At 41.5% G+C, this 116,577-nt stretch overlaps 1 protein-coding gene across 3 annotated transcripts; it reads right to left on the minus strand.

Annotated features, from left to right (window-relative positions):
- Positions 1 to 36,941: 36,941 nt before the first annotated feature.
- PLEKHB2 (pleckstrin homology domain containing B2) lies at positions 36,942 to 107,074 on the minus strand. Of its 3 annotated transcripts, none has more exons than XM_028093649.2 (8): positions 106,961 to 107,074; positions 76,420 to 76,464; positions 72,442 to 72,594; positions 70,837 to 70,939; positions 59,823 to 59,862; positions 58,869 to 58,958; positions 44,308 to 44,413; positions 36,942 to 39,666 (listed from the first exon to the last, which is right to left on the minus strand). In XM_028093649.2, the coding sequence occupies exons 2-8, from the start codon at positions 76,454 to 76,456 to the stop codon at positions 39,530 to 39,532; spliced, it is 666 nt and encodes a 221-aa protein (XP_027949450.1). In that variant the 5' UTR covers positions 76,457 to 76,464; positions 106,961 to 107,074; the 3' UTR covers positions 36,942 to 39,529. The 3 variants fall into 3 exon arrangements, with proteins under 3 accessions (XP_027949450.1, XP_027949449.1, XP_027949451.1); XM_028093648.2 differs by having other exon boundaries at positions 44,308 to 44,416; positions 106,961 to 107,073; XM_028093650.1 differs by lacking the exon at positions 44,308 to 44,413.
- Between the last annotated feature and the right edge of the window lie 9,503 nt (positions 107,075 to 116,577).

Here is a 116,577-nt window from a genome sequence, read left to right on the forward strand (position 1 = left end):
TTGAAAAAGGGAAAAAGAAAAAGAAAAAAAAACAGTCAACAAAAATTAACTTTGATGAACTAATGAATCATGGTAAAAAAAAGCCATGAATTCTATGTGCAGTATTCCCCTAGCGCTGGTGTTCTCCCATTCTCCTTGATTGGTAAACTTGGTCTTGGCTTGCTGGCTGTTTGTGCTGATCTTCTGGGGGAGGGGCCTGTTGCTGTGGTTTCCAAATGTCTTTGCCGGAGGCTGAATTGCCCCGCCCTTGTCGGTCCGGGCTAAGCAAGCTGCTCGGGTTTGATCTCAGGAGCTTTTGTTCCCTGCAAGCTCTCGGTACAGCCTTGGAGGACCAGGGCAAAAATGGTGGCCTCCCAATCTCCACCCGGAGGAGCTGAGAACTCGGGGCCCCGCTCCTCAGTGCGCCCCCAGAGAAAAGCAGTCACTCCCTTGTCCCTGGTCTCCGGCCGCACTCCGTGCTCACCCGGCCTGTGACTGAGCGTTTGTATCTCTGGCACCCGACCCTGTGTGGAGTCTCCAAACCCAGCAGATCCCTGCAGTGCGTTCCCGTGCCGCTCCTCCCCGGGAAGGAAGGGGAGTCTTCCCGGATCTGCCGCCTGTTGGGTCCCTGCTGCAGGAGCAGTGGCCCGACTGGGCCGCGGATCACAGTTTATGGCCACCCCGAGCTGAGAGCCCGCGCCTCGGCTCCTTCTCTGCAGCCGGCTTCCCTGCTCCGATACCGGGGAGCTCTGCCGCCCTCAGGCACCCCCGGTCTTTCTGTGACCCCAAGGGTCCTGAGACCCCACTGTCCCGCGAGGGTTCCACCCCCGCTTAGCCACTGGAGCGACGTCCCTCAGTGGAGCCGACTTCTAAAAGGTCCGATTTTGTGCTCCGCGTTCTAGCACTTGCCAGAAGCGGCCGGTGGAGGCCCCTCCCCCGCCGTCTATCCTCCCGAATATCGCCTCGGATTCACTTCTCCACACGTCCTACCTTCCAGTAAGTGGTCGCTTCTCTGTTCAGAGAGTTGTTGCTACTCTCCTCTTTGATCTCCCGTTGAGTTCGTAGGTGTTCAGAATGGTTTGATCCCTATTCAGCTGAATTCCTGAGACCAGACGAAATCTAGGTCTCCTACTCCTGCGCCATCTTGCTCCGCCCCCCTATTTTTCATTTTTAGAGTCATATTCTATACCTTCATAGTAGTTAAACTTATTTTACGTATATATATATATATATATATATATATACATATATATATATATATACACACACACACACATAAGTTGTTCTCTCTTTAAAATTTTGGGATACATTTTCTTCTAACAGACCAAAATATACCTTAAATCTCTAGTGTATGGCTTTGTTCTAGTCTCTTCTTATCTTATCAATTCCTTTTATAAAATCCTTTATAATTTTCATCTCTACAATCATATTCCATCCCTTCATCATATTAACTCTTATTTTTGTACATATGTAAGATTTTCTTTCTTTAAAATTTTGGAAGGCACTTTCCTCTAACAGACCAAAATACACCCAAAATCTAGTGTGTGGCATTGATCTATGCACCAGCCTGATCATATTTGATCATATTCTGTTTTATTTTTTTGTGTTTGTTTTGTCTTTTTCTTTTTTTTTCTTTTTTCTTTCTTTCCCTTTCTTTTCCCCCAGTTTCAGGTCTCATCTGATTTGTTTAGTGTATATTTTCTGGAGACGTTGTTACCCTGTTAGCATTTTGATCTCTCATTCATCTATTCTCCTCGGGACAAAATGACAAGATGGAAAAAATCACTTCAACAAAAAGAACAAGAGCTAGTACCAACTGCCAGGGACCAAATCAATACTGACATTAGTAAGATGTCAGAACTAGAGTTCAGAATGACGATGTTAAAGATATTAGCTGGGCTTGAAAAAAGCATGGAAGTTATTAGAGAAACACTTTCTGGAGAAATAAAAGAACTAAAATCTAACCAAGTCAAAATCAAAAAGGCTATGAATGAGGTGCAATCAAAAATGGGGGCACTAAATGCTAGGATAAATGAGGCAGAAGAGAGAATCAGCGATATAGAAGACCAAATGATGGAAAATAAAGAAGCTGAGAAAAGGAGAGATAAACAACTACTGGATCACGAGGGCAGAATTCGAGAGATAAGTGATATGATAAAACGAAACATTAGAATAATTGGGATCCCAGAAGAAGAAGAAAGAGAGAGAGGGGCAAAACTTATATTGGAGCAAATTAGAGCAGAGAACTGCCCTAATGTGGGGAAGGAAAGTGGCATCAAAACCCACGAGGCACAGAGAACCCCTCTCAAAATCAATAAAAATAGATCAACACCCCAACACCTAATAGTAAAACTTACGAGTCTCAGAGATAAACTGAAAATCTTGAAAGCAGCTCGGGAGAAGAGATATGTAAGCTATAATGGTAGAAACATTAGGTTGGCAATAGACCTATCCACAGAGACCTGGCAGGCCAGAAAGGACTGGCATGATATCTTCAGAGCATTAAATGAGAAAAATGTGCAGCCAAGAATACTATATCCAGCTAGGCTGTCATTGAAAATAGGAGGAGAGATAAAAGGCTTCCAGGACAAACAAAAACTAAAGGAATTTGTAAACACGAAACCAGCCCTACAAGAAATCTTGAACGGGGTCCTCTAAGCAAAGAGAGAGCCTGAAAGCAGCATAGACCAGAAAGGAACACAGACAATATACAGTAACAGTCACCTTACAGGCAATACAGTGGCACTAAATTCATATCTTTCAATTGTTACCCTGAATGTAAATGGGCTCAATGCCCCAATCAAAAGACACAGGCTATCAGATTGGATTAAAAAACAAGACCCATCCATATGCTGTCTGCAAGAGACTCATTTTAGACCCAAAGACACCCCCAGATTGAAAGTGAGGGGGTGGAAAACCATTTACCATGCTAATGGACACCAAAAGAAAGCTGGGGTGGCAATCCTTATATCAGACAAATTAGATTTTAAAACAAAGACTGTAATAAGACATGAGGAAGGACACTATATCCTACTTAAAGGGTCTATCCAACAAGAAGATCTAACAATTGTAAATATGTATGCCCCTAACATGGGAGCAGCCAATTATATAAGGCAATTAATAACAAAAGCAAAGAAACACATTGACAACAATACAATAATAGTGGGGGACTTTAACACCCCCCTGACTGAAATGGACAGATCATCTAAGCAAAAGATCAACAAGGAAATAAAGACTTTAAATGACACACTGGACCAAATGGACTTCACAGACATATTCAGAACATTCCATCCCAAAGAACGGAATACACATTCTTCTCTAGTGCCCATGGAACATTCTCCAGAATTGATCACATCCTAGGTCACAAATCAGGTCTCAACTGGTACCAAAAGATTGGGATTGTTCCCTGCATATTTTCAGACCACAGTGCTTTGAAACTAGAACTCAATCACAAGAGGAAAGTTGGAAAGAACTCAAATACATGGAGGCTAAAGAGCATCCTACTAAAGAATGAATGGGTGAACCAGGAAATTAAAGAAGAATTTAAAAAATTCATGGAAACCAATGAAAAGGAAAATACAACTCTTCAAAATCTTTGGGATACAACAAAGGCAGTCCTGAGAGGAAAGTATATAGCAATGCAAGCCTTTCTCAAGAAACAAGAAAGGTCTCAAATACACAACCTAACCCTACACCTACAGGAGCTAGAGAAAAAACAGCAAATAAAGCCTAAACCCAGCAGGAGAAGAGAAATAATAAAGATCAAAGCAGAAATCAATGAAATAGAAACCAAAAGAACAGTAGACCAGATCAACGAAACTAGGAGCTGGTTCTTTGAAAGAATTAACAAGATTGATAAACCCCTGGCCAGACTGATCAAAAAGAAAAGAGAAATGACCCAAATCAACAAAATCATGAATGAAAGAGGAGAGATCACAACCAAAACCAAAGATATACAAACAATTATAATAACATATTATGAGCAACTCTATGCCAGCAAATTAGATAACCTGGAAGAAATGGATGCATTCCTAGAGATGTATCAACTACCAAAATTGAACCAGGAAGAAATAGAAAACCTGAACAGACCTATAACCACTAAGGAATTTGAAGGAGTCATCAAAAATCTCCCAACAAACAAAAGCCCAGAGCCAGATGGCTTCCCGGGGGAATTCTACCAAACATTTAAAGAAGAATTAATACCTATTCTCCTGAAACTGTTCCAAAAAATAGAAATGGAAGGAAAACTTCCAAACCCATTTTATGAGGCCACCATTACCTTGATCCCAAAAGCAGACAAAGACCCCCATCAAAAAGGAGAATGACAGACCAATATCCTTGATGAACATGAATGCAAAAATTCTCACCAAAATACTAGCCAATAGTATCCAACCATACATTAAAAGGATTATTCCCCATGACCAAGTGGGGTTTATCCCTGGGCTGCAAGGTTGGTTCAACATCCACAAATCAATCAACGTGATACAATACATTAACAAAAGAAAGAACAAGAATCATATGATCCTCTCAATAGATGCAGAAAAAGCATTTGACAAAGTACAGCATCCTTTCTTGATCAAAACTCTTCAGAGTATAGGGATAGAGGGTACATACCTGAATATCATAAAAGCCATCTATGAAAAACCTACAGTGAATATCATTCTCAATGGGGAAAAACTGAGAGCTTTCCTCCTAAGGTCAGGAACATGGCAGGGATGTTCACTATCACCACTGTTATTCAACATAGTGTTAGAAGTCCTAGCCACAGCAATCAGACAACAAAAAGAAATCAAAGGCATCCAAATCGGCAAGTGGAAGTCAAACTCTCACTCTTTGCAGATAATATGATACTTTATGTGGCAAACCCAAAAGACTCCACCCCAAAACTGCTAGAACTCATAGAGGAATTCAGTCAATTGGCAGGATATAAAATCAATGCACAGAAATCAGTGGCATTCCTCTACACCGACAACAAGACAGAAGAGAGAGAAATTAAGGAGTTGATCCCATTTACAATTGCACCCAAAACGATAAGATACCTAGGAATAAATCTAACCAAAGAGGCAAAGGATCTATACTCAGAAAACTATAAAATCCTCATGAAAGAAATTAAGGAAGACACAAAGAAATGGAAAAACGTTCCATGCTCATGGATTGGAAGAACAAACATTGTGAAGATATCAATGTTATCTAGAGCAATCTACACATTCAGTGCAATCCCCATCAAAATACCATCCACTTTTTTCAAAGAAATGGAACAAATAATCCTAAAATTTTTATGGAACCAGAAAAGACCCCGAATAGCCAGAGGAATGTGAGAAAGAAAAGCAAAGCTGGCGGCATCACAATTCCGGACTTCCAGCTCTATTACAAAGCTGTCATCATCAAGACAGTATGGTACTGGCACAAAAACAGACACATCAATCAATGGAACAGAATAGAGAGCCCAGAAATGGACCCTCAACTCTAGCGACAAAGCAGGAAAGAATGTCCAATGGAAAAAAGTCTCTTCAACAAATGGTGTTGGGAAAATTGGACAGCCACATGCAGAAGAATGAAACTGGACCATTTCCTTACACCACAGACAAAAATAGACTCCAAATGGTTGAAAGACCTAAATGTGAGACAGAAGTCCAACCAAATCCTAAAGGAGAACACAGGCAGCAACCTCTTCGACATCAGCCGCAGCAACTTCTTCCTACAAACATCGCCAAAGGCAAGAGAAGCAAGGGCAAAAATGAACTACTGGGATTTCATCAGGATAAAAAGCTTTTGCACAGCAAAAGAAACAGTCCACAAAACCAAAAGACAACTGACAGAATAAGAGAAAATATTTGCAAACGACATATCAGATAAAGGGCTAGTATCCAAAATCTATAAAGAACTTATCAAACTCAACACCCAAAGAACAAATAATCCAATCAAGAAATGGGCAGAAGACATGAACAGACATTTTTCCAAAGAAGACATCCAAATGGCCAACAGACACATGAAAAAGTGCTCAACATCGCTCAGCATCAGGGAAATCCAAATCAAAACCTCAGTGAGATACCACCTCACACCAGTCAGAATGGCTAATATTAACAAGTCAGGAAATGACAGATGTTGGGAGGGATGTGGAGAAGGGGAACCGTCTTACACTGTTGGTGGGAATGCAAGCTGGGGTGACCACTCTGGAAAACAGTATGGTGGTTCCTCAAACAGTTGAAAATAGAGCTATCATATGATCCAGCAATTGCACTACTGGGTATTTACCCCAAAGATACAAATGGAAGGATCCGAAGGGGTATGTGCACCCCAATGTTTATAGCAGCAATGTCCACAATAGCCAAACTGTGGAAAGAGCCAAGATGTCCATCGACAGATGAATGGATCAAGAAGAAGTGGTATATATACACAATGGAATATTATGCAGTCATCAAAAAGAATGAGATCTTGCCATTTGCAATGATGTGGATGGAACTGGAGGATGTTATGCTGAGTGAAATAAGTCAATCAGAGAAAGACATGTGTCATATGACCTCACTGATATGAGGAATTCTTAATCTCAGGAAACAAACTGAGGATTGCTGGAATGGTGGGGGATGGGAGGGATGGGGTGGCTGGGTGATAGACATTGGGTAGGGTATGTGCGATGGTGAGCGCTGTGAATTGTGCAAGATTGTTGAATCACAGATCTGTACCTCTGAAACCAATAATGCAATATATGTTAAGAAAAAAAAAAGAAGATAGCGGGAGGGGAAGAATGAAGGGGAGTAAATCAGAGGGGGAGACGAACCATGAGAGATGATGGACTCTGAAAAACAAACTGAGGGTTCTAGAGGGGAGAGGGGTGGGGGGATGGGTTAGCCTGGTGATGGGTATTAAAGAGGGCATGTTCTGCGTAGAGCACTCTGTGTTATGCACAAACAGTGAGTCATGGAACACTACATCAAAAATTAATGATGTATTGTATGGTGATTAACATAACAATAAAAAATTTAAAAAAAAGAAGATATAGTATATATAATGGAATATTATTCAGCCATGAAAAAAATTAATTCTTGTCATTTGCAATGACATGGATGGAACTATAGGGTATTATGCTGAGCAAAATAAGTCAACCAGAGAAAGACAAATACCATATGATTTCACTCATGTGTCGAATTTAAGAAACAAAACAGATGAACATAGGGGAAGGGAAGGAAAAATAAAATAAGATAAATATAGGGAGGCAAAGCATAAGGGACTCTTAACTATAGGAAACAAACTGAGGGTTGCTGGAGGGGAGGTGGGGGTGGTGAGGTAACTGGGAAATGGGCATTAAGGAGGGCACTTAATGTAATGAGCACAGGGTGTTACGTGCAACTGATGAATCACTAAATTCTACCCCTGAAACTAATAATACACTATATGTTAACTAAATTGAATTTAAATAAAATTTTCCTTAAAAACTGATTGTTTTAAGTTACATTTGTTATGCAGCCATAGCTAACTAGAGCACTATCCAAGCTTTACCCCCCAACAACTTGCTTCTCCAGGGACTTTTCCTGCAGTTAAGATGTGCATTGGCACTACTTCCACGCATCCACCCCAGTGAGGATGAGCTCACCCACAATCAGGGTACATGTCTTGGGTTTGAACTGGAGCATGGGGATGAGCACAGATGAGGGAAAGGCTCTCCCTTTGGCTTTGTTCTCCTCCCCTCATTGCCCTGCTGATTCCTATCCACCCTTCCTGACAACAGTGGGTCATTTTCACATCTGTATTCCCAGCCATTGGCCCTGTATTATCAGCAAGCATTCACTGAATAAATAAATGAAATGCCAGGAGGCCCAGCCAGCAGGAGCCGAGCCTGGGAGTGCAGGATGTTGCCCCACACCGTGGTCTCTCCACCAGGGCCTGACAGAGGGGAAAAGGTGGCATAAGGGAAAAGCTTAGTCAAGTCCTGCATCTCTCTGAGCCCCACCATCACCCTAACCCTTTGGGGAGACTATGTACATCCAGGGCCCATGGAGAGCTGACCCAGAGTGGGCTCCTGAGGGCCCAAAACCAAAGAACTTCCTTGAGAGATGTGCCTGTTCCAAGTGCTTGAGGATTCCAGGGCTTCCTGTCTCTGCTCTGTTGTCAGGCATCCAGGCTCCCGTCTGTTCCTCCAACAGCAGCGGCCTCGGCACACACCGGATGCTGGGCCTGGCCACAATAGGCAAAGCAGGGGTTGTGGGCTGGCTGGAAAGACAGATGGTAAACAAGGAAGTATATCATCTCCTGCCTGGTATTAATAAACAAAGCAGGGGAGGAGAGTGACAGAGGCTTCTGTAGATCAGAGCTTCACAGGGTGATATTGAGCAGGACACTGAAAGATAGTGTGAGAATGTGATGGGCTTTCTGTGGTGGGATTGGGGGGGGGAAGGGGAAAGCAAAGGCCCTGAGGACAGGGGTGTGCACCTGCACATGTGAGCGACAGAGAAAAGGCCAGAGTGACTGGAGCAGTGACACAGGCCTGGAGTGACAGCAGGAGACAGGGGGGAAACAACAAGGAGCAGATCCAGTGGAGCCTCTAGGGAGCCCATTGAGGGCCAGGGAGTGAGGGCAGGCAAGGCGGGGGTGTCAGATATGATTCCAAGAGCTCTTCCACACAAATACGTGGGAGGGGGCTGTTGGGCCCAAGTAGGAGACAGAATTTCCTGGCCAGGCCAATGGTGGGGCAGTGGGCGAGGCATAGCTGGGTCTGGAATCCAGAATTTTGAAGACAGAGGCAAAAATTTTTGCTGCAAGGCAAAAAGGGCTAGGCAGGAAAGAAGGGTGCCAAGGCCTGTCCTCAGGGTGGCCCCCCAAAGAGGAGTGTGCCAGAGAGAAGAGCCACGATCTGCTGGAGAGCTCAACTCTTCTCCTGGGAAGGTACAGGGGGCACTTGGCTTCCACACCACCAGACATGTAACTGTCAGGCAGCATCCCACAAACCATCACCACTCTTGGACACCACTCTTCCAACAGTACCCAGGTAAACACAGATGTATATATGTCCCAGGCCAAGGGATGTTAATCTACCCCATCCACCCCATTCCTCCAGAAAGCTATTAGATTCTACCTGACAGAGGATAGCCGAGGAGGATGTGGCCAGGTTAATAATCACAAAATCATTTTCTTTTCTCATGATCACCAGGGCTTATTTCCTCCAGGCAGATATAAGCCAGTGATGGCAGGACCTGGTGCCTTGGAGACCCCCAAAATCAGTCTCTATCACCAAGGAAAAATCCAGAACACCATGACATGCTTATTGTGTGCCCTAAAGTTTGCCTTTCATTCTGCACCCAACAGTCCAGACAGTCACTGATATATTACTTTGACATTCATGGAACGGGACCTCAGATCATATCAATTCAAAAAGTTCCTAGCTCCTACTGTGAGCATGGGAGGCCATGCAATGCAATATGGTACAGTGCACGCAATGAAATACAATAACTATACACCTTCAAGGAAAAATAGGACTCACATTCAAATTCTGTGACTTTGAGAAAGGTGCCTAACCCCTCTGATCCTCAGTTTATTCACGTGGAAAAGGAATAACAGAGCCCATTTCATGGGTGTATGGGAAAACTAGGTGAATTCATGTATGTGAAGCTCCAGCGTGCCCCACAAGACCGTGCAGATAGCGGTCAGACACCAGATGACAGGGCAGAAAGGATGGGCCTGAGTGAGCCTGAGTGAGTCATACCCTTCAGGACATCTGCAAGGCCACAGAGGACACCAGAAGAATAGAGCAGGGCCCACTTGCTACCCGCTCAAAACAGCACAGCAGCTGCTGACCAAAGTGAGCTGCTCCCATTTGCCAATCACAGTCTAAATGTGCATCAATCACCTGTTTCCTCCAGTAACTCCACGAGGAGAGCACAGGTGACCATAGCTACAAAAGCTTATAGCCGTGGCTCAGCCTTGTGGCTCTGTGTCCAAGGATGGAGGCCTTACGATGCAGCTTAGTGCCCTGTGGAGACTTACCCTTCGGGGCCAAGGCTGCACCCTGGTTCTCTGCTCCCTGGACACCAGCAGGCTCTTGAACGGCACTGAGACCCAAAGGTCAGCCTGGCATTGGCTAAACTCCAGCTTGCCTCTCACACTGGGGCACAAGGGCCTGACACCTGACCTTTCCATCCCTTGCTTCCTCTGTCAGATGAAGACAGGAATAGCCTGGCACTGCACGGTGTCCTGGAGGAAGGGGACAACACGGAGAAAAAGTGCCTAGCAGCCTCCAGGTGATCTTTGGCCCCCCACCCTCCAGAGCACACTTTGGGCCTTCCAGTTGCTGTGGCTGAGCATTGGCATGAACTGGACCCTCCATCTCCACCCAGCACCCCAGCCCCCACCCCCAGGGAGCACCCTGCCCACCCACCTGAGTGCGAGAGCCCACCCCACCTGCGTGGACACCCCACGCGCTGCTATCCATGCTTGTCAAGGACAGACCATTTACCACGGTGGGAAGAATGTTTCAGAGTCAAGCTGCCATCCTTCAAAAATATTTATGAGGTTGTCACAAGGTGATACAAAAATATTCACAAATATAAAAGGGCCTGCCTCCTGAGGCCTATATTTTACAGTAAGCTATGAATGTGAACACTTTTGGCTACACAGAAAAATGATTCTGACATGATCATAAAACAGGTGAAACAACTCTTTCCACATTTATCCATAGATGAGGCCCCAAAGGTCCTCCAACAGAGGTTATCTACAATCTTCCAATCCCACCCTGTGGCTGTCCACCCCCGCGTGTTGTGCCTGCCCCAGAACTCTCTGCCAGTCCATTCCGCTCCTCTGTGGGGCTACAGGAAAGGAGGGGGTGGGAAGATGGAGAGGTCAGGGAGGGCCAGCACGACCGACAGAGAGCACCGGCATATGCATCCCAGGCCCTTCCGCAGATGCCGGGCTGCTTATTGGGCTGCCCCAGTGGCACACAAAAGCCACCCGGGAGAAGCGACGTTCACAACATTCTGCCAAAGAGCGAGTTGGCAGCCTTCCTGTGAGGCCTTCAGTGCTCCCAGGCACTTTCAGCTGTGGACTCCTTTTCCAAATGAAGTCTGAAAAGGAAGCAATGCATACGAAACAGGAAAAATGGGTATGGGTCTGCATAAAGTGGGCATGGGGGCTCAGAGCCCAGTCCCACCTGCTTTCCCTGCCCCCCCTCCCTACTGGTATGGGGACCACTAAGGCCCAGTCCTAAGGCAGAGTTCTGCAGAGGAATGCTCTTCCGTGGAGCTCACTGTCAGTGCAGAGCTGCCTGGGCTCTGTGCGTTGTGCAGCATAATAAGGCCTGTCCCAGGAAAGGGTGAACCTGAATCTCTCTGGGATGCTGTAGGGGAAGCACCGTTCACGGGGACCCACAGGAGCCGCTGCTAGGCTTTCACTCCCTGGACACTGTGGCCAGCACCAAGACCACCCTCTCAGCAGACCTGCACCTGTGGGGCCCAGCACACCTCCCCACAGGGATGCAGACATCTGTCCAGGCCATGTCACTGAGGCTTGCTGGCACCACAGACACAGACCAGAAATCCCATGCCTTGCTCAGAGAGGTACATTCTGACTGAGGATTATAAAAGCAGAAATGCCATCCCCTGTCACAATTTCTTTATAATCTGTGAATTCAGCTCAGCTTTTTGCTCTCTCTCACCCCTCATCATTACAACCCCAACCTGTGAGAAGCAGGAACAAGTGACCAGACGGACAGCAGAGATTGTGCTGTCAGGGTAGCAAGGTCTCAACATCAGGGGGCTTCTGTTCCTGGTGACGCAGGGGCCACCCATGGCCAGGGCCTGACCTGACCTCTGGGGGTCTCCTCCAGGCTCAGCTTCAGTTAGCACAAACACCTGCCAACAAACCCTATAAAGAGGAAGGGAAAGTGAGCAGAGGCAAAGGAGCCAGGGCCTTGCCAGGAGTCTGTTTAATTCCATGAGGCCAGGAAATGCAAAGTCTGCTATCTCAGGCCAGCCCCTGGAGAAATGTCAGCTCAAGACCCCAAACTCCAAGAGCCATTGCTGAAACAATCCACGAGAACCCCTTGGTAGCAAACAAATTCCAGGCATTTTCCCTCTTTTCTTTGGCCAGGAGGAAGCTCCTAGATAGGACCTGTGGTGTGTGCTTTGTGTGTGGACCCTCTCACGCTGGATCCATCTTATTTTCTCTGCACCCACATGTCTTGTTCACTTGTTTGCTGTCACCCGTGGGGTTGGAGGTGCCTCTCTGGAAGGCACCTTGGATCTTTCCAGTGTAAGAGGCACACCCTGCAACTAAAGGATGGTGGAACTGTGTTGTGGGCAGGGTTCCTTCCCTGCAGCCCTGCGGGTGCCCCGAGCCTGTCGAGCCTGTCGTGTCTCCTCCCGGGGGACACCTGGGCTTATCTGGTTGCACAGGGCTGAACCGAGGACCCAGGAAGATTTGAAGGTTGCCAGGAAAGCAAGGACTGGACTTGCTCTATGGCAGGACTGATCGAAACAAGAACAGCCACATGAAAATCCCAGCAGAGGTGTTCCAGCAAAGATAGATCTCCCCAAGCAGGATCTGATTTCCTCCCAGGTGATGCAACTGGGCCAGGCAGGGCCATTGCTTCTCCATGGCTCACTGCATGCTGTGTTCTAGGGTCAGCAGCCAGGCCCTCCCTGTACAGGACCCTGCACAGGTCAGGGCCATGACTGGGGGACCTGGCCTCCAGTTCCGTGCTGCTGTGAGTCTGGCAATCACCAACATCTCATGGCCCCACCTATCCATGCAAGGAAAGTACAATAACACCCATATCCTGGGCTTAGTGTGAGCAGTAAACCAGGCAATGCCCCTAGTGCGATGCCCAGGACACTGTGGGAACTCGGCAAATGCCATTCCTCTTCTCTGACCCACACAGCAGATCCACTCCTTTGTGGGCTACCCCTCTTGCCAGACCCCAGCCCATCTGCCAGGGCTCCCACTCCCTGGACAGGCCTAGTGCCCCTTTCCAGACAGGAGCACAAGTCATCCCAGGGGTTCCAGTAAAGGGCAAGTGACTAAGGCCTAGGTGGGACTGAGGGCACACAGGACATGGCCCTTGGGGACCATCGCAGCAAGGCCATGGCATTCCTCAGGGCTGAATGAGGGGCAGGGTGAGGAGACACCCAGAAACAGAGCCCAGCAGGGAGGAGAAAAGGAAGAGATGCCCCAATCTTCTCTCCTCACACCCTCACTTGCCAGTGTCCCCCGTTGGTCAAACCCATGTGGATGTTAACAGGCAAGGGTGCCCCAGGGGGCATGTGAGAAGGATTGCCCTTCCAGGTCCAGGGCAGGGCACAGAGCAGAGCAAGGGATCAGGATGGGGGCAAAAGGAGAATGGCCAGCCTCCCCACAAAGAACACCCCTTTCCTGAGACCTACAGCCTCTCAAGCATTTATGATTCTCTCCATGATTATTTCAGTTTGTTCTTCAACACAATCCCTCTCACGTAGGGTCATTATTTCCTTCTTAAAGTAAATAAAACAGGCGGAGCCGCACAGCGGCTCACCCAGGGGCTCTGCCAGGCAGCTGGAACCAGTATGCTGACCCACACAGCTCTATCAGCCTTGGGACAGGGACATACCATGGGAACACAGTCCCTTCTCTGGAGAGTTGAGAAATGGCAACAGAGCTCCACGTGGCAGGCACACGAGGTGGCATGGAGGGCACGGGGCATGGAGGAGGTGGCTGAGGGGCCAGCGGGCTCTGCCCAATGAGGGGAGGGGAGAAGGCTCAGCAGCAGGCCCTGGGCAAAAGCGTGACCTGGCACTGTAGAGGCGACAAGTGGGCTTGTGCCTGGGCACTGGGGTTTCTCCCCAGCCAACACTACTCCCATGACCCGAGTTCAGCCACATTTGGCTCAATCACTCATTAAAGTATGATTTATTTCCACAGGGAAGGAATCAGAAGTCAACATATATAGGAGCCAAATAAGATTATTTCTATGCAACATCACTTCTCTGCATGTCTGTTTGGCTGTGTGGGTGTGTGTCTAACTATGTGCACACACATGGGGTAATTGGCATGCACAAAACCTAAGCACATGTTTGATTGCAGGGCACACGTCTCCGTGTTGGTGTGTGTGCATATGACCCACATGTGTGCCATACATTTATATGGGTACTGCTGTGCCTCCCTCCATTAATATTTGGCCCCCACCTCTGTGCTAAAGGCTGGCTTCTTCAGTGGAAGAGATTTTTCATGGTCCTGTTCCCACACCAAAAGTCCTGGCCCCTGATGGTGTCAAAGCTGGCTAAAACAATGGCCTCCAAATACCAAAGGCCACTCAACAACTAGACAGGTGCATGTGGTGGCCTCACCTGGACACTGTCCAGGGCGGGAAGCAAAGGAAAAAGTGGCCCTTCTAGAGTCACGAGGCATCCCCAGGTGGCCAGAGGTGAGTCAGGCACAGCCTCTGACAGTGGAGGTACCAGCTTAGGAGATTGAGCAGCTACAGCATCCCTGGGAACTGCCACAGGACCGTGGAAGTGCTGTGGGGCAGGTCCTATGCAGAGGACACTCAGGGCAGTGGCCTGAGACCAACCCTGGCCCACCATCTCTCACTGTGTGAGTCCAGGCAAGTGGCCACATGCCTGAGCCTCAGCTGTAAGGACACCAGGAGTAAGTGAGAGGGTGCATGAAGTATCCTGGGCACTCGGCAGACCCTGACAAAGGCCACTTCCCTCCTGCCTGCTGCAGGAGACTTGTGAATCCAGACCACAGACACAAGGGCCTCCAGGGGTAACCCAGTGCTGATATTCAGGGTCCCTCCCCAGATTGCTTAGCAGCTTGGAGGAGTCAGTAGGTCAGTAGGATGGCAACGGTCCTAGGAGTCAAATCTGGCTTTACATCTGCTGCTTTGGCAGGCATAGACCTTGAGCAAATTATCCAATCCTCTGTGCCTGTTTCCTCAGCATAAAATGTGGTGCAACAAGAGAGATTTTCCAAAAATAACCTTGGTGCTCCCTCCAGGTTGCCCGAACAATGAGCCAGGTGGGAGCAAGCCCAGTGGTAGAGGATTAGCCAAGCTCAGCTGTCTGCCAGACTACAGCCTCCAGGTGCCGGGCAGCTCCTATAAACAGCTGGTACCCCAAAGCCAGACCACTCAATGCCAAACATGTCTGCTTATGCCCACCGGCAAGGCTACTCTCACACTTGCCCTACTGGAGGAATATCAGCAGGGCAGGGCTCCCTCCATTGGAACAAATTAGCATCCTGGCCTTAGCACCCAACCCAGTGGAAAGATAGGGGTATCAGGGAACGCACACCTTCTCTTCTCTGGCTTCTCTTCTCTTCTCAGCCAACATGAATGCTCCCAGCAAGATGTATTCCTTAGTGGAGTGACATCTTGAAACTGGCCTTGACCCAGGCATGCAGGCTCTGCAGTGAGAGCAGAGTGTGCTGAGCAGAGCACAGCAATGGACAGGGCAGGTCCCCACAGCAGGGCCTGGGCTCTGTTTCTCAGCCAACAAACGCTCATGCAGCACCTATGATGTGACAGGTCTGTCTAGGGCAGGTGACAGGGCAGGGCATGGAACAGACAAACCCTTGGCCTTCATGGGGCTTACACTCTAGTGAGATGGGACAGGCAGTAAACACACAGATTAAGCCTGTTAGATCGTCTTAAGTTCTTAGGGGAGAAAACACAGTGGGGAATGCTAGCACAGCAAATGTTAATATCCACCTATCATCAAGGACTCATCTCAGTGAAATAATATTTTGGGGAGCCTGCATTTGCCACCGGCCTGCATGTCCACCTGGCCAGAGTACAGCCGCCCTGTAACTTCAGACCAACAGTACTGGGTAAAGTGAAACTTCACCTAACACAGATGGCCTGACTCTACACTCAAACGCCAAAGTGCAGAGGGACCCTCTAACTGGGTAGCACAGCGAAGCAGTATGATGCCCTAGTTATTCCCGTTCCCGTTTGTAAATCAGTATGCTGAATGGTGCTGCTTTGGCGAGCTGGTGAAAAATGTGCTGGAAATGCATTCTCCCACACACACATAATGCTGATTTACTGTTTCAATTAATCTCGATTCTTCCTCTTCCACAATTTAGGTGGCCTCTTCTTACACAAGTCATCTTTGGAGCTTAAATGAGCACAAGCGTAAACATCAGTTAATTTATCTGTTTTCACTGTAGACGATTTCATATCCCTGAAGTGTCTCTCAATCCCCTTTATGGGCTAGCAGAAGGGCTCCCCAAGCCAGCACCTGGAGTGACGGTCTCTCACTGCATGGTCAATGAAGGCATCCATCATGTTGTGTCTTGCCTTCTTTGAGAGGCCATAATTCAGATACCCAGGTAAAAGAAAAGCAGGCATTTCCCCCACTGAAGGGAGTGTTGAGCCTGCGCAACCAGGAAGCGGGACAGGAAGAGGCAGAGAGAGCCTTACAGGGGAGCAGGGAGCCAGCAGCTAGCAGCTGTGCCTGATGTGGTCATGCCCCACTCAGCATGGAAGTTCCATGTCCACAGACAAAGCTGACCCTACCTCAGCACAAGGACCTGTTCTGTGCTCTGGAGGAAAGTATTTGAAACCCCGACCTTACCCACATTCTGGATCATGGGGGAACTTGAGTCAGGGCAGTCCATGTAGGTTAATGAAGAGAGTCCCATGGCCCATTTCCCACTTGGGGGGGACAGCTGGGAGGACACTGCTGACAGGAAGGAAAACTGACCTGCCCGACAGGCCTGCAGTGTGGAGGCACTTGAAGAATGAACTGAAGATGTTTGCTCTATGGCACCCACCATTGAGTACTGTGGTAGAGACAATGATCAGACACAAACCCACAGTCTCCTGGGACAGCTGCATCCCTCCCCATCTCCACCTCCACTGACTCTAGCTGGAATTATTACAGCAGCATCCTGGCTGACCCCTTGCCCAAGATCCGACAGCTTCTTGACATTCCCTTCAGGCAATCTCTCCCCTCCCTCACACCCTTCAGTGGTTCCTTGTCACCTCAAGATAAAGTCCAAATTCCTGATGGTTTTGATGACCTTCCTGATGTTGCCTCTTGACCTCTATTCCCCATCCCTGCCCTGAGGTTCAGCCTTACTGAGGTCACTGAGGGGCCTGCAGTCATCAGGACAGTCCAGGCCTCCAGGGACCTGAAGGGCATGGCTCAGGTCAAAAAAACCCTCCCCACCCCCTCTTGTGTCTGACCAACTCAAACCCACACTCAAGGTCTGATCTTAGTCATGACATCTGGGGTGACCATGCCCTGAAACCACCTTCTTCCAACTGTCTCCTCGAACTTGGTGCTCGCCCTGGATGTTCAGCTCTTACCTGGGCTTTCTGGTCCTTCACTGTCATCTAGTTACTTCTCTCTCTCGGTTACCACACTATGAGCTCCTTTAGAACAGAGACAGTGCCTCCTTGCTGCCACATCCCCCGCACTAGCGCAGCCAGGCACATGACCAGCATGCCACAAACAACTGTTGAAGGAAGGAATGGATGGATGGATGGATGGATGGATGGATGATGTAAACCATGAATGCTTAAAAGGACTGGCCCAGTTACTCACTATTGGGAAACTAAGGCTTTGAGTCTCAATGACCCCAAAATTGAAACATTATTTTATGTATTATATTAGGAGATATGAGTTCTTATTCAAGCTCTGCAATTGACTTGCTGGTTGATACTGGCCAAGCCACTTCCCGGCTATGGACACAGTTTTCTCAAATGAATATAATGCACTGATTCCCAAGTCCTATAAGATGGTGGACTGAAATAACCCCCCAAACCTTTCTACTACTACAAAAATCAAGAAGTACTAGATTAAGAACAACAATTTTTAAATGCATAACTGAGCTCATAAGAAATAAGACAAGTCTTTGCATGCCAGAAACAAAAAGAGAGCTGAAGTCTACAGTCTGAAGTATTTAAGCTGATGCTGTGACTGCCCAGTTAGTGCATTGGGAGGGTTTTGGAACCAGTTAATTAGAGGCTCAAGTATTAATATCCACAAAGGACCCAGGAACATAAAGATGACAAAATTTTTTAAAGTACAGAGTTTTGAAAGGTACACAAATAGAAATTCCTAAAATGAAAAATATATTAATTTTAATTAAAAATCCAAATGGATGGGGCCCCTGGGTGTCTCAGTCATTAAGCTTCTGCCTTCAACTCAGATCATGATCCCAATGTCCTGGGATCAAGCCCCACATCGGGCTCCCTGCTCAGCAGGAAGCCTGCTTCTCCCTCTCCCACTCCCCCTGATTGTGTTCCCTCTCTCGCTGTCTCTCTTATTGTCAAATAAATAAATAAAATCTTTTTTAAAAAACCCAAATGACAGGTAAGCGTCTGCCTTGGGCTCAGGTCATGATCTCAGGGTCCTGGGATCGAGTCCCACATTGGCCTCCCTGCTCAGTCGGGAGTCTGCTCTCTTTCCACTCATGCTCACTCTCTCTCACTCTCTCTCTTTCACTCGAATAAATAAAATCTTTTAAAAAATAAAATAAAGATTTAAAAACTCCAAATGGATGGGTTCGATAGTAAATTAGATAATTTAAAGAGAAAAGTAGTAAACTGGAAGAAAGATCTGAGAAAGATAATCAGAATGAAGATCAAAAGATGACAAATATGACAAAGAGGTTGAAATATGAGGTAGAATGTGTGAAGGTCCAGCATCCACTTAATAGATGTTCTAGAAGGAGAGGAAAGATAGAATGGAGGAGATGCAATTTTTGAAAAGAAAATGGCTGAGAATTTTCTCAAAAATAAAAAAATGAATCTTCAGATTGATAAATCACAGGTTTTAAGTAAGGTTAAAAAAAATTCCTAAACTCAACATATTGTAGCAAAACTGATAAACAGCAAAGACAAAGAAAAAACATAAAATCAAGTAGAGAGGAAAGACAGATTACTAGCAAAATGAACAAAAATTATATTCACAGCAAACCTCAAAGTAAAAATTGAGGACTGATGATTGTGGACTATCCTAAATGTTGACAAACAAACAAACAAACAAACAAAAACCACCATCCTAGTCTCCCATACTGAGTTACACAATCATTCCTGACTGATAAGAGAATAAAGATATTTGCAAGTGAAGACTGAGATGACTTATCACTCACATACCCACTGGAAATGACTCCTAAAAGAAAGAGATTACACACAGAAGAAATAGCAAATGAAGTAAATATAAATAACCGTTTACTATAAAAATAATGATGATAAACTGGAGAATATAAAAAGAATGAGCTAAACTACTGGACAATGACAGATGAGAATGGATGGAGGTGGTAGGAGGTAAACATTCTAAGAATTCAGTGTCAATTAGGAGGAAAATTTGACTTTATTAAGCCTGGTATGCAGACTTACCAGTAAGCACTAGAATGTATAATCTCCAAGTCAGAGAAGGAAGAGGGTTAAAAAATTTTTGATCAATACAATATAAAGAGCAAGGGATAAAAATACACATTTTTTTTGAAAGGCAAGAAAATGGGTGAAAGGACAGACAGGCTTCCAGTTATGGAATTAATAAGTCATGCGGATGAAAAGTCCAGCATTGGGAATATAGTCAATGATATAATAACATTGCATAGTGACAGATGGTAGCTACACTTGTGGTGTGCATAACATAGTGTATAGAGTTGTGAAATCACTGTGTTTGTACATGTGAAACTAATGTAATATAGTGTGTCAACTATATTGAAAAAAATTGTTTTTAAATAGCCAAGATATGGAGGCAAACAAAGGGTCCAACAATAGATGAATGGATAAGGAAGAAGTGGTATATATACAATGGAATATTACTCAACTGTGAAAAAGAATGAGATCTTGCCATTCACATGGATGGACCTAGAGGGTACTATCCTGACTAAAACAAGTCAGACTGAGAAAGACAAATACCATATGATTTCACTTTATGTGGAATCCAAAATACAAAACAAACAAACAAAACAACAGAAAGCAGAATCTGACCTATAAATACAGAAAACAAACTGATGGTTGCCAAATGATGGGCAAAATGGGGGAAGGGAAGTGAGAGATAGAGGCCTCCAGTTATGGAGTGAATAAACCATGGGAATAAAGGTAGACCACAGGGAATATAGTCAATGGTACTGTGATAGCATTGTATGGTGATAGATGGTTGTTACACCTGCAGTGAGCACAGCACAACATATAGAGAAGTTGAATCATTATGCTGTACATCTAAAACTAATGTAACATCAAGTGTCAAATACACTGAAAGTCTTTTTAAAAGAATTTTTAACAAAAAGACAAGAGAACTGTCAGTCTGGACAAGATGGCACAGAGCCATTTCTTCCTGCTTCTCCCCACTGAGTACAACTACAGACCCCAAAAATAACAAAAAACAACGAAGGAGAATTCTGAATGATGGAAAGAGGAAGGAAAACTAGCTTAGGACTCCAAACTCGGACTGGGAATCTTATATCCCTCCTCCCAACAGAAGACAACCCAGGCCTGGCATTTCTTTCCCAACCCCCAACCCCATATGACAGATGGCACAGGTAGGCTCATGCTTCCTCCAGTTGGAACGGGAATCCTTCCAACACCACCGAGCAAGCCCCACACCACCAGCAAGGGAATCAATCAGGAACCCCACTGACTCTCCAACCCCAACTGAGATATACTGGGGTATCTTGGAGGCACCAGCAAGAGGGGCCCAGTTACAACAAGTAGCCCAGTCTAAGAAATCTCTTCATGCCTGGGAGCCTGAGACTATCCTCCCCACCAGATGGCCCAGGAGCAGGGATGAGGTACAGGGAAGTGCAGACAAGAAGGCTTCCACCACAACAAATGACCTAGGCAAAGAAGCCTCTTTGTGCCCTTGAGTTACAGACTCCCCTCCTTGACTGGGAGACGCTGATACTGCTGGGGGGAAACACTAAACATGGGCCTGAGATGCCTCTCCTCACCCTACCCACCTGCCGAGAGCCATGGAGGCAGCTGAGTACCAGGAGCAAGAGACATTCTGCCACAATTAGTGCCCCAGCCCTGAAAACTTCTTTGCCTCCCTCTATGGACCTGAGATTCTACTTTCTGACCCAAAGACATCAAGGGAGCTGGGGGACATCCACAGACACAATAAATGCACAGCTCAGGAGGTGCTCTCAACCCTGCACAGATGGACCCCACCAAAAAACACACAGAGAAACTCCTCTGTCCCCAGAAACTTGGGGCTCCTCTCCCCAGTCCCTCAACCTGGACAACCCCCTACCCACCCCTCACCCCCTGCTAAACAAAGTACCACCATGGGCTAGCAGGAGCCCCATTAACACCAGATAAATCAATCAGAACAAAATATCACTTCCAAGATTCTGAAAATTCAACTGCCATTGAAACCACATCCAACAATAAGCAGGCCAAGACCTGTGCACTAAACATACCTAGAAGATTTACTAGAACCCAGGGGGTGGAGTCAAGATGCCGAAGAAGTAGGGAGACGCTAGGCTTGCCTCCTCCCTTGAACATAGCCAGATAAATATCAAATCATTCTGAACACCCAGAAAATTGATCTGAGGACTGAGAGAGTAAAAATGCACAACCAGAGCTGAAAAGAAACACCATCTCATGTAAGGTAGGAGAGTTGATTTGGGGGAGAAAAGAGCTGCATGTGCTGTGATGGGGAGGGAGCCCTGGTCATGGAAAGAGGAGCAAGAGAGAATGAGTGGAAGTGCGTGCAGGGAATTGCACAAGAAAAACTGTTCCCCAAAACCTCTGGGAAGAGGAGAGGGGTAAACTACCACAAGTTTGTATAAACAGCAGACAGTGAGCAGAGAAGTTTCGAAGGTCTGAGACGCTACCAGAGTCACAGCCGGTGGGCTTTGCAGTGCTCAAGTGGGAAAAGGAGGGCAGAGACCTGGGAGTAAGCGGTGTGGTCACACTAGGAGAAGCAGTTCCCTGCTTGGAGCGCATCTGGGAGAGGGGGCATGACCTTTCCAGGGGGCAAAAGACCCAGCCAGAGCCATTGATCTGCCCCGTTCACTAACATGGAAAGGGGGATGCTGGCTGAGGGCAGAGAGCCTTGCTGCTGGCTTTCTGCTGTGTATTACCATAGATCTGAACTGCTGCGCGGTCACACAACCGACTTCTGGGACAAACCCGCAAATGGCCACAGCACAGCGAGACCGTCTCTCAGAGAATCAGTGTGGGTCAGCGCCACACAAATCTCTAAAATTTGGAGTTTTGAAACCAAGCCGTGCACCTGAAATAAAACACAAGGATACTACGTCACCTGGCAGGCAGACAGGCACAGGCACGGTGAAGGCAGGGATCTAACAAAAGCAGAAGACACAAGAAAGGTGATTGTTTGCTCTTCTGTGAGGGCTTCCAGAAGAGTGGCAGACCCCCGATTCCCACTCCGTGACGAGACAGCTGGGTGATGCCATTTTTGCCCTGCCCATCAGCGCTGACCAAGTTCAGGGAGCAAAACAGCACCACCTAGTGGAGACTGGAGCCGCTTACACCACGCCCGGCTCCCTGCGCCCGGCAGGTGCATCTCCAGGAGGGCAAGTCCACCTCAGAATCAGTGCAACAGATCCCTCCCTCAGAGGACCAGCACAAACTCCCAGCCAGAACCAAGCCTTCTGACCATAGAATACTGCAAAGCTTCAGCTTTGGGGAACAGTTTTTCTTGTGCAATTCCCTGCACGCACTTCCACTCATTCTCTCTTGCTCCTCTTTCCTTGACCAGGACCAGGGAAAATAGGATCTGGTCTCCCTTTTAATTTAATTTTATTATTACAATTTTTATTGTTTTTAATTTTATTTTATTATTTTTATGTATTTATTATTTTTTAATTTTTTGGATCTAGCTTCTTTAACAAGCAGACCAAAACACACCTAGGATCCAGCTTCCTTTATTTTTTCTTTCTTCTAGACAAAATGACAAGACAGAGGAATTCATCCCAAAAGAAAGAACAGCAAGAAAAACAGCCGGAGATTTAATCAATACAGACATAAGTAAGATGTGAACTGGAATTTAAAACAATAATTAGGACCGAGGAGAGTTAAGATAGTTGGTCTCATCCTTCAAATACAACTAGATAGTTATCAGATCATTCTGAATACCCGGGAAATCAATCGGAGATATGAGAAAACAAATGCTGCAAGTCAACCAGTAGAAAAGCAACCACAGTTTCGAAGGTAGGAGGTATGGAGACTTGAATCTGGTGGGATATCGCTGAGGGTGTGGTGGAGGGGAGGGAGCCTGCTTAAGGAGCCTACCACAAAGTATAAGCAGCAGAGTGCAAAATCAGAACTTCTAAAAGTCTGCTACAATGAGGGATGCTCCTGGCTTAAAGGTGCTCAGGTGGTGAAGCGGGTGGAATCCCATGTGTGACAGCGTGGTCAGAGGATCCCCGGGGTCACAAGAAGAATGGAGGTGCCTGAGTGAGGCAGAGTTCCCAGGCATAGGAGCGGGGAAACCAGCTGAGAACAGCGAGTCTAGGGGCTCTTTCTGCTCTGTGTCCCCATAAACTGTGAACCGCTGCGAGGTCGTGCGACTGGTTTCCTGGGAGGGGTCCAGCAAAAGGCAGAAGCATGTGGAGACATCCCCGCCCCTTCCCTAGGAGGAGCAGCACGGATCCGAACCACAGGAGTCCCTAAAATTTGAAGTTTTAAACTCAGTTGCATGCCTGAGATTAAAAAAAAAAAAAAAAGTTCAGTCACAGTCTGGATGAACACAGAGTTCTGTCGGAAACCAGGGAGACAAGAGTGATTGACTGCTTTTCTGTGGGGAGTGCGAATTTTCAGCTCCAGGGCTAGAGAGCAAGGCCCAGCCATATTCATCCCACCCATCAGTGGGTGAAGGAAAGCCTACAGGGAGCAAACCGGCGCCACCGAGTGGAGTCTGGAGCCAATTACACCTCTCTGCACAATGGAGGCACTTTTCCACTAGGGCAAGTCCACCTGAGAATCAGCCCAACATGCCCCTCCGGCAGAAGACCAGCACAACTTGATCCTGTCAAGTTTACTGATCACAGAGGGCTGCAAAACTTCAGCTTTTAGGGAAAACAGTATGAATTCTTTGTATTTATATTCTTTAGTCTTCTAGTATTATTTTTTCATTTTATTTTTTCAATTCTTTTTTATTTTTTATTCTTATTTTTATGTATAGTTTACATATATACATATTATTTTTTGTTTCCTTTCATTCTGTTTCATTATATATATATATATATTATAAATATATATATATATATTTCTTTCTTATTTTGGGATTTATTTCCTTATAACAAGCAGACCAAAACACACGCAGGATCTAGGGGGTTTTTTTGTTGTTTTGTTTGTTTGTTTGTTTTTTCTGTTGTTGTTGTAGTTGTTTTCTCTTTTGTTCTTTTCTTTTCTGGACAAAATGACAAAATGGAAAAATTCACCCCAAAAGAAAGAATAGGAAATAGTACTCACTGCCAAGGATTTAATCAATATGGATATAAGAAAGATGTCTAACCTAGAATTTAAAACAGTGATTATAGGGGATGGAGGCAAGATGATGGAAGAGTAGGGGACCTCATTTCATCTGGTCCTTTGAACTTAGCTAGCTAACTTTCAAATCATTCTTAACACCTGTGAATTCAACCTGAGATGTAAGTAAAGAATTGGTGGAATTCTACAAATAGAAAAGTGACCACTTTTTGCAAGGTAAGAGGTGCGGAGAAGTGAATCTGAGGGGATATTTCAGAAGATGATAAATGATGGGAGGAGGAGCCTCTGTAGGCCAGCTACCGGAAAGTAATTATAGCCCCAGAGCACAAAACCGGAACTTTTAAAAGCCTGCTCCCATGAGGAGCAGGTGGCAAAGAGGGGCAGAATCCAAGGTGGGACAGTGTGGTCTCAGGATCCCCAGGGACAAAGAAAGAACAGGGGTGCCTGAGTCGGCAGAGTTCCAAGCATTAGAGCAGGGAAACTGGGACTGGGGCTCTTAACTTGGTTGGCCATAACCGCGAACGGCAGCACTATAGAGTGACCACTCTCCATGTGGGGGCCCTGTAAAGGGCAGAAACACGGCCACCCTCCACCATACCCGGGAGGATCAGCGTGGGTGCACACCGCAGGAGTCTCCTACAATGGTAGAAACATTAGACTGGCAGCAGGACTATCCACAGAGATCTGGCAGGCCAGAAAGGGCTGGCATGATATATTCAGGGTACTAAAGGAGAAAAACATGCAGCCAATAATACTTTATCAAGCAAGGCTGACATTCAGGATGGAAGGAGAGATAAAGAGCTTCCAGGACAAACAGAAACTAAAATAATTTGTGATCACTAAGCCAGCCCTGCAAGAAATATTAAAGGGGATCCTATAAGCAAAGAGAGAGTAACATACACCAAAAGTAACATACACCAGAAACAGAGACAGTCTACAGAAACAGGGACTTCACAGGTAATACAATGGCACTAAATTCATATTTTTCAATAGTCACTCTGAATGTAAATGGGCTAAATGCTCCAATCAGAAGACACAGGGTAACAGAGTGGATAAAAAAGCAAGACCCATCATAGGCTGAGACTCATTTTAGACCTAAAGACATCTCCATATTGAAAGTGAGAGGGTAGAGAATCATTTATCATGCTAATGGACCTCAAAAGAAAGCTGGGGTAACAATCCTCATGTCAGACAAATTAGATTTTAAACCAAAGACTGTAGTAAGGGATGAAGAGGAACACTATATCATACTTAAAGGGTCTATCCAACAAGAAGATCTAACAGTTATAAATATGTATCCTCCTAACTTGGGAGCAGCCAATTATATAAACCAATTAATAACCACATTAAAGAAACACATTGATAATAATACAATAATACTAGGGGACTTCAACACCTCACTCACAGCAATGGACAGATCATCTAAGCAGAAGATCGATAGGGAAACAAGGGCTTTGAGTGGCACACTGGACTAGATGGACCTCACAGATAGATAAGGAGCATTCCATCCTAAAGCAACAGGATATACCTTCTTCTTGAGTCCATATGGAACATTCTCCAGAATAGATCACATACTGGGTCACAAATCAGGTCTCAACTGGTACAAAAAGATTGAGATAATAGTATTCATACTTTCAGACCACAATGCTATGAAACTTGAAGTCAATGATAAGAAGAAATTTAGAAGGAACATAAACACATGGAAGTTAAAGAAAGTCCCACTAAAGAATAAATGGATCAACGAGAAAATTAAAGAAGAATTAAAATATACATAGAGACAAATGAAAATGAAAACATGACAGTTTAAAATCTTTGGGATGCAGCAAGGTGCTCTTAAGAGGGAAGTAATGGCAATATAGTCCTTCTTCAAGAAGCAAGAAAAGTCTCAAATACATAACCTAACCTTACACCTAAAGAAGCTGGAAAAAGAACAGCAAAATAAGGCCTAAATCCAGCAGGAGAAGAAAAATAAGAAAGATCAGAACAGAAATCAATGACACAGAAATGAAAAAAAAAAAACAAAACAGTAAAAGAGATCAATGAAACAAGGAGCTGGTTCTTTGAAAGGATTATTAAGATTGATAAACCCCTAGCCAGGCTTATCACAAAGAAAAGAGAAAGGACCCAAATTAATAAAATCATGAATAAAAGAGGAGAGATCTCAACCAACACCACAGAAATACAAGCAATTATAAGAGAATATTATGAGCAATTAAATGCCAAGAAATTAGGCAATCTGGAAGAAATGGATGCATCCCTACAAACATATAAACTACCAATACTGAAAAAGGAAGACACAGAAAACCTGAACAGACCCATAAACAGCAAAGAAATTGAATCAGTAATCAAAAATCTCCCAACAAACAAGAGTCCAAGGCTGAATGGCTTCCCAGGGGAAATCAACCAAACATTTAAAAACAAATTAATACCTGTTCTTCTGAAGCTGTTTCAGAAAATAGAAATGGAAGGAAAACATCCAAACTCATTCTATGAGGTCAGCATTACCTTGATCCCAAAACCAGACAAAGACCCCACTAAAAAGGAGAATTGTAGAACAAGATCCTGATGAACATGGATGCCAAAATTCTCACCAAGGTACTAGCCAATAAGATCCAACAGTATATTAAAAGGATTATTCACTATGAGCAAGTGGGATTTATTCCTGGCTGCAAGGGTGGTTCAACATTCACGAATCAATCAATGTGATACATCACATCAACAAAAGAAAGGACAAGAACCATATGATCCTCTCAATTGATGCAGAAAAAGTATTTGATAAAATATAGTATCCCTTCTTGATAAAAACCCTCCACCATATAGGAATAGAGGGAACATACCTCAACATCATAAAAGCCATATACAAAAGACCCATAGTGAATATCATCCTCAACAGGGAAGAACTGAGAGTTTTTCCACTAAGGTCAGGAACACGACAGGTATGTCCACTCTCACCATTGTTGTTCAACATAGTACTGGAAGTCCCAGCCTCAGCCATCAGACAACAAAAAGATAAAAGGTATCCAAATGTGCAAAGAAGACAAACTTTCACTCTTCACAGATGACATGATACTCTATCTAGAAAACCCAACCCCAAAATTGCTAGAACTGATACATGAATTCTGCAAAGTCCCTCGATATAAAATCAATGCACTTTTGTCTGCTGCATTTCTATACACCAATAATGAAGCAACAGAAAGAGAAATAAAGGAATCAATCCCATTTACAATTGCACCAAAAACCATACGATACCTAGGAGTAAATCTAATCATAGCGGTAAAAGATCTGTACTCTGAAAAACTATAGAACACTTATGAAACAAGTTAAGGAAGACACAAAGAAATGGAAAAACATCCACACTCATGGATTGGAAGAACAAATATTGTTAAAATGTCTATGCTATCCAAAGCAATCTACACTTTCAGGGCAATCCCTATCAAAGTACCATTAACATTTTCACAGAGCAGGAACAAACAATCTTAAAATTTGTATGGAACCACAAAGACACCCAAATAGCCAAAGCAATCCCAAAAAAGAAAACCAAAGCTGGAGGCATCACAACTCTGGACTTCAAGCTGTATTACGAAGCTGTAATCATCAAGAAAGTATGGTACTGGCACAAAAACTGACACATAGATTAATGGAATAGAACAGAGAACCCAGAAATGGATCTTCAACTCTATGATCAATTAATCTTCAACAAAGCAGGAAGAATTATCCGATGGAAAAAAAGACAGTCTCTTCAACAAATGGTGTTGGGAAAATTGGACAGGAACATGCAGGAAAATGAAACTGGACCACTTTCTTACACTGTACAAAAAATCAACTCAAAATGGATGAAGGACTTCGATGTGAGACAGGACTCCATCAAAATCCTAGAGAAGAACACAGGCAGCAACCTCTCTGACCTCTGCTGCAGCAACTTCTTGCTACACACGTCTCAAAAGGCAAGAGAAACAAAACCAAAAATGAATTATTGGGACTTCATCAATAAAAAAAACTTTGCACAGCAAAGGAAAACAGTTGACAAAACTAAAAGACAACTTACAGAATGGGAGAAAATATTTGCAAATAACATATCAGATAAAGGGCTAGTATCCAACATCCAAAAAGAACTTACCAAACTCAACACCCAAAAAAACAAGAAATCCAGTCAAGAAATGGCATAAACAGACATTTCTCCAAAGAAGACATACAAATGGCCAACAGACACCTGGAAAAATTCTCAACATCACCAGGCATTAAGGAAATACAAATCAAAACCACAATGAGATACCACCTCCCACCAGTCAGAATAGCTAAAATGAACAAATCAGGAAAAAACAGATGGTGAGTATGCAGAGCAAGGGAAACACTCTTATACTCTTGGTGGGAATGCAAACTAGTGCAGCCACTCTGGAAAACGCTATAGAGTTTCCTCAAAAAGTTAAAAATAGAGCTACCCTATGACTGAGGATTTGCACTACTGGGTATTTACCCAAAGGATACAAATATAGTGATTTCAGGGGTGCATGCACCCCAATGTTTATAGCAGCAATGTCCACATAAGGCCCAGATATCTATCGACAGTTGAATTGATAAAAAAGATGTAATATATATATAATATATATATTATATATATATAATATATATATATATACACACACAAAGGAATATTTCCCAGCCATCAAAAAGGATGAAATCTTGCCATTTGCAATGACGTGGATGGAAAGTCATTGACTATTATGCTAAGTGAATAAGTCAACCAGAGAAAGAAAAAAACCATATGATTTCACTCATGTGTGGAATTTAAGAAAGAAAACAGATGAACATAGGGCAAGGGAAGGAAAAATAAAATAAGATGAAAAAAGAGAGGGATGCAAACCATGAGAGACTCTTAACTATAGGAAACAAACTGAGGGTGCTGGAGGGGAGATGGGTGGTGGGCTGGGGTAACTGGGTGATGGGCATTAAGGAGGGCACTTAATATAATGAGCACTGGGTGTTATATGCAACAGATGAGTCACTAAATTCTACCCCTGAAACTAATAATATACTATATGTTATTAAGGGGGGCACTCCTTATGTTGTGTTGTGTTGATGAGCACTGGGTGATATATGCAACTAATGAATCATTGAACACTACATCAAAACTAACGATGAACTATATGCTGGTAACTGAACATAATAAAAAAATTGAATTTAAACAAAAAATTTAAAAAAAATAAAATAAAACAATTAGAAGGATTCTAATTGGGCTTGAAATAAAGCCTACAGGACACTAGAGGATCCCTTACTGCAGAGATAAAAGAACTAAAATCTAGTCAGACCAAAATTAAAAATCTCAAGTAAATAATTTAACTTTACATCTAAAGCAACTAGAAGAAAACACGATTCCCCAAGTTAGTAGAAGGAAAATAATAATAAAAATCAGAGTGGAAATCAATGAAATAGAGACTAACAGTAGAAAAGATCAATGAAACTAAGAGGTGGTTCTCTGAAAATAGAAACAAAATTGACAAACCTTTAGGTAGACTCACAAAAAAGAGAGAGAGAGAGAGAAAAGGCTCAAATAAAATCAGGAATGAAAGAGACATTACAACCGACACCACTGATCCATAGGATCATAACAGACTACTATGAATAATTATATGCCAACAAATTGGACAATTTAGAAGAAACGGATAAATTCTTTAAAAGTTATAATCTTCCAAGACTGACTCATGAAGAAATAGAAAATCTGAATAGACTGATTACTAGTAAATCAAAAAAGGCCCAACAAACAAAAGTTCAGGATCAGATGGTTTCACTGGTGAATCCCCCCAAACATTCAAAGGAGATTTAATACCTATCCTTCTCAAACTTTCAAAAAATTAAAGAGGAGTAAATGCTTCCAAACTCATTTCACAAAGTCAGCATTACCCTAACACTACAAGCAGACAGGAACACCACAAAAAAAGAAAATTATAGGCCAATATCCCTGACGAACATAGATGCAAACATCTTCAACAAAGTATTAGCAAACCAAATTCGAGTATACATTAAAAGGATTATACACTACAATCAAGTGGGATTCATTTCAGGGATGCAAGGATGGTTCAACATCTGCAAATCAATCAATTTGACACAAGACATTAACAAAATGAAAGCTAAAACTTATGATCATCTCAAAAGATGCAGAAAAAGCATTTGACAAAATTCAACATCCATTTATGATAAAAACTCTCAACAAAGTGGGTATAGAGGGAACAAACCTCAACATAATAAAGGCCATATATAACAAACCCACAGCAAACATCATACTCAATGATAAAAACTGAAAACTTTTCCTCTAAGATCAGGAGCAAAACAAATAATGCTCACTGTCACCACTTTTATTCAACACAATACTTGAAGTCTAAGCCACATCATTTAGGTAAGAAAAAACAATAAACGCATACAAAATGGAAAGGAAGAATTAAAATTGTCACTATTTGTTGATGACATTATACTTTATATAGAAAACCCTAAAGACTTCACCAAATTTTTAAAAAAACTGTTAGAATTAATAAATAAATTCAGTAAAGTTGCAGGATACAAAATTAATATACAAATATCTGTTGTGTTTCTATACACTAATAACAAACTATCAGAAAGAGAAATCAAGAAAACAATCTCATTTACAATTGCATCATAAAGCATAAAATTCCTAGGTATAAATTTAACCAAGAAGGTGAAAGACCTGTACACTGAAAACTCTAAGACATTGATGAAAGATAGTGGAATGAAATTCCGTGTTCATGGACTGGAAGAATTAATATTGTTAAAATGTCTATACTACCCAAAGCAATCTACAGATTCAAAGAAATCCTTATCAAAATTCCAATTCTGTTTTTCACATAACTAAAACTAATAACTCTAAAATTAATATGGAACCACAAAAGACCAAGAATAGCCAAAACAATTAGAACAAAGCTGGAGGAATCACACTCTTTGATTTTGAACTATAGTTGACTCTTGAACAATGTGGAGGTTAGGGGCACCAACCTCCCATGTAGTCAAAAATCCTCGTATAAATTTTAACTCCCCCCAAACTTAAGTACTAATAGCCTACTGAGAAGCCTTACCAATAACATAAACAGTTAATTAACACATATTTTGTATGCTATAGGTATTACAGGCTGTATTCTTTTTTTTTTTAAAGATTTTATTTTTGTTTATTCGAGAGAGAGAGAGAATGAAAGATAGAGAGCACGAGAGGGAAGAGGGTCAGAGGGAGAAGCAGACACCCTGCTGAGCAGGGAGCCCGATGTGGGACTCGATCCCAGGACTCCAGGATCATGACCTGAGCCGAAGGCAGTTGCTTAACTAACTGAGCCACCCAGGCGCCCTACAGGCTGTATTCTTACAATAAAGTAAGCTAGAGAAAAGAAAATATTATTTCAGAACTCATAAGGAAGAGAAAATACATTTACAGTACTCTACTGTAAAAAAAAATCTGTATGTAAGTTCAAATCCATGTTGTTCAAGAGCCAAATGTAGACTACAAAGCTACTTTAGTCAAAACAGTGTGGTACTGGCATAAAAACAGATACATAGATCAAAGGAACAGAAAAAAGAGCCCAGAAATAAACCAAGTATATATGGGCAATTAATTTATAATAATGGAGACAAGAATATACTATGGGGAATGAATAGCATCTTCAATTAATGGTGTTGGGGAGGTGCCTGGGTGGCTCAGTTGGTTGAGCATCCGACTTTTGGTTTCTGCTCAGGTCATGCTCTCAGGGTCCTGAGATGGAGCCCTGCCTCAGGCTCTGCACTCAGCAGGGAGTCTGCTTCTCTGCCCCTCCCCATGCTCACGCTTGCTCTCTCTCTTTCAAAAATTAATTTTTAATTAAATGGTGTTGGGGAAACTGGACAGCTACATGCAAAAGAATGAGATTCCCTGACAGCCATGACAGAAAAATTATACAAATATGCATGTATAAAAGGAAAAGCCAAAGAGGAGCTCAGAGAAAAAGAAGGCACAATAAAAGAAATGAGAGGCCTGTCTTGAAGATCAGGGAAGACTTCCTGAGAAGGTGCTACTTTGAGATTTAAAGGATGAGCTGGGAGTAGATGTGTGCTGGGAGGGGTGCAAAGTGGGGTGGGAAGTGGAATGGCACTGGGGCAGGGAGCAATGTCCATGGAGGGAGGCAGCAAGTACAAAGGAGTGGGGAGGGACACTGGGGCAGGGAACAGTGTCCATGGCGGGGGAGAGCAAGTTCAAAGGAGTGGGGGCGGCACTGGGGCAGGGAGTGTATCCATGGGGGGAGAGCAAGTACAAAGGAGTGGGAGGGGGACACTGGGGCAAGGAGTGTGTCCGGGGGGGCGGGGACACTGAGTATAAAGGACCAGAGTCCAAAAGCACACCACAGATGAAATTAAGGGAGGCCCAGTCCAGTCCAGTCCATGGCTGGGAGGGAGTTCCGCCTGAATCCCATGAGGCATGGCAAGCCCCTCCGTGGTGCCAAGGACTTAGCTACTTGTCCAGAGGCCTTTCCCAGTGTGTGGCACTAGGGGTCCGCTCCCTTCATAGTGTGGTCTGGAAATCCTGACCATTCGAAACAGTCCAAGGCTTCAGCTCAGGGCACTTGATGCCCCTCCCTCACAGATGGCCCAGTTCCATGACTGTGGAGCCCCTCACAGCAGGTGCTGAGTGCATGCTGGGAGCCGCATCTGGGAGAAGGGACAGCTGCAGGAACCTGCCCCAGTGTGACCTCTGTGCTGCAGTATCCTGGCCTGTAGGATGACCCTACGAGCAGCACACGGGGTGCTCTCTCCGAGCGCGGCAGTCTAAGCGTGTCTCATATGTGTTAACTATACTCCTCAGCACCCCTCTGGGGCACCTGCTGTCATGTCCCCATTTTAAGGATGAGGTTGCTGAGGCTCAGGGACGAGGTTGAGAGGGGGAAGAGGAGATAGCTGGGCCCTTCTCTCTCGAGAGCTCTCTTTCCTGGTCCCCACGGCACAGGCACTCACCTTCCTGCCCTGGTGACCAGGCTTCCCTTGCAGACCCTTTGGCGTGGGGTACCGCCACTCACAGAGCTGGGGCGACTCAGTCGAGACCTGTTTATAGCAGAGACGGTGGTAACCATGGCTTTGCACAGTTCTCTGGCTGTTCCTCTGCTTGGCCAGTGGTAAATGAGGTCAGAGGCACCTCCCCTGAGCCCTCGTCATCCAGATGACATTCCTTCAGCAGGGTCATCCCCCAATGGGCAGTGAGCCTTGGGTGCTCCTGAGCAGGCCGTTAGGCAGGGCCCCGCCTAGTTCTTTCGGGGACCTGTCCGAGGCCGAGTGAGCATCTCATGGGCCCAGGGAATGTGTGCCAGGTACAGGGGGAGGCTGAGGCCCCGGGTCCTTGTGGGGTGGTGTTGCGGGTATGGTGCCTATGGAGGCTGTTCATCCCAGTTCTCAGGAGCTGCCTCTCATGCCCAGGTGGGGATGGCAAGGGACAAGGGAGGCTATACCACAACCCAGGTAAGGCAGGGAGGTCTGTTCCTCCCAGCGGCTGAGGAGACACAGTAAGTCACACAGAAGCAGGCAACAATGTATAACTCTCAGGGAAGGGAGAGGAGTGCAATCAGGGGCAGTGATATAATCCGCCACAATGCCCAGTAAATACCTGATGGGATGAATTAGTTTAACAAATGGATGAAATGACTACATCCGTTGCTGGAAAGCGTGACTGTCCTTCTCTAGGTCCAAATCTGCCCATCAGTTGGTAAGTAGGGAAAGAAATAACCGAACAAGAACAAAAAAATCTGTGACCAAATGGCATTTGTGTTGTGTGAACCAGTAATTTACATGTAATTTGCAAACACCTACTGTACTAATCCGTAAATATCTTGCAAGTAAGGGTTAATAGAAACTGATTTCCATTGAGTGTCTAGGATAGTTGGCCATTATTATCTGCCATTTACTGTATGTTCATCAGGAACTGCAGTCAGGGCAGCTTCTTCCTGAACTTGGACTACGCCCTGTAGCCAGGGCCATGTGATTCTTACCACTGGACTGTGAAAACGTTGAGCATCACTGCCAAGCTGAGGAATGGGTCTATCTTCACCATCTTTCTCTTCCAGCGGGATGTAGAAGCATCCATGGAAGGACTCCAAGACAACCAGATGGAAGCCATTGTGGTCCCTGAATGACAGCCTGGGGCACAAGTCTCCCCTTCCTATTCAAACCACAGGAATGGGACTTAAACAGTAAAGCTTTTGGCACTCAGCTCCTGAGATCTGCAGTGGCTCAGCAGTCAGCCTCTGCATACAGTGATGCCGACTTTCACTTCCAGGTCTTGGTGTGATCCGTCGGGTGTAGACTAAGGTAACAGCTTTGGACAATTATGCTCCAGGGAAGCCTGTCATCCACTAGTTCCACATAGCTAACAAGAACACAACCCCTTCAAGAGCCCCACACTGGGATGAGTAACTTTTGTATAATATCCTTCATGATATTAGCAATAGCAAAAGTCAAATGGGTACTGGACTAAATTAAAGGATAAATAAGAGAATGAGGAAGTGTTTTTTTTTTTTTTTTTGAGGAAGTTCTTTTATGTGCTGATACGGAAATACCTCAGACCTGTTATGTGGGGGAAAAAATGAAGTATAGAACAGCAGACATCAGCGATTTTCAAGGTATGATCCAAGGACCCCTGAGAGTGCCCAAGATCCTTTCAGGGGGTCTGCTAGGTCCTCCCTTTCCAACTACATGTCTATGTGCAGCCAGATTTCCTTCTATTTCTCAGCTAAAAAACAAATCACAATAGACTGAATGCAGAAGCAGGAGAACCAGCTGTTTTCTATTAAACCATATGCTAACATTCTTTCAAATGTGAAAACGCTTTGCCTCACTGATTTTTGTTTTAAAGTATTTTTTATAAATTCTAGGTTTAAAATGTCACAATAGGTTTATCTTTTTTAAGTTTTTAGTTTCTGAATTTTATAATATGATAAATATAACTCACATTTAAAAAGGTCTTTTGGGGGGTGGGGCACCTGGGTGACTCAGTTGGTTAAGCATCTAGCTTCTGCCATCTGCCTTCAGCTCAGGTCATGATCTCTGGGTCCTGGGATCAAGCCCCACCTCAGGCTTCCTGCTCAGCAGGGAGTCGGCTTCTCTCTCTCTCCCTCACTCTGCCCCTCTCCACCACTTGTTCTCTAACAAAAAAATAAAATCTTTAAAAACATAAAAATAAAAAGCTCTTTGTGGGGCGCCTGGGTGGCTCAGCCGGTTAAGCATCTGCCTTTGGCTCAGGTCATGATCCTGGGGTCCCTGGATCAGACCCCACCCCACTCCCATCAGGCTCCCTGTCATGTGGGAAGTCTGCCTCTGCCTCTGCTCCTGCTCTCTCGCTCTCTCTCAAATAATTAAAATCTTTTTAAAAATAAAAAATAAAAAGCTCTTTGGAGGCCTCTAAAAATTTAACAGCATAAAAGGATCCTGAGTCTAAAAAGTCTGAGTACCATGGGTGTATACACGACCCTTTATGTAAAAAGGGGAGAAAAATATCTTTGTACTAGCTTATACATGCATGAAGGATCTCATGAAGGATAAACCAGTAGTGGTCGTGGTTAAGCAAAGAGAGAGTAGGAAATGGGCAGGTGGGAAAACCCCTTACTGAATCTCTCATTTTTTTAAAAAATTCTGGAGCTATGTATACGTATAGCCTATTTAAAAAAAAAAAGTTTTAAAAAGAGCTGGAAGTAGCAGGGGTCAGCCTGGCAGTAGATGGGGACAAAGTCAGGCTGGAAAGGGGAAGGGCTGTGGTCTGTGTATGGAGTGTCTACCCTCCTCCACATCCAGAAATTGTCTCCAGGCAAAATTCTGGAGGATTCTTCTCTAAAGAGGTGAAACCAAGAGACCCAGGGCTTCTGGTATGAGATTCTTCATCTTAAACTATAACATGCAACCATGTATCACCATTTAATCAAAGTCTGCAATAGGTGAGGTAAACAGAAAAACTAGTCCAGAGGAAACCAAGGTAATTCAGGATCTAAAGAAAATTGTTTTTAAAAACAAAAAACACAAAATCATGCACCCCAAAATATTGGAGAAGTTACTGAACCCACACTGCCAAGTGGATCTGGTTGAGGATGATGATACCGTCAGTTTTCTAATTCTTAGAATTACTGCACATGCCATTCATATGTTCGTGTGGAAATTATACCCTTATTTATATGCGCACAGCAGAGAGAAAGAATGTGCTTTAGTATCAGATACAAACCCATTTCACTTACTACCTGTGTGCTCCTGAGAAAAGTTTTTAACTTCTGAGCCTCAGTTTCATCCAGTATAGCCTGGATGATACCTGCCTTACAGTTACTGCAAGACTTTAAAGAGTCATTGTTTTCTGATGTGGTAACGCATTCCCCAGCACTTAGGGCATTCTCAGTAAGTGCCATTCTTATTGCCCATGATGCAGCAGAAATAGCTGACAGTATATTACTGTAAAATAACCGAAAAAAAAAGATTGGTGTTGCCAAAGTGGGGGGTGGGTGGTGGGAGAAATGGGGTAAGCTGTGTTTTAATTTTTAGTTTAAATAAATTAAAAAAAAATAAAAGCCACAATGAAACATGCTTTATGGTTAATCATTTAATGTATTAACATTTTCACTTATAAACATACAATTTGCATATATAGGGAAAAACAGGTTCTGTGGACACAAGAGAATATGAGAGACAGGGAAGCAATCAGAAAATAGATCAATTCTAGGGGGAAAAAATGGACCTGCATTCCAAGCCTGTGTCTACATAAACTTGGGAAGGAGAAAGAAAAATGAAACAGGATTGTAACTTATGTAGAAAATAAAGTTGGGACATTTGTCTCAAACATAGGAACGTCTCCTTATGATCCAGGTCTTGGGGCCTGGCCTGGCCTGTTTCAGGATGATCATCTGAAACACAGCCACTGGTCTCTCCCTTCTCTTTACTATGACCCTGAAGTGCACTCCAGGAATTAAAAGAACAATCGGATTGGCATGTGTGCAATGTCAGTGGCCAACTTCTTCCAGGTACATTATACAGAAGTACATATGAAAGCGAAACGCTTACTCACACCTGAACAAGTTCCTTCCACCTCATCTAACTTGTTGATTTAGGATTACCTAAATTGAGGTGATCACAGAGTTAACATCTTTGGAAGTTGGACCAGGGAAATGAAGTATCTCAGCCCATCTTTATAACTATTATGCATTTCATATCAGCATCAAGTCACTGGCAACAGTGAATTTCCAGACTCAACTATGTCTGCCCAATCGGGCGGGCCAACAGGGTGCATGTATGTGCTCAAGCTTCAATTCACACCTCCCCTTCTGTCAGTGGGTGGACTCTGCTTCCTGTGCATTTCAGGGACATAACCTAGTAGTCTGTGGTTCCAGTAACTCCAAGTTCAAAATTAATACCCCAATGCAACATTAAAACTGTTTAATATTTTATTAGTAAAGCATCCAGCTCCAGTAATGACTACAATCTCAACAAAGCCATTCTTACTATATAGGATGTAAAATCATAAAAGCAACATTTTTAACCATCAAAACCAGTGTTGTCACACATCATGTGGCAATTTTCTACCATCCCAAATGTCCAAAGAGGTGACAGTCAAGTGCACCTCCTTTCAGCTAGATACAGACTACAGGGCAGCAGGTTCACCAGAATCATTCAGTAAAGGTCGCTTAGCAGATGGCTTCATATGGAAATCTATTTAAGTCCGCTCAGAGATGGAATCAGTTGACCAGTAAAACAAATGAGCTATGTAAGTAACTGGCCACAGAAAATAAAAACATTCTGTGCCACTAAGAGCGTATTTTGTGGAAACAGGGCCACATGGAGTGCGAGGACAGGGACTATTACTGGGCTAAATTGCCTTGGTAGAAGTACATTTTTTAAAGCATGCAGGATAGAAAACTGGACTAATTAGAAGCTTTAAAAGTTCACATAAATAATAGAAGTGCAGGATTATGGGTTTTCCAGAGCTTCACACATAGCTGGGGCTCAAAATTAAATGTTTTAAGCTTCTCTGTGAGACCTGAGTCAGGAATAAAAACAAAGCTGGCGCCCTGGTCAGGTTGACTAATATCTTGACAACAAGTCATTCAAGTTCTTAGGCCTCATTTCCCATCTCTAACCTGAGTCTCCCCCACAGCCATGGTCCAAGAGCCCGCACTACGCCACCACCAGGGCTCCATGTGCCCCAGTCCTGCACAAAACAGGACACCTGCTTAACAGCCTTCAGAAAAATGGAAAAGAGCATCCTCTGCACAGTGCAGTCTCTGGAGGCCTAACACAGTAACACTGTAACTATGGCTCTCATTCCATTTTCCTCACCATTCTTCTAATAGCACTTTCTCAACAGGTAGAAAAATAAGCTATAAGTAGGCTGAGGTGGCAATAAAAATACTCAAAGCAGACACTAAAAACATAACGTCTCTGAATAAAGCAAACCTATCTCCACATACTTGTAACTGTTTTGCCTTCTTCAAGTTTTAAAGGATAAAGCCCTAAAACTTTGAGGCTCAAGTCAATTCCTAATGTGGGATATTTTCCAAGTATCACTACCAAGAAAACAAAGAATAAAATGAAGAGGCATCATTTTAAGGGGGAGGAGGGGGAGGGAGGGCTGCCCCTCCCCCATCATCCTGAGCAGTCACTGGCCCCATAGATTGTGGGAATACCAACCCCACTGCCTCAGGGAAGTTCCTGAGAGCTTACCAGCTCATAATTCCTGAAGTTACATGCAGCCAGTTCTGATCTGAGGCTTGAAAGTTTGATATTAAACAGAAAGAAGCTGCAGTTCTCCTTGCCACATAACTCACTCATACATCACCATACTATTAACATAACACTAAAGTAAACTGTCCCTTAAACACTACACCTAACTGAAAAGAAAATGCCTTTCAAAACAGGTATGTTCAAAATAAGGTATTCCGAGAGTTCTATAAACAAACTCCTGGAATGAGCCAGTGCCCCAGAGTCATGTTTTAGATAAACAGAAATCAGAAGCCTTCTCTACAGTACGTGTATGGATTAGTTATAACTATGACGTCACCACTTTCAAAAGAACCATTCAAACTATTATTAAAAACATTTATCACCAACAGAAAACACCCTGCAAATTATAGTATTGCACACAGGGCATCAGAAGCTATGCACATCCAGATCTGAAGGATTCTAGAAGACCCAGAACAGAGACCCTAAGGCCATGCCCGTGGCTGCCCCAGCCAGCATGCCCAGTGCCAGATCACTGTCGCTGTCTCGATACCGCTCCCGAATGATGACTTGGTTGACAGGCTGTTGTCCATAAAGTCCTAAAAAAGGAAGCAAAAAAGCAGACATTGTAAGGAGCAGTTTAAGTCCAACATTCTCTCAGAAAGAGTGTGTCCTGAGAATGGTAAAGGCCACATCTCCCTGCATGTGCATCCCTCCTGCTGTCTTCCTCTGGAGAGGTATGTGGGGTGGCTGAGTGGTTGCTCCCCAGCTCTCCTCCACCAAAGGCTCAGGTGACAGTTTCTAAGACTATACCAAGAGGAAATCAAGGTGCTCAACCTTCCAACGTCCAAAGCCCCAACCACTGCAAACAGCAGGATCCTAATGAAGCTGTAAGCTCCAGCTTCCAATGTGCACTTCTGCCTTCCACATCATGCTCATTAGTATGACAAGTAGATGGGGGAGATCGTGGGAGAGACAGAGAGCCTACAGACAAGGCGAGAGCCAAGAATCTGTACCTAAAGCTAAAAGTGTAAAACCCATTTGAAAGCTAATTAGTTTCTTGATATTCATGGAAACCATTTTTAAATTAAACCTTAAATCTGCTAATACAATTCGCTCTTCATTTTTAATCATATCCTTATGGGGGAAAATACTTAGAGGGAAAAACTTCTAAAAAGCAAACTTTAAACACATTTAATATTTAATTTGCATCATTAAAGTTTACAACTGGAAATGTATCACTAAGCAAAGAGAACATCTTCTGTACTTCACAGCTATATTGTCTCACAGCTAATTAGCTTTAAAAATTACTCAAATATAAATAACATTAACTTTCCTCCCTGACCCGCTGTTCCCTTAACAATTCAGTCCTACAGGAGCTAGAAACTAATCCAACAGTAATGTATACATGTAGATGAAAACCAACAGAAAAATAAGATTTATAAGTCCTTATTACTCTAAGCATTTACAGTACTACAAGCATTTACGTGTACTGACTCACTTAATCCTCACAATATCCTTGTGAATTGAGTTTATTATTATCCCCATTTTACCAATGGGCAAAAGTAAGGCACACAGGGGTTAGAGGCTGTTAAGGGCATGCAAACCCAGGCATTGGGCCACAAAGTGTGCACTCAATAACCACTAATGCCTCAAACAGACGGAGAAGGATAGGAGAGAAAAAAACCCAAAGCCACAGAGGAGTAGAATGAGAACATTATAAACCTAAGGGCTGATCAAATACAGGTAACAGCACTGGAAGTCGACAAACTTTTACACAATGTTTAAATCTCAAAATTGGTGAACTGTAATACTTACTTTCACAGCCTTGAAAGTTAAAAGTTTTCAATTAGGCAACTGTAACTATGAAATGTAGGATAGTAGAAACTAGTAAGCTGACTTTAAAAGATTCCTTAGACGATCTAAATCTGCATTCCCCTCAGTAGGTCACACCAAGGGACACCCATACCACATGACCAGCAGAGCCCTCTCCTGCAGCTCGTGCTCACCTCTGCTCCTACCAAGGAGGGAAGTCCTTACCCAAGTCAGTTGGGAACATTTCCAAGTTGTACTTATTGTAATTACCTAATAATTTAAGCTCTATATAAATGGTCAAAATGTGAATGTGAAACAGATATTATTTCCCCAGGATAACTAAATTAGATACTTTAGGGAAGACTAAATAAAGGCAGATAACATTTACAAATTACTATTAAAGCAAGGAACTGAGTAAATTATAGAAGAATCACAAAATCTGGCCTTCTCATTTGTACTTGCCAAGGGAAACTGCAGGGCAATAATGCGTCATAGTACAATCTCTACAAGACAGAAAACTCCAACCAAAGGAGCCAACTCAAAGCAAAGACCTAGAGCCTATATCAAAAGACAGTTGAACAACTGTTCACTAATGTGGGTAAATTAAAACAGAACACTTATAGTGTGTATACAGCACCCTTTGTACTTGTTAAACTGGCTAACTGACCACTAGCAACAATCATATTATAGAGAAGGCTTTGGGGCACCTGGTTGGCTCAGTCAGTACAGCATGTGACTCTTGGTCTTGGGGTCTTTACTTCAAGCCCCACACTGGGTGTGGAGATTAAAAGTAAAATCTTTAAAAAAAAAAAAGAGAGAGAGAGAGAGAGAGAGAGAGAGAGAAGGCCTTTAATCTGCTCTACACATGATGAGGATGTCTATGAACAATGGAAGGCAGTATGTCATCAAGTTGGCAAAGCACCGGGGTATCTAGAAGAGCTGACTGAGGAGCTCCTATATGGTTATCAGCACAACACTACTGTGGAATGACCACAAACCAAGTCGCCCCTCCAGAGCAAGTACCCCTGCTAGCTGGTCACAATGCTAATGCTGAAGGACGACCTACTTGACTCTGCCCTTTGCAGTAAGTTATCTTGAGGGTGCCCATTGAGAGTGCTATCTCTTTTCCTATGAGGCAAGTCAACAGCAAAGACAGAATCTGATTTACAGAAATTCCCTTCACAAGTACTTCTGCAAAACTTCAGCTCTTCTGAACAGTAAGAAACAGCTGAGATTACCCCAGTCTGGAAGTCTGGCAGCTGAATTAGAAAGAGGCTGGCTCTCATGGCTTGGTTAGGCTAGGGCTTAAAAACCCACCACCAACTCCAACATAAATGGGCAAAGAAATCAAATTTATAAACAATCATACCATGTTTATCTTCACCAGTCATCAGAGAAAAGTAAACGAAAGCCACCTGACAATCCACTTTAGACCTAAAAACTTTTAGAGCTAACAACAATAGGAAATCTTTCAGGACAACTGAGAAACCAGTGTTTCATGAACTCCTAGTGGTGTTAGAAACTGGTAAACTGTTCTGAGAATCAACCGGGTAAATGGTATTAACATTTATTGTCATCTTTCAGATGATATGATATAAAGTCCAAATTTCCCTCAAAGCAATCTGGAGATAAGGAGATGGAGGTGAAACAAAATCAGGCATGATGTAGTAACTGAAGCTGGTAATGGACAAATGACAGTTCATTAAACTATTGTCCCTACTTTTGCATGTTTGAGAACTTTTATAAATTTCAATGGTATCAAAAGAAATATAAATGTCTATGCCCCTTTACATATTAACTTAATAAACACAAATAAAAAATGTATTCTAAAACATATTTAACAGGAATGAAAAAGAAAATCATTAGACGTTTAAAGTAATATCTACAATTGCAAACAGGAAAAAAAGAAAGTAAACAGCCAATACTAGAACGTTCAACTAATAATATATACCACCCAATATGATAATATGAAGTCATTAAAAATTATTTATGGAGATTATGTAGCACTCTGGATAAAATATGTAAAATTTTTAAATGAGAAAAGAAATGTAAAAAGTAATATATGACTGCAAAAATGAAAAATTTATTTTATATGGGAAAGGTAATTCAAACAAAAATAGTTGTGCTAAGATCACAGGACCAACAAATACTTCATTTTTTAGCATCAGCATTTTATTGGTTTTCAACTTGAAATGACAGAAAGTCAAGAAAGCAGAATCCCTCACGGTCCATGCTAGTTGAGTGAACTGCATCAGACTGCAGGAACAGATGAGCAGAGAAACTCTTGTATTAGGTGCTAAAGTATGAGAAACCAAAGTAACCACCAATAGAGGAACACTTTGACTCAGGGCTGGTGACCCCTGGGCCTCCCTGTGGCATTAGCATCAGTGACCACTTACCTTTCTGATAACAGATTCTCCTTCCACTGCTTCTGTGTTCAGACATTGCACTAGGTTTGCTCACAATCCCCTCCAATTTCCTACCTCTCTCTGAGCTCCAAGCTCTTCTTCTAGGCTATTCACCAGCTCATTCTCTTATATGTTGATCTGACATGCCATGTCCCCTGCAACCTGCCCCTGCCTGACTTCCCCTGCTCTCCCGGCATCTGGATGTGCCCTTGCTCTTCAGTCCATCAGTCACATGGCTCTCAGCCCCCTTGCCCTGACTGCAGGCTCCAGCCTCACAGCCAGCATTTTCCTACACGTCCACCTTAGACCTCCCACTGTCCAAACTGCACCCAGGACTTGATGCTACCCACACAGGCCAGTTACTCACATCTACAATCTTTCTCAGGTAAGGTGAAAAATGGAAAAAGTGCATCACAAGCCCAGAATAAATATAAGTACCTTCCAGGCCTTTACTTCACCTGCAAAAGGGCATATCACCTGAGTAGTGATAATTTTTGAAGGACGTTACTAAAAGAGAAAAATAAGAGAAAGTTATCCCTTAAAACTGGCCTCTTAGTTTGGTTGCTCCGTAACATAAGTGAATACCAGTAAGTACAAATTCTCTCCTTGGGAACAAAACTAGATGCAATAGTGAAGTTTTTAAAAGCCTACTCTTTCTAAGGTAGTATAAAAATACATAATGCTTTTTATTTTATTTATTTTTATTTATTTATTTGACAGAGAGACAGCGAGAAAGGGAACACAAGCAGGGGGAGTGGGAGAGGGAGAAGCAGGCTTCCCGTGGAGCAGGGAGCCCAATGCGGGGCTCAATCCCAGGACCCTGGGATCATGACCTGAGCCGAAGGCAGACGCTTAACAACTGAGCCACCCAGGCACCCATGCTTTTTATTTTAAACACAGTAGCAGATCTATACCAGAAACATAGCTCACTTATCCTTAAACTAAGAAATACAAATCTTTCAGGACTCATCTACCCACTAAATGAAGAGAAATAAGGAAAGGAAGGAATGGAGTTACCTGCATATGGGTACTGGTAGGGTACAGCATAAGCCTGCCCGTTCGCAGCATAGACAACTTGAGTTCCTGGTGGGTATACACCACTGTATGGACCATAGCCATATGCCTGCTGAAAATAAATAGGCCCATCAGAAATACACTTTTGAAATTCAGCATCAATTTGTAATAAAAATTCTCAACAAAGTGGGTGGAGAGGGAAAGTACTTCAACTTAATAAAGGTCATATATGACAAGCCCACAGCTGACATCATATTCAACGGTGAAAAGTTAAAAGCTTTCCTCTAAGATCAGGAACAAGACAATAAGATGCCCACTCTTACCACTTTTATTCAACATCATAATCAAAGTCCTGGAGAAAAAGAAATGAAAGGCAAATAAGTTGAGAAGTAATAGTAATAGTAATTGAGAAGGAATAGTAAAACTGTCACTATTTGCAGATGATATGATATTATACCTCGAAAACTCTAAAGAATACTACCAAAAAACTGTTAGAACTAAAAAAAGGAATTCAGTAAAGTTACAGGATACAAAATCAATATATACAAAACTGTTGTGTTCCTATACGCTAATAACTATCAGAATGACAAATTAAGAAAACTATCCCATTTACAATTATATCAGAAAGAGAAAAACCTAGGAATAAATTTAACCACAGAAGAGAAAGACCTGTACACTGAAAGCCATGAGACACTGAAGGAAAAAAAAAAAATTGAAGGAAACACAAATAAACGGAAAAAATATTCTATGCTCATGGACTGTAAGAATAGTTAAAATGTCCATACTATCCAGAGCAATCTGCAGGTTCAATGCAATCCCTATCAGAATTCTAGTGGTATTTTACCCCCAGAAACAGAACAAACAATTCTACAGTTTGTATGGAATCACAAAATAACCCAATAGCCAAAGCAACGTTAAGGGAAAAACCATCAAAGCAGGAGACATCACACTCACCAATTTCAAACTATATGACAAAGCTACAGTAATCAAAACAGTATGATACTGGCATAAAAACACACACAAATCAATGGAACAAAGAGCCCGTAAATAAACCCACACATATATGGTTAAATAATTTATGACAAAGGAGCCAAGAATACACTATAGGGAAAGGACAGTCTCTTCAATAAATGGTGTCTGAAAAACTGGACAGTCACGTGTACAAAATGAAACTGAAACACTATCTTACATCATACACAAAAATCAACTCAAAATGGATTAAAGACTTGAACATTAAGACCTGAAACCAAAAAACTCTAGTAGAAAAACAAAGATGGAAAGCCACCTGACATAGGTCTTAGCAATATTTTGGATTTGACACCAAAACAAAAATAAACAATTGGGACTGCAATAAACTAAAAAGCTTCTGGGGGCACCTGGGTGGCTCAGTCAGTTAAACGTCCAACTCTTGATTTTGGCTCAGTCATGATCTCAGGGTTGTGAGATTAAGCCCTGTGTCAGGCTCTGCACAGGGTGTGGAGCCTGCTTAAGATTCTCTCTCTCTGAAAAGAAGGAAAGATGGCGGAGGAGTAGGGGACCCTATTTCAACTGGTCCCCAGAATTGAGCTAGATATCTACCAGACCACTCTGAGCACCCACAAAACCAGCCTGAGATGTAAGAAGATATGGATCTCTACAAACAGAATATCGCAGGCGGTTGGTTTTGAGGTACGGAGCAGGGAACCCTGATTCCACAGGCAGATATCGGAGAATAAACGGCAGTGGGAGGGTGCCTAGCCGTGGGACCCTACACCGCCAGTGAGCGACAGCCTCCCACGCTGGGGACGGGGCATAGACTCACAGGCCAGTAGCGGCGGGGAAAGGACTTTAGGGCAGCCCCTGGGGCGGAAACCCAGAGCGGCTGGTGGTTTTAGAAGCATAAAGAGCAAAGACATGCCCTGACCTGGAGACAGGACTGGGAGCGCAGCAGAGGGGCTAACAACGCAGGCCGCTGCAGTTTATAGCAGCACGGACAGAAACAGAGACAGTGTGGCCTCGAGAGCTCACTGGAGAACAGACTGCGGTCTCTGCTCTGAGGCAGAGGGTTGGAAATGGTCTCTTCTGCTCTGACTCGGGGAAGAGACGCGGAAAGCCGCCAGGGAAAGCCGCCAGAGAACAAAAGCCCCAAAAACTGATTCCCGCTGAGCCCATCCCCCACCACAGAGGGGCAGGACAACTCCGCCCAGTAACTCAGTTGCCTGAGTGCCCCTCCCCCAGAAGACAGGCTGGGAAAACAAGAGGCCGGGAACCCTACGGTCCCAAGAAAATAGGTGCTTCTTGCTTGGGTTCTGGTCAATAATTTGGGCTCTATAGGTTCCCTCAAACACCCATCAACAGAATGACTAGGAGGAGGAACCCCCAAAATAGAAAAGACTCAGAGATTATGACTTATGCTGCAGATTTACAAATGGATGCAGATATAACCAAGATGTTGGAGATGGAATTCAGGCTAGCAATTGTGAAAACAATGGCTAGAATGGAGAAATCAATTAATGGCAACTTACAGTCTCTAAGGGCAGAAATGAAAGCTGAATTGGCAGAACTTAAAAATGCAATCAATGAGATCCAATCCAATCTAGATAATCTAACAGCTAGGGTAAGTGAGGCAGAAGAACGAATAAGCGAAGTGGAAGACAATATAACAGATAAAAAGGGAAAAGAGGAGGCCAGGGAAAAACAACTCAGAATTCATGAAAATAGAGTCAAAGAAATAAATGACACCATGAAGCGTTCCAACGTCAGAATAATTGGAATCCCGGAGGGAGTGGAGAGACAGAGAGAGGACTAGAAGATATATTTGAGCAAATTGTAGCTGAGAACTTCCCTAATCTGGGGAATGAAACAAACATTCCCATCCTAGAGGCAGAGAGGACCCCTCCCAAGATCAAGGAAAACAGGCCAACACCCTGGCATGTAATAGTAAAACTTGCAAATCTTAGAACCAAGGAAACCATCTTAAGAGCAGTTAGGGGGAAGAGATTCCTTACATACAGAGGAGGAACATCAGAATAACGTCAGACCTATCCAGAGACCTGGCAAGCCAGAAAGGCCTGGCAAGACATATTCAGGGTACTAAACGAGAAGAACATGCAACCAAGAATACTTTATCCAGCAAGGCTGTCCTTTAGAATGGATGGAGAGATGCAGAGCTTCCAAGACCGGCAGAAACTGAAAGAATATGAGACCACTAAGCCGGCCCTGCAAGAAATATTAAGGGGGGGGTTATAAAAGGAGAAAGACCCCAAGAGTGATATACAACAGAATTTACAGGGACAATCTATAAAAACAACGTCTTCAGAGGCAACATGATGACAATTAATTCATATCTTTCAATAATCACTCTCAACGTGAACAGCCTAAATGCTCCCATAAAACGTCACAGGGTTGCAGATTGGATCAAAAGACAGGACCCATCCATATGCTGCCTACAAGAGACTCATTTTGAACCTAAAGATACATCCAGACTGAAAGTGAAGGGATGGAGATCCATCTTCCATGCCAGTGGACCTCAAAAGAAAGCTGGGGTAGCAATTCTTATATCAGGCAAATTAGATTTTAAACTAAAGTCTGTAATTAGAGACACAGAAGGACACTATGTCATTCTTAAAGGGTCTATCCAACAAGAAGATCTAACAATTGTAAATATCTATGCCCCCGACATGGGAGCAGCCCTCTACATAGGCCAACTGTTAACAAAAATAAAGAGTCATATTGATAACAATACGTTAATTGTAGGAGACCTCAATACTCCACTCTCAGCAATGGACAGATCATCTAAGCAGAAAATCAACAAGGAAACAAGAGCCTTGAATGATACACTGGACCAGATGGACTTCATAGATATTTACAGAACATTCCACCCTAAAACAACAGAATACTCATTCTTCCCGAGAGCACATGGAACTTTCTCCAGAATAGACTACATACTGGGTCACAAATCAGGTCTCAACCAATACCACAAGACTGAGATTATTCCCTGCATATTCTCAGAACACAATGCTTTAAAACTGGAACTCAATCACAAGAAAAAATTTGGGAAAAATTCAAACACTTGGAAGCTAAAGACCACTCTGCTCAAGAATGTTTGGCTCAAACAGGAAATCAAAGAAGAACTTAAACAATTCATGGAAATCAATGAGAACGAAAACACATCGGTCCAAAACCTATGGAATACTGCCAAAGAGGTCCTAAGGGGGAAACACATAGCCATCCAAGACTCATTCCAAAAAATAGAAAACTCCCGAATTCACCAACTAATGCTACACCTTAAAGAACTAGAGAAAAAGCAAGAAACGATGCCTAAGCCATGCCTTAGAAGAGAAGTAATTAAAATTAGAGCAGAAATCAATGAATTAGAAACCAGAAAGACAGTAGATCAGATCAATGAAACTAGAAGTTGGTACTTTGAAAGAATTAATAAGATCGACAAACCACTAGCCAGACTTATCCAAAAGAAAAGAGAAAGGACCCAAATTAACAAAATTATGAATGAAAGGGGAGAGATCATGACTAACACCAAGGAAATAGAAAGTTATTAGAAATTATTATCAACAACTATATGCCAATAAACTGAGAAATCTGGATGAAATGAAGGCCTTCCTGGAAACCTATAAACTGCCAAGACTGAAACAGGAAGAAACTGACAATCTGAATGGGCCAATAACCAGTAACAAGATTGAAGCAGTGATCAAAAACCTCCCAAAAACAAGAGTCCAGGGCCTGAGGGATTCCCTGGGGAATTCGACCAAACATTCAAAGAAGAAATAATACCTATTCTACTGAAGCTGTTTCAAAAAATAGAAACAGAAGGAAAACTTCCAAACTCACTCTATGAGGCCAGCATTACCTTAATCCCCAAACCAGGCAAAGACCCCATCAAAAAGGAGAATTTCAGACCAACATCCCTGATGAATATGGATTCCAAAATCCTCAACAAAATCCTAGCTAATAGGATCCAACAATATATTAAAAGGATCATTCACCACGACCAAGTAGGATTTATCCCCGGGATGCAAGGGTGGTTCAACATTCACAAATCAATCAATGTGATAGAACACATTAATAAGAGGAGGGAGAAGAACCATATGGTCCTTTCAATTGATGCAGAAAAAGCATTTGACAAAATACAGCATCCTTTCCTGACTAAAACTCTTCAGAGTATAGGGATAGAGGGAACATTCCTCAAGTTCATAAAATCCAACTATGAAAAACCCACAGCGAGTATCATCCACAATGGGGAAAAGCTGAGAGCCTTTCCCTTAAGATCAGGAACATGTCAAGGATGCCCATTCTTGCCACTATTGTTCAACATAGTACTGGAAGTCCTAGCAACAGCAATCAGACAACAAAAAGAAATAAAAGGTATTCAAATTGGCAAAGAAGAAGTCAAACTCTCTCTTTTCGCAGACATGATACCTTATGTGGAAAACCCAAAAGACTCCACCCCCAAATTACTAGCACTCATACAGCAATTCAGTAATGTGGCAGGATACAAAATCAATGCACAGAAATCAGTTGCTTTCTTATACACTAACAACACAACTGTAGAAAGAGAAATTAGAGAAACGATTCCATTTACAATAGCACCAAAAACCATAAGATACCTCGGAATAAACCTAATCAAAGAGGTAAAGGATCTATACTCTAGGAACTACAGAACACTCATGAAAGAAATTGAAGAAGACACAAAAAGATGGGAAAATATTCCATGCTCATGGATAGGAAGAATAAACACTGTTAAAATGTCTATGCTACCCAGAGCAATCTATACCTTCAATGCCATCCCAATCAAAATTCCAATGACATTTTTCAAAGTGCCGGAACAAACAACACTAAAATTTGTATGGAATCAGAAAAGACCCCGAATCGCCAAGGAAATGTTGAAAAAGAAAAACAAAGCTGGGGGCATCACGTTGCCTGATTTCAAGCTCTATTACAAAGCAGTGATCACCAAGACAGCATGGTACTGGCACAAAAACAGACATATAGACCAATGGAACAGAAGAGAGAACCCAGATATGGACCCTCAACTCTATGGTCAAATAATCTTTGACAAAGCAGGAAAAAACATGCAATGGACAAAAGTCTCTTCAATAAATGGTGCTGGGGAAATTGGACAGCCACAGGCAGAAGAATGAAACTTGACCATTCTCTAACACCATTCACAAAGATAAACTCAAAGTGGATGAAAGATCTCAATGTGAGACACGAATCCATCAAAATCCTAGAGAACATTGGCAATAAGCTCTTTGACATCGCCCACAGCAACTTCTTTCAAGATACATCTCCAAGGGCTAGTGAAACAAAAGCAAAAATGAACTTTTGGGACTTCATCAAGATAAAAAGTTTCTGCACAGCCAAGGAAACAGTCAACAAAACAAAGAGGTAACCCCCAGAATGGGAGAAGATATTTGCAAATGACACTACAGATAAAGGGCTGGTATCCAAGATCTATAAAGAACTTCTCAAACTCAACACCCACAAAACAAATAATCAAGTCAAAAAGTGGGCAGAACATATGAAAAGACACTTCTTTGAAGACATACAAATGGCTGACACATGAAAAAGTGTTCATCATCATTAGCCATCAGGGAAATACAAATCAGAACCACAATGAGGAATCATCTCACACTTGTTAGAATAGCTAGTATCAAAAAACAAAACAAACAAAAAACAAATAACAAGTGGTGGTGAGAATGTGGAAAAAAGAAAACCCTGTGCACTGCTGGCAGGAATGTAAATCAGTGCAGCCACTCTCGCAAACAGTATGGAGGTTCCTCAAACAATTAAAAATAGAATTACCGTATGATCCAGCAATTCCACTTCTGGGTATTTATCAGAAGAAAATGAAAACACTGACTCAAAAAGATATACAGTCATGCCTCGTTTTATTCTGCTTTGCTTTACTGCACTTTGCAGACACTGTATTTTTACACATTGGAGGTTTTACAGCATTTGCTCACTTCATGTCTCTGTGTCACATTTTGTGAATTCTCACAATATTTCAAACTGTTTCATTATTATTATATTTGTTACAGCGATCTGTGATCAGTGATCTTTGATGTTACTATTGTTTTGGGGTGCCACAAACCACACCCATAATATGGGCAAACTTAATTGATAAATCTTGTGTGTTCTGACTGCTCCACCAACTACTAGTTCCTGTCTCTCTCCCTCTCAGGCCTTCTTATTTCCTGAGACACAACAATATGGAAATGAGGCCAATTAATAACCCTACAATGGATTGGCTCAGTCAGTTAAGCATCTGCCTTTGGCTGAGGTCATGATCCCAGGGTCCTTGGACCAAAGGCCTCAATCAGGCTCAAGCAGGAAGCCTGTTTCTCCCTCTCCCTCTGCTGCTCCCCCTGCTTGTTTGTTCTTTCTCTCTCTCTCTTTCTCTCTGTCAAATAAATAAATAAATAAAATCTTTAAAAAAACAAACAAACTACAATTGGTCTCTAAGTGGTCAAGTGAAAGGAAGAGTCGCATGTCTCTCTCTTTAAATCAGAACCTAAGAATGATTAAGCTTAGGGAGGAAGGCATGTGGAAAGCCAAGACAGGCCAAAAGCTGGGCCTCTTGTACCAAGCAGTTAGTCAAGTTGTGAATGCAGAGGAAAAATTCTTGAAGGAAATTAAAAGTGCTACTTGGGGAGTGCCCAGGTGGCTCAACTGGTTAGGCATCTGACTCTTTATCAGGTCATGATCTCAGGGTCGTGAGATGGAGCCCCACATTGGGCTCCGTGCTCAGTGTAGAGTCTGCTTGAGATTCTCCCTCTCCCTCTGCTCCTCCCCCATTCATGTTCTCTCTCTCTCTAAAATAAATAAATAAAATCTTTAAAAATGTTACTCCAGTGAACATACAAATGGTAAGCAAAACAGCCATACAGCTAATATGGAGAATGTCTGAGTAGTCTGGATAGATAGAAAATCAAACCAGTCCAACATTCCCTTAAGCCAAAGCCTAATCCTGAGCAAGGTCCTGACTCACTTCAATTCTGTGAAGGCTGAGAGAAGTAAGGAAGCCAGCCTAGCAGCAGAAACCCCTCTAGCAATTTTCCGCAGTTCCAGGAAGGAGAATACGAAGGACTAGGAATGTTGCTGGGTGGGAAGACCCTGAGGTCTGAGACCTCGGCCGGTGACTGGTAGTCTTCCAGCAGCACATGTCTGTGAATGGGCATTGCGAGACATGGGCAATGGACCCACCTTCACTGACCATGTGAATGACTGCTATATTCTGGGAAATCTGGAGACAAAAGGCCCAGCCTTCTTTACGAGCTCACAGGTGGGGGGGGGGGGCAAGGAGGACAGATATGCTTACAGACAACTACAATTACTGTCGTCATGTGACAAGTACTATATGTGGCACAAGGGAGAATAGGTTGCTGCTGTCAGACAAATAGCTGCATAGTTTAAACGTGTCATCTTATAAAAACAGGACACAGGAGTTAAGCTTCTGGAAGATGGCAAAGATATAGATGTTCCCTATTCTTCCTACTAAGTACAACTGAAAACCCTGAACATAATATATAAAACAAACATAAAGAGACTCTGAAAGATGACAAGAAGGTGGCACACTGGCTAGGGACCTCAGGACCCTAAGAAGGACAGATGGTGAGCTCCCTGGGTTTCCTTTTTGCCTCCTATATCCTCGACTAACTAAAGAAGGAAGACAGGAACCAGTAAGTACAGACAAAAAGGCCCCCAAGAAAAGCCTGTTCTCTCTACCCAAAAAACCTTGGGAGGAAAGGGGCAATCTGGCAAGAAAGACCATTTTTAGGCAGTAACTGTTCTACTCCAGTCCACTCTACAGAAATAACTGTGGCCCCACCCCAACTCCCACCAGCAAGGCCAAGTATAGAGAGTGAACTTCCATGTTTGGCAGGCTGTAATAAGGCACCCTCCCCCCGACCCCTGTCCCAAGTTGTGTCAGAGAAGGCCAAGTAGGGAGCTGAGAATTTCTTCATCCCTGCCTGATGGAGACCATGTAAGGAGCCAGAACTCCCACCTCTGTCCAGCACAAACCAGGTGCCCCTCCCAGATCCATGGGATGCAATCAGCAGAGACCTAGTGGAAATCACAGTATCAGTGGAAGCTAGTGGGGAGCAGTAAAGAGGACCCCTCCAATTCCCACATAGGCTGGTGTCAGCAGAGATCTGGAGGAGGGCTTAAATTCCCAACCTTCCTGACAAGGAGGTGACAAGAAACCCAACCCCTGGGAGTTTGGCTCAGTGGAGAACCTGCACTTCCATCCCTACATGGCAGCAACAGAGTAACTCCCTCTTCATCCACAAGAACAGCATTGAGAGGAAGTACACTAAAATACAAGATTTAAGTAAGATTCAGTTTCATTAATACTTAAAATGCCCAAGTTTCGATCAAAAATCATTTGTTCTATCAAGAATCAGGAAGATCTCAAAACGAATAAAACAACAAAAGAGATTTTTAAAGATTTTCTTTATCTGAGAGTGAGAGAGAGAGCACGAAAAGAAGAAGCACAAGGTGGGTGGGGGGGGGCAGAGGGAGAAGCAGGCTCCCCAATAAGCAGGGATCCCGATGTGGGGCTCAATCCCAGGACCCCGGCTGGGATCATGACCCAAGCTGAAGGCAGACGCTTAACTGACTGAGCCACCCAGGCACCCCTCTAGGAAGCTTTTTAAAGCAGCTATCATAAAAATATTTCAAGAAGCAATTATGAAAACATTCTGAAATACATTTTAAAAAAGTCTATGCAAAAACAGAAAAATCTCAGGAAAACAATGTAAAGATATATACACATATTTATATATTTTCAAAATATAAAAAATAAAATGAAAATTTTAGAAAAAAATTATATAAAAAATACAATGAATGAGCTTAACAACAGAAGAGAGATGAGAAAAAGAATCAGTAAACAGGAGTATAAATTGGAGAGAAAAAAGACTGACGAAAAGAAAATGAACAGAATCTGAGACATGTGGAATATCTAACATTCATGTCATCAGTTTCAAAAGAGAAAGGAGGTGGGACTGAAAAAACATTCCAGAAATAATGGCCTAAATTTTCCCAAATTTAGCAAGAACCATAAACCTACATATTCAAAAAACTGATCCAAACAAGATAAACCTCCCCCAAAATCCATACCAAAACACATTATAGTCAAACTTCTCAAAACTAAGCACAAAGAAAGCAGCTAGAAACAAACAATGCACTACATACATGGGGGAAAAATTTAAATGATAGCAGATTGTCCTCAGAAACCATAAAAGCCAAAAAAATAGCAAACACTTGCCAAATGTTCAAAGAAATATCAACTCAGAATTCTACACTAGTGAAAATATCCTCCAGAAATGAAGAAGAAATCAAGACATTCTCAGATGAAGGAAAACAGAATTTGTTGCCAGCTGATCTATCCTAAGAGGATGGCAAAAGGAAGTTCACTAAACAAAAAGTAAACAATAAAAAAAAGAATCTTGAAATATCAGGAGGTAAGAAAATATGGTCAGAGCAGAAATACATGTAAATATAATAAACTTTTCTTCACATGTTGACTTTTCTAACAAGTCTGACAGCTGAAGCAAAATTTCTTTTTTTTTTCTTGAAGCAAAATTTCTAACAGCATCTAATGCAGTCCTTGTATATAAAAGAAATGTGAACGCTTGACTTTGAAAAATATTTATGAATAATGTAATAACTAGAACCACCACTAAAAAAGAAATACAAAGAGATACACTCAAGAAACATTATAGATAAATCAAAATGCAATTTTTGGGGCAACTGGGTGGCTGAGTTGGTTAAATAAGCGTCCAACTCTTGGTTTGGGCTCACATCATGATGTCGGGGTCATGAGATCGAGCCTCACCTCGGCTCTGCTCTCTGCAGAGTCTACTTTGGATTCTTTCTCTCCCTCTGCCCCTCCCCCCACTCACACACTCGCTCTTCCCCTCTCTAAAATAAATGAATCTTTTTAAAAAAAATGCAATTTCAAAACTTGCTCAAATAACTCACAAAAAGCTTAAGTAAAAGAACACAGAGAAATTAAAACAGAACTAAAGGAAAACAAAAAACAAAATGGCATACTTAAACCTAACATATCAAAAATTACATTAAATGTAAATGGTCTAAATATACTAGCTACAAGACGGAGGTTTGTCAGATGTACAGGGAGAGATGACCCAATTATATGCTGCCTATGAGAAACTCACTTCAAATGTAATGGTATATGCAGCTTGAAAGAAAAAAGATGGGAAGAGGCACCATGCAAACAATAAAAAGTAAGCAGAAGTGGCTATATCAGTGTCAGATAGAGCAGACATCAGACAGAAGAAAATTACCAGAAACAGAAAGGGACATTAAATTATAATACAGTTAATCCAGCAAGAAAATATAAAAAACAGAGTTGCACATATAAATTAGACAACTTATATGAAAAGGACCAATTCCTCAAAAAGTACAAATTACTACAACCCATTCAATATGAAATAGAGAATAAATAGTCCTATAACTATTAAGAAAATAGAATTTATAATTAAATATATCCCAAAAAGAAATCTTCAGGCCCAGACTGTTTCACTGGAAATTTCTACCAAATATTTAAAAAAAGAATTAATACCAATTCTATGTGATCTCTTCTAGAAAAAAGAAGAGCAGGGAACACTTCCCAAAACTCATTCTGTAAGGCCAGTATTACCCGATACCAAAATAAGAGTACAAAAAAAAAACTACAGACCAACATCCTTCATGAATATAGATGCAAAAATTTTTAATAATATTAACAAACAGAATTCAGCAATAAATGAAAAGAATTATACACCTCAACTAAATGAAGTTTATTCCAGGGATGCAAGGCTGGTTCAATATTTGAAAATCAATCAGTATGATCCATATTAGCAGGTTAAAAAAAAAAAATCACATGACCATATCAATTGATGCAGAAAAAGTATTTGACAAAATCTAACACCTATTCATGATTTAAAAAAAAAAAAGTCAGAAAACTAGAAATGGAGGGAACTTCCTCAATTTACTGTAGAACATCCTCATAAACCTACAGCTAATATCATACATAATGTAGAAAAACTGAATGCATTCCCCCTAAAATCAGGAATAAGGCAAGGATGCCTGCTCTCACCACTGCTATTCAACATAATATTAGAAATTCCAACCTGGGCAAGGAAACAGGTGCCACACAGACTGGAAAGGAAGAAGTAAAACTCTCCCTATTTGTAAATGACATGGTTGTCTATGTAGTATATCCCAGAGAAGTACAAAAAAATACTTCTAGAACCAGTAAGTGAGCTTAGTAAGTTCATAAGCTACAAGATCAACAAACAAAAATCAATAAACTTGGGGAAATTGAAATTTAAAATACAATACCATAGACAAAGATTCAAAAAAAAAAAGAAATACCTAATAGTAAATCTAATAAAACATGAACAAGATTTTTATATTGAAACTACAAAATGCTGGTGAAAAGATCAAAGAGCATCTAAATAGAGACAGTCCATTCGTTGATTAGAAAACTCAACATAATAAAGATGTCAATTCTCCCCCAATAAACCTGATACAAAAGTTTAAAACAATTTCTATCAAAATCTATCAAGACTTTGTTGTAGATTTAAACACTTCATATGGAAAGGAAATGGAATGAGAACAGTTAAGGGAATTCTGAAAAGGAAGAATAAAGTGGGGGATCAGTCAATCCAATCTCAAGACTTTTTATACAGCTACAGTAATCAAGTCTGTGTGGTGTCAGAGGAAGAAAAACACATAGATCAATGGGACTGAACAGAGAACCGAGAAACAGACACACAAATACAGCCAACTGATTTTTAAAAGAGATGCAAAAGCAATTCCAGAAAGGACTAAAAGTCTTTTCAACAAATTGTAGTAAAACAATCAGACATCCATATTCAAAAAAATGAAACTTAACTTAACCCTAACACCTTACAAAAAATTAACTCACAATGGAAAACACTTAAGTGTAAACCCTGGGACTATAAAACTTTCAGAAAATAGCACAGGAGAAAACCTTAGGAAACCTCGTCTGGTGAAGTGTGAAACATGACAATAAAAGCACAAACCATAAAAACTGAGAAACTGGACTGCATGAAAATTAAAACTGAAAGGCATTGTTAAGAGAATAAAAATACATGCTACAGAACACATATCTGACAAAGCGTTCCTATTTCAAACATATATATAACAACTTCAAAACTCAATGTTAAAAAAAATAATTAGAAAACAAGCAAAAGACATAAGGACATTTTACTGAACAGGATATATGATGTCAAATAAGCACACAAAAAATAGCAATATCATACCTATTAGGGAAACACAAATTAAGATCAGAATGAAATATCACTACACACCTGTTTAACAGCTAAAATAAAAAAACAGTGATGCCACTTAATGCTGGGGAGGATGCAGAGAAACTGGATTACTCATCAGTGAAATGGTAGAGTCATTCTGGAAAGTAGTTTGCTAGCTTTTCAAAAAACTAACCTTGATTTTACCATACAAAAGACCCAGTAATTCCATTCTGGAGCATTTTTTCCCAGAGAAATAAAACCTTATGTTTCTACAAAAACCTGTACATGATGAGTGTTCACAGTGGGTTTACTGGTAATAGTCAGAACTCTGAAACAACCCCAACAGATAAATGCTCCTAAATACTTAATGAGGTACACATGCAACAATCTGGATGGCTCTAAAGGGCACTGTGCTAAGTGAAAAATACCAAACTCAAAAAGATCACATGCTGTATGACCCAATTTATATAACATTGTGGAAATGACAAAATTATATAGACAGAGAACAAATCAGTGGTTGACAGGAGTTAGGAAAGGGGAAGGAAGATGTGACTACGTAAGGGTGTAGAAGGAAGATTTTGTGAACAGTTTTATAGCTTGACTGAGGGGCTGATTACACAAATCTACACATATGATAAAATGACACAAAACCAAACATAAACACTGTGCCAATTTCAAATTCCGGGTTTTGATTTTATCTAACATGTAACAACTGGGGAGCTGGGTGAAGAGTACATGAGATCTCTACGTATTATTTTTGCAACTTCCTATAAATCTTTAATTATTTCAAAATTAAAAGTTAAAAAAACAAAACAAAACAGAAGTACCTCCCACAACAGAGACTTCTATATGTAGCACTGAACACTTGGCACTTCTAACTAGGATACCCCCAAGGTATTTGGTATGTGATTTTTTTAAGGTTTTGTTTTTTCCAAATAAAAGAAGCATTTTTTCTGATTATAAAGAGAATTCAATTTGAATTCTCATTTATTAAGTATAAACCATAAATCATCAATATCATATTACCAAAACAACTGTCATTAACATGAATCATTTTCAGGTCTATCTTTAAAACAAAATGTGAACATGAAGATTATAAATTTTATGAAAGAAAACAATAATCTGTTTTAAAAAAAAGTTTAAGGAAGAAAAGGGTTGAGTACGTTTCTAATTTCTCTGATAGTGGCTCGAGGTTCTTTTTTATTTTTTAAAAAGGATGGTAGCACAGAGACCCCAATTTCCCTTCACTTGGATTCCAAAATGCCAAGATTCGCTCCCTACCTCGGGGGTTGGTGCGGCATAGGCTGTATAAGGAGGTGGGGAAGAAGCCACAGCTGTCTCATCATACAGGACTTCTGAGCCAACGTAAGCCTATGAGAGGAGAGAGAGAATGAAAGAGAGTTGTCACAAAGCAACTACAGGCTCTTAGGGTTCTATGCATATATATCCTTTTTATTCAGCAAATTCTTAAAAATTAGAAAGCAAATAAAACAGCTCTGTAAGAAGCAGTGAACAGGAGTACCTCCCCACCACTCCCTTTCAATCCTGGACTCTGGTACCCTTTGAAATTGGGAGGAGGGGGTCCTCTTCAGCCATCTGCAAGAGGTAACAACAGAGCCCTCACTACCCAAGGAGACCAGAGTCTCCCATCACCCAGGCCTTTTCAAAGGTGATGTGCCACCCTCAACAACCCTTTTGTTAAATAAAAATCCTACAGTCTGAAATGTAGCAGTCAGAGATTGTTCTACACACAGCCTGCTTCTTGCATTAAAAAAAAAAAAATCCTTCATTAAATTACTTCCCAGTGGAAAAGAAAAATCAATGCACTCTTAAAAAAAAAATTCCATACAAAGAATCATTTTAGGATCCAAAAATGCTTGTTTCACAAGGCTGAGATGCTATATATAGAAAGGACTCTGTGGTCCTTTTTGAGCCATCCCTGTAAATCACAGAACTCAAAGCGTTGAGAAACTTTCTGAGATACAGACATTTCTGGAAGGTAACACTGAAACCAGTGCTGCCTATATTCAGAGGACTCCTTCTGCTTTAAAAGGTTTGGCAAAATCCAGCTTGCTCTAATATCAGTGAAAGGAGCCTCCCCTAGCTATGACTACTCAGCCATGGCTGGATGGCCAAGAGACCCATCCCCATTTCCCTTTACTAATCCCCTACTCTTCCATTTCTTACAGCAAGACTAGGTGAAAACATTACTGGTGATTGCCCTTAGCAACTTACTGTGTTTGTCCTGGAATCCTGGAGTGTAAATTTCCAGGCCCTGAAAAGAAGAAAAAGAGATGTTTTATTTAAGGTAATCCAACATCTATTTCAATGATTCTCAAACCTGTGTTGGCATCAAAATTTCTGAAAAAGCTTGTTTCAAGAACAGGTCTTCAGCCCTCACCCCAAGACCTATTCAATCAAAGCATTTGAAACATGCACATGAAATAAATATGCAAAAAATATATATCTATGGTACATACACTACATAATATTTAAAGCATAATCTATGACTATACAGTTTTTGCTTTACTCTTTAGGAAGTATAAAATGCACCATGCTTACTATACTGCAATTTGCTTCATCAATTCATGTCACACACACAGATCTGCATTTGTTTTTAATGGCTACATAATGTTCCATGATGTGAGGTTTAGACTGTCAGCGATTTTTTTGTAATTGAAAATAATGCTGGTATTTTTTTCCCAGCTTGAGAAACTGACAGATAACATGTAAGTTTAAGGTATATAATGTGGTGATCTGATATATATGTATCACAGTAAGATTAATACCTTCATTCCCTCACATAACTGCTTTTTTTATTTTTTCTGGTGATAACATTTAAAATCACTCCCTTAATTTGTTCAAGTATATAATAAAGTATTTGTTAATTATAATCACCATACTATATAATTAGATGCCCAACTTATTCATCACATAAAGTTTGTACCCTTCAACAAACATCTCCTGATTTCCCCCAACCACCAGCCCTGGGAAACCACCATTCATTCTACTATTTCTAGGAATCTGGCTTTTTTAGATTCTACCAGTAAGTGAGACCATATAGTATTTGTCTTTCTCTGTTTGACTTATTTCACTTAGCACAATGCCCTCAAGGTCCATCCATGATGTTGCAAAAGGGAGGATTTTCTTCTTTTTTTCATGACTGAATAATATTCTGTGTGTGTGTCCCATTTTCTTTAACCATTCATCCATCAACAACTGCTTAGGTTGTTTCATGTTTTGGATACTGTGAATAATGCTGCATTGAACATGTGGGTGCAAGTATCTCTTCAAGATAATGATTTCATTTCCTTCAAGACATATATCCAGAGAGGGACTGCCAGATCACATGCTGGTTCTACTTTTAGTTCTTTGAGGAACACCATAATATATCCATAGTGGCTTGTACCAATTGACATTCCTGCCAACAATGCACAGGGTTCCCTTATCCCTACATCCTCACCAACACTTATCTTCTGTCTTTTTGGTAACAGCCATTCTAGGAAGTGTGAGGTAATCTCATTATATTTTTGATTTGCATCCCTGGTGATTAGTGCTGTTGAGCATCTTTTCCTTTTGGCCATTTGTATATCTTTGGAAAAATATTCAAGTCCTTTGCCCATTATAAAATAAACCTGTGGGATTTTTTTGCTATGAAGCTGTATAAGCTCCTTATATATTTTGGATACTAAGCCATTATCATGTAGATGGTTTACAAATATTTTCTCCCAGGGGCACCTGGGTTGCTCAGTCGGTTCAGGTCATGATCTCAGGGTCCTGGGGTTGAGTCCTGTGTCGGGCTCCCTGCTCAGTCAGTGGGGAGTCCGCTTCTCCCGCTCCCTCTGCTCCCCCCAACTCATGCTCTCTCTCTCTCTCTCAGATAAATAAAATCTTTTTTTTTTAAAGATTTTATTTATTTATTTGACAGAGAGAGAGAGATAGCTAGAGCAGGAGCACAAGCAGGGCGAGTGGGAGAGGGAGAAGCAGGCTTCCCGCGGAGCAGGGAGTCCGATGCGGGGCTCGATCCCAGGACCCTGGGATCATGACCTGAGCCAAAGGCAGACGCTTAACGACTGAGACACCCAGGTGCCCCTCAGATAAATAAAATCTTAAAAATATTTTTTTTCTCCCATTCCATGCCTTTTCATTTTTCTGATTGTTTCTTTTGCTCTGCAGAAGCTTTACAATTTGATGTGGTGCCATGTGTTTACTTTTGCCTTTGCTGCCTATGCTTTTGGTGTTATATCCAAAAAAAATCACTGCCAAGACCAATGTTAAAGAGCTTTTTCCCAAAACTACCATTTTCTTACACCATAAACAAAAATAAACTCAAAATGGATTAAGGACCTAAATCTGAGACCTAAAACCAAAAAATCCTAGAAGAGAGCACAGACAGTAATTTCTCTGACATAAGCCATAGCAACTTCTTTCTTGATATCTCCTGAGACAAGGGAAACAAAAGTAAAAATAAACTACTGGATCTACATCAAAGTAAAAAGCTTCCCCGCAACAAAGGAAACAACCAACAAAACTAAAAGACAACCTACAGAATGGGAGAAGGTATTTGCAAATGGCATATCTGATAAAGGTTAATCTCCACCGAAGGGGTACGTGCACCCCGATGTTTATAGCAGCAATGTCCACAATAGCCAAACTGTAGAAAGAGCCAAGATGTCCATCGACAGATGAATGGATAAAGAAGATGTGGTGTGTGTGTATATATATATGTGTGTGTATATATATATATATGTGTGTGTATATATATATGTGTATATATATATATGTGTGTGTGTGTGTATATATACACACACACACACACACACACACACACACACACACACACACACACACACAATGGAATATTATGCAGCCATCAAAAGGCATGAGAGCTTGCCATTTGCGACAATGTGGATGGAACTGGAGGGTGTTAAGCTGAACGAAATAAGTAAATCAGAGAAAGACATGTATTATATGACCTCACTGATATGAGGAGTTCTTAATCTCAGGAAACAAACTGAGGGTTGCTGGAGTGGGGGCGGTGGGAGGGATGGGGTGGCTGGGTGATAGATATTGGGGAGGGTATGTGCTATGGTCAGCGCTGTGAATTGTGCAAGACTCCTGAATCACAGATCTGTACCTCTGAAACAAATAATGCAATATATGTTAAGAAAAAAAAAAAAGAAGATAGCAGGAGGGGAAGAATAAATGGGGGAAATCAGAGGGGGAGACGAACCATGAGAGATGATGGACTCTGAAGAACAAACTGAGGGTTCTAGAGGGGAGAGGGGTGGGGGGATGGGTTAGCCTGGTGATGGGTATTAAAGAGGGCACATTCTACGTGGAGCACTGGGTGTTATGCACAAACAATGAATCATGGAACACTACATCAAAAACTAATGATGTAATGTATGGTGATTAACATAACAATAAAATTTAAAGAAAAAATAAATAAAAAATTAAAAATGAAGTGCAAAAAAAAAAAAGGTTAGTATCCAAAATATATAAAGAACTTCTAAAACTCAACACCCAAAAACCAAATCCAATTAAAATAGGGCAGAAGACACGAATAGACATTTCTCCAAGGAGACAGCCAGATGGCCAACAGACACATGAACTCAACATCACTCATCATCAAGGAAATGCAAATCAAAACCACAGTGAGAATCACCTCACACCTGTCAGAATGGCTAAAATCAACAACAAAAGAAACAAGTGTTAGCAAAGATGTAGAGAAAAAGGAACCCTCTTGCACTTGTAGGTGGGAATGTGAACTGGTGCAGCCACTTTGGAAAACAGTATGGAGGCTCCTCAAAAAATTAAAAATGGAATTACCCTATGACCCAGCAATCACACTCCTGAATACTTACCCAAAGAATATGAAAACACTAATTTGGAGAGCTATACACATCCCTATGTTTACTGCAGCATTATTCACAGTGGCCACACAGCAGCCCAAGAGTCCATCAATAGATGAATGGATAAAGAAGTGGTGTGTGTGTGTACATATGTGTATATGTATACATATGTGTGTATGTATATGTATACAGACATATGTATGTATACACACACACACATACACACACACACACACACACACACAATGGAATACTATCAGCCATAAAGAACAGAATCTTTCCATTTGCAACAACATGAATGGAGCTAGAGAGTATTATGCTAAGCGAAATAAGCCAGAGAAAGACAAATAACCCTATGATTTCACTCATTTGTGGAATCTGAGAAACAAAAGAAATGAACAAAGGAAAAAAGAGACAGACAAACACAAACCAAATAGGAGAGTCTCAACTATGGAGAACAAATGGATGGTTGCTAGAGGGGAGGTGAGTGGGAGGGACAGGTGACATTGGTGAAGAGGATTAACAGTACAACTTGTCACAATACACACTGTATAATGGACAGAATTGTTGGATCACTGTATTGTACACCTGAAATTGATGTAGCACTGTATGTTAATGTACAAGAATTAAAAAAAAAAAAAAGACAAAGACCTTTTTCCCTATGCCTTCTAGTAGTTTAACAGTTTAAGGTCTTACATTTAAGTTTTTAATCCACTTTGAATTAACCTGTGTGAGTAGTCTAAGATAGCATTCTCATTTCATTCTTTTGCATATCATCCAGTTTTCCCAGCACCATTTATTGAAGAGACTATCCTTTCCCATTGAGTATCCTTTGCTCCCTCATCAAATATTATTAACCTGACTGGCTCAGTCAGAAGAGCACACGCCTCTTGATCTCAGGGTCATGAGTTTGAGCCACAAAGAGATTACTTAAATAAATAAAAAATAAACTTTATGGGGCACCTGGGTGGCTCAGTCAGTTAAGTGTCTGCCTTCAGCTCAGGTCATGATCCTGGGGTCCTGGGATTGAGCCCCACATCCGGCTCCCTGCTCAGTGGAGAGCCTGCTTCTCCCTCTCCCTCTGCCTGCCACTCTGCCTACTTGTGCTCTCTCTCTCTCTGTCAAATAAATTAAATCTTTAAAAAAAATAGAATAAAAAATAAACTTTAAAAATATGTATTATTGACTACATACATGTGGCTTTATTTCTGGACTCCTAATCTGTTCCATTTGTCTATGTGTCTATGTGTATCCCAATACCACAGTTTTGATTACTATAGTTTTGCAATAAAGTTTGAAATCCGGAATTGTGATGTCTCCAGACTTGTTCTTTGGCTATTCAAGGTCTTTTGTGGTTCCCCTTGAGTTTTAGGATTGCTCTTTTTATTTGAAAAATGCCACTGAAACTGAAAGGAACTACAATGAATTTACAGATGGTTTTGGGTAGTATGAACATTCTAATGATATTAATTCTTCCAATCCATGAACACAGGGTATCTTTCCATTTGTCTGTGTCATCTTCAATTTCTTTCATCAGTGTCTTTTTTTTTTTTTAAGATTTTATTTATTCATGAGAGATGGGGCGGGGGAGAGAGAGAGAGAAGCAGAGGGAGAAGCAGGCTCCCAAGGAGCAGGGAGCCCAATGCGGGACTCGTTCCCAGGACCCCGGGATCATGACCTGAGCCGAAGGCAGATGCTTAACCATCTGAGCCACCCAGGCGCCCTCTTTCATCAGTGTCTTATAATTTTCAGTGAACAGATCTTTCATCTCCTTGGTTAAATTTATTTTCTTTTTTTAGGCATTTTATTATTTTTAATGCTATTACAAATGGGATTTTCTTTTTCAGAACTTTTGTTAGTATAAAGAAATGCAACTGATGTTTGTATGTTGGGTTTCTATCCTATAATTTTACTGAACTCATTTATTAGATCTAACAATTTTTTGGTGGAGTCCTTAGGGTTTCCTTTTTTTTTAAAGATTGTATTTATTTGTCAGAGAGAGAGCGAGCAGAAGCAGGGGGAGCAGCAGGCAGAGGGAGAAGCAGGCTCTCCGCTGAGCAAGGAGCCTGATACGGGACTCAATTCCAGGACCCTGGCTGGGATCATGAGCTGAGCTGAAGGCAAACACTTAACCGACTGAGCCACTCAGGCATTCCTCTTTAGGGTTTTCTATATAGAAGATCAAATCATCCATAAACAGAGACAACTTCACTTCTTCCTTTCCAATTTAAATGCCTTTTATTTTTCTTTCCTGCCTAACTACTTTGGCTAAGACTTCCTGTGTACTGAATAGAAGTAGTAAGAGTGGGCAATCCTTGTCTTATTCCTGATCTTGGTGGGAAAGCTTCCAACCTGTCACTGTTGAATATTTTAGCTGTGGGTTGGTCATACATGAGAACTATGCTATTATTAAAACAGACATCCTTATTACCTTTGTACCCTTATGTAAACATTTCTATAGGACAAATTCCAAAGAGTGAAACTGCTAGGTCAAGAAATATAAACATATTTCAGTGGACACTGCTAAATGACTCTGGGAAAAGTTGTAACAAATTCTATTCCTACTAACTGCCCATATATGGTCACAAAAACTAGATACCTAAATCTTAAATCTCACAAATTTTGTTCTCCCTCCCTCATCCCCTCACCTTTCTTAATGACTCTAACCTTCTGCTCTTTTCTACACCAGTTCCTTTTCTGTTTTGTCATTTCACTACCTCCTGGAGTTAAAAACCTTGCTAAGTTATTTTCAAGCTAAGCTACTTTCAAACATTCTGGTTTTCTAATGGATGCAATCAAGTTACAAAAATCCCCCAACAGATTTATAAGCAGTTCACTACCAACATTCATTTTGCTAAAGGGTATCGTATTGGATTGTTCATATATTGTATCTGGATTTAATATTGTCAGGTAGGAGAGTCTATTATGGACTTTGGCCTAATTCAGTTCTAGTATTTCAGAAAGTTTTTCTTGCACTGAATTTCTAACTACCTTCTTGGGTTCTGTACCTTGCAGACAACTGATCAAAAATCTTCCTGATAAACTCTTTCAGTCTTTCTAACATAATTCTGATCTTTTCTCTAAATTCTTTAATCTTTTCCCCCTGCTTTCTCTGAGAGTACGCTCAAGTCTTTCCTTCATGTCAGTGATTCATTTTTTAGTTGGGCTTGTACGCCAGGGAAGGGAGCCAAGATTTAAATTAGATTACAAAATGAATGGCAGATATACCCTATGACGGACCTTCTTGGCTACACAGATGCTAAAGGGCACAGAAGAAACATGAATTCCCTCTCTCGTGCAGTTTATATTTTAAAATAAAAAGAGACAAACAAGGTAAACAAATAGCTAATTAGATTGTAAGTATGTGTGTCTATGTATGATGCAAGAGGGGGGTTATAATTTTAAATATGGTAGCCAGGAAAGCATTCTTGGAAAACTCGATTCTGTTTTGTGGGTTTTATTTTCCTACAGATGAGGAGCTTTTTCTGAGGCTTATTGCATTTTCCTTCTTATTTTTCCTTTACGGTATATTTGGCACACCATTTCTTTGCATCCTGCTCATGTTTAACATAGGAAATGATACCTAAAAATTCTATTTGCTCTCATATAGTATGTGTTATTTCTTCTTGACACCCTTCCTACTTAACCTGACATCTATTGGTAGCCCTACCTCACTCCACCCCAGCAACAGACTAGGTGTTACCCTCAATCATTTTTCTATAATCAAAGAGACTAATGGTGAGAGAAAAGAAAATTTCTTGTGGCAGTAAGTCCTTTCGGAAAAATCTGGCTTCTACACTCTTCTGAGCATATTCTTTTGAATGTCTCATGCTAGGACTTACTTCATCAGCCACAGAATTATTCTACTCCTGTGAGCTTTGAAGTCTTCCAGTGGCTCTGGAATGACAAATCCTGGTGGGAACCTTCTACTCTCCACTGAGGTCCAAAGGATATCATATTCTCAAGGGTTTTTCCTTAGCTTTCCCAAAAGTACCTTACTCCTTTAGTCAACATCCTTCCAGACTGCAGAGTATTACTGAAAATTTGCAAGACTTAAGTTAACTCCTCTTGTTACTACTTCTGGGAGTTGGAGGTAAAAACAATGAAACATCTCAACAAAATCTTCTATTTCTTTCTTTGGCCATCACTCTTTGTAGTTGGTGCTTAAAGCTGAACTTCTTTATTTGGCTGTTACTGCTAAAAGGTTTCCCCTTCATTTCACCATTTGTACTCAAAGGTCTCAGTTATAGGTTGAATTCTGTCCTCTGCCAAAAAATAAGTTGAGGGTGCCTGGGTGGCTCAGTTGGTTAAGCGACTGCTTTCGGCTCAGGTCATGATCCTGGAGTCTCAGGATCGAGTCCCGCATCAGGCTCCCTGCTCAGCAGGGAGTCTGCTTCTCCCTCTGACCCTTCCCCCTCTCATGTGCTCTCTCTCTCTCTCATTCTCTCTCTCTCAAATAAATAAATAAATAAATAAAATCTTTAAAAAAAAAAAGTTGAAGTCCTAATCCCCGGTACATTTGACTTATTTAGAAATAAGGTTTTGGGGCACCTGGGTGGCGCGGTCAGTTAAGTGTTCAGCTCAGGTTGTGATCTCAGGGTCATGAGATCAACTCCACATAGGGCCCTGTGCTCAGCACGGAGTCTGCTTAAGACACTCTCTCCCTCTCCCCCTTCCCAGGCACATGGTGCTCTCTCTCTAAAATAAATAAATAAATCTTAAAGAAAAGGGAAGAAAAAGAAAGGAAGGAAGGAAGGTATGTTGGTCGGTCTTTACAGATGGACTCAAGATGAGGTCATACTGAATTAATGCGGATCCTTACTCTAATACAGTTGGTGTCCTTATAAAAGAACATCTGGATACAGACACACAGGGAGAATGTCTTGTTACAACAGAGGCAGAGATTGGACTGACACAGTGGCAAGCCAAAGAACGCCAAGGATCAATGGCCACAACCCAAACTAGGAAAAGGCAAGGAAGGATTCTACTCAGGAGTCTCAGAGGGAGCAAGGCTCTGCTGATACGCTGAGCTCAGACTCCTAGCTTCCAGAACTGTGAGAGAAAACATTTGTTGTTTTAAGGCACCCAGTTTGTGGTAGCTGTGGGAAACTAACAGTCTCCTGAAACTAAGAGTCCCCTATTCTTTACTTTTTTACCTTTCTGAGTCATTTTATTTCAAGTGTGTTTCTTGTTGACAGACTATATAGTTAGACTTTGCATTTTTTACCCAATCTCAGATCTTATTCTTTTTAGGGGAATTTAACCAGTTCACATTTATGAGACCATAAACATCGTTGGTCTAATTACTGCTAGTTCCAGATATTTTTGCCACTACTTAAAAAAACATTCCATGTAACACCTCAGTGTATAGTAGAACAGAGCAGTTAAGAACAAAGGTCTCTGGAGACAAAGGTTCAAATCCTGAGTCTAGTCTATTAGCTCTAAAATCTTGGGAAGTGTGGTAGGCAGAATGATGTCTACATCCTAATCCCGAAAACCTGTGAATGTTAACTCACAGGGCAAAAGGGACTCTACGGCTGTAATTAAGGTTAAGAACCTTGAGATGGGGAGACTACCCTGGATTATCCAGGTTGGCCCAAACTATTCATTAAGTGCTTAAAAGCATATAACCTTCCCCACCTGCAGAGAACCAAAAAGATGACCACAAGAAAAGGGTATGGCCCAGAAGCCAAAAAACCAGGAAGCCTTTAGAAACTTAAAAGACAAGCAGACTCTCCCCTAGAGCCTGCCAATACTATAAGACCCAGTGTTGGACTCCTGACCTTCAGAAATGCAATCATAAATTTGTATTGTTTGAGGCCACTAAGCTCAGGGTAATTTATTATAGGAACATTAAAAAAGTGATATGGGGGGTGCCTCGGTGGCTCAGTTGGTTAAGCGTCTGCCTTTGACTCAGGTCATGATCTCAGGGTCCTGGGATCAAGCCCTGCATCAGGCTCCCCGCTCAGCAGGCAGGAAGGCTGCTTCTCCCTCACCCTCTGCCGCTCCACCTACTTGAGCTCTTTCTCTCTCCTTCTGTCAAATAAATAAAATCTTTAAAAAAAGAAAAAAAGTGATACAGGAAGCTACTAGCTTCTTTTAACAAGAACAGCACCTACCTTATAAGATACGTTGAGGATTAAATAACATATATAAAGCAGTTAGCATAGTGCCCAGTGCCAAGTAAGTGTTCAATATACATGTTTATATTGTTAAGTAGTAATAACATAAGTCCAGTTTATTAAAAAGTAGCAAACTGGCTTTACGTGTGGTCATTTCTCCATCAGTCTATAGGAAAGCTATATCTCTTCCAGAAAGTATCATTTAAGATTCACTGATATGAATCAGAAGAGTGTAAAAAAGCAGCTATATATGGGATTTAAAATTAATTCTGTGAGTTTAGCATGGAATAAATGTTTATATTTAAAATGAACATATAGGTGAAATGCAGAGCAGGCACTCTGACAAACTGGTCTGGATTGTATGAAAATAGTCACCTACATATAAATATTTTAATATAAATGAATATTACTATAATCTGTTAGTGAATTCTTACAATGTCCAGAGTTAACTCATAAGAGTGGTACAGAGTGGCCAAGAAAAAAAAAAAAAATTCTTCCCCCCAAATTCTTTTTTTTTTTGAGAGAGAGAGAGAGGAGTGTGCGTGTGCTTGTGCGGGGGTGGGGTGGGGGGGGAGAGAGAGAGTGAGAGAGAGAGAGAGAGAGAGAGAGAGAGAATCTTAAGCAGGCTCCACACCCAACGTGGAGCCCAACGCAGGGCTCAATCTCATGACCCTGAGATCATGACCTGAGCTGAAATCAAGAGTCTGATGCTTAACCGATGGAGCCACCTAGGCACCCCCTCATCCCCAAATTGTATTTAATCAGTGTTTTCAAGATTCTGATCCAACTTCACTGCCAATGTCAACAGGCGGAGAACTGATAAAGCTGGGTTTTCTTCCCTGCGGCTCTGCATCTCTTCAGAGATGGCAGATGGAGCAAGAACCACCAAAGGAAGGAAAAGACTACGTAATAGAGATGTCAGTGCTTTTTTAAAAGCTCTTTACATAAAAAGAACAAGATTTAAGAACCCATTCAACTACGCCCATTACCCAATGTACATCTAGTAATGAAAAAGTGCAAAGTGGCTATATACTAACACTTTGTCATTCCCACTATAATGGGATCTCACCTGCACAGCTCTGGAGAAGCAGAAACTAGGACGAGAGTTATTAGGCATGGAATAAGGCCCTGTTACATTTATTTCACACATCCTCTAAGGCACTTATTCTGCTGCCTGAAGGAAAACGCCATTCTCATTCTACTCCCTTCCTGATAACTGGAAATTAAAACACAACACTTTTTAAATTAAACACATAAAAACCCAAAACTTACAAACAATCATCTGTGCTTTCTGCACAAAGACTGATAGTTTTCCCATCTCGGCAAACAATCTGCAGCATACAGTCTTTTGGCTTCCCATCTGGAGGCTGAGTATCTGTGAAAAATAAGTAGAATAGGGCAATATTTATATAGTTCTTTTTAAAGGCTTTATTCTTACCTAACAGCTCAGATAAGCAAAGGACGAGTATTTCAGAACATTCCAATAACAAAACATCTTTGTCCTGCTCTACAGAACCAAGCACATGAATTACAACTAAACTTTCTGCAGGAGGGGCGCCTGGGTGGCTCGGTCGGTTAAGCATCTGCCTTCAGCCTGGGTCATGTTCTCAGGGTCCCGGGATGGAGCCCCACATCAGGCTCCCTGCTCAGTGGGGAGTCTGCTTCTCCCTCTAACCCTCCTCCCACTCGTGTGCTATCTCCTCCCTCTCTCAAATAAATCCTTAAATATAAATAAATACACAAACAAACTTCCTGCAGGAAGAACAAGCAGGCCTCTTCTAGAGGGCGATCCATATATGGAGATGTATAGAACAGCCCAGATATTAGAAGAATAAGCACAAACAATGAAAAGTGTTAATGAGCATCAGATAATAGAATATTTATTGTTTTTATTCACAGGAAATACTAAACTGGATCACTGCTTGAAAAGTGAAAATCATACTTTAAAGTAGCTCTGTGTACCAAGAAATAAGGTCTGTGATATTTGAGCCTGGTTTAGGTAGATATTTCAACAGCTAGTCCATGGACACTTGTGTTTCAAGAACTAACATGCAGGGGCAAGATGTTACAACAACAATGGTTACTACAAGCATATAGGCCATTTGTAACTCTTTAATTCAAAAACTATTATATAGGAGCAGCATGTTTCAAACATCAATGTTTACTAAAACAGACTCTATTCCAAACAGAAACAGAGCTAATAAACAGGGAAGTCTACATATGCCCTTAATAAGATATAGAAAAGTCTATACTTATTAAAAATGTATTCCTTTAGGGCGCCTGGGTGGCTCAGATGGTTAAGCGTCTGCCTTCAGCTCAGGTCATGATCCCAGGGTCCTGGGATTGAGTCCCGCATCAGGCTCCCTGCTCCTCGGGAGCCTGCTTCTCCCTCTGCCTCTCTCTCTCTCCCTGTCTCTCATGAATAAATAAATAAAATCTTAAAAAAAAATGTATTCCTTTAAAATGAATATAAGGAATAACTCAGGAAACCAAGGCATCATGGATTTTTAAGTAACTGACTGGTGGTGTAATCAATCAGATGCCTGTTTCTGAGCAACAAAACCTATACTACCTAGGATGGTTCCATCTTTCTTGGGGATCCCAGCACTCTGGTTATGCTCTACCACTTTCTCCATGACAGAGCAAGGAATGTGGGCTGCTGGGTCTGGTTCAGATGAGAAAATTAATCTGCCCCAATCATATGATTCATGATCCAAGTGTCTGGGCGCCCACTGTGTTTACCTCCCTTCTTTGATGAAAGATAAAACCCTTCTTTGGTCTGTCAATGAAAGCAAAATGAGTAAGGAAAATGATTCAACTCCCACCAAGAATGGGGAAGGGTAGAGGACAGAAGCTGGCCACAAGTGACTCACTTACCCCGACACTCGTGCCCGGTGCGGATATTGATGCAGTCCACTGGCATATGGACCTTATCCTCGACACTCTGCCGAGTTTGGTCATCATAATAGATCAGGTGACCATCTGACCACAGGTCAAACCAATTCTTCTTCCAGCGCTTCAAAATAGTACCTGAAAAAAATGGAAAGGTTGGCTTTGAGCCAAAAAAAGCAAGGACTTTATCCTCTAGCTCACAGGTAACTGAAACAAAGGAAACTTTCCTCTGGCCCCATAAGTACACACGCATACAGTTGCCCAGAGCACTACATCAAAATGGAGATGAAATCAGACTCCAATGGCACAAACACCCATGCTGTAAATGCACCTTACACTAAAGATACTAAGAATGCTCCCAACTTAATAGTCCAAAATTTTTTTTTTAAAGTTCAATAAAACCTTGATTTTGATAACAAGTGTTGGTGAGGATGTAGAGGAAAAAAGAACCCTCATGTTGGTGGGAATGTCAACTGGTACTGTTGGAAAACAGTATGGATGTTCCCCAAAAAATTAAGAACAGAAATACCATATGGTCCAATAATTCTACTACTATTTACCCAAAGACAACAAAAACACTAATTCAAAAACATATAGGCACCATGTTTATTGCAGCATTATTTACAATAGCCAAGATATGGAAGCAACCTAAGTTGCTAAGTGTCCATCAATAGACAGACGGATAAGGAAGATGTGATGGTTATATACAATGAAATATTATGCAGTCATAAAAAAGGATGAGACTGTGCCATTTGTGATGACATGGATGGACTGAGAAAGTATTATACTAAGTGAAATAAATCAGACTGAGAAAGACAAATACCATATTATTCCACTCAATGTGGAATCTAAAAAAAAAACAAATGAATAAACAAACATTAAAAGCAGAAACGACACATAAATACAGAGAACAAACTGATGGTTGCCAGATGGGAAAGGGATGGGAGGATGGGCAAAACAGAGGAAGGGTAGTGGGAGATAGAGGCTTCCAGTTATGAAGTAAGTCATGGGAATAAAAAGCACTGCATAAAGAATACAGTCAATGATACTGTAACAGTGATGTATGGAAGCAGATGGTAGCTACACTTGTGGTGAGCATAGCATAACAAGAGTTGTACACCTGAAACTAATGTAACATTATGTCAACTATATTCAAATAAAATTTTAAAAACCAAAAAAACCCCAAAATCCTTCATTTTAAGCTAATAAAACATTTAATATTTAATTTTCCATGTAGTATATCTACACTTTCCCAGGAGTATTTAACTTTGCTAAACTGATCAGAGAACACTGGACTGTGAAGTCTCTATATACAAAAAACATTAATACCTTCCTCTTTTGAAAAAAAATTTTTTTTTTTTTTTCTCGAAGAGCTTTCACATATATTCTTCTCTAACATTCACCTTCCCTTAAAGCCCATGGTGTGGGAGGGTCTCCCTGCTTCAAACAGACACAGAAGCAGGTTTGGACACTGGCTGTACCTACAGCCAGGACACTGACTCCCATCCTGTGTGCATCTGTCCCGCTACCTCATACGTCCCTATCAGTTTAAGGAATTCATCCTAACATTTGTAATCTTGGGACTAGGCACTTAACTTTATGAAACTCAAACTTCCCTATTAGCCAAAAAGGAAAACTAAAAGGCCAAGTCAGTCACCCCTGCTCCTTCCTCACACCCAGACACTACCTATTACATCCTTTGTTCCTGTAGATCCCACCCTTCTTGGCCATCGTGCACAAATCCCATTCCATGTACCTCTCCTTATGCTCTCATAGCCATTACTGGTGTGAACTAAATATGCACCATTATCAGCCCTCCAAATTTCTTTTACCACTATCAGATACCCTCCTTGCTAAGAGGGGCATCCACAGCAGTGTCCCAAACTGATAAGTAAGTGACATCAGCATCCACTTGATTGGCAGCCCGAGCTGTACAGAAACTAACAAATAGAGCCACCCAGACCATAGGTGGAATCACCGGATTAGGGAGTTCTACCCAAGTATCTCACCTGCCACCAAAGCCCTGACTGCAGATTCCCAAATTAGGCTGTCCTCCATAGTCCTAAGGGTCTGTGTGGCAATGGCAATAAAAGGAATCCTCCAGACAGCTTTGCATACATGTAACCACCTGTGTACCTCTGCTACCCAGTGAATATAATACAAGTCACCTCATCTTATTTTATTATGATTGATAGTTCTGATTTTTGCAAAGGAAAATGGAATAAGTCTTCTGAATATACACTTCAAGACTGCCATGGACCAGGACACCAGAAAAGTCTGTACAACTTATTTAAAAGACATCTATTTTGTGTACGTCATCACACTAGGCATTGACTGGGAGAGGGGACAAAAAGTCAAAATGGTCACTGTTCACTTATGTTGACAGAACATTTACATTGAGTCATGGTGAAGAAAGGAAAGCTTGTCCTCAAACAAGGATGCAGCAAAGCCTAAAGAGAAAACCAGAGGATATCCAAAGGGCCAGGAAAGGAAGGTACAGCCTCAAGGTCCAAACAAGGCTCTCTGCATCCCCTGACAATTTAGGGAAGGATGGGATCACAAAACCCAAAACAAAAAAACTTACACAAAGATTGGGGCTAGGCTACAATATGCCAGGACTTTCTTTTTAAAGCAACATTGCTCTATCTATTCTTAGAATACAGAACTGTCACAGACCTTGAAAGGACACCTGGTTCAGCTCCAGGTCTGGGAATGCAGAACTAGTGACAGGACAAATAAACTGAAGGCTTGTGTCCTGGTAGAAAGTGTGTCAATGCTGAAATGACACAGTACTGAATCTGAATACAGGTTTAACACCCACAGTGTTAAGTTACCTAATATCACTAAAACTCAATTTCTTCAACTAGAAACCAGGATAATGCAAACCTACCTCACAGAGCTGCTGTGATAAGTACATAATATATGTAAAATCCATGTAACAGGGTCACAAACAACCTTCATAAATAATGGTTTTTATAAACCATCTAAGGTATGCAGTCCATTCTTCACTGCTAGTCTCAATTTTAACTAAGTTCTGAAGGTATCCCCCCAACAGAAATTTGTATCTGAATAATAAACAGTATAAACTATAGCTCAGTTTTTTGCTAGAGTCATAAATGATATAGTAGTCACTTTTCCCTTAACTCTGATCTTTCTAGAAGGACAGCAGAATAATCTGTTGACTTTTTCTCTAATGAACAGAGTTGGTTATTCCTGCTTTAGAACACACCATGAACCTGGGGGCTCAGTTGGTTAAGCGTCTGCCTTTGGCCCAGGTCATGATCCCAGAATCCTGGGATCGAGTCCTGCATCAGGTTCCCTGCTCAGCAGGGAGTCTGTTTCTCCCTCTCCCTATGCCCATCCCCACTGCTCATGCGTTCTCTCTCTCTCTCATGCTCACACATTCTCTCTCTCTGCCTCTCTCAAATAAATAAAATCTTAAAAAAAAAACAAAACAAAACTGATTCTCTTCTGCAGAGTCCTTTTGGAGATCCAAAAGACTAGTTTTAGATAAACCCATTCCTTCAAGTCAAATCTTCATCTCTATACATTAAAGTCTCCAGTATTTCAGAATCTTAGTCACTGTTCAATCCCCAAATAAGACTGGTATTTCCCACAGAGACAGCAGTACCTCCATGCTAATATATCAGAGTTCAGCTTGGTTAGATTCAAGCAGGTACTCAGGTCAGCCATGAGTAATAGGGCACACTAGTGAGAAAAAGAGAAACCAGCAGGGACCACCACAATTCCCTGGTTTCTGTCAAGGCAGCAACTAAGAAGGAACTCTGGTAGGCAGAAACACAGTTCACAGAGCTCTAAAAATTTCCCAGAGGAAATCCAGAGCAAGCACATTAATAAGACTTTGACATTTGTTTTTAAACGTGATCTGTTTCAGCATAGAAATAAACATAAACCCTAAGGCAACACTAAACGCAGTCCAAGAGGCTCATGTTCTGTACTTACTCTGTCGCAGCAACCATCCACTCTTCACAAATGCCATTTTTCCACCTATAAAAGAAACAGCCAGGTTCAAAGTTATACCCTGAAAAGAGAATGGCCCATACAAGCTGTTTTTCACTCACAACAGTTCTGACACCAAACATGTGGGGTCTTTTCACATTAACAACCAATTCTCCAAATCTCAGGACAACAAATAGATGTCTACTGATTCAACTCTATTCTGACCTGGAATTAGCATCAGTTAAGGGTTCAGTTCCACAAGAGTGCTCCCACTTTAGAAACAAGTTCTGAGCCTCCAATATTTCTGACCTACAAATTGGGGGTTCCCACAACCTCTCCTCAAATTTGATAATTTTGCCAGAATGGCTCATAGAACTCAAGAAAGCATTTTACTTACCATGTCCTATTTCTTATAAAGCATACAACTCAGGAAAAGCCAGACGGAAGAGATGCACAGAGCAACATAAGTCTTTCAGGCCTTCTCTTGGCACACCTGCCCCCTCCCACCACCTCTATGTGACCATTAACCCAGAAGCTCTTAAAACCCTGGCTTTAGGGGTTTTAAGGAAGTTACATTAGGTAGGTGTGACTGATTACATTACTGACCACTGGTGACTGAACTTAATCCCCAGCCTCTCCCCATCCCTGCAGGTCCAGGGATGGGGCTGAAAGTTCTAACCTTCTAATCACAAGGCTGATTTCCCTGGCAATCAGCCCCACCCTAAAGTTATCTAGGGGCCCAGCAAGAGTTACCTCACCAGCATAAACACATATGGTTGAAAGGGGCTCATTATGAATAACAAGATACTCCTAGAACCTCTATCTCAGGAAATTCCAAAGGTTTTAGTTCACATAGTTCTTGTATCACAAAAATCACAGCCATCTGGTCTAACTCTCCATCCTGATCTCTGTGTCAGCTGAGGAAGACAACAAAGTCATTTTACCTCACTGGCCATCTGGCATTTACCTAATACCTCCTCAGTAGGGCCAATACAAACCCTCCCCCCACCCCCCACCTCCCCCCACTCCCACTCTAGGCTTTGGGCTCAACACTCTGCCCACCTTACTAAATCTAACACCACTCGACAGACATAAAGCAGCCCAGGAACACTAAGATTTAGCTCTGTCAAGGATTTGTGGCTTCTCCTAATATGACCAGCGTCCTGGGGCTCTGGAGTCCACTGCCTCAGCTTTATACCTAGTGTGCCCAGTCGAATTCACACAGCCCAGTCATATGTGCACTGGTGTCAACAGGCCAAGTGGCCAGTCAGAGCAGAATACCAGAAGTCAAGAAAGAGTGTGATAAATTTAACTCCATAAAAATAAAAATCTGAGTGGCAAAAAAAAAATCAAAAAAAGATTAAGAAAAACATTTACAACTATATGGCAACAATGAGCTAATTTCCTTCAAGTAAAGCTCACATATACCAGAAATGACAATCACCTGGCAATTCACAAGAAAACAAACATTAATGGGCAATAAATTTGTTAAGATATTCAATTTCTCTCTCAATTCAACACACAAAATTCAAAACACAAGTTAACAAAAACACCTATCAGATAGGCACAAATGAAAAAAAAACTGATACTCAGGAGTAAGCATGATGGCAGGAATGAAAACTGTTGCACGCTTCTGGGAGAAGGATTTGACATCTATCAAAATTTTAAATGTTCATAAACTCTAACCCAGAGATTTCACCATTACTAGGATTAAACCTCATTGATACATGTGCAGAGGTCTACCAACAAATCTGTATATTCATGGCAATGTTGCTTATATTGCAAAACAGTAGCTCCAACCAAAGTGATCCACGTCAGAAGATGGCTCAAAGGGTGCCTCCACACATGACAGATCATTATGCAGATATGAAAAAGGACGTAGAACAGTGTGTGCTGATACCTGCACAATTGTTTTGGGGAAGGAATCACAGAAACTGTTAACCACATAGATCTTTGAGGCGAGAAAGAAGGCACTGCTGTGTATGTATCAGAAAAGAAAGTGACTAGGGGCACCTGGATGGCACGGTCGGTTGAGCAACCAACCCTTGGTTTCGGTTCAGTGAGTGAGCTCAGGGTTGTGAGATGGAGCCCGGCATCAGGCTCCGCACTCAGTGAGGAGTCTGTTTGTCTGCTTGATACTCACTCTCCCTCTCTCTCTGCCCCACCACCCACCCTTCACATGCAAGAATGCTCTTTAAAATAAATAAATCTTCAAAAAAAAAAGTGCCTATTCAGTCCTATTATACCTTTCTTTATATTAATACTTAAAATTTTTAACAACTTGCATGTATTATACCTTTTTTCTTTAATCAACAGAGTTTAGGGGCCCCTGGTTGCCTCAGTTGGCGAAACATGTAATACTTGATCTTGGGGTTGTGAGTTTGAGCCCCATGTTGAGAACAGAGATTACGTTTTTTGAGGGGGGCATAAAGATTACTTTTTTTTTAATTAAAAAAAAATAAGGGTGCCTGGGTGGCTCAGTCAGTTAAGCATCTGACTTCGGCTGAGGTCTTGATTTTGGGGTCCTGGAATCAAGCCCCAAGTCAGGATCCCCACTCAGTGGGAAATCTGCTTGTCCCTCTCCCTTTGCCTCTGCCCCTCCCCCTACTTGTGCTCTCTGTGTCTCTCTAATAGGTAAATAAAATCTTTAAAAAAATAGATCTTACTTGGAGATTTTATGTGGACCAATTTAGTTTTCTACTTTAGCATTTTTAGGTACTCTCTTAAACAGTTGGATGGTTAGCAAAAAGGAGGAAAAGTCCAGTGGGCACCTGAAAAGAACAAATCAGCCCTCCCCCCATCTTTAATTTTTCCCATGGCAAGTATGACTAAATTCTCACCATTCTCCAAATCTTTACAAGAAGAGCTACATAAGCTTGGTTCATCCTATACTCCAGCAACTCCAAAATCTCGTACTCAAGGTTCTTAATGTCCTTGTGATTTCTGCCAACTCATGCTGTCTGTCCTCTCTAAGAAAGTTAATAAGTTTTTCATCTTTCCCCATTTTTCTCCCACACACCCAGGTAAACTAGAAACAGAAATGCAGTCTCTCCCATTTTTCCCACTGGACATGCATGCTGCTCACTGCTGACTAGAGGGGACTAGCCCAAGGGCCGCTGACTAGATGGCTAACAGCACCTATCACTGGACCAGGAAACCCACTCTAATCCAAGGCACTCTGTTAGGCAAAATGACAGTTTATTATTTAAACTGGGTTGAACTGGTTTGCTAAACTCGCAGAAAAAAATTGGAAAAACAAAAACAAAAAAACCCTGCAGCCAGAAACAATCATTTACTTCCAAACAGATACCATCATATCTTCATCCAACAAATATTGAGTGCTAATATGTGCCCAACCTTGTAGTAGGCACTAAGAACACAGCAGTGATCAAGCTAAAGTCCCTGTGTTCATGTAGCTTACACTGTAGGAAAAATATTGCTTAAACTTAAAAATTAAAAAGATCAGTGGGGAGGAGCAAGATAGCAGAGGAGCAAGAGACCTAAATTTCGTCTAGTCCGAGGAATTCTGCTAGATAGTTATGAAACCATTCTGAACACCTCAAACTTGATAGGAGATTGAAAAAAAGAATAGCAACAATTCTATGAACAGAAAAGAGACCATTTTCTGGAAGGCAGGACACGCGGAGAAGTGAATCCTAGGCGATATTCAGGAAGGTAAGATGGCAGGGGGAGGGGGCCTCCATCAGCCACTATGAGCAAGTGATAGAGCCGCGGAGCACAAAATCAGAACTTTCAGAAGTCGGCTCGGCTGAGGGAAGTCCAGTGGCTGGGGGGTGGGGGGGTGGGGGGAACCTCTCTGGGACAGTGTGGTCTCAGGAAGACCAGGGAAGCCTGAGAGTGGCAGAGCTCCCAGGTATCAGAGCAGGGAAGCCAGCTGCAGAATCGGGGAAAATCCCCTTCTTGCCCTGGGAGGAGCAGCGCGGGAGCGAACCGCAGGGATCTGCTCGGTTTGGGGACTCCACAAGGGGTCTGGTGCCAAGGATGGAAACCCTCGGTCACAGGCCAGGTGAGCATGGAGTGCAGCCAGAGACCAGTGAGATGGGAGAGATTGACTGCTTTTCTCTGGGGGCGCACTGAGGAGCGGGGCCCTGAGTTCTCCGCTCCTCCGGGGCGGAGATTGGGAGGTCGCCATTTTCACTGTCTTCCAATGCTGTACAGAAAGCTTGCAGGGAACAACAGCTCCCGAGAGCAAACCCAAGATTGCTTAGCCCGACACGGCAAGGGCGGGGCAATTCTGTCTCCGGCAAAGACATTTGGGAACCACAGCAACAGGCCCCTCCCCCAGAAGATCAGCACGAACAGCCAGCCAAGACCAAGTTTACCGATCAATGAGAATGGCAGAACTCCAGCGCTAGGGGAATACTGCACATAAAATTCATGTTTTTTTACCCTGATTCATTAGTCTTTAAAAGTTAATTTTTTAACTGTTTTTTTTTAATTTTTTCCCTTTTTTAACCATCTTATCAATCCTTTTAAAAAAACATTTTTATTTTTCATTTTCAGAATCATATTCTATACGTTCATAGTAGTTACTCTTATTTTTGGCAGATATTATAAGTGGTTCTCTCTTTAAAATTTTGAGACACAGTTTCTACTAACATATCAAAATATACCCTGAACCTATAGTGTATAGCTTTGTTCTATTCTCCTGCCTGATCACATTCTCTCCCCCTTTTTTCTTCTTTCTTTCTTTCCTTTTTTATAATCCTCCTCTTTCTTTTTTCAAACATCTTATCAATTCTTTTTAAAACTTTTTATAATTTTCATCTTTACACCCATATTCCATCCCTTCATCGTATCAATCCTTATTTTGTACATATTTAAGTCTTTCTTTAAAATTTTAGGAGGCACTTTCTTCTAACAGACTAAAATACACCCAAAATCTAGTGTGTGGCACTGATCTATGCACCAGCCTGATCATATTTGATCATATTCTGTTTTTTGTTTTGTTCTGTTTTTGTTTGTTTTTATCTTTCTTTTTTTCTTTCTTTCCAATTCTTTTCCCCTGGTTTGTGTTTTCTGTTCTAATTAGAGTATATTTTCTGGGGATGTTGTTAACCTGTTAGCATTTTGTTCTCTCATTCACCTATTCTCCTCTGGACAAAATGACAAGACGAAAAAATCACCACAACAAAAAGAACAAGAGGTAGTACCATCTGCCAGGAACCTACTCAATACGGACATTAGTGCGATGTCAGACCTAGAGTTCAGAATCATGACTTTAAAGATACTACCTGGGCTTGAAAAAAACGTGGAAGTTATTAGAGAATCCCTTACTGGAGAAATAAAAGAACTACAATCTAACCAAGTCAAAATCAAAAAGGCTATTAATGAGGTGCAATAAAAAATGGGGGCACTAACTGCTAGGATAAATGAGGCAAAAGAGAGAATCAGCGATATAGAAGACCAAATGATGGAAAATAAAGAAGCTGAGAAAAAGAAAGATAAACAACTACTGGATCACGAGGGAACAATTCGAGAAATAAGCGATACCATAAGACGAAACAACATTAGAATAATTGGGATACCAAAAGAATAAGAGAGAGAGGAGCAGAACTTATATTAGAGCAAATTAAACCAGAGAACTTCCCTAATGTGCGGAAGGAAACACGCATCAAAATCCAGGAGGCACAGAGAACCCCTCTAAAAATCAATAAAAATAGGTCAACACCCCGACATCTAATAGTAAAACTTACGACTCTTAGTGACAAAGAGAAAATCCTGAAAGCAGCTCGGGAGAAGAAATATGTAACTTATAACGGTATTAGATTGGCAAGAGACCTATCCACGGAGATCTGGCAGGCCAGAAAGGGCTGTCATGATATATTCAGAGCACTAAATGAGAAAAATATGCAGCCAAGAACACTATATACAGCTAGGCTGTCATTGAAAATAGAAAGAGAGATAAAAATCTTCCAGGAAAAACAAAAACAAAAGGAATTTGCAAACACGAAACCAGCCCTACAAGAAATCTTGAAAGGGGTCCTCTAAGCAAAGAGAGAGCCTAAAAGCAGCATGGACCAGAAACGAATACAGACAATATACAGTAACAGTCACTTTAGAGGCAATATAATGGCACTAAATACGTATCCTTCAATAGTTACGATGAATGTAACTAGGCTAAATGCCCCAATTAAAAGACACAGGCTATCAGATTGGATTAAAAAACAAAGCCCATCGATATGCTATGTGCAAAAGACGCATTTTAGACCCAAAGACGCCCCACATTTAAAGTGAAGGGGTGGAAAACCATTTACCATGCTAACGGACACCAAAACAAAGCTGGGGTGGCAATCCTTATATCAGACAAATTAGATTTTAAAACAAAGGCTGTAATAGGAGATGAGAAAGGACACTATATCATACTTAAAGGATCTATCCAACAAGAAGATCTAACAATTGTAAATATCTACGCCCCTAACATGGGAGCAGCCAATTACATAAGGCAATTAATAACAAAACCAAAGAAACACATTGACAACAATACAATAATACTAGGGGACTTTAAAACCCCCCTGACTGAAATGGACAGATCATCTAAGCAAAAGATCAACAAGGAAATAGACTTTAAATGACACACTGGACCAAATGGACTTCACAGACATATTCAGAACATTCCATCCCAAATCAATGGAATACACATTCTTCTCTAGTGCCCATGGAACACTCTCCAGAATAGATCACATCCTAGGTCACATATCAGGTCTCAACCACTACCAAAAGATTGGGATTATTCCCTGCATATTTTAGGACCACAATGATTTGAAACTAGAACTCAATCACAAGAGGAAAGTCGGAAAGAACTCAAATACATGGAGGTTAAAGAGCATCCTACTACAAAATGAATGGGTCAACCAGGAAATTAAAGAAGAATTTAAAAAATTCATGGAAACCAATGAAAATGAAAACACAACTGTTCAAAATCTTTGGGATACAGCAAAGGCAGTCCTGAGAGGAAAGTATATACCAATACAAGCCTTTCTCAAGAAACAAGAAAGCTCTCAAATACACAACATAACCCTACACCTAAAGGAGCCAGAGAAAAAACAGCAAATGAAGCCTAAACCCAGCAGGAAAAGAGAAATAATATTCAGAGCAGAAATCAATGAAATAGAAACCAAAAGAACAGTAAACCAGATCAACGAAACTAGGAGCTGGTTCTTTGAAAGAATTAACAAGATTGATAAACCCCTGGCCAGAATGATCAAAAAGAAAAGAGAAACGACCCAAATAAACAAAATCATGAATGAAAGAGGAGAGATCACAACCAACACCAAAGAAATACAAACAATTATAAGAACCTATTAAGAGCAACTCTATGCCAGCAAATTAGATAACCTGTAAGAAATAGATGCATTCCTAGAGATGTATCAACTACCAAAATTGAACCAGGAAGAAATAGAAAACCTGAACAGACCTGTAACCACTAAGGAAATTGAAGCAGTCATCAAAAATCTCCCAACAAACAAAACCCAGGGCCAGATGGCTTCCCAGGGGAATTCTACCAAACATTTAAAGAAGAATTAATACCTATTCTTCTGAAATTGTTCCAAAAAATAGAAATGGAAGGAAAACTTCCAAACTCATTTTATGAGGCCACCATTACCTTGATCCCCAAACCAGACAAAGACCCCATCAAAAAGGAGAATGACAGACCAATATCCTTGATGAACATGGATGCAAAAACTCTCACCAAAATACTAGCCAATAGGATCCAGCAGTACATTAAAAGGATTATTCACCATGACCAAGTGGTATTTATCCCTGGGCTGCAAGGTTGGTTCAACATCCACATCAATCAACGTGATACAATATATTAACAAAAGAAAGAACAAGAATCATATGATCCTCTCAATAGACGCAGAGAAAGCATTTGACAAAGTACAGCATCCTTTCTTGATCAAAACTCTTCAAAGTATAGGGATAGAGGCTACATACCTCAATATCATAAAAGCCATCTATGAAAAACCTACAGCGAATATAATTCTCAATGGGGAAAAACTGAGAGCTTTCCCCTAAGGTCAGGAACGCGGCAGGGATGTCCACTCTCACCACTGCTATTCAACACAGTATTAGAACACCTAGCCACAGCAATCAGACAACAAAAAGAAATCAAAGGCATCCAAATCGGCAAGGAGGAAGTCAAACTCTCACTCTTTGCAGACGATATGATACTTTATGTGGAAAACCCAAAAGACTCCACCCTAAACTGCTAGAACTCATATAGGAACTCAGTAAAGTAGCAGGATATAAAATCAATGTACAGAAATCAATGGCATCCCTATAAACCAAGAAGACAGAAGAGAGAGAAATTAAGGAGTCGATCCCATTTACAACTGCACCCAAAACCATAAGACACCTAGGAATAAATCTAACCAAAGAGGCAAAGGATCTGTACTCAGAAAACTATAAAATCCTCATGAAAGAAATTAAGGAAGACACAAAGAAATGGAAAAACGTTCCATGCTCATGGATTGGAAAAACAAACATTCTGAAGATGTCAATGCTACCTAGAGCAATCTACACATTCAACGCAATCCCCATCAAAATACCATGCACTTTTTTCAAAGAAATAGAACAAATCATCCTAAAATTTTTATGGAACCAGAAAAGACCCCAAATAGCCAGAGGAGTGTTGAAAAAGAAAAGCAAAGCTGTCGGGATCACAATTCCGGACTTCAAGCTCTATAACAAAGCTGTCATCATCACGACAGTATGGTACTGGCACAAAAACAGACACACAGAATAATGGAACAGAATCGAGAGCCCAGAAATGGACCCTCAACTCTATGGTCAACTCATCTTTGACAAAGCAGGAAAGAATGTCCAATGGCAAAAAGACAGGCTCTTCAACAAATGATGTTGGGAAAATTGGACAGCCACATGCAGAAGAATGAAACTGGACCATTTCCTTACACCACACACAAAAATAGACTCCAAATGGTTGAAAGACCTAAATGTGAGACAGGAGTCCATCAAAATCCGAAAGGAGAACACAGGCAGCAACCTCTTCCACCTCAGCTGCAGCAACTTCTTCCTAGAAACATCGCCAAAGGCAAGGGAAGCAAGGGCAAAAATGAACTATTGGGATTTCATCGAGATAAAAAGCTTCTGTACAGCAAAAGAAACAGTCAACAAAACCAAAAGACGACAGAATGGAAGAAAATATTTGGAAATGAAAACTCAGATAAAGGGCTAGTATCCAAAATCTATAAAGAACTTATCAAACTCAACACCCAAAGAACAAATAATCCAGTCAAGGAATGGGAAGAAGACATGAGCAGACATTTGTCCAAAGAAGACATCCAAATGGCCAACAGACACATGAAAAAGTGCTCAACATCGCTCAGCATCAGGGAAATCCAAATCAAAACCTCAAGGAGATACCACCTCACACCAGTCAGAATGGCTAAAATGAACAAGTCAGGAAATGACAGATGTTAGCGGGGATGTGGAGAAAGGAGAATCCTCCTACACTGTTAGTGGGAATGGAAGCTGGTGCGACCACTCTGGAAAACAGTATGGAGGTTCCTCAAAAAGTTGAAAATAGAGCTACCGTACGATCCATCAATTGCACTACTGGGTATTTACCCCAAAGATACAAATGTAGGGATCCGAAGGGGTACGTGCACCCCAATGTTTATAGCAGCAGTGTCCACAATAGCCAAACTGTGGAAAGAGCCAAGATGTCCATCCACAGATGAATGGACAAAGAAGAGGTGGTATATATACACAATAGAATATTATGCAGCCATCAAAAGGCATGAGATCTTGCCATTTGCAACGATGTGGATGGAAGTGGAGGGTGTTATGCTGACTGAAATAAGTCAATCAGAGAAAGACATGTATCATATGACCTCACTGATAGGAGGAATTCTTAATCTCAGGAAACAAACTGAGGGTTGCTGGAGTGGTGGGGAGTGGGAGGGAGGGGGTGGCTGGGTGATAGACATTGGGGAGGGTATGTGCTATGGTGAACGCTGTGAATTGTGCAAGACTGTTGAATCACAGATCTGTACCTCTGAAACAAATAATGCAATATATGTTAAGGAAAAAAAAAGCAGCAGCAGGAGGGAAAGAATGAAGGGGGGTAAATCGGAGGGGGAGAGAAACCATGAGAGATGATGGACTCTGAGAAACAGAGGGTTCTAGAGGGAAGGGGGGTGGGGGGATGGGTTAGCCTGGTGATGGGTATTAAAAAGGGCACGTTCTGTGTGGAGCACTGGGTATTATGCACAAACAATGAATCATGGAACTCTACTTTAAAAACTAATGATGTAATGTATGGCGATTAACATAACAATAAAAAATTTAAAATAAATCGTTAATCTGCATTTTTACATATTCTATCCCTTCACTGTATTTAACTATATATATATGTTTTTCTTTCTTCAAAGTTTTGGGATACAGTTTCTTCCCAGAGACCAAAATATACCCTAAATCTAGTGTATGGCTTGGTTCTAGTGTCCTGCCTGATCACATTCTCTTTTTTTTTTTAATTTTTTTTTCTTTTCTCAACCAACTTATCAATTCCGTTTTTAAAATCTTTTTTAATTTTCATCTTTACAATCATATTCTTTCCCTTCATCGTATTTACCCTCATTTTGGTATACATACATAAGTTTTTCTTTCTTTAAATTTTTGGGAGGAAGTTTCTTCTAACAGGCCAATATACACCCAAAATCTAGTGTGTGGCTCTGTTCTAGTCACCAGCCTGATCATATTCTTTTTTTTTTTCCTTTCTTCCCCGCCCCCCCCCAGGTTTTCGGGTCTCTTCTGATTTGTTTAGTGTTTTTTCTGGGCTCATTGTTACACTTTTAGCAATTTGTTCTCTCACTTATCTATTCTTTTCTGGACAAAATGACAAGACAGAAAAACTCACCTCAAAAAAAAGAATAAGAGGCAGTACCAACTGCCAGGGACCTAACCAATACTGACATTAATAAGATGTCAGAACTAGAGTTCAGAATGATGATTATAAAGATACTAGCTGCACTTGAAAAAAGCATAGAAGACACTAGAGAATCCCTTTCTGGAGAAATAAAAGAACTAAAATCTAACCAAGTCGAAATCAAAAAGGCTATTAATGAGGTGCAAACAAAAATGGAGGCTCCACCTGCTAGGATAAACGAGGCAGATGAGAGAATGAGGGATATAGAAGACCAAATGATGGAGAATAAAGAAGCTGAGAAAAAAAGAAACAACTACTGAATCACCAGGGAAGAAATCAACAGATAAGTGATACCATAAGATGAAACAATATTAGGATAACTGGAATCCAAGAAGAAGAAGAAGAGAGAGAGGGGCAGAAAGTATACTGGAGCAAATTATACTGGAGAACTTCCCTAAGGTGGGGAAGGAAACAGGCATCAAAATCCAGTAGGCACAGAGAACACCCCAACCTCAATAAAAATACATCAACACCCCGACATCTAATAGTAAAACTTACAAGTCTCAGAGACAAAAGAGAAAATTCTAAAGCAACTCGGGACAAGAAGTCTGTAACCTACAAAAATAGAAACATTAGACTGGCAGCAGACCTATCCACAGAGAGCTGGCAGGCCTAAAAAGGACTGGAATGATATACAGAGCACTAAATGAGAAAAACAAGCAGCCAAGAATACCATATCCAACTAGGCTGTCACTGAGAACAGAATGAGAGATAAAAAGCTTCCAGGACAAACAAAAACTAAAAGAATTTGTGAACACCAAACCAGTCCCACAAGAAATATTGAAAAGGGTCCTCTAAGCAAATAAAGAGTCTAAAAGTAACATAAACCTGGAGTGGGGAAAGATAGCGAAGGAGTAAGGGACCCTATTCCAACCGGTCCCTGGAACTGAGCTGGATATCTACCAGACCACTCTGAACATGCATGAAATCAGCCTGAGATGTAAGTAGATCTGGACCTCTAAAAACAGAATATCGCAGGCAGTTGGTTTTGAGGTACCAAGCAGGGAGCCGTGATTCCACGGACAGATATCAGAGGATATACGGAAGGGGGAGGGAGCCTGACCATGGGGATCCTACACCGCCAGTGAGCAAAAGCCTCCCGCACTGGGGACTGGGCACAGGCTCCCAGAGCAGTAGCGATGGGAAAAAGACTTTAAAAGGGCAGCCCCCCAGAGGGAAACCTGGAGCGGCAGACTGAGCCTGCAAACTGGGAGTGGCTGGCGGTTTTAAAATCACAAAGGGCAGAGACGTGCCCTGACCTGGAGGAGAGGACTGGGAGCGCTGCTGAGAAGCGCACAACCCAGGACGCTGCAGTTTAGGGCAGCACGGACAGAAATGGAGACAGTGTGGCCTGGAGAGCTCAGTGAAGAACACACTGAGATCTCTCTGCTCTGAGGGAGAGGGTTGGAAACAGTCTCTTCTGCTCTCTTGGAAGAGAGGCGAAAGCCGCCAGAGAACAAAAGTCCCAAAACACCGGTTTCCACTGAGCCCACCCCGGGCCACAGGGGGCAGGGCAACTATGCCCAAACAGGGTTGCCTGAGTAACAGTGTGCAGGCCTCTCCCCCAGAAGACAGACTGGGAAAAAAAGAGACCAACAACCCTAAGGTCCCTATACTACAGGTGCATCTTGCATGCGTTCTGGTCAATAATTTGGACTCTAAACATTCCCTCAACCACCCATCAACAGAACGACTAGGAGGAGGAACCCCCAAAATAAGAAAGACTCAAGAGACTGTGACTTCTGCCACAGATTTACAAATGGATACAGATATAACCAAGATGTCGGAAATGGACTTCAGGGTAACAGTTATGAAGACAATAGCTAGAATGGAGAAATCGATTAATGGGCAACACAGAGTCTAAGGGCAGAAAGGAAAGCTGAATTAGCAGAAATTAAAAATGCTATCAATGAAATCCAATCCAATCTAGATAATCAGCTAGGGTAAGTGAAGGAGAAGAACAAATTAATGACCTGGAAGACCATTCAATAAATGAAAAGGGAAAAGAGGAGGCCAGGGGAAAACAACACAGAAGCCATGAAAATAGAATCAGAGAAATAAGTGACACCATGAAACATTCCAATGTCAGAGTTATTGGAATCCCTGAGGGGGTGGAGAGAGAGGACTAGAAGATATATTTGAGCATATAATAGCTGAGAACTTCCCTAATCTGTGGAATGAAACAAACATTCGTGTCCTACAGGCAGAAAGGAAACTCCCAAGATCAAGGAAAATAGGCCAACATCCCGGCATGTAATAGTAAAACTGGTAAATCTCAGAACCAAGAAAACCATCTTAAGGGCAGTTAAGGGGAAGAGATTCCTTACGTACAGAGGGAGGAACATAAGAATAACGTCAGACCTATCCACAGAGACCTGGCAAGCCAGAAAGGCCTGGCAAGACATATTCAGGGTACTAAACGAGAAGAACATGCAACCAAGAATACTTTATCCGGCAAGGCTGTCCTTTAGAATGGATGGAGAGATGCAGAGCTTCCAAGACCGGCAGAAACTGAAAGAATATGAGACCACTAAGCCGGGCCTGCAAGAAATATTAAGGGAGAGTTCAATAAAATGAGAAAGACCCCAAGAGGAATATAGAAAAGAAATTTATAGGGACAATCTATAGAAACAAGGTCTTCACAGGCAACATGATGACATAAATTCGTATCTTTCAATAATCACTCTCAATGTGAATGGCCTATATGTTCCCATAAAATGGCACAGGGCTGCAGATTGGATAAAGAGACAGGACCCATCCATATGCTGTCTACAAGAGACTCATTTTGAACCTAAAGTTACATCCAGACCGAAAGTGAAGGGATGGAGATCCATCTTCTGTTCCAACAGACCTCAGAAGAAAGCTGGGGTAGCAATTCTTATACCAGGCAAATTAGATTTTAAAGTAAAAACTGTAGTTAAAGACACAGAAGGACACTGTATCATTCTTAAAGGGTCTATCCAACAAGAAGATCTAACAATTGTAAATATCTACGCCCCCAACATGGGAGCAGCCATCTACATAAGCCAACTGTTAACCAAAAAAAAAGAGTCATATTGATAACAATATGTTAATTGTAGGAGACCTCAATACTCCACTTTCAGCAACAGACAGATGGTCTAAGCAGAAAATCAACAAAGAAACAAGAGCTTTGAATGACACACTGGACCAGATGGACTTCATAGACATATACAGAACATTCCACCCTAAAACAACAGAATACTCATTCTTCTCGAGTGCACACAGAACTTTCTCCAGAATAGACATCATAGTGGGTCACAAATCAAGTCTCAACCAATATCAAAAGACTGAGATTATTCCCTGCGTATTCTCAGACCATAATGCTTTAAAACTGGAAGTCAATCACAAGAAAAAATTTGGAAGAAATTCAAACACTTGGAAGCAAAAGACCACTCTGCTCAAGAATGTTTGGGTCAGGGATGCCTGGGTGGCTCAGTCAGTTAAGCGTCTGCCTTTGGCTCAGGTCATGATCCCAGGATTCTGGGATCAAGTCCCACATCGGGCTCCTTGCTTGGCATAGAGCATGCTTCTCCCTCTACCTGCTCTGCCTGCCGCTCCCCCTGTTTGGGCTCTCTCTGACAAAAAAATGAATAAAATCTTTAAAAAAAAAAAAAAGGAATGTTTGGGTCAAGCAGGAAATCAAAGAAGAACTTAAACAATTCATGGAAACCAATGTGAATGAAAACATATCTCTCCAAAACCTATGGGATACTGCCAAGGGAGTCCTACGGGGGAAATACATAGCCATCCAAACCTCACTCAAAAAAAAAACAGAAAAATCCCGAATTCACCAACTAACTTTACACCTTAAAGAACTAGAGAAAAGGCAACAAATGATGCCTAAGCCACACATTAGAAGAGAAATAATGAACATTGGAGAAGAAATCAATGAATTAGAAACCAGAAACACAGTATATCAGATCAACGAAAGTAGAAGTGGGTTCTTGGAAAGAATTAATAAGATTGATAAACCACCAGCCAGACAGAAAAAAGAAAAGAGAAAGGACCCAAATTAATAAAATTATGAATGAAAGGGGAGAGATCATAACTAACACCAAGGAAATACAAACAATTATTAGAAATTATTATCAACAAATATATGCCAATAACCTGAGCAATCTGGATGAAATGAAGGCCTTCCTGGAAACCTATAAACTGCCAAGACTGAAAAGGGGAAGAAACTGACAACCTGAATAGGCCAATAACCAGTAACGAGATTGAAGTCGTGATCAAGAACCTCCCAAAAAACAAGAGTCCAGGGCGTGATGGATTCCCTGGGAAATTTGACCAAACATTCAAAGAAGAAATAATACCTATTCTACTGAAGCTGTTTCAAAATACAGAAACAGAAGGAAAGCTTCCAGACTAATTCTATGAAGCCAGCATTACCTTAATCCCCAAACCAGGCAAAGACCCCATCAAAAGGGAGAATTTCAGACCGATATCCCTGACGAATATGGATTCCAAAATTCTCAACAAAATCCTAGCTAATAGGATCCAACAATACATTAAAATGATCATCCACCACAACCAAGTGGGATTTATCCCCGGGATGCAAGGGTGGTTCAACATTCACAAATCAATCAATGTGACAGATCACATTATTAAGAGGAGGGAGAAGAACCATATGGTCCTCTCAATTGATGCAGAAAAAAGCATTTAACAAAATACAGCATCCTTTCCTGATTAAAGACTCTTCAGAGTATAGGGATAAAGGGAACATTCCTCAAGTTTATAATATCCAACTATGAAAAACCCACAACAAATATCATCCTCGATGGGGAAAAGCTGAGAGCCTTTTCCTTAAGATCAGGAACACGTCAAGGATGCCCACTCTCACCACTATTGTTCAACATAGTACTAGAACTCCTAGCAACAGCAATCAGACAACAAAAAGAAATCAAAGGTATTCGGATTGGTAAAGAAGAAGTCAAACTCTCTCTTTTGGCAGATGACATGACACTTTACGTGGAAAACCCAAAAGACTCCACCCCAAAACTAGAACTCATACAGCAATTCAGTAATGTGGCAGGATACAAAATCAATGCACAGAAATCAGTTGTTTTCTTATACGTTAACAATGCAATTGTAGAAAAAGAAATTAGAGAAATGATTCCATTTACTATAGCACCAAAAACTATAAGATACCTCGGAATAAACCTAACCAAACAGGCAAAGGATCTATACTCTAGGAACTACAGAACACTCACGAATGAAATTGAGGAAGACACAAAAAGATGGAAAAACATTCCATGCTCATGGATTGGAAGAATAAACATGTCTATGCTACCCAGAGCAATCTATACCATCAATGCCATCCCGATCAAAATTCCAATGACATTTTTCAAAGTGCTGGAACAAACAATCCTCAAATTTGTATGAATCAGAAATGACCCCGTATCTCCAAGGAAATGTTGAAAAAGAAAAACAAAGCTGGGGGCATCACGTTGCCCGATTTCAAGCTCTATTACAAAGCTGTGATCACCAAGACAGCATGGTACTGGCACAAAAACAGACCTATAGACCAATGCAACAGAAGAGAGAGCCCAGATATGGACCCTCAACTCTATGGTCAAATAAGCTTCGACAAAGCAGGAAAAGATATGCAATGGAGAAAAGTCTCTTCATAAATGGTGCCGGGAAAATTGGACAGCCACAGGCAGAAGAATGAAACTTGACCATTCTCTAACACCATACACAAAAATAAACTCAAAATGGATGAAAAAGACCTCAATGTGAGACAGTAATCCATCAAAATCCTAGAGGAGAACATAGGCAGTAAGCTCTTTGACATCACCCACAGCAACGTCTTTCAAGATACATCTCCAAAGGCTAGTGAAACAAAAGCAAAAATGAACTTTTGGGACTTCATCAAGACAAAAAGCTTCTGCACAGCAAAGGAAAGAGTCAACAAAACAAAGAGGCAACCCACAGAATGGGAGAAGATATTTGCAAATGACACTACAGATAAAGGGCTGGTATCCAAGATCTATAAAGAACTTCTCAAACTCAACACCCAAAAAACAAATAATCAAGTCAAAAAATGGGTAGAAGATATGAACAAACCCTTTGAAGAAGACATACAAATGGCTAACAGACATGAAAAAATGTTCATCATCATTAGCCACTGGGGAAATTCAAATCAGAACTACAATGAGATACCACCTTACACCAGTTAGAACGACAAAAATTGACAAGGCAAGAAACAACAAATGTTGGAGGTTGTGCAGAAAGGGGAAGCCTCTTACACTGTTGGTGGGAATGCAAGTTGGTACAGCCACTTTGGAAAACAGGGTGGAGGTGCCTCAAAAAATTAAAAATAGAGCTACCCTATGACCCAGCAGTTACGCTACTCGGTATTTACCCCAAAGACACAGATGTAGTGAAAAGAAGGGCCATATGCGCCCCAATGTTCATAGCAGCAATGTCTCCAATAGCCAAACTGTGGAAAGAGCCAAGATGCCCTTCAACAGATGAATGGATAAAGAACATGTGGTCCATATATACAATGGAATATTACTCAGCCATCAGAAAGGATGAATACCCAACTTTTGCATCAACATGGATGGGACTGGAGGAGATTATGCTAAGTGAAATAAATCAAGCAGAGAACGTCAATTATCATACAGTTTCACTTATTTGTGGAACATAAGGAATAGCATGGAGGACATTCTGAGAAGGAAGGGAAAAATGAAAGGGGTGGAAATCGGAGGGAGAAATGAACCATGAGAGACTATGGACTCTGAAAAACAAACTGAGGGTGTTAGAGGGGAGGGGGGTGGGGGGATGGGTTAGCCCGATGATGAGTATTAAGGAGGACACGTACTGCATGGAGCACTGGGTATTATATGAATACAATGAACCGTGGATCACTACATCAAAATCTAATGATGTATTGTATGGTGACTAACATAACAAACATAAAAAAATAAAAACAAACAAACAAAAGTAACATAGACCTGAAAGGAACAGCAACAATAAACAATAACAGTCACCTTACAGGCAATACCGTGGCACTAAATTCGTATCTTTCAATAGTTAGCCTGACTGTAAATAGGCTAAATGCCCCAATCAAAACACAAAGGGTATCAGATTGGGATAAAAAAAACAAGACCCATTGATATGCTGTCTGCAAGAGACTCATTTTAGACCCAAAGACACCTCCAGATTTAAAGTGAGGGGGTGAAAAACCATTTACTATGCTAATGGACATCAAAAGAAAGCTGGGGTGGCAATCCTGAGATCAAATTAGATTTTAAACCAAAGAGTATAATAAGAGATGAGGAAGGACACTACATCATACTTAAAGGGTCTATCCAACAAGAAGATCTAACAATTTTAAATACCTAGGCCCCTAACATGGAAACAGCCAACTTTATAAGCCACTTAGTAACAAAATCAAAGAAACATATCGACAGTAATACAATAACAGTAGGGGACTTTAACACCTCCCCCTCACTGAAATGGACAGATCATTTAAGCCCAAAACCAACAAGGAGATAAAGGCTTTAAATGACACATTGCACCAGATGGACTTCCAGATATATTCAGAACACAGATATATTCAGAACGACATGGATGCAACTAGAGGGTATTATGCTAAGCGAAATAAGTCAATCAGAGAAAGACAATTATCATATGATTTCACTGATGCAAGGAATCTGAGAAACAAGACAGACGATCATAGGGGAAGGGAGGGAAAAATGAAACAAGATGAAACTGAGGAGACAGACCATAAGAGACTCTTCACCTCAGGAAACAAACTGAGAGTTGCTGGAGTGGAGGGGGGGTGGGAAGGACGGGGTGGCTGGGTGATGGCCATTGGGGAGGGTATGTGCTATGGTAAGTGCTATGAATTGTGTAAGACTGATGAATCACAGACCCGTACCCCTAAAACAAATAATACATTATGTCAATAAAAAAAAAAGAAATATAGACTGTTAAGATTGTTGCTTCTACTCTGAATCTGTTTAACTCCTATTACCAAAAATGTACAAAATAATTGGAAGTTATTTCCATATTAACAAAAAAATTAAAAATAAAAAGACGGGTGATGCAATATTGTAGACAGCATTACATCTTTATAGTAGTGTTATTACCCCCCAGAACATAAAACAGTATTCATTTATGCCAAAAGCTGAATAATTATACTAAAGTGTCCTACCATCATCATAATGTGAATTCTCAATCTGTATTTCATGTGGAAAAGAAAATATCTTGGTATAGGCCAAAAAATTATTAGCAGGTATTTGGGAGCTACCAAGTCACAATATAATACAATAAAACCTGGCTGAAATGCTATCATACAACTTAGCTGGTACTTGATCAGTTGCTGGTTATGTAAAAGTGTGGAGCAATAGAAAGGAGTTTCCTGAACTTCTGTGGTAATTTTTTATAATCTTCTATGATTCTTTTTTTTTTTAAGATTTTATTTATTTATTTGACAGAGAGAGACACAGCAAGAGAGGGAACACAAGCAGGGGGAGTGAGTGAGCGAAGGAGAAGCAGGGTTCCCGCGGAGCAGGGAGTCTAATGTGGGGCTCGATCCCAGGACCCTGGGACAGTGACCTGAGCTGAAGGCAGACACTTAACGACTGAGCCACCCAGGTGCCCCATCTTTTATGATTCTTGATATCAACTTGTCTCTATTTGCTGTCATTCATTAGTCAAAAATGTCAGACCACTGTTAACACTAATAAGAGCAGTTACATTTACTCAAAGGTCTTCTAAGAACAAGTCCAACAACTTTACATACCTATAAAATTAGTAACACTACCACCCATGAAGATAAGAGTTAAAAAGAGAGTTCGAGCTAAAACCTTAAGGACCTAGAGATTTCCTATTATCTACAAATTGTATGCATCAACATCTGAGTTGCCAGATATTGTACCTATATCCTCTTTGGTATTTACTTGCTGGGAGGCTGGGTTTTACTTTTCAGGTACCTGAGGTTCAAGGTATGTCAACATGAGGAAACAGAACAGTTTGGGAATCAATACCAGGCCATTTGAGAAAAAATGCAAAAAGAAGAAAAAAAAATACAGGGAGGTTAAAGAACAACCTACTAAAGAATGAATGGGCCAAACAGGAAATTAAAGAAGAATTTTTAAAAAATATGGAAGCAAATGAAAATAAAAACACGACAGTCCAAAACCTTTGGGATGCAGCAAAGGCAGTCTTAAGAGGAAAGTATATAGCAATACAGGCCTTCTTCAAGAAACAAGAAAAGTCTCAAATAACCTTACACCTAACCTTACACCTAAAGGAGCTGGAAAAAGAACAGCAAATGAAGCCTAAATCCAGCAAGAGAAGGGAAATAATAAAGATGAGAGCAGAAATCAATGATACAGAAATAAAAAAAAAAGAACAAAACCAGTTCTTTGAAAGAATTAATAAGATCGATAAACCCCTAGCCAGACTCATCAAAAAGAAAAGAGAAAGAACCCAAATTAATAAAATCATGAATGAAAGAGGAGAGATCTCAACCAACACCACAAGAAATACAAACAATTATAAGAGAATATTATGAGCAATTAAATGCCAACAAATTAGGCAATCTGGAAGAAATGGATGCATTCCTACAAACATATAAATTACCAAAACTGAAGCAGGAAGAAATAGAAAACCTGAACAGACCTATAAACAGCAAAGAAATTGAATCAGTAATCAAAAATCTCCCAATAAACAAGAGTCCAGGCCCAAATGGCTTCCCAGGGGAAATCAACCAAACATTTAAACACAAATTAATACCTATTCTTTTGAAGCTGTTTCAGAAAATAGAAATGGAAGGAAAACATCCAAACTCATTTTATGAGGCCAGCATTACCTTGATCCCAAAACCAGACAAAGACCCCATTAAAAAGGAGAATTGGGCACCTGGGTGGCTCAGTTGGTTAAGCGACTGCCTTCAGCTCAGGTCATGATCCTGGAGTCCCAGGATCGAGTGTCGCATCGGGCTCCCTGCTCAGCAGGGAGTCTGCTTCTCCCTCTGACCCTCTTCCCTCTCATGCTCTCTATCTCTCATTCTCTCTCTCTCAAATAAATAAATAAAATCTTTAAAAAAAAAAAAAGAATTAACAGACCAATATCCCTGATGAATATGGATGCCAAAATTCTCACCAAGATACTAGCCAATAAGATCCAAGAGTACATTAAAATGATTATTCACCACGACCAAGTGGGATGGATTTATTCCTGGGCTGCAAGGATGGTTCAACATCCAAAAATGAATCAATGTGATACACCACATAAATAAAAGAAAGGACAATAACCATATGATCCTCTCAATTAATGCAGAAAAAAAGGATTTGACAAAATATAGTATCCCTTCCTGATAAAAACCCTCCACCACACACGTCACCATCATAAAAGCCATATATGAAAGACCCACTGTGGGTATCATGTTCAATAGGGAAGAACTGAGAGGTTTTCCCCTAAGGCCAGGAACGAACAGGGATATCCACTCTCACCACTGTTGTTCAATACGCTACTGGAAGTCCTAGCCTCAACAATCAGACAACACAGGGCGCGTGGGTGGCTCAGTCGTTGGGTGTCTGCCTTTGGCTCGGGTCGTGGTCCCGGGGTCCTGGGATTGGGTCCTGCATCGGGCTCCCTGCTCAGCGGGAGGCCTGCTTCTCCCTCTCCTGCTCCCCACTGCTTGTGTTCCCTCTCTCACTGTGTCTCTCTCTGTCAAATAAATAGATAAAATCTTTAAAAAAAAAAAATCAGACAACACAAAGAAATAAAAGGCATCCAAATCAGCAAAGAAGTCAAACTTCCACTCCTTGCAGATGACATAATAACCTAGGAAACCCAAAAATTGCTAGAACAGATACAGAAATCCAGCAAAGTGTCAGGATATAAAACCAACACAGAGATGTCAGTTGCACTTCTATACACTAACAATGAAGCAGAAAAAAGAGAAATTAAAAGAATCAATCCCACTAAATTACACCAAAAACCGTAAGATACCTAGGAATAAAACTAACCAAAGAGGTAAAAGATCTGTACTCTGAAAACTATTCAACACTTATGAAAGAAATTGAGGAAGACACAAAGAAATGGAAAAACATTCCACACTCATGGATTGGAAGAACAAATATAACAAATATTGTTAAAATGTCTATACAGCCCAAAGCAATCCCTATCAAAATACCATCAGCATCTTTCACAGAGTTGGAACAAACAATCCTAAAATTTATATGGAACCATAAAAGACCCCAAATACCTAAAGCAATCCTGAAAAAGAAAACCAAAGCTGGAGGCATCACAACTCTGAACTTCAAGCTGTATTACAAAGCTGTAATCATCAAAACAGTATGGTACTGGCACAAAAACGAACACATAGCTCAATGGAACAGAACAGAAAACCCAGAAATGGTCCCTAAACTCTACAGTCAACTAGTCTTTGACAAAGCATTAAAGAATGTCCAATGGAAAGACAGTCTCTTCAACAAATGGTGTTGGGAAAATTGGATAGCCACATGCAGAAGAATGAAACTGGACCATTTCCTTACTCCACACATAAAAATAGACTCAAAATGGATGAAAGACCTAAATGTGAGACAGTAATCCATCAAAATCCGAGAGGAGAACACAGGCAGCAACCTCTTTGACCTCGGCTGCAGCAACTTCTTGCTAGACAGGTCGCCAAAGGCCAGGGAATCCAAAGCAAAAATAAACTATTGTGGGGCATCTGGGGGGCTCAGTCAGTTAAGCGTCTGACCCTTGGTTTCAGCTGAGGTCATGATCTAGAGGTTCAGGGATTGAGCCCCATGTCGGCTCCACACTTAGGGCAGAGTCTTCAGATTCTTTCTCCCTCTCCCTCTGCCCCTCCCTGCTCATGCTGGTGCATGAGAGCTCAGGCTTGCTCTCTTTCTAAATAAATAAACAAAATCTTTAAAAAAAAAAGTATTGGGACTTCATCAGGATAAAAAGCTTTTGCACAGCAAAGGAAACAATCAACAAAACTAAAAGGCAACCCATATCCTGAGAGAAGGTATTTGCAAATGACCTATCAGATAAAGGGCTAGTATCCAAAATCTATGAACTTATCTAACTCAACACCCAAAAAACAACAAATCCAGTCAAGAAATGGGCAGAAGACATGAACAGACACTTCTCCAAAGATAACACACACAAATGGCTAACAGACACATGAAAAAATGCTCAAAATCACCTGGCATCAGGGAAATACAAATCAAAACCACAATGAGATACCACCTCACACCAGTCAGAATGGCTAAAATGAACAAGTCAGGAAACAATAGATGTTGGTGAGGATGTGGAGAAAGGGGAACCCTCTTACACTGTTGGTGGGAATTCAAGCTGATGTAGCCAACTCTGGAAAACAGTATGGAGGTTCCTCAAAAAGTTAAAAACAGAGCTATCCTACAACTCAGCAATTGCACTACTAGGTATTTATCCAAAGGATACAAACAGTGATTCAAAAGGGTACATGCACCCCAATGTTTACAGCAGCAATGTCCACTTCAGCCAAACTGAGGAAAGAGCTGACAGTTGAATGGATAAAGAAGATGTAGTGTGTGTGTGTGTGTGTGTGTGTGTGTGTGTGTGTGTGTGTGTGTGAAGATATCTACAATGGAATATTACTCAGCCATCAAAAAGAATGAAATCTTGCCATTTGCAACAACATCCATGGAACGTCACTGGGTATCATGCTAAGCAAAATAAGTCAGAGAAAGACAAATACCATATGATTTCACTCATATGTGAAATTTAAGAAACAAAACAGATGAACATAGGACAAGGGGAGGTAAAAGAAAAGAAAAACAGAGAGGGAGCCAAAGCATAAGAGACATGGAACTCTAGGAAACAAACTGAGGGATGCTGGAGGGGAGGTGGGTAGGAGGATAGGGTAACTGGGTGATGGGCATTAAGGAGGGCACTTGATGTGAGGAGCACTGGCTATTATATGAATCTGATGAGTCACTAAATTCTACCCCTGAAACGAATACACTACATGCTAACTTAATTGAATTTAGATTTAAAAAGTTAAAAAAAAACAAAAACAGAAAAGCTTCTACATCAAGGGGACATCATCATCTTTGGTGTGCCTATATAAAATAATTCAAAACCATTAGAGAAAAAATAAATTAGATTATTACAAGGTCAAAAGAAACAAACTGGAATTAGCAGCAGAAAATCATGTGGATTTTTTTGTTTTTGTTTTTAAGTAGATTCCATGCCCAGTGTCTCAGAGCACAACATGGGGTTTGAACTCATGATCCTGAGATCGAGACCTGAGCTGAGATCAAGAGTCAGATGCTTAACCATCTAATCCACCCAGGCACCTGGAAACTCATGACTTCTTGAAAAGGAGTAATTTCTTCTGTGGACTCGAGTAGCTTCTTATCTGGTATCATCCTATCCTTAGTCATTATGTGGAACAATCTCACATGTACCCCTGTGTCCAGATTTTTATCTCTGATACTGGTCTTCTCTAAAAGGAGTCAATGCTCCTTGAAAACGAGCTGGTTACGATTTAGGGACAGGAAGCCTCAAGATGTGCCTACTATCAAATAGCAAAGATGCTTTCAGGAATGCCTTTAGAAAGGATAAAGAAGCCAACCAGCTGAAGGAAGGGCATCTGAGAATGGCCGAATTGAAAACAATAATTACAGTTCATTAGAGCCAACTGAGAATGAAAGGCATCCTAAGTATAAAATGATGAGTAAAACCAAATACGCTGGTATGGAATGTGTTAGAGAAAACACACAATACGAGTTCGGATTTCACACAACTGGGGGTGGGGGTGGGGGGATTTAAAAAATGTTGGAACACCTTGATTTGTATGCCTTCTCCTCACTAGATAATTCAAATCGTTATTATGGTAATAGTAGGAGATATCTGTTGTGTTTACGAAGATGCTACAATTTCTTTTTTAACAAAAAGTCTGGACTTCTAAGTTAAAGACTCAGTGTACAAAACTTACACAGTAGAGAAGACTAGAGGTATAGGCTTGGAACCAGTATAGGCTGCTGGGAAGGATGTTCAGGAAACAAACCTTGGACTCACACCCTCAGAAATACATTGAGTTTGGTTACTTGCACTTGCTGAGCAGGCACTTACAAGCCAGTCTCCAGAAAAGTCAAAAGAAACCAAGAAAAGATTAAAGCCCCATGATAATAAAAGCCTCCTAAAGCCCCTTGTGAGATCTTCACTCTAATTGGGCAATATCATTCACAGCACATCTTCTTGGGGGACTAAAGCCAGGGCATTTTGCCATCTTAGCAGAGACTGCAAGGTGGGCCCTCATCTGAATGCAGGAAAATAAGTTCTTTATCCCCACAAAGAGATGTGTGTCCTTTGTGCTTTGTGCTAATAGCCTCTTCTGTCAGGCATCACTTTGGTATCATGACCACCACATGAAGCTTATTGCCTCATCAGCCTTAGTCTCAGCCTCTAAAGCAAGAGAACCCTTGCCTCTGGCTCCCAACCCATAAGCAACATGTAACACAATACAGACCCTCTACATAAGATACACCAAGGTCCCATAAATAAGATACACCGAGGGCAACAAGTCCTTAAATAAGCAGCTGCCATCAACTGCTCTTTAAATGACCCACCTCACCTGAACTGGACCGCAGGTACATCTTTCTATCTAGAGTCTGTACCCTGCCAGGCTCCTGAATCCTGACCACAAAGCAGAGGAAGGGACATTATCTATCACTCAGCCTACTTACCCTCAGCCTTACAGAGCACTCACATGCCACTGCCTAAAAGAGGTACCCTACTCATCAGCCTAGCCCAATTTCTGATCCCAGATCCTGCTAGCCTGCCCTGCCTTGAGATTACCTGGAAAAAGTGCTGAGAGGGGGGGAAAACAAACAAAAAAAAGGCAGACTTTAAACATCCCATCTTTTCATTTTTCCCTCTGTGTTAAACAGAAATACTACATAGATATGTAAAATCCGTATTTCTTATCACTAAACACTGAAGTTCACAGGAGAATTATTTTCACAGAACACACAACATTAATATTAAAATGAGGATCCAAGACAAAAGATATACCGATAATGTCAAGATCACCCATGCTGGTGACTGCTTTGCTTTTTTCAATATTAATGATGGATTATAAGGAGCACAAACAATTAACTCTGTTCCCTACTGAAATGGAACTTAAATGAGTTAAGGGGAAAACAAGGCATAAATCACAAAGACAAAAGACACCAACAGCAGAGACAAAAGCAGATAACCCATGTTCAAATCCTGACTCACCGACTTATAAATAAACTTGGGCAAGAGGGGTGGGGGTTGGGAAATAAATAAGTAAATAAATAACCTTGGGCAAGTTACTTAACTTTTCCAAGCCTTAGTTTCTTGATCTATACAATGAGAATGCCAACACCTACTTGACAGATATTTGGAAAATTGGGTGAAATAACATGTGTTTGGCATAGTGCCTTACATTTACTAAAACTCAAGAAATGGGAGCTGCTCACACAGCAATTATTACTGTTATCACTATTACTTCCTCACTAGCCACCTGACAAAATTTGCCCAAAACATTCCAGAAGACAGAAGCACATTAGGATGCTTCTCAAATGGCTTAGAAGATTTAATAAATTAAGATGCCCTTGAAGGTCAAAATTTGAACACATATACACTAGAAGTAAAAGCAAAAAACAAACAAAAGACCTCCCAGTACATAACCAAATCCATCTCTTAAGGAGTATTTGCTTTCCTTGCTGAATTCCACATCACTTCACAATTTATTTCAACATTTCACTATTTATATCCTGGAGCAAGATCTATTGCATAAACTAAAACTCATCAGATAAAAGTCCTGCTGTTGGTCTCTAGAGAATAAAACACCAGCAAACTAACTAGTTGTAAAATACCCACATTACTGGGGCGCCTGGGTGGCTCAGTTGGTTAAGCGACTGCCTTTGGCTCAGGTCATGATCCTGGAGTCCCGGGAGCGAGTCCCACATGGGGCTCCCTGCTCAGCGGGGAGTCTGCTTCTCTCCCTGACCCTCTTCCCTCTCATGCTCTCTCTCATTCCCTCTCTCTCAAATAAATAAATAAAATCTTTAAAAAAAAAATACCCACATTACTCACATGCCAGTAAACCTATAGGAAGTTTTTCAAATATAAATCATATTCAGCAATTCAAATTATTTTAAATGTGAACTGAAATTTTAAAAATACTAAATCCGGGGTGCCTGGGTGGCTCAGTTGGTTAAGCATCCCAACTCGGTTTCAGCTCAAGTCCTGATCGCATCAGGGTCATGAGATTGAGCCCATGTGGGGCTTTGCACTCAGCATGCAGTCAGCTTGACATTCTCTCTCCCTTTCCCTCCGGCCCTCCCTGCCTTCATGAGTGCATGCTCACTCTCTCTCTAAAATAAAATAAATGTTTAAAAACAAAACATAACACTGAATCCAAAAGAGATCAATTTAACAGGTGGAAAGAATATTGCCTTTGGAATCTGGCAACAGATTCCTTTTACTACCTTTTACTAACTGGTACGAATTTGAGCACAATACCAAACCTCCCAAGCCTCACTTTCTTACCTATACGACAGGACATTACTAGTTATCTCATAAGGTTAGTGTGAGAATTAACTGAGACAATATGCCCAAAAAGCCCCACAGGAGGTACTCCAAAACAGAGAACAGCTATAGAACGGCAATTCAGGGTTGTCTACAACTGACTCATTCACAATACCCTCGTTCCTCTGGCTAGCCCTCTCTGTACTTTTAACTGTAAAAGTTACTACCTTATTAAAGGGAGGAAAACTCTGTTCTTCAAAAATGATAATTTAGGGGCACCTGGCTGGCTTCGTCGGTAGAGCATGACACTCTTGATCTTGATATTGCGAGTTTGTGCCCCACGTTGGGTGTAGAGATTACTTAAAAGTAAAACCTTTAGGGGTGCCTAGATGGCTCAGTCAGTTAAGCGACCAACTCTTGGTTTCAGCTCAGGTCATGATCTAACGGGGTGTGAGACTGAGTCCCGCCTTGGGCTGTGCACTTAGCTCAGTCTGCTTGAAGATTATCTTCCTCTGCCCTTCCTCACCATACACACACACACACACACACACACACACACTCTCTCTCTCTCTCTCTCTCTCTCAAATAAATAAATCTTTAAATAAAATCTTAAAAAAAAAAGAATGATACTGTAAAGGCAGCAAGAATTCCCAAGTGTCTCTAAATACAGGGGACAAGAACTGGGTGACCCATCATCATTTAGAGGTCAGTTCATATGTAGCACTGGCCATTGCCAGGTAGCAACCATTTCTTGATAACAAGCCTAATACAAGCACTCATCAAAGGGCACACACTGGACAGGCAAGAAAGTTCAACTCTCTGTCCCCATGATCAAATTCAGAAGCAAACATACAATCAATAAATCATAACTAAACCACTTTTTGTAACATGCTTAATAGTTTATTTTACTCTCTGCAGTTTTTCATAGTTACATACATTAATAATTTTTAATTTCTTCAGACATCTAGTAAGAAAGAAAAAAGGCAGACTTAAGGAGAAAGAAACCAAATACTAATGTAGGGTGACAAGTTTGGAAGCATAGCAAAGTTTCTAGAGGGAATCAGAAAAACCCTCTATCTTCCAGAGGAATAATATGACTATCACACCAAGAGTGGTATCTGTTCATTCTATAGAATGATGTACACACACACAGAAAATGTGTACATATTTCATAAATTCAGTCCTTGAGATTACTAGGAATATTGCCTACAGAATGTGCCAACGCAATTAAAAATATGCTAGTGAAGAACCTCTGTCAGGTTCTGAGTTCCTTTCCGCAGCCTCCTTTAGTAAACATTTACTGAACACTGTATTGTCTGCCAAGACCATCCTGCAACATTTTGGATTCCTGCCCTCAGAGATCAGTATGCTGGGGAGGGACAGGAGGAGTCAAGTATAGAAATCACTAACGCAAAAAGCAAACCCCAGGCATTCTCATTCCCTTGTACAAGCTGGCCCTTAAGACAGCCCGGTTGCACAATCACATATATTTTGGTCACTGATTTGTTCGACAAATAATGACGGCCGTATGTCAGCGGACAGTCCCCGCTTAGGCCCTAATTCCCCTTGTGACTTCAGACAACTCACTTCCTGCACTCGCAATGGTTTCCTCAAAGACCACGAGACCCAGGAACTTTCCTCCCTTTCAATTTAAACACTCCTGCCTCAGGCAGTGAGTGGTTCCACCCTGTCCCAGTCTGAAGAGGCACTCAAAAAAAAAAAAAAAAAAAAGATTCTCAGGGGCCAGGAGTCAATGGCGTTGGGAATTAACCACGTTCCTCTAGATTTCTTGACAGTATGACCGTCACACCTCATTCCCTCCACCCACCCTGAAAAACAGGAACTTACTATTCGTTCATTTTTATGAAGCCTCGTCTTTGTAAATTACTCTACATTTGAGATAAAAACAAAAAACTCTATGCGACACAAAATAAAAACCGTGGGGTCCGGAGTTCCTGATCTGGCTGAGTGAAAGGATCAAACGTGAAAAAAGATAATGTACAACCGAAAGTCTTAACCACCACAAAGCCAGGAGTAAATGAAACGAAGCGGGGGGCCGGGCGCACTCGCGAGTCCACAGCCTCAATGCCGCTCCGGATTCCTAAGGAGAGCACGATCTCGGTGCGGGCAAGGGCAGAGACCAGGCACTGGGAGACCCGTGCGGGCGGAAAGGTGGCGGGCTCGCAGGGAGCACCTGCGGGAAGGGGGCAGCAGAAGGAGAGCTCGGGCGGGGCTGGGCGGCTCTAAGGGAGGCTCTGGAGAGGCCGACACCAGAGAGGGGAGAAGAGGCGTGGGTCGGGGATGGCCTCAGAGGGGCGCCGAGTGGGTGGCGCTAGAGGAGGCTCCACAGGACCCTGGGACGGGAGGGACGCTGACCCGGAGGAGGGGGTCCTCTCGGAGGGGTGCGGGGCTAGGCTGCTCTGGAGGGCCCGGCACCAGGGAGGGGAGGCGGCGCGGGCCGAGGACAGTGCCTCCAGAGCGGCTTGGAGCTGGGCCTCTCTAGCCTGGCCGAAGCCGAGGGGGTCCGCTCCGAGCGGCGCGGGGTGGGCGGCTCTAGGGAAGGCTCTGGAGGGTCCAACACCGGGGAAGAGGAGGGCGCGCGGAGCTCGAGGGCTCTAGCGGAGGCTCTCGTGGAGCCAACACCGGGAAGGGAAGAAAGGAGGAGGGCCGGGGGAGGGGGGTCGCCTCAGATGGGCGCCGAGTGGGCCGCGCTAGAGGTGGCTGGGATCTAAGCCGGGGAGGGGCGGGCCGCGGGCTGGAATGGGGGGGGGGTCCTCTCGGAGAGGTTCGGGGCCGAGCGGCAGTACGGGAAGTTCTGCAGGGACCTACACCCGGGAAGGGGAGGGCGCGCGGAGCTGGGCGACTCTAACCGAGGCTCTACCGGGACCGACGCCGGAGAGGGGCGGGACGCGGGTCGAGAGGGGATCTTCTCGGAGGGGTGCGGGGCTAAGCGGCTCTAGGAGAGGCTCCAGAGAAACCAACTCTGGGGGATGGGGAGCAGAAGGGGGCCTGGCGTCGCCCGGACACATTTACCTGCGAACTGTCGAACCGCCGCCGCGGAGCACCGAAGCAAGGAACTGGAGAGCAAGGACGCCGCTGGGGTTCCTCGGCTCCGACTGCCTCACGCCGGCGTCCGGGCCGATGTCCAACGTCACACCGCCCCGGCGCGCATGCGCTCGGCCGCGCGGGGCATGCCTGAAATAGTTGCCGGGGCTGCAGCAGAGGTCGTCGTACGAGGGAGGGCAGGGTCCTGAGGCACCCTCAACTATACTTAAGAGGAGGTTTAAATTTTCAACTGAAAAGGAATCGTTTGCACTCTGGTCTTTGTCCAAATACCATCCTCCAATAAAAGAAGCCAGGGCTGCTTAGAGAAATGAGTGGTTCTAGAGCTGTGGCAGGTAAAGTACAACCGGAGTCTGGAGCTTGGTGCAGCTCCAGAAGTAAAAAATGCTCAAAAAATAAAATCATGGAGGCCTGTCGAAGGACACAGGAATCAACCTGAAAGAGCTCCCCATGGCCAAATCTGGAACAATTTGAGCACCAAAATAAATTATGTAGTATTAGATTATAACTTGGAGTATAAAACAAATATAGTAGAGTCCATTCTTTTGCAAGTAAATGGTTAAATTAATGGGGAGAAGAGAGAAGTCTTTTTTATAGAGGAATTCTAATAAATCATACCCAATCCAGAGGGGGTATTAATCTCCACCCACGCACCCCTGAATCTGCATAATTACTTCCAAAGAGTGTGAGAAGGGGAAAAATAACTTTACAGTGGAGAAACCTGACAAACACTACTCAACCGTGTGATCAAGGTTGACATCAGCCATGGTAAGTCATGTTGATAATAATTTACCCTTGACATGATGTAATGAAAAGGTCACTTTTCCTGTGGTCTTCCTCCCAAAAAAATTATAATCCCAATCTAACCATGAGAAAAACATCAGACAGATCCTAATTGATGGATATTCCACAAACTACCTCACGAGTACTCCTCAAAACTATAAAGGTCATGAAAAACAAGGAAAGACTAAGAAACTGTCAGAGGCAATGGGGCATCAACGGGGTGAAATACTGGAACAGAAAAAAAGGGTGTTAGTGAAAAGATTGGTAAATTCCAAATAAACTTTTGATTTTGATTAATAGTAAGTACTTGTAATTTTTAGTTTTGATAATTGCACCATGAGTATGTAAGATGTAAACATTATGGGAAACTGAATGAAAAGTATACTAACTTTTCTGGGTGCCTGGGTGGCTCAGTTGGTTAAGCAACTGCCTTCGGCTCAGGTCATGATCCTGGAGTCCCGGGATCGAGTCCCGCATCAGGCTCCCTGCTTAGCGGGGAGTCGGCTTCTCCCTCTAACCTTACCTTTCGTGCTCTCTCTCTACCATTCTCTCTCTCTCTCAATAAATAAATAAAAATCTTTAAAAAAAAGTATACTAACTTTTCTGCAGATTTAAAATTATTCCAGGGGCACCTAGGTGGCTCAGTCAGTTAAGCGTCTGCCTTAGGTCCTGATCCCAGGGTCCTGGGATGGAGCCCTGCATTGGGCTCCCTGCTCAGCGTGGAGCCCGCTTCTCCTCTCCCTGTGCCTGCTGCTTTGCCTACTTGTGCTCTCTCTCTGTCAAATAAATGAATAAAATCTTTAAAAAAATAAATAAAAAAGATAAAATTATTCCAAAATAAAGTTTATTTAAAAAAAAAAGAAGGCAATAGAGGGAAAAATGGAAATGTTAGTGATCTTTACTGCTAAACTTTTAAGATGCCTTTAAGCCCCTGTGGTGCTTCTGGGCTCAGAGTAGGGACCCTTCCTGGGATGTGGCCTGAGGGAACCTCCCACAACCCTACTCCTGAAAGGTGAATTCTGTAAATATTTATCGAGCTGTACACTTAAGGTTTGTTTTCTTTTCTATGATAAATAGCAAACATTTAACTGAGTAAATTTAAAGATCAAATTGATTTTATTCAACGGTTCATGAATCAGGCAGCATCACATCTAGCAAATAGAAAGGTGCTCCAATGAGCTGTAGAAAATGAAAAGTTTTTAAAGGTGGAAAGAGGATAGGAAAAGAAAATTATTAGCAAAGAATGCATTGTTTCAGGCAAAGCAGCCTTCCTAAAGAGATCAAAAGGGGTCTATCAAGAGGATTATCTCATTATGCTTACCAGGCAATTCCATGTTGTCTGGTTAAAGGTTATTCCTGGGAGGTTGAAACTACAATTAGATTAGGTATTAAATCTTTTTTTGCTAGTGTGGAATTTAGCACAAGTGACTCCATTTTGAGACTGCTTTCTCATTTTTAACATCTACATGTAAACTTTCACTCTCTATCTTTCTCTCTCCACACACACACACACACACACACACACACACACACATTAAAAAAATAAAAACTTTGGGAAGGCCTGTGGTTAATGGTCTTCAAACCTCCAAACTCTGATGGCAAGAGCTCCTGCCCAGCTCCTCTCTGAGAAGAAATTCAGGATGGGGCATACTGTGATGTCTTCCAATCTAATCTTTTGCAAAATAGCATGACTTAGTCAACAAAGAGTTCAGAGATTGGAGTCATCTAGAATTCTTCCTGGTCCCACCATCCAAGGATGAGCTTGAGCAAACTGTGTGCCATCATTGAAGTTCCTGACCCTCTCTCAGTAAAGCAATAAGGCTAGCCCTATCTTCTGTGTTAGTTTTAGGTATCTTTCAGGGCTTGGATTTGGAGTGTTCAAAAATACACAAACATTGTCTTCAGGTGATGGGTCTATGGATGACTTATTTCTTCTTCATTCTTTTCTGTATTTTCCAAATTTTCTTCAATTAATCACTTAACACTTAATTTTAAAATCACTTAGACAATAGGAAAAAAGTAATGTGTGTGTGTATGTGTGTGTGTGTGTGTGTGTGTGTGTATTTTTTTTTAATTAGGCTCCACGCCTAACATGGAGCCCAACACAGTGCTTGAACTCACAACCCTGAAATCAAGACCTGAGCTGAGATCAAGAGTTGGCCACTTAACCAATTGAGCCCCCAGGTGTCCCACAAAAAGTAATATTTGAATCCAGTTTGGTTTATGTAGATGTTCCAGGAGCTGGAGCAGGAAATATCTCCTAGTAAGTTTTCTGGTTTAGTAATATTGGCTTTCTTTTCTTTTCTTTTTTTTTAATTCTCCAATCTCTTTAACACAAATTCAGGTCAAAATAGTTCTCTTAGGCTATTAATACACTATTTTACCATAGGTGGCAAAGCTCATAAGCACTCACCAGCACCATAACTTGTGCATAGTTACAAACACAATTCAATAAATATGAATTGAAAAATCATAGTGTGCGAGTCACTGGTGATATGAAAAACAGCAACATTCAGATCCTAATCATCCTGGATTCCTGGGATTCCATAAATGGAGGTAAATGAAAATCTTCTCTGGAGTGTTCTGACACGCTCGCAAATCACCCAAGTCATTTTGATCCCAACTTGCTGCCACCGGACCCAGTGATGCATTTGGATTGGAGGATGGTTGCAGGGCACTCTCACAAGGAGCAGTGCCCAGCAAAATGGGCTTTCTGTCCAAGTTTGCTGATAAGAAAAGTACAGAAGGAAGAAGGCCAACTGCATGTAAAAACACCTAATTTCCAGCCCCACATCTGCCATAACTGAGTATGTGGCTTCTGGTCTAGAACTAAAATGGGGTTTCAAGGAGCTACACTGGGACTCTGCATTCATCAGTTCCCTGGCTCCATTGGCTCCATAGAATTTGTGGTCCTCAACTCAATCAAACCAAATTATATGCTGATTAACCCCAGTCCCTTTGCCCCAATTACAAGTACTGAAATTGATAAAAGAAAGTGTAAGATTTTTGTGGTTAAAAAAGAAAATCTAAATAGGACATTGTGTCCCTGGCTGGCTCAGTCAGTAGAGCATGTGACGTGATCTCATGGCTGTGAGTTCAAACCCCATGTTGGGTGTAGAGATTACTAAAATAAATAAATAAGGGCGCCTGGGTGGCTCAGTCGGTTAAGCTTCTGCCTTCAGCTCAGGTTGTGATCCCAGGGTCAGCTGGGGAATCTGCTTCTCCCTCTCACTGCTCATGCTCTCACTCTCTCAAAGAAATAAATAAATATTTTAAAAATCGTTTAAAATAAATAAACTTTAAAAAAATTAATAGGACATGAAATAATATGTTGTGCCTCTCCATGCCGCACCCCAGGATTTGGAATGAGAATCCTAGTGAGAAACAGACTTGGCTCTTTGGTCAAGCCGAAGCCAAGTCTAGTCCAGGACTAGGAAACTCTTCCACTCTGTTCGCTGCACCTTTGCTCTTCCTAGAAGGAAATTCTAAAACTTTCTTTATTGGGTAGGAAATAATGAGTTTTTGCATGTTTAAATTTGACTCTATTTGCCCTCAACATCTACTGAAAAGCGTTAGCTTTCTTCAGATAGTTGAGCCCATTTCTTTGGAGGAGAGCAATTGTGTTTTTGCCCACTATAAACATGAAACTGTCCATTCACACAAGAATGAGGAAGAGAGATGGGGCACAGCTGTGGCACAGGCAGCCTTGCTGTCACTGTCCCTGTTTACAGGCCTATTTCTCACCACCCTTCCCTCTCCTCACCTCACACCTGCTCTGCCTTTTTAAACCATCCACATGAAAGTGAGTCCGTCTCCTCCCCCACCCACCACAGCCTTCACTACTGCTTCAGTTTGCTGTGTTGCTTATTATTTTTAAACATAGAAGTCTAAGGAGAGAATAGAAGACCAAAGTGTGTTCTTGGTCTGCCATCTTGAGTCAGAAGGCTCCAACCCCAATTGCTTTCTATCATGCTCAACTGTCTCTAAGAGTCTGGTTAACTGATAATACCCTTAACTTGTTTTCCAGGACTATTCAGGATTCATTCTTTTAAAAATACTTTTTCTGGGGGGTGCCTGGGTGGCTCGGTTGAGCATCTGACTCTTGATCTCAGCTGAGGTCTAGATCTTGGGGTCATGAGTTGGGGCCCCACATTGGACTCTATGTTGGGCATGAAGCCTACTTAAAAAAAAAATAATGATAAAAAATAAAAATACTTTTTCTTTTACCTAAATAGGGTTTGGAGGGGAAGGGAAGTAGATCCCTATGTTCAACCCTATGTGCTTGAACCAAAACCAAACCAAAAATTGTGTACTCTCAAAAACTTCGCCTCCAGCTAGATAGTGAACAGAAACAGTGCCATTTTCCTATTAACCCCTCAATTTTTATGTAGGAGGAACTCAAATAGATTGACAAGAAAAACACTAAGACTCCAGTACAAAAACAGGCAAAAAAATATATGGGTAAATCATTCACGTAAGAAAAAAAGTAAATGAAACAAACATTTTTTTTTCTTTTTTTAAAGAGAGAGAGAAAATGAGAATGTGGGGGAGGGGCAGAGGGAGAGAAAATCTTAAGCAGGCTCCATGTCCGTCCTGGGGCAGAGCCTGACACAGATGCAGACAAGGAGTTCGGTCTCATGACCCTGAGATCATGACCTGAGCAGAAATCAAGAGTTGGATGTTTAACCAACTGAGCCACCCAGACGCCCCTGCAACAGATATTTTTAAATGAATCTTGCCTGTAATCTAACAAATGCAAACTAAAAACAAATGAAATAGTTTTTTAGTGATCAAATTTTTAAAAAATTTTTAATGAAATGCTCGATATAAGAGTTGACGAGACAGTCAGTGGTATACAGTGTATGTGCAACCATAGATTGGTGTAACCCTTCTGGGGTTAAATTTGATACCATCAACAAATTTAAGTTCATACTCTTTAAATTAGTAATTCTTTGATGCAAAGATCCCATAATATACAGAAACTCCAGCCAAAAATTGTTTACAAGGATGTATATCAGGTGTATAAGAAATAAAAATTAGGGTTGCCTAGGTGGCTCAGTCAGTTAAGCGTCAGGTCATGATCCCAGGGTCCTGGGATGGAGCCCTGTGTTGGGCTCCCTGCTCAGCAAGGAGTCTGCTTCTCCCTCTCCCCCTGCCCCCGCCCCTGCCCCTGCTCATGCTCTCTCTCGCTCACTCTCTCTCTCTCAAATAAATAAAATCTTTTATAAAAAAAGAAATAGAAATTAAAATGATCATGAGATAAAATTTCACATCCAGCTGATTGTCAAAAATTTAGAAGTTTATACTAAGCGTGACAAATATGTGAAGCTACCAGAGCTTGTATCTTACTGTGGATGGCTTACCTTATTACAAACACTTTGAGAGCAATTTGGCACCATCTAGTCAGTTTTAAGATACAGGTAACCTATGACCAAATAAGTTCTGCTTCTAGGTAAATACCTTAGAGTAGTATTTTCAAACTTTTTGATTATCAGCTACAGTAATAAACTAACTTCATGACCCAATATATATGTAAAAACATATTTATAGAGTTTTACAAAACAATACTTAACCATATCTTGTGCTATGCACTCATTTTCTTGTTTTCCAGTCCAGTTCACTTTTTAAAATGCACACAATAAATTATTAGATTGATTTCATGATCTGGGACTGATAGTTGGGTTGCTGTTTAAGAGAGGGCTGCTCTGAATATCTACTGCTGCATACTAATTCACCCCAAAACTTAATGGCTTCAGACAACAATTTATTATTACCACGTCTCATAGTACTCGGGTTGATATTTCCCTTTATGCTAATCAGTAAGATTTAAGTGAAATAATCTTGTTGGAACTTCAGTTGCTTGTCAATGACATGAGTGACTTCTTTGCTGCATAGGATAATAGTTTTTGGATATTAGAAGAATATTTCCTAAATTTTTTGTGCTATTCATAATGTACAGCTATCGACATCATCCCTTTAAGTTTAATCTACATTATTAATATTTTCTCTATCATATTCTTAAGCCTGTAAAATTAGCAAACAATAAATCAAGCCCTGATTAGTACAAGTTGCTTGGTGTAGATATTCCGACCATGGTTGACCTAATGGAGGGGAGGCAGGAAAGGAAGCCCTGCAGCCTAGTCTTATAGAACATTTCCACCAGGCAAGTCCAATAGCAGCAAAAAGCCTCAGGGCACAGGCAACCATAAAATATAAGAATTAGGAAAAGATAAGTTTTTGAATATTTATTTTTTTTAAGATTTTATTTTTTATTTATTTGACAGAGAGAGACACAGTGAGAGAGGGAACACAAGCAGGGGGAGTGGAAGAGGGAGAAGCAGGCCTCCCCACTGAGCAGGGAGCCCGATGTGGGGCTCGATCCTAGAACCCTGGGATCATGACTCGAGCTGAAGGCAGATGCCTAACAACTGAGCCACTCAGGCACCCTGTTTCTTTTGTTTTTAATATCAAATTTCTATAACTGTTAATAACGGCTGTGCTTGCCAAATGTCTTGCCAAATTCCTGAAAATGTATCCTTTGGCTTTCAGGAACCAATGCAGGTCATTATAAACAGACCCCAGGTACCCTACTGAGCTGGTTCAGCTATTCTCCTGATGATAGATGTGTGTACTTTTTTCAGTTTTTGGCTATTATCAATAAAACTGCTATAAACATTTTTGTACAATTCCTTTGCATGGATGTGTGTTTTCATCTTTCTTTGGCAGATACATACAATTTATTAGGTGATAGGATAGGTGTGTGTTTAGTTTTTGAGAAACAACCAGACCTTTTCCCAAAATAATTATACCATTTTACACTCCTGCAAAATATATTAGATTTTTATTTATTTATAATTTAATTTTAGAATATGTAATACATTCGTATATTTCAAAAGAAAAACAAACCTTGACAATTATTCTCACCCTTGTCCCATATTTGCCCACTCTGTCCCTGGCCTCATTATAGGTGATCACAGTTGTTAGTTTCTTAGATTTTAGAAGTTAATTCTGTATTTGGTTTTTTTTTTAAGATTTTATTTATTTATTTTTAGAGAGAGAGAGAGCACAAGCAGGAGGGGCAGAGGGAAAGGAAGAGAGAGTCTCAAGCAGACTCCACACTTGGAGCCTGATGGAGGGCTCGATCCCAGGACCTGAGATCATAACCTGAACCAAACCAAGAGTCAGATGCTTAACCACCTGTGCCACCCAGATGCCCCAGAAATCATTTCTGTGTTTGTACACAAGTAAATACTAATATATATTTTCATTTCCCCTTTTAACACAATGTTTTTTAACACAGTTGTATTAGTTGACTAGGGCTGCCATAACAAATACCTCAGACAAAACAGCTTAGACAACAAAAATTTATGTTGTCCCAATTCTGGAGGCTGGAAGTCCAAGATCGTGGTGCTAGCAGGGTTAGATTCTCCTGATGTCTTTCTCCATGGCTTGTAGATGATCACTTTCTCACTGTATCCTCACATGGCTGTCCAGTCATCTGTGTTGTCTGTGTCCTAATCTCCTCTTCTTATAAAGACATCAATCAGATTGGATTAGGGCCCACTGACCTCATTTTAACCTAAGTATTTCTTTAAAGGCCCTATCTGCAAATACAGATTCTGAGGTACTGGGGGTTAGGGCTTCCACATATGAATTAAAGGTGGGGGAACACAATTCAGCCTATAAGAACAGGTCTATCCTTTGTTCATTTAACAGTCTACCTTGATGATATTCCCATTTCAATATATAGAAAGGGTGCTTATTTGTTTTTTGAGTTAGAGAGTAATTTACTGTATGGATGAACTGACTGGTCAGTAAATCAGTCCCTTATTGATGGACACTAGGGTTGTTTCCAATGTTTTGCTACTCACAAGAATGCTGCAATGAATAAGCTTATACCTATTTCATTTTATATACCAGAGAGCATCTCTATAGACAAATTCCCTGAAGTAGAATTGTTGGGTCAAATGTTTTGTGTATACTTGTCATAATACATCATCAAACAGTCCCTTCTCCAGTACAGCAATGTGCCTGCTTCCCCACGGCCACATCACGATAGTGTACTATCTATTTTTTGGATGCTTGCCAATCAAATAGGGGGAAAATGCTATATCAAAAAGTTTTAACTTACATTTTTCTCAATGAGTAAGATTGAATTTTTTTATATGATTAAGAGCCATTTACTTTCTTATCTGTGAACTCTCCTCGTTGTTTTTTATTGGCTTGTAGGACTTCTTACTAACTTCTGAAATTCCTTTATGCTAGGGAGACTAGCCCTTTGTCTATCACGTGTGTTGGAACTATTTATTCCTTGTTAATCATCTGTCTTTTGACTATGTTCATGGTGCTTTTTGCCAAACCAATGTTTTTCATAGTCATGGCTTCTGGATTTTGAGCAGGAGTTAGAAAGTCCTTTTTTAGGGCACCTGGGTGGCTCAGGTGGTTGTGTCTGCCTTCCACTCAGGTCATGATCCTGGCGTCCTGGAATTTAGTCCAGCATTGGGCTCCCTCCTCAGCAGGGAGCCTGATTCTCCCTCTGCCCCTCCCCTGGTTCGTGCTCACTCTCAAATAAATAAATAAATCTTAAAAAAATAAAGGCCCTCTTTACTCCAAGATTAAAAAGGATTTTCCTTATGTTTTCTTCTTGAACTTTTATGATTCCACTGTTATACATTCATACCTTTTTTTTTTTTAAAGATTTTATTTATTTATTTGACAGAGACACAGCGAGAGAGGGAACACAAGTAGGGGAGAGAGGGAGAGGGAGAAGCAGGCTCCCTGAGGAGCAGGGAGCCCGATGCGGG

Source organism: Eumetopias jubatus, unplaced genomic scaffold (genome assembly GCF_037043125.1).
Source record: "Eumetopias jubatus isolate StellerSeaLion01/CBP00866 unplaced genomic scaffold, mEumJub1_p1.0 scaffold_3, whole genome shotgun sequence".
Lineage (NCBI taxonomy): Eukaryota > Metazoa > Chordata > Mammalia > Carnivora > Otariidae > Eumetopias > Eumetopias jubatus.

Coding starts and splice junctions, on each gene's coding strand:
- PLEKHB2 (XM_028093648.2), bottom strand. CDS start 76,456: ATGGCATTTGTGAAGAGTGGATGGTTGCTGCGACAGA. Junction 70,940..72,441: donor CACCGGGCACGAGTGTCGGG/GTAAGTGAGTCA, acceptor TATTTTTCACAG/ATACTCAGCCTCCAGATGGG. Junction 44,417..58,868: donor ATGCCGCACCAACCCCCGAG/GTAGGGAGCGAA, acceptor ATTTATTTTCAG/CAGGCATATGGCTATGGTCC.